The 131,361-nt window shown below is 38.9% G+C and overlaps 16 protein-coding genes, 2 long non-coding RNA genes and 1 pseudogene across 55 annotated transcripts; 5 read left to right on the top strand and 14 right to left on the bottom strand.

Annotated features, from left to right (window-relative positions):
* Positions 1 to 370: 370 nt before the first annotated feature.
* On the bottom strand, positions 371 to 2,215 carry LOC115688756 (uncharacterized). Its single transcript, XM_030614667.2, has 3 exons — positions 1,748 to 2,215; positions 856 to 994; positions 371 to 765 (listed from the first exon to the last, which is right to left on the bottom strand). The coding sequence occupies exons 1-3, from the start codon at positions 2,192 to 2,194 to the stop codon at positions 581 to 583; spliced, it is 771 nt and encodes a 256-aa protein (XP_030470527.2). The 5' UTR covers positions 2,195 to 2,215; the 3' UTR covers positions 371 to 580.
* A 1,648-nt stretch (positions 2,216 to 3,863) lies between these two features.
* LOC115688778 (uncharacterized) lies at positions 3,864 to 4,862 on the bottom strand. The gene has a single exon (XM_030614705.1). It carries the CDS (start codon positions 4,860 to 4,862, stop codon positions 3,864 to 3,866), a length of 999 nt encoding a protein of 332 aa, XP_030470565.1.
* Positions 4,863 to 7,749: 2,887 nt separating this feature from the next.
* LOC115688779 (uncharacterized) lies at positions 7,750 to 8,736 on the bottom strand. The gene has a single exon (XM_030614706.1). It carries the CDS (start codon positions 8,734 to 8,736, stop codon positions 7,750 to 7,752), a length of 987 nt encoding a protein of 328 aa, XP_030470566.1.
* Positions 8,737 to 18,548: 9,812 nt separating this feature from the next.
* Positions 18,549 to 19,487, bottom strand: LOC115688780 (uncharacterized). Its single transcript, XM_030614707.1, has one exon. The coding sequence runs from the start codon at positions 19,485 to 19,487 to the stop codon at positions 18,549 to 18,551; it is 939 nt and encodes a 312-aa protein (XP_030470567.1).
* A 9,915-nt stretch (positions 19,488 to 29,402) lies between these two features.
* On the bottom strand, positions 29,403 to 30,329 carry LOC115688781 (uncharacterized). The gene has a single exon (XM_030614708.2). It carries the CDS (start codon positions 30,327 to 30,329, stop codon positions 29,403 to 29,405), a length of 927 nt encoding a protein of 308 aa, XP_030470568.2.
* Positions 30,330 to 35,135: 4,806 nt separating this feature from the next.
* Positions 35,136 to 36,160, bottom strand: LOC115688783 (uncharacterized). The gene has a single exon (XM_030614709.2). It carries the CDS (start codon positions 36,118 to 36,120, stop codon positions 35,191 to 35,193), a length of 930 nt encoding a protein of 309 aa, XP_030470569.2. The 5' UTR covers positions 36,121 to 36,160; the 3' UTR covers positions 35,136 to 35,190.
* A 1,814-nt stretch (positions 36,161 to 37,974) lies between these two features.
* Positions 37,975 to 38,793, bottom strand: LOC115688784 (uncharacterized). Its single transcript, XM_030614710.1, has one exon. It carries the CDS (start codon positions 38,791 to 38,793, stop codon positions 37,975 to 37,977), a length of 819 nt encoding a protein of 272 aa, XP_030470570.1.
* Positions 38,794 to 41,764: 2,971 nt separating this feature from the next.
* On the top strand, positions 41,765 to 48,080 carry LOC130138522 (protein DA1-related 1-like). 5 transcript variants are annotated; one of them, XM_056312746.1, is made up of 13 exons: positions 41,765 to 41,818; positions 41,892 to 41,980; positions 42,487 to 42,603; positions 42,820 to 42,925; positions 43,460 to 43,676; positions 44,838 to 44,958; positions 45,075 to 45,158; positions 46,414 to 46,533; positions 46,654 to 46,866; positions 46,982 to 47,044; positions 47,154 to 47,269; positions 47,351 to 47,409; positions 47,574 to 48,080. In XM_056312746.1, the coding sequence occupies exons 3-13, from the start codon at positions 42,502 to 42,504 to the stop codon at positions 47,888 to 47,890; spliced, it is 1,518 nt and encodes a 505-aa protein (XP_056168721.1). In that variant the 5' UTR covers positions 41,765 to 41,818; positions 41,892 to 41,980; positions 42,487 to 42,501; the 3' UTR covers positions 47,891 to 48,080. The 5 variants fall into 5 exon arrangements, with proteins under 5 accessions (XP_056168721.1, XP_056168722.1, XP_056168723.1 ...); XM_056312747.1 differs by having other exon boundaries at positions 41,772 to 41,822; XM_056312748.1 differs by lacking the exon at positions 41,892 to 41,980 and having other exon boundaries at positions 41,783 to 41,822.
* A 6,388-nt stretch (positions 48,081 to 54,468) lies between these two features.
* On the top strand, positions 54,469 to 59,982 carry LOC130138384 (protein DA1-related 1-like). 3 transcript variants are annotated; one of them, XM_056312293.1, is made up of 10 exons: positions 54,472 to 55,527; positions 56,243 to 56,441; positions 57,197 to 57,317; positions 57,427 to 57,510; positions 58,245 to 58,361; positions 58,489 to 58,701; positions 58,818 to 58,880; positions 58,993 to 59,096; positions 59,173 to 59,231; positions 59,410 to 59,982. In XM_056312293.1, the coding sequence occupies exons 1-10, from the start codon at positions 55,476 to 55,478 to the stop codon at positions 59,733 to 59,735; spliced, it is 1,338 nt and encodes a 445-aa protein (XP_056168268.1). In that variant the 5' UTR covers positions 54,472 to 55,475; the 3' UTR covers positions 59,736 to 59,982. The 3 variants fall into 3 exon arrangements, with proteins under 3 accessions (XP_056168270.1, XP_056168268.1, XP_056168269.1); XM_056312294.1 differs by having other exon boundaries at positions 54,473 to 55,527; positions 58,818 to 58,883; positions 58,996 to 59,096; XM_056312295.1 differs by lacking the exon at positions 58,245 to 58,361 and having other exon boundaries at positions 54,469 to 55,527; positions 58,818 to 58,883; positions 58,996 to 59,096.
* Positions 59,983 to 60,285: 303 nt separating this feature from the next.
* LOC115688766 (uncharacterized) lies at positions 60,286 to 61,149 on the bottom strand. Its single transcript, XR_008816788.1, has 2 exons — positions 61,015 to 61,149; positions 60,286 to 60,923 (listed from the first exon to the last, which is right to left on the bottom strand). It is a non-coding gene; the product is annotated as an uncharacterized LOC115688766 (long non-coding RNA).
* Positions 61,150 to 61,991: 842 nt separating this feature from the next.
* On the top strand, positions 61,992 to 84,444 carry LOC115688764 (protein DA1-related 1-like). 13 transcript variants are annotated; one of them, XM_056312284.1, is made up of 13 exons: positions 61,992 to 62,076; positions 78,289 to 78,322; positions 79,200 to 79,292; positions 79,526 to 79,616; positions 80,511 to 80,673; positions 81,481 to 81,598; positions 81,704 to 81,787; positions 82,490 to 82,606; positions 82,734 to 82,946; positions 83,030 to 83,092; positions 83,202 to 83,320; positions 83,402 to 83,460; positions 83,634 to 84,444. In XM_056312284.1, exons 3-13 carry the CDS (start codon positions 79,254 to 79,256, stop codon positions 83,957 to 83,959), a joined length of 1,392 nt encoding a protein of 463 aa, XP_056168259.1. In that variant the 5' UTR covers positions 61,992 to 62,076; positions 78,289 to 78,322; positions 79,200 to 79,253; the 3' UTR covers positions 83,960 to 84,444. The 13 variants fall into 13 exon arrangements, with proteins under 13 accessions (XP_056168259.1, XP_056168257.1, XP_056168254.1 ...); XM_056312282.1 differs by having other exon boundaries at positions 62,013 to 62,076; positions 78,200 to 78,322; XM_056312286.1 differs by lacking the exon at positions 61,992 to 62,076 and adding an exon at positions 77,851 to 78,032 and having other exon boundaries at positions 78,224 to 78,322.
* LOC115688760 (staphylococcal-like nuclease CAN1) lies at positions 65,469 to 73,280 on the top strand. 5 transcript variants are annotated; one of them, XM_056312271.1, is made up of 18 exons: positions 65,469 to 65,529; positions 65,735 to 65,770; positions 66,760 to 66,841; positions 67,078 to 67,168; positions 68,099 to 68,264; positions 68,521 to 68,612; positions 68,980 to 69,175; positions 69,934 to 70,054; positions 70,164 to 70,247; positions 70,552 to 70,620; positions 70,755 to 70,810; positions 70,956 to 71,070; positions 71,210 to 71,365; positions 71,790 to 71,977; positions 72,083 to 72,139; positions 72,219 to 72,378; positions 72,821 to 72,889; positions 72,968 to 73,280. In XM_056312271.1, exons 3-18 carry the CDS (start codon positions 66,776 to 66,778, stop codon positions 73,064 to 73,066), a joined length of 1,785 nt encoding a protein of 594 aa, XP_056168246.1. In that variant the 5' UTR covers positions 65,469 to 65,529; positions 65,735 to 65,770; positions 66,760 to 66,775; the 3' UTR covers positions 73,067 to 73,280. The 5 variants fall into 5 exon arrangements, with proteins under 5 accessions (XP_056168246.1, XP_056168247.1, XP_056168250.1 ...); XM_056312272.1 differs by lacking the exon at positions 65,469 to 65,529 and having other exon boundaries at positions 65,620 to 65,770; positions 71,210 to 71,320; XM_056312275.1 differs by lacking the exons at positions 65,469 to 65,529; positions 71,210 to 71,365 and having other exon boundaries at positions 65,620 to 65,770.
* On the bottom strand, positions 74,013 to 75,296 carry LOC130138385 (uncharacterized). 2 transcript variants are annotated; one of them, XR_008816789.1, is made up of 3 exons: positions 75,156 to 75,296; positions 74,714 to 74,996; positions 74,013 to 74,292 (listed from the first exon to the last, which is right to left on the bottom strand). It is a non-coding gene; the product is annotated as an uncharacterized LOC130138385 (long non-coding RNA). The 2 variants fall into 2 exon arrangements; XR_008816790.1 differs by lacking the exon at positions 74,013 to 74,292 and having other exon boundaries at positions 74,611 to 74,996.
* Positions 84,445 to 85,071: 627 nt separating the features above from the next.
* LOC115688770 (GDP-mannose transporter GONST1-like) lies at positions 85,072 to 87,416 on the bottom strand (annotated as a pseudogene).
* Positions 87,417 to 90,179: 2,763 nt separating this feature from the next.
* On the top strand, positions 90,180 to 97,094 carry LOC115688761 (protein DA1-related 1-like). 10 transcript variants are annotated; one of them, XM_030614679.2, is made up of 13 exons: positions 90,191 to 90,297; positions 90,553 to 90,596; positions 91,848 to 92,003; positions 92,240 to 92,345; positions 93,283 to 93,478; positions 94,207 to 94,327; positions 94,435 to 94,518; positions 95,274 to 95,390; positions 95,518 to 95,730; positions 95,846 to 95,908; positions 96,021 to 96,139; positions 96,221 to 96,279; positions 96,455 to 97,094. In XM_030614679.2, the coding sequence occupies exons 3-13, from the start codon at positions 91,902 to 91,904 to the stop codon at positions 96,775 to 96,777; spliced, it is 1,503 nt and encodes a 500-aa protein (XP_030470539.2). In that variant the 5' UTR covers positions 90,191 to 90,297; positions 90,553 to 90,596; positions 91,848 to 91,901; the 3' UTR covers positions 96,778 to 97,094. The 10 variants fall into 10 exon arrangements, with proteins under 10 accessions (XP_030470538.2, XP_056168267.1, XP_030470539.2 ...); XM_056312288.1 differs by lacking the exon at positions 90,553 to 90,596 and adding an exon at positions 90,404 to 90,509 and having other exon boundaries at positions 90,199 to 90,297; XM_030614682.2 differs by having other exon boundaries at positions 90,206 to 90,297; positions 91,854 to 92,003.
* A 607-nt stretch (positions 97,095 to 97,701) lies between these two features.
* LOC115688762 (GDP-mannose transporter GONST1) lies at positions 97,702 to 105,587 on the bottom strand. Of its 6 annotated transcripts, none has more exons than XM_056312298.1 (11): positions 105,280 to 105,586; positions 104,919 to 105,027; positions 104,538 to 104,646; positions 103,411 to 103,642; positions 103,150 to 103,289; positions 101,740 to 101,869; positions 101,182 to 101,280; positions 100,456 to 100,610; positions 99,774 to 99,890; positions 98,305 to 98,402; positions 97,702 to 98,226 (listed from the first exon to the last, which is right to left on the bottom strand). In XM_056312298.1, the coding sequence occupies exons 4-11, from the start codon at positions 103,627 to 103,629 to the stop codon at positions 98,174 to 98,176; spliced, it is 1,011 nt and encodes a 336-aa protein (XP_056168273.1). In that variant the 5' UTR covers positions 103,630 to 103,642; positions 104,538 to 104,646; positions 104,919 to 105,027; positions 105,280 to 105,586; the 3' UTR covers positions 97,702 to 98,173. The 6 variants fall into 6 exon arrangements, with proteins under 6 accessions (XP_056168273.1, XP_056168272.1, XP_030470546.1 ...); XM_056312297.1 differs by having other exon boundaries at positions 104,816 to 105,027; XM_030614686.2 differs by having other exon boundaries at positions 104,919 to 105,131.
* A 1,665-nt stretch (positions 105,588 to 107,252) lies between these two features.
* LOC115688768 (ABC transporter I family member 10) lies at positions 107,253 to 110,228 on the bottom strand. The gene is made up of 6 exons (XM_030614696.2): positions 109,833 to 110,228; positions 109,492 to 109,663; positions 109,325 to 109,411; positions 108,128 to 108,253; positions 107,933 to 108,055; positions 107,253 to 107,688 (listed from the first exon to the last, which is right to left on the bottom strand). The coding sequence occupies exons 1-6, from the start codon at positions 109,901 to 109,903 to the stop codon at positions 107,479 to 107,481; spliced, it is 789 nt and encodes a 262-aa protein (XP_030470556.2). The 5' UTR covers positions 109,904 to 110,228; the 3' UTR covers positions 107,253 to 107,478.
* A 555-nt stretch (positions 110,229 to 110,783) lies between these two features.
* LOC115688767 (uncharacterized) lies at positions 110,784 to 113,912 on the bottom strand. Its single transcript, XM_030614694.2, has 4 exons — positions 113,627 to 113,912; positions 113,426 to 113,531; positions 112,841 to 113,052; positions 110,784 to 112,360 (listed from the first exon to the last, which is right to left on the bottom strand). Exons 1-4 carry the CDS (start codon positions 113,831 to 113,833, stop codon positions 111,164 to 111,166), a joined length of 1,722 nt encoding a protein of 573 aa, XP_030470554.2. The 5' UTR covers positions 113,834 to 113,912; the 3' UTR covers positions 110,784 to 111,163.
* Positions 113,913 to 115,029: 1,117 nt separating this feature from the next.
* Positions 115,030 to 121,027, bottom strand: LOC115688769 (mitogen-activated protein kinase kinase kinase 3). Its single transcript, XM_030614697.2, has 11 exons — positions 120,474 to 121,027; positions 119,390 to 119,707; positions 119,122 to 119,209; positions 118,968 to 119,030; positions 118,658 to 118,818; positions 118,483 to 118,558; positions 117,213 to 117,272; positions 116,905 to 117,012; positions 116,569 to 116,805; positions 115,847 to 116,055; positions 115,030 to 115,726 (listed from the first exon to the last, which is right to left on the bottom strand). Exons 1-11 carry the CDS (start codon positions 120,869 to 120,871, stop codon positions 115,465 to 115,467), a joined length of 1,980 nt encoding a protein of 659 aa, XP_030470557.1. The 5' UTR covers positions 120,872 to 121,027; the 3' UTR covers positions 115,030 to 115,464.
* Positions 121,028 to 131,361: the final 10,334 nt, after the last annotated feature.

Raw genomic sequence — 131,361 nt, forward strand, 5'->3', positions numbered from 1 at the left:
CCATCAGCTTGTGACAATGAAAACGCCCCAATCTTCAAAGATAGTCATGTCGATTGTTTTTCTTCTCTGCATTATTATTAGAGGTAGAGACAAATTCTCTGGGGTAGTGCAGCCAAACAGGCGTGCTGATATTTTTTTTCCCCCCTGATAATCAGAGTCAGTACATCAAAAAGGTCATTCGTTAACAGACAAGAAAGTATAAAAAAAATTGATGGTGAACAAGCATATATGAATCAACAACACAGACATCTACAACTCAAAAATAGCAGCAACAATCAAAATGCAGTTCGTCCTTGGAGGCAAAGACAAGTGCAATTCTTCATAACCTCGCAAAGCACAAAGGCAAAAGGATTTTAGCACAGATAGCAGGGGTAGAAAAATCTTCACGCACCATTTTGCAGCAAAGCTTATCGAAGAGTACAATGATCCATCTCAGTCATAAACTCTACAGATCAGCCTAACTTTCTCTCGGTGAATTGGATTACATACAGGTTCACAAAGAATAAGATATAAACATGTATATGACATTGCAAATCAGTTCTTGCTGATCAGCTGCGTAGGAAACGTGATAATTATATCTTTATGTAAGTGTGATGAATTGCTGTAATGAACTGACTAAACTTGGAGGCCAGTGCTTCGTCTCTTTTACATACGAAAGATCTGTGTAGTGGGGATCCAGTAGGGTTGCAATTGTGAACTGGTTTTCAGCAAGCAAGAGGGCATGCTTATCCACGTATAAGGCTGCTGCAAGAGCTGCATGGACTTCTGTACATACATTACAAAACATTATCCCTATGGAAACATAAAACTTTTCATTTCTCAAGGATTGCAGCAATGTAAATATCTCACAAGTACCTGGATATCCCTTCAATGACACGGAAACATCCTCCATCTCTGCAATAGCTTCTTCCCTGTCGCCAACCTCATACAACGCTAACGCCCTTCCGACTCTTGCATATTCTGATAATGCAAAGTCTTTATAACCTTCGATCACCTTGAATTAGATGGAAAAACAAAGTCAAATTAGGAACTTCAAATGTTTTGGCAATTTCAAGTACAAACAAAATGTCGACTAGATATCAAGACCATGGTCTAAAATAAAAACTAGAGCAGGCCAATGCATGAGGCTCCTGCATTGAGGGATGAAGGGAGTCACAGATATCACCGGCTCACATTGATAACAGTTCAGTCTTCCCTAATAATACCTTCTCATACAGATTATATGTACGTATCATTTCCATCCACTTAACCTAGTACGAAGTTTAATTTCACATACGCGAAATTTCAGAAGATTCTTGTGACAGGAGCAGTACTTCCGCGTAATCGGTCCAGCGACCTACTTAAACAAAGATGACTCCAGGACAGTCGACGTTTCACAAATAGTCAAGGATAACATAGAAGTATCAAGGATATCTAAATGACGACAATTGGATCGAGTTCGTCTTTCACTGATATACACTCAATCAACTACTCAGAATCCAATCAATAACACCACTCACAAGCTAGAAAAGCAGGTCCTTTTCAATGAACTACCCAGTTTGGAATTTCGCAGGAGCAAATCAAGGACCCAGGCGAATATCGAGATTCAAAAATCACGTAACACCGTTACCAACTGCTCTGAAAGCTCGAGCGCGTGATATTCAACTTCACCATACCTCAACGCCCTGGCAACACCCATTTCAGCTAAGTTCCCAACACTAACAGGAGCAAAAGCTGCGGGATTCAACAAATAAGAAGGCGGACGCACCTGAGTGAAGTAGAAGAGGGCCTTGCCAAAATCGCCCTGAGCCTGCAATTCTCGCCCTTTCTCCAGCAGCCCCACCGCCTCCGCGATCCTCCGGGACTTGGCGGCGCTCGCCCCTCGTTCTTCGGGGCTCACGGCGTCGAACCCCTCCAGAGCGCGGCAATGGAGGGCGCTGGCCGCGCCGCTGGCGGCGGCGGCGGCGGCGGCGAGGAGGAAGAGCCGCCTGCTAGAGGGGTTCTTGGCCCGCGAAACGGAGGAGGGTGGTGGCGGTGGTGGGTTCAGGGTCTGAGGGTGGGGATGCAGGGGTTTGGAGCTTGGAGGGTGGGAAGGAAGAAGATGAGAAATGGTGGGTGCTCTGCAACTGCAGTGGCATGTCACCATTGTCAAACTCTCTGCAATGCTTGAAGAGAGAGAGAGAGAGAGAGAGAGAGAGATTTTCATTGTCTTCATCTTCCCTTTTCTTTTTGCTCCTTTTTTTTTTAATGAATTTATCATGTATAGAAAGTTTATTAATGACTATGTATCAAGATATATTAGTAGTTCTTTTCTTATATGTTTCTAGTTAATAATTGCCCATAGGCGATCCTGATTTTAGATAGAGAAATCCATACTTATTTCATATATGACAACTTAGTAACTCAGGAATAAGTTATGAACCAAGTCCCCGCCAGGTGTGAGCAAGGGTCGCGGCCCTTGCCGGCCACAGCAAGGGCTCGCGACGGCCCCTCGCCTGCGGCCAGTGAGGGGTTTGCGGGCCTCACTCAGGTGTCGGTGACCCTCGCAGATAAATTGAAGAATAAAATAAAATAAAATAAAATAATCAATAAAAAAATATTTTTATGAAATTATCTACGTTAGAGTCGGCGACACCACGTAGGATGTCCGGTACTGATTGGATCTTCGCGTTAGTGATTTTCAGTGAAAATTAGCCGAAAAGATTATATTGGTAATTCGTTAGGAGGTATATGACTAAATTGACATAATTAAAAAGTTTATAATTGAATTGGCTGCTGTATAATAGATTTTAAATTTTTTGATAATTTTTTCAAAAGTAATTAGGACGACGGAGCGCGAAATGACATATAAAACAACTTACTACTTTGGAGATGTCTCCGGCCGGACAATCAACACGAGAAAAACAAAAAAATGTCACTATAATTGTCTTGGACGGGTAATCGCTGTAGAAGGGGGGCAAAATTATTAAAAAAAAATAAAATAAATAAGAATGTTCATTGCTTCACTCAACATGACAAAATTAGTTCACAACTTTGGAGATATCCCCGGACTATCGATACAAACAATGATGCAAATCAAAATGTGACATTCTTCAAGGGAAATTATTGGAATTTTTACCCATTTACCCATCTGACAAGGGTACTACAATCTCATAAGGCAATGAATGGAAGCTGGCCGATCATGCCCTATTTAAGTAAAGTGATTTAGGGGAAGTGATAATTACACAAATGATCCTCCATTTTGGCCCAAATGTGTGAAATGTTATCCTTGAATTTTTAATTTTTTCAATATGATTCCTGAATTTTAGTCTAATGCGCGATATTGTTCCCGGATTTTTAATTTGTTTGACGTAATCTCTGAACTTTTGGTACACGTCCAAATTTAGTCCCTAGACAATATGAAAATATCCAATATTTTCCCTGAACTTGAATTGATGGAACGATGACATAAAACATTTTCATATAATTCAGAGTTTAAATTGAACGTGCACCAAAAGTTTAGGGACAAAATAGCATATTGAGCTAATCACATTGGACAAATTAAAAGTTCATGGACGACATTACACATTAGGGTAAAGTTTAGAGACTATTTGTATCAATTGAGTAAAGGGCCAAAAACAATCTGACACAAACAAATTATTTAAAGAGAACTCGCGAATTCCGCATAACTCAAGATTGTAATAATCACTCTCATGGAAAATTAGATGAACTAAATGGATGACTGAACTAGGTAGCAATTACGTTTAAAGCAGAGGTGAGCCTCTCGTGTTGCTTCTGTTTCCGCGACCAATGGAAAATTTGCTCAAATATACCTTAACTTATACATCATACAGTACAAGATGCAGCCACAACCTCTTCCATTATTACAATACCTGCAGGTCAAGTTATACGTCGACTCGTTCTAGTTGTAAGTCCTGAGATTTGAGAGGGACGTATTCGGCCAAAAGATAGACCTCGAGATGATCCGCGAGGGCCGACTTGTTGATGTTCTCGTGGTGGTACGACTTGCACACGAAGTAGATCACGGTTTGCACGACGAGGCCGAAGAGGATCAACTTGAGCAGAAGCAGGAAACACAGAATCGCGGCCCCTAACCTTACAAACCCTGATCCAGATCCATAGGCCACAAAGATGTTGAACACTGTTTGGATCACCGCGGACCCGATCGGTAGCAAGAGGATGATAGCTATTGAGACCCCCAGTTTGCCCTTGATCAGGTTCTTGCTCTTGAACATGGCCTGAATACCATAGATGTCCTCTAGCACTGAAATCACACCAGCCAAGTGCCAAATGACAGTGATATACGCTAACCCAGAGAAATATAAGATGAGGAGGATGAAAAATAGGGCAATTACAATGACTGCAGAGTCGATAAGAACAACCAAGAGATAGAAGACCAGAAAAGTCACGACGTTGTAGGCGAAGACGGCAAGAAAACTCCATAAGAATGTGATCATGAGCCTCTTCCACACCTTCGGGACGACGCTCATCACACTCCCGAAAGCGATTGGTTTTGAGGTGTACACGCACGCGATCGTGTACACGACTGCGGACGTGGAAAGAAGAGAGAAGATAAAATACAGCACGAAGTAGACGACCCTAAAGAGCCAGAGCTCGATTATGTCCGTAGTCACGTGGTCGGAGAGCTTATTGTATTTGGGAGAGTCGGCTTTGGCATGTTCAAGTTCGTGCTCGTCGTGGCCGATCTTTCCGAAGAGCAAGTCGGAAATCTCGATGTGAGCTAAGAAGATGAAGGAAAGAGGGAGGATGAGGGCTAGTGTGATTTGGCTGAAGATCTTCCGCCATGTGAAGATGATCTTGATGGACTCCTTGATGATGCCAAAGAAACCCAGAAACTGCATCTCCTCTTGCTCTCGATCCATCTTCTAATTGCTGAAACTCGTGGAGCTTCAAGACTGAGGGTGTTACAAGTAGAACACAGATTTTAGGCATTGATTATTTGTCCTAGTGAACTTATATATACATGAGAGTACTTCGTCAATAAAGAAAGGGAAATAATTTAAGGCATACAAAACAAACCAACCATACTTTAATATAATGTAATTATCATGCTGGCGGCCTTCTCTTTCTACTATGTTTAACTATACATATCGTGACATCAGCATTAATTTCCTATCAATTTAAGGAATAAACTGCTTAAATTTTCACATCCATTTATTTCTTTTAGTGTCTCGTGTTATGATATTTGGAAGAGATTAGCACTTTGAGTTTATCTTTCGATTGAACATTAACCCTTCTTAGAAGAGAGGATTTATCATTTAAATAATTGGATCTACATATGTCCAAGAATTGGAAGATATCTGCATCGTCTTCATGTGTGCGAATTTTGACAAAGTAGGCTATGCGTCAAATCCTGCAAGCGTAGGTACCAAAGTCAATCTAAAACAACAAGCGTTTGTCCGATCAAGTGCCTCTTGGAATGACCTTTGATAACCAAGAAATCAGTCGATTAGACGTATCAAAACGTCAGCCATTGGATCATGAAAGATACATAGACCAATCCCATGAATGCCTATACATTTTAGGTAACTTCTTCGTAATAATATTGAAAAAAATTATGATGATGTCATGGCGAAAGAGACATGATTTAAAAGTCATTCGATCGTTCAAAGCATGCGCATGGATCTATGTGCATGCATATGTGTTCATGTATAATAAGATCATGAATTGATTTAACCTGTAGAATATGTTTGAACAAAACGCAGTTACACGTGTTGCATTCAACACAAATCATCAACGAATTGTAAACTTGATTGGACCAACTCACACTGAATTTTTCCTACGAAGTTCAATTAATTATGAGGTCTATACAATCTCTATGTCATCCTTGATCTTCTAAGGCACATACGCTCCTAGATACGCCGGGAGATGCTCAGCCAAGAAAGATCTGACAACATTCTCATGGAGGCTGACATCGAACTTGCAGACAAAGAACATCGCCGTCTCGGCGACGTGTCCGAAGAGAATTACCATTGACATCAACAAGAAGCATGTCACTCCAGTTATTATTTGAAGCACTCTTTCTCTTCTGATATAAAGCTAAGTTAAAAATAATGCTGAAGAGAAAAATTATGAAATTCTTGTTTGTATATTTCGATAAATAGTACATGAGCCTGAGCCTGTTTATAGGCTTTATTGGATGATTATTTAAGTTAATAAGATAAACAGTAATAAATACCAAATATAATCGATCAAAGATATGCACAATCAAATGAGATTTATGCATAATCCTGTGAGATATAAGCAAATATCCCAATATTGCTAACAAAGGATAATGAAGAGTTGAATCTGTAGCTACGGCACCATAAAGAAACAAACAAGCATTAAGAAGACCGAAACCACGGTCCCGATGTTGTGCTTAATCAAAGCATTACTCTTGGTCATGGCTTTAATCCCATAAACATTTCTAGCATAGAAACAACAACTGCTTTGATCCAAACCCTGATTTTGACCACAAACCCTAGAATGTACAAAATCAAATACAGCAGCTAAAAGAAATGTATTCTCAAGGATAGCCCGCATTAAAAGGTCAACCATGCAACCGTGAACACAATCGGCGATTTCTAAGGAGCGATAAGACCAATGGAATTGCATACTAAGCTACCGTGAAAGCCCAAAAGGTTGTCCAATGATCAGAGTTTTCGCCGCTGCGATCCAAATTTAGAAGGCAATAAGACCATTGGAATTGTGCCTCTTTGGCATTTACTTCATGTTGTTTTTGTTATGTTTCAAGAGCCCTTCACTCCTGTATCCGTACCATTTGTGTTCTTGTTCAATTACGAATATAATCTTTATTTGCCGCGAAAATAGAACTTTGCTATAGAAAAGCTAATTAACACATGGAACAATAACCATTGGGATTTACCCCAGTGGTCAAGGAAAGAGAGAGGTGGAGAGTTTGATTCCCCACCTTCTCAAGGGGTTAGGGGTATGGACATTTAGTTTCAAATTTGAGTTTCGACTCTCTACGCCTTGCAAGGAGATAGGACAAAAGTATGAGAGTGAGTTGACAGTTAGAGTAGGACAGACAAAAAAAAAAAATACATGGAAACAATGACTAATTGCTAAGTGATAGTCGCTTTTATTTATTTATTGATAGAACGCATTACTAGTTTGTGGATTTTCAAATTACCCTTTAATTCCAAATTAAATTGATTTCATGAACGTTATTGACAAAACATCCCCTCTATAGATTTGATGAATTTAAACTCAGTAAGAGATGAGATTTGTGTAACAATAAATTAAAAAATTAAAGCTTGACGGTTGATTCTAAAATGATAAATACAGGGAAAAATTTATAGTTGTTTCCATAATTTGACGAGGAGATGTAAAAGTAATTAGGTCGGCTTGATGGTGATGAGTGGACAATCATCGAAAGTAAGTGTGAGAAGATATATTTTGAAAATTACTTTTCCATTGAAATATCTCAAAAGGAAATGAATGAAAATCAGCCAACGATGCGCTATTTAGATAAAGTGAAATAGAGTAAAGGGTTAGAAACAATCTGGCACATGGAAAATTATGCAAAAGATCGCTCCCATAAAAAGTTAAGTGAACTAAATAGATGACTAAACTAGGCAGCAATTCCGTTTAAACTAGAGCTGTGCCTCATGTTTTGCTTCTTTTTGCTTCCGTAGTCGATGGAAAATTTGCTCAAACAGAACGAACTTATTCATGATCATTGTATATGTCACAAAGTACAACATGCAGCCACAAGCTCTTACATCAATACAATAACCATAGGTCAGTTTATACGTCGACTTTTTCTAGTTTTACATCGTCGGCTTGAAGAGGAACGTACTCGGCCAAAAGCAGCGCCAACTTGTTGATGTTCTCGTGGTGGTACGACTTGCACACGAAGTAGATGACGCTTTGCGCGACAAGACCGAAGAGGCTCAACTGGAGGAGAAACAAGAAACAAAGAACTGCAACCCCGGACCTTAAAAACCCTGATCCATATCCATTGGCCATAGAGATGCGGAACATTGTATGGGTTGCCATGGACCCAATCGCTAGCAAGAGGTTGATAGCTATTGAAATCCCCGTTTTCCCCTTGATCAGGTTCTTGCTCTTGAACATGGCCTGAACACCGCAGATGTCCTCTAGCACTGAAATCACACCTGCCAAGTCCAAAATGACACTGATATACACAAACCCAAAGAGGAATAAGATGAGGAGGACGAAACCAAGGGTTACACCAATTGCAGGAGAGTGGCTAAGATCAAACAAGAGATAGCAGATTAGGATAGTCACGATGATGGAGACGATGTAGATGAAGACAGCGAGAAAACTCCACAAGTATGTGATCATGAGCCTCTTCCACACCTTTGGGATGACGCTCATCACTCTCCCAAAACTGATGGATCTTGAGGTGTACACGCACGCAATAGTGTACACGACTGTGGACGTGGAAAGAACAGAAAAGATTAGAACAAGGACGTAGTAGACAACCGTAGAGAGACAGAGCTCAATTATGTCTGAGGTCACAAGGTTGGCGAGCTGATTGTATTTGGGATTGTTGGCTTTGACGTGGTTGAGTGCATGCTGGTCGTGCTGGATCTTTTCCACGAGGAAGTCAGAAATCTGGCTGTATGCTAAGATGATGAAGGAAAGAGGGAGGACGAGGGCAAGCGTGATTTGGCTGAAGATCTTCCTCCATGTGAAGATGATCTTGGTGGATTCCTTGATGATGCCAAAGAAACCAAGAAGTTGCATCTCCTCTTGCTCTCGTACCATCTTCTGATTTCTGAAATTTGGGGAGCTTCAAGACTGAGGGTGTTATAACTAGAACACAGTTTTAGGCATTGATCAATTGTCCAAAGGAACTTATATATACATGCGAGTACTGCATTCATAAAGAAAAAGAAATGCAAAACAGACCAATCATACTTTAATAATATGTAATTATCATGCTGACGGCATTCTCTTTCTACTATGTATAACAATATTTATCAGGATATCTATATTAGTTTCCTCTCAATTTAATGAATAAATTGACTTGAACTTCACACCCATATTTCATTTTGTGTCTAGTGCTACGATATGCAAAGAGATTAGCACTTTGAGTTTAACGTCAACTGGAATGTGTCTGGATCGTCTTCAAGTGTGCGACCTTGGGGGGAAAAACAAAGTAGGCTATGCATTTCTATTTGGGAAGAGAAACGGCAAAATCTGCAAGCGATAAATACCAAAGTCAATCTAAAGAAACAAGAGTTTGTCTTTCTCGTTTATTTCTTAAGAAGCAAGTTTTTGTCTAGACTGAATCTCCCGTCAAATTCCTCTTAAATTGACCTTGAGAACCAAGAAATCAGTTAATTAGAGGGATCATAACGTCAGCCACTGGATCACGAAAGATACATTCACCAATCCCATGGATGCCTCTACTTTTAGCCAACTTCATCCGAATATTACTGACAAAAATTATGATGATGATACGTCACAAAGAGGCGTTATTTAAAGTCAACCGATTGCTCAAAGCATGTGCATGGATCTATGTGCATACATGTGTGTTCATGTATGAGGTCTATACAATTTCCATGTCATCCTTAAATCTTCAAAGGCACATACGCTCCTAGATACGCCTGGAGAAGCTCAGCCAAGAAAGATCTGTCAATATCCTCATGGAGGCCGACATCGAACTTGCAGACAAAGTACATTGCCGTCTCCGCGACTCATCCGAAGAGAATCACCATTGACATCAGCAAGATGGATGTCCGTCCCATTCCTATTCGAAGCACTCTTTCTCTCTCGCAACACCGAGCACAACGAAGAGTTGAATCGGTGGCTGCGGTGCCATATAGAAACAAACAAGGACTAAGAAGACCGTTACCTCGGTCGCGACGTTATGCTTAATTAAAGCATTACTCTTTGTTATCGCTTTAACCCCCGTGAACATCGTCTGGCACAGAAACAACAATGGCTTTGTTCCAAACCCTGATTTTGTACGCAAACCCTAGAATGTACGAGGTCAATACAACAGCAAAAAGAAATGTTCTCTCAAGGATGGCCCGCATCAAAGGTCGAGCATGCTATAATTTGTAAGCTCACAGTATAGAGTTAGCCCAAATAAATGTGATTATTAATTTCTTCCGAAGTTTTTGGGACAACAGCCATGATTTTCTTGAAGATGATCTCTTGAGACGACACCTTTTGACGATTTGCTAATGTAGTCATTTCTGACAATTTTGACTGGGAATCGCTGACGTGAATACCGACCGTCTTACATGGCATGGCCGACGCCGACATGAACAATCTTTTTTCATTTTTTTATTTTTCTGTAATTTTTTTATAAATTTTTAATTTTTTTCTTTTTTTTCTTTTTCCTCTGTCGATTGCCATGGCCAGTGACTGGCTACAGGCGAGGGGCAGCGAGGCTGGCGAGGTTTGACCTTGTTGGGATCTAGCGAGGGTTGTCCGGTGAGGTCGAGCCTCGCTCATTGTTGCCTGTGGTCGATTGCTGATGCCTGGCGACCGGAGAAGGAAAAAGGAAAAAAAGAAAAAGGAAAATAAAAATAAAAATTCAAAAATTTTATAAAAAAATTGAGAAAAATTTAAAAATGCAAAAAATTGTGTACGTCAGTGTTGGTGGTGCCACATAGAACAACCGGCGTCTATTTTAGCGATTGTCAGCCAAAATTGACGGGAATGACTAAATTGGTAAATCGTCAAAAGGTTTAAATCTAAATTGGATAAATTGAAAGGTTTATGACTGAATTGTCATCCGTACAACATGTTTAAACTTTTTAGGTAATTTTCTGACGAATCTGTTCTATGCCCATATAATAGGACTAAACTGCGGACCAAAATGTTTACTAAGCATCAGTCGTATAACGTGCCGTGGTTTGAATTGCTGGGACTATTGTTGTTTGGGGCCTGCATGGCCCCTAGCTTCTATTAGGTTGTGAATTTGGGTCTCTTAGGCTTTTACTTCATGTTGTTTCTGTTATGTCTCAAGACCCCTTCACTCCAGCATCTGTATTATTTGTGTACTTGTTCAATTACGGATATAACATTTATTTGCCACGGAAAAAAAAAAGAACTTTGATATATAATTTTCAACTAAATTGATTTCTTGAACGTTACTTTTTATAATTTTTTTTTCAAAATGTCTCCTTTATAGATTTTATGAATTTAAACTCCATAAGAGATAAAATTTGCGTAACAACAAATTAGTGAATTAAAGTTCCACGGTTGATTCTAAAATGATAAAACTAGTGAAAAGCTTATAGTTGTTTCCATAATTTCACAAGAGAGAAAATTGTCCAAAAAGTCCTAAATTTACTGTACGACGACGAATTCGGTTCTAAACTTTTTAATTTCGTCAATTTAGTCATAAACATTTGATGATGTGCTAATGTAGTCTTTCCGGCCAATAATTATCCTGCTGTAAAAGTAATTAGGTCGGCTCAAGGGTGATGAGCAGGCAATCATCAGAAGTAAGTGTGAAAAGGTATATCTGAGAATTACTTTTCCATTGAACTATCTCAGATGGCTATGAATGAAAACTAACCAACAATGCACGATTTAGATCAAGTGAAAGAGTGTAAAAAGCCAAAACAATCTGGCACATGGAAAATTATGTAAAAGATTAGTAACAAGAAGAGAACTTGCGAGTTGCAATTAACCCAAGAAGGTAATAATCACTCTCATAGAATACTAAGTGAACGAAATAGAAGACTAAACTAGGTAGCATACTAGCAATTTCGTTTGAACTAGAGCTGTGCATCTTGTTTTGCTTCTTGTGGTTTCCGTAATCGTATATATGGTCCTACAATACGAGATGCAGCCCCAAGCTCTTACATTATTAGAATATCCAAACGTCCAGTTATACGTCGACTTGTTCCAGTTATACGTCGTTGGCCCTAGGAGGAAGGTATTCGGCCAATAGATGGACCTCGAGATGATCCGCCTGCGGCAACTTGTCAATGTTCTCGTGGCGGTATGACTTGCACAAGAAGTAGATCACCGTTTGCACGACGGTGCTGAAGAGGAGCAACTTGAACACAAACAAGAAACAGAGAATTGCAACCCCTAACCTTAGAAACACCGATCCATGTCCAAGGGCCCCAAAGATGTAAAACACCGTCTGGATTGCCATGGACCCAATCGATAGCAAGAGGTTGATAGTGTTGAGAAAACATTCTAATAGATTTTGAAGTTAACAAAACTATCCATGTGTTTCTTGTAAGTCTGAAAAATACCTTGAAGTATTTTGTTCAGGAAATTATTCTTGGAAGAGAAGCATATGGCAATCTTAATCTTATTCAAGTTCAGATTGTAGAATTTACTTCAAGTAAAAGAGATTCAGACTTTATACTGGAGATAAAAAACTCTCGTCTCCCTTCAAAGAACTACTTATGTTCAGACTCAAAGAACTACTTATGTTCCCATCCTGACACAAGTTTAGAACGTAACTCAAGTCCAGAACGAGACACAAGTCCAGAATGTGACACAAGATTAGAACATAAATAATAGCTAGTGATCTGGTTCGGATTTCATATTAATGAAGATTTGATTGACTCAATCTTGAAGATTGTTTTGCAACGGTTTAATATGCAAAACATCTTAAACGATTGACAAATCGATCTCGAGACAAGTTACTTTCTAAACGGAGAAGCTCTACTTATGAAACCAAGACTTTGGTTGTATGGGCGACCAGAATCAATGGAGATTCAGATTTTGTCCCCCAACGGCTACTCAATCTTCTTGATACAGTTCTGTCCAATGGATAAATTGGAAGACGATCCTCTAGAAACTATTCAACGGCTAGATTGAAAGTGGAGGAGTATAAAAGGAGACCAATGTGCCAAGGAGCAGAAGCAAGAGAGACAAAGTCTAGAATCTAGAATTCCAAAGTTTGAGCGATCTTTGATCTATATAGTTGTCTTTTATGAGCTGAAGCTGTAATCAATTGAGAGGTTTAGACAGTGTCATAACTGTGTGCTTAAGTGTGAGATAGTGTGATCTATCGACTTGGGTATAAGCAGCACCAGCTTTGGGTAGAAGCGCTTGGGTATAAGCGGCACAACTTGATTGTAATCTATCATTGATCATCTAGTAGAATCCATCCATTAGGCTATCAGAGTGGAAGAGTGGACGTAGGCTTAGTCTAAACTGAACCACTATACATCTTGTGTGCAGATTTTCTCTTCCCTTAGATTACCACTTTGAGTTTATCTTTCAATTGATCAAAAACCCTTCTTAGATGAGATGATTTATCCTTTAATTATATATATCCAAAAATTGGAATATATTTGCATTGTCTTTTTTTTTGGGTCAAAACAAGTCCACTGCTCACAGGACGCCAATCAAGTTGCAGATTGGACTGCTAAGGCCAAACGGAAAGGGATGCTCCCATGCAATTGGTTGTATAAGCCACCCTAACACCTTTGGGATTTATTATGCCTTGACTCTTGTTATCAACACTTGTTTAGTACCGCTTTGAATGAATGAATGAATGAATGAAATGGCCATGGGCCCTGAGGAGTTTCTTTGAGGATTGTAAAGACTTGTTAGCTCAATTAAAAAGCGTTTCCTTAAGCCACTGCTCACAAGAAGCCAATCAAGTTGCAGATTAGACCACTAAGGCCAAACGAAAAGAGAAGCTCCCATGTAATTGGTTGTCTAAACCACCCTAACACCTTTGGGATTTATTATGCCTTGACTCTTGTTATCAACACTTGTTTAGTACCACTTTGAATGAATGAGTGGCTTAAGGAAACACTTTACAATCTTCAAAGAAACTCCTCCGGGTCCATGAGCTTTGGCTTGGTTCAGCTGAGAATCTAACAACAGATTCATTATCTGTCAGAACTTCCACGTGCAACACACCATTTTGCTTCAGTTCGGTAGTATCCACCAGCCCCGTCAACGCTTCGGTAGTATCTGCATCGTCTTCAAGGGTGCAAATTTTGGGGGAAAGACAAAGTAGGCAATGCGTCAAATCCGGCAAGCGAAAGTACCAATGTCAATCTAAAGAAACAAGTGTTTGTCTAGATTGAATCTCCGGTCAAATTCTTCTTAAAATGACCTTGACAGTTATTGAATTAGACATATCATAACGCAGCCGTATCATCATAAAAGATACATAGACCAATCCCATGGATGCCTATACTTTTAGGTAACTTCTTCCTAATATTATTGCAAAAATTGTGATGATAATATGGCAAAAGAGACATGATTTAAAGTCAATTTATTCCTCAAAGCATGTGATTCGATTTATGTGCATAAATATGTGTCCATGTATAATAAAGTCATGAAGCTTCAACTTGCAAAATATATTTAAACAAAACTCAGTTACACATGTATCATTAAATAAAATTATTAATGAATAATACATACATAATTATCTAAAAAGTCATAAACTAATTGTACATCAGCCAATTCGGTCATCAACATTTCAATTGTGCCAATTCAGTTCTAAATATTTTAATAATTTGTCAATATAGTGCTTTAGCCAATTTTGGCTGGAAATTGTTAACGTGGACACTGGCCGTCTTACGTGACATGACCGGCACTAACATAGACGATTTTTAAAATTTTTTTTTACATTCTCATAATTTTTTATATATTTTTTTCTTTTTTCTTTTCTTTTTCTTTCTTTTTCTTTTTATCATTCACTTTCCGAAAAGGGCCAGCGAGGGCCATTGCGAATGGGCGACCACCCTTGCCCGCGACCTGATATGGCCGGCGAAGTCTTTGGGAGAGCCCTCGCCCCTACCCAGATCTGGCCACCAAGCCTTTGTCTTGCCGGCCCTTTTCGGGAGTTGAACTGTAGAAAGAAAAATATAAAATATAAAAAAATATAAAAAACTGTCTATGTCAACCCCAGCCATGCCACATAGGACAACCAACGTCCACGTCAGCAATTTCCGGCCAAAATTGGCTGAAAAGAGTTATATTGGCAAATCGTCAAAAGGTTTAGACCTATATTGACACAATTAAAAACTTTAGGACTAAATTGGCTGCTATATTATAGGTTTAGGATTTTTTCGATAATTTTCCTGAATAATACACTTAATTGGACTAACTCACACTATATTTTAACTACAGTCTCTCTGTCATCCTTAAACTTTAAAGGCACATGCTCTCTTAGATAAGCCTGGACATGCTCAGCCAAGAAAGATTTTGTCAACATTCACATGGAGGCCGATATCGAAGTTGCACACAAAGTACATCAACGTCTCCGCGACGTGTCCGAAGAGAATCGCCATTGACATCAACAAGAAGCATGTCACTCCAATTACTACTCGAATCACTCTTTCTCTCGCAATGCCAAGCACAACGAAGAGTTGAATCTGTAGCTTCGGCTCCATATAGAAACAAACAAGCACTAAGAAGATCGATACCCCGGCCGCGGTGTTATGCATAATCAAAGCATTACTCTTCGTTATTGCTTTAACCCCATAAACATAGTCCGGCACAGAAACAACTTTGGAACCCCAGAACAAGAAAGATCACTAGAACAGCGGCAAGAAATGTATTCTCGATGATGACCCGCATATTCAAAGTCGAAGAAGCAATAACGTGGTAAGCTAGTAGTATAGCGCTAGCCCAAACAAATGTGACTATTAATTTCTTCCAAAGTTTTGGGACAACACACATGATTTTCTTGAATCTGATCTCCTGGGGATGAGTGTAAGTCCATGCAACCGTGAACACAATCCCCGATTTCGGGAAGAGCGATAAGACCAGTGACATTGCGCAGTGTGCTGCCGGGAAGACCCAAAAGGTTGTCCAATGAACAGAGTTTTCGCCGCTACGGTTTCAACGACTAAGATCGAAGCTGCTCTCACCTTCTTTGCGAACCCAGTGACGATCACTCCATGGGCATCTCGACATATTCCTCCAATGGAAGCCTCCGAGGAACTGTCAACCGACGAACCATCCACATTTACTTTTTTCAAGTAGCCCCCTTGTCCAATGGCTCCCACAATTCCGGCGAGAAAAATCCCTTTTTTTTGCTGATTTTTTCTATGCTGGAGACCGAATTACGAAGCTTCTATTCATCGCGAGGGCGTCATCCACAATTGATTCGGGAATTGGCTTGCGGCCCTGAAAGACAAAGGAGTTTTGGGCTTTCCACACGAGCCAGGGTATATCTGCAACCAGTTCTCTTGAAGGTACATTAATTCCATCGGTCATCGCTTCGAAAACCCATTTATCTATTCTGGTTATGTCCACGGTTGTTGAGCCTCGGACCTGACCAGATAACATTGGTCCATTCACACAGGGTAAAGAGGTATTCCACCGTTTCCGGAGCTTGTCGACACAAGGGGCAAAGCGGTCAAGGTAACAGTTTACATTTGTAGAGATTCTCTTTCGTGGCTTATTTTGGAATAGGAATTAAGCTGCCAAATGATAGTCCACAGAGCGCGGGGAGGCTGATAGGATGATGATGCTTGGTTTGTGCTTGGTTCCTTAAATGTTGACTCTAGACTATTACACCCACTTTTAACCGTGAAGGATCCAAATTTGTTGCCTGTCAACACAAGCTGATCCGTTCCAAAATTGGAACAAAGGGATAGTTAAAATCTCTTGCACAATGTGTTCATCAAAGAGTTCTTTCAGTTTTTGTTCATTCCAATCCTTTGCTTCATGATTAATTAAGTCCGCCACCAGTTGGGGGTCACCTTGATTTGCTAGGCCACCAATCAAACTAGTTGAAAGCCATTTATCCTCACGGATGTCGATGCTATACCCATCATCCACCACCAATTTGACATTCAGACTTACCACATCTCTTCCCATGAACAAGTTTTGCCATCCTCAAGAAGGACGAGAACCCTTACTTGTGTTCCACAAATCTCCTCCCGGGAAGTAGAGTCCTTTTAAAATCTGACTCCATAAGGCTGAAGGGGAATCTGACAGTCTCCACGTTTACCCAACATGGCCTTGTTAAAAGAAACAAGGTCTTTGAAGTCGAGTCCCCCTTTGTCTTTCCTGGTTTTTAAACTTCCCATCTCTTCTAACGTACTCCCGATTTGGATGCATTTTGTTTCCACCAAAAGGAGACAATTTTCTGTTCAACAGCTTTATAGATAGAAATTGGAATCTTAAAAATAGACATGGCGTATTGGGGCAGGCTTTGTACCACAGTATTAATGAAAATCTCCTAACCAACTTTCTACATTAATTTCTCTTTCCACCCCTCTAACTTCATATTGACTCTCGCAAGGTTCTATGTAAACATTTGTTTCTTTGACTGGCCAGTCTGAAGGAATGCCAATATACTTCCTTGTCTTCTCAATCATCGGAACTCTCAACTCATTTGCCATATTTCTTCTAAGATTCTGGGGGTAGCCATTACTGAAATAGATGCCTGATTTGTTTAAATTAATGGTTTGGCCCGAGTATTCGTTCAATAGATTCACCAAATTTTGATATTCCTCGACAGTCCCATCCAAGAAGAAAATCGCATCATCCACAAATAAGTAATGAGATAGTGTATGGCAATATCTATTCAATTTGATCCCCTTGATACTTCCATCCATAATTGCTTGGTTCTAGCTCTCTAGTTTGCATGGTTAATGTTGCTCCTCTCTTTCAAAGAGAGAGTTCAAGATGGTGTTTGGAAAAGCGGGAATGGACTTCTAGGAATGATGGTCATTTCTCTTGAAGAAGAGAGCTTGACTTTTCAGTTCCTTAATCTTGGTCTTCACATAGATTATTAACAAAATGATACTTTCAGATAGGAACTTATCTCATCAATTCAGAGGAAGGTCTATGGCGTGACAAATTCGTTATGCACCTTTGTAATAGGACTAAATTGATTGAACACGTCACTTTTATTTATTTATTGATAGAATGTATTACGAGTTTGATGATTTTCAAATTTCACTTTAATTCCAAATCAAGTTGATTTCATGAACGTTACTTTCTACATTATTTGTTTTTGGTCGAAATTTTCTACATTATTTTCAAAATATCCCCTTTTAGATTTTATGAATTTAATTTAATAGGAGATAAAATTTGTGTAACAACAAATTAGTAAATTCAAGCTTGATGGTTGATTCTAAAATAAAGAATACAGTGAAAAGTTTATAGTTGTTTCCATAATTTTACGAGAGAGATTTAAAAATAATTAGGTCGACTTGAGAGTGCTGAGTAGGTAATCATCAAAAGTAAAAGGTATATTTTGACCATTACTCTTCCATCAAAATATCTCAAATGGCATGAATGAATACAAGCCAACGATGCGCTAATTAGATAGATTGAAACAGAGTAAAGGGTAAAAAATAGTCGGGCAAATGGAAAACTACGTAAAAGATTATTAACAAGAAGAGAATTTGAGAATTACAAGTAACCCAAGAAGGTAACAACCACTCTCATAGAAAGTTAAGTGAACTAAATAGATGACTAAACTAGTTAGCAAATTCCGTTTAAACTAGAGCTGTGCCTCTTGTTTTGCTTCTTTTTGCTTATGGAAAATTTGCTCAAATAAAACTTATTCATGATCATCGTATATGGTCACAAAATACTAGATGCGGTCACAAGCTCTTACATCATTACAGTAACCGTATGTCAATTTATACGTTGACTTGTTCTAGTTATACGTCCTTAACTTGAAGAGGAACATATTTGGCCAAAAGCAGCGCCGACTTGTTGATGTTCTCGTCGTGGTACGATCTGCACACTAAGTAGATCACGGTTTGCGTGATGAGGCCGAAGAGGAGAAACAAGAAACAAAGAACTGCATCCCCCAACCTTAAAAACCCGGATCCATATCCATTGGCCATAAAGACGTCGAACACTACACCGAATGCCATGGACCCAATTGTTAGCAAGAGTTTGATAGCTATTGAAATCCTCGTTTTTCCCTTGATCAGGTTCTTGCTCTTGAACACGGCCTGAAGACCATAGATGTCCTCTAGCACTGAAATCACACCTGCCAAGTCCAAAATGACACTGATATACACCAACCCAAAGAGGAACAAGATGAGGAGGATGAACCCCAGGATTAGTCCAATGGCAGGAGAGTGAATAAGATCAAACAAGAGATAGCAGACTAGGATAGTCACGACGATGTTGACGATGTAGATGAAGAGAGCAAGAAAACTCCATAAGAGTGTGATCATGAGCCTCTTCCACACCTTTGGGACGACGCTCATCACTCTCTTAAAAGTGATGGATCTCGAGGTGTACACGCACGCGATAGTGTACACAACTGTGGACGTGTAAAGAAGAGAAACGATTAGTTTTCGGACGTAGGAGGCGACCGTAAAGAGACAGAGCTCAATTATGTCCGAGGTCGCCAGGTTGGAGAGCTTATTGAAGTTGAGAGTGTCGGCTTTGGTGTGGTTAAGTGCACGCTGGTCGTGGTGGATCTTTGCCATAAGGAAGTGAGAAATCTCGCTGAAAGCTGAGATGATGAAGGAAAGAGAGAGGAGGGCAAGCGAGATTTGGCTTAAGATCTTCCTCCATGTGAAGATGATCTTGATGGATTCCTTGATGATGCCAAAGAAACCAAGATATTGCATGTCCTCCATCTTCTAATTTCTGAAATTTGGGGAGCTTCGAGACTGAGGGCGTTAAACATAGAACACAGTTTTTAGGCCTTGGTTAATTGTCCAAGTGAACTTATATATACATGAGAGTACTGTACTCATAGAGAAAAAGAAAGGAATTAATGCATACAAAACAAAGCAATTATTATTTTAATATAATGTAATTATCATGCTAACGACATTCTCTTTCTATTATTTTAACTACAGTTATCGGGATATCAATATTAGTTTCCAATCAATTTAGGGGATAAATTGGCTTGGATCTTCACATACGTCTTTTTCATTTGTGTTTTGTGTTATGATATATGGAAGAGATTAGCACTTTGAGTTTAATGTCAATTGAGTTTAGAAGAGACGATTTAATTCATTGGGACTACATACATCCAACAATTGTAACGTAAGTGTGCAACTTTGGGGAAAAAACAAAGTAGGCTATGCATTGCTATTTGGGAAGAGAAACGGCAAATCCTGCAAGCGAAGGTAACAAAGTCAATCTCAAGGAACAAGTGTTTGTCGAGATTGAACTCCTGTCACGTTCCTCCTAAAATGACTTGATAAACCAAAAATCAGTTGATTAGACGTATCGTAACGCTAGCCATTGGATCATGAAAGATACATAGACCAATCCCATGCATGCCTATACTTTTTGGTGACGACTTATTGTTATTGTAAAAAAATTACGATGATGATATGGCAAAAGAGACACGGTTGAAAAGTCAATGGATTGCTCAAAGCATATGCATGGATACGTGTGCAGACATACGTGTCCATGTATAACAAACTCGTGAAGATTTAATATGTAAAATATATTAAAAGGAGACCCAGTTACAAATGTAGCATTCGATACAAATCATCAATCAATAATACACTTAATTGGACTAACTCTCACTGAATTTTTCCTGCAAAGTACAACTAAATACAAGGTCTATACAATATCTATTTCACCCTTAATCTTCAAAGGCACGTACACTCCTAGATACGCCTGGAGATGCTCAGCCAAGAATTTGTCAACATTCTCATGGAGGCTCATATCGAACTTGCAGACAAAGTACATCGCCGTCTCGGCGACGTGTCCAAAGAGAATCACCATTGACATCAACAAGAAGCATGTCACTCCAATTCCGATTTGAAGCACTATTTCTCTCGCAACATTAAGCACAATGAAGAGTTGAACATGTAGCTGCAGCGCCAGATAGAAGCAAACAAGCATGTCACTCCAATTCCTGTTTGAAGCACTGTTTCTCTCGCAACATTAAGCACAACGAAGAGTTGAACATGTAGCTACAGCGCCAGATAGAAGCAAACAAGCACTAAGAAGACCAATACCACGGTCCCGATGTTATGCCTAATCAAAGCATTACTCTTTGTTATGGCGTTATGTAAGCAATAATGTAAATCTTTTTTAGAAAATTCTAAATTAAAGAATCTTAGATCTTCATGATTTATTCACAATAAGAGGGATGAAGACATACATTTATCTATAACAATAACTTTGAGAAAATGATTATTGCAGAAATAGGATAAATGAAGAAAATCTGATTTCTTCCCCTTAACCTACTTTAGTCTTAAAGTATTTTATCTGATGATGGATAGAATACAACATTTTATTGTTTTGGATGGAGAGAGGACCAAACTCTGTATATAGGCTATCAATAGGTCCTTCATTAAGTGTCTTCAATAGGTGCTTTTCATCAAAGCACATTCTATATTCATAATAATCACATCTTTTCATAAGAGTTGCACATTTTCATATCCAATAGGTTAGCATTTAAACAATTATTAAATCATTAATTAATAATATCATGTGGGCCATAATTATTCTTGCATTCTCCCACTTGGCTCATATGACATTTCTTTCATGATTTAATAAAGACCATAATGTGCACAATAACATTATGCTAAAGCCTTTTTAAAATTGTCTATCACATAATAATCACAAATAAGTAAAGAAAACTAATGTGAGTCATCGCAGTTATATGTCATTAATCGACATAGTCCCTTCCATGTAGTATAATGTCTCTACTTAACATGATCCATAAATGATAAGTATAGCAATGGTCCAACTACAACGTCTTTGTTAAAGACCATGCTGTTAAACATTCATCTATTTTCATCATGTATACTAAATAGAAAACAAGAAATTTCATAAACACGTAAATGAACTTGGAGTGTCAAATAAATGGACCTAATGGAATCATAATACAATATCACTAATGAAGTCCAATAATGCACATCCTTTCAACATGTTCATTAAATATTTTGGGCAGCAGTCCTTTTGTTAAGGGATCTGCGATTGTAAGGCTGATGCTAATGTGCTCAATTGACGCTCTATGTTTCTGAACTTCTTCTTCAACAGACACGTATTTAATTTCTATATGTTTAGCACCCTTAGAATACTTGTCGTTCTTAGAAAAGAAAACTGCTGCAGAGTTATAACAATAAAGTTTCAGTGGCCTGGCAATACCGTTGACAATCACAAACCCTGAAATGTAGTTTCGCAGCCATAACTCACGAATAGTAGCCTCAAAGCATGCCACAAACTCAGCCTCCATAGTGGATGCAACAATGACTGACAGCTTCGCACTTTTCCATAAAATTACCCTTCTAGCAAAAAGGAACAAGTAGCAAAAAGTTGATTTTCTTGTATCGGCAAATTTGACTAAGTCTAAATCTCTATATCTAAGCACCTCAAGATGATCAGATCTTTCATAAGCAAGCATATAATTCTTCATTTCTTACAAGTATTTGAGAATTTTCTTTGCAGCTTTCCAATGATCCAATCCTAGGTTACTTTGATACTTACTCGTCATTCCGATAGCAAAACTGATGTATGGTTTTGTGCAAATTTGGGCATACATTAAGCTCCCAACCACATATGCAGTACGGATACTTTTCATTTGCTCTTGTTCCAATTCATTTTTCGGGCATTGCGTAAGGCTAAATTTATCCCCTTTTTGAATTGGAACTACTCCTGCTGAACATTTATCCATATTGAATCTCTCTAAAATTTTATTAATGTAAACTTTCTAGGATAACCCTAACAATCCTTGTGATCTATCACTGATATTCCGATCATATACGTTGCCCCTCCCATATCTTTCATTTCAAAAATTTTAGAGAGAAATTTCTTGGTTTCATTCAAATTGTCATCAACATAGAGACTAGAAAATTAAACTTGCTCCCATTGGCCTTCATATATATACACGGATCAACAGTTTTTTCCTTAAATCCAAAAGAAGTTATGGTATCATTAAACTTAAGATACCATTGTCGGGAAGCTTGTTTAAGTTAATATATGGACTTCTTTAACACACCATGTGTTCCTTTCTTTTAACTAAAAAACCCTCAAGTTGGTCCATATAAATCTCTTCATCTATATTCCCATTAAGAAATGCAGTTTTGACATCCATTTGGTGCCACTCTAAATCTTAATGAGCCACTAAAGCCATAATGATTTTAAGTGAGTCTTTCTTGGATATTAGTGAAAAAGTTTCCTTATAATCAATGCCTTCTTTTCTAGTAAAACCTTTAGCAATAGTTCCGGCCTGACACCTTTTGATATCACCTTTTGAGCCGTGGTTGGTACTAAAAACCCATTTACACCTGACCTTTTTACATCCTTCAGGCAATTCAACAAGATCCCAGACTTGATTTTGATTTATAGATTTCAACTCTTCTTCCACGGCATCAAACCATTTAGTAGAATCATCACATTTCATGGCTTGTGAAAATAAATCTGGATCATCATCAATTCCTAAGTCAATTTTTGACTCTTGTAGATAAACTACATAGTAATTAGAAATAGCTAACCAATTTTTTCTTTGAGATCTTCTTAATGCTATTTCTTATGGCTCAATTACTATAGGTTCAATATTTACATTTTCATTATAGAGTGTTTGATCATTTCAAAGGGAGTATTTGGAACTGTCTTACTAGGAACCTTGCTCAATAAATACATAGAAATGTAACCTATCAATTGCAGTCATAACATCCGTTAATCATGGGTAATTGAATAAAACATTATAAAATTTCAAAAATCTAGAGACCTTAAGGTTCAGCCACTTAGGTGACTAACAAATTCTTCATTAAGGCATAAGAATCAAATTATACAATAATTGTTTCACAATTTGATTATCTCTAAATGTTAAGATTTAACCACTTTCGTGATAAAATCGTCATAAAGGTATAAGAATCAAATTATACATTATGATCCCTTAAGTATATATATCAATTCATATATAAATATATGAATACATATAGCAGAACAATTAAGGTGCTAGAGACCATGAAAATATATATATATACCAAGAGCACTATACCCAAACAATAATTTAAGTGTGATTTCATTAAGTAAGTATTCGTATTAATCAATTCAATGTATATATATCCTTAACAATCATTAATGTGAGATCATTAATGAAACCATATTAATTTTTTAGTAATTGAAAAATCATGAGATCCTAAATCATGCTTTGATACCAACCATAAGCAATAATGTAATTCTTTATGTGGAAATTCTATATTAAAAAAAATCTTATATCTTCATAATTTATTCACGACAAGATGGATGAAAACATATATCTATCCATAGCAATAACTTTGAGAAAATGATTGTTGCAGAAATTGGAGAAATGAAGAAATCCAATTTCTCTCCCTTAACCCACTTTAGTCCTAAAGTGTTTTAGCTGATAGAAGATAGCATACAACCTTTCGTTCTTTTGGGTGGACAAAGGACCAGACTCTTCATATAAACTATCAATAGATGCCTTCAATAAGTGCCTTCCATTAAAGCACATTTTATCTTCATAAGAGTCGCATCTTTTCATAAGAGTTGCACATTCTCGTAGCCAATGGGTATTAATAATTAATTAATAATATCATGTAGGCTACAATTATTCTTACATTAACCCCATAAAGATCTTCTAGCATAGAAACAAGATTGTTTATGTTCCAAACCATGATTGTGTACACAAATCCTAGAATGTACAAGATCAATACAACAGCTAAAAGAAATATATTCTTAAGGATGGCCCGCATTAAAAGGTCGATCGCACAATTATTGGAGAAAATATCTCTCTATAACAAAGCAATTCCAAAAATTGCTCTCAATCAAATCAAGATCACTCAAGCAATTCTTATACTCTTGGCAAGTGCATCAAGAGTTTCCAAAGTTAACAAACTCATTCTATATTTTTTAGTATAAAAGATTTTATCTTTCCATTGTATAAAGGCCATAGCTCAAGAAAGTTATTCTATTGCATTTATTCTAGCTAATGTCCTTCTATTAAACAATTAGCTACCTTGTACTTTTAATACATGTAAGAAATAACAATAGAGAATATCTTGTCCAATTCTTCTTGGTATCAAAGCCTACTGCTCACAGCAAATCGTTCAATTTTTTTTCAATGGCAGAAGAATCCTCAAAAAGTAGCTCTCCAATGATAGTCACTAGCCCCTCTTCTAATTATGCCACCATACTTGTGTCGATCAATGCAACTATGCAACTACCCCTCAAGTTAACATCGATGAATTATGTGTGACGCCCTGGATTTAACTCACTTGAGGTATTGTCCGCTTTGGCCCGTCCCATACCGAACCTCACAGTTTTGTCCATCGGCATATAGGCAGACACTTTCCCAGGAGATCATCCATCCTAGTAGTGTTTTGGCCTGGGCTCACTTAACTTTGGAGTTCCAAAGCAAAGCTTGACGTTATGTCAAAAGTCACCTCCGTAAGGTAATTTTAGTTTTTAACATATATATTTCAGATTCGCTCTCCCACAGTTTGGTGAACAGTTCGGTTCATTCCTGCCCCCTTCGCCATCCTAGAAACCTGCCAGGAGTTGCTCATTATCTAGACCCTCTAGTCCCGGCGACCACTCCTTGCACTCATCAGACCGAGTTGTAACAGGCCCACCAGCTTTCGTGTGATTCGTCCCCGAATCACACGCCTACTAAAGGTGGTCCCACTCTGATACCATAATGTGACATCCGTGGATTAAGTTTACTTTTACCACATATAATCTATTATATATGGTAAAAGTGAACTTAATTTAGGGATGTCACATTATGCCTTCAGGTTGACTTAGTTTAATTCTTTGCTCCTGACCTATGATTTAATGGGACATGTAGATGGACCATCCTCCACTATGATTAGTGTCCATGCATCCTCTAATGATTGGCATCGACGTCTTGGTCATCCCTCTCATCAGATTTTAGAGTTTCTTTTAAAATCGAAGTCAACTCTTTCTCTTTCAAAGTCATGTTCTAGATTTTTGTGCGAGTCATGTCAATGTAATAATTAAAAGTCATAGACTTCCATTTGGTGCTTCCACATTGTCTAGCCAACCACCTCTTGAACTCATTTAAAATAATGTTTGGGGTCCTGCTCTAGTGAAATCAATAGATGGCCTTCCGAATTATGTTATTTTTGTGGATCACTATAACCAATACATCTGGCTCTATCCAATCAAACAACATTTCGACATGTTCTCTCTATTTCTAAAATTCAAGAAATTGGTGGAAAATTGCTTTCAAAATCCCATAATATCAGTTTACTCCAATGGTAGTGGAGAATATAAAAAACTATTCTTGTTTCATATAATTATTCATTTACAAACACCTCCACACAAACCCCAACAAAATAGGTTTACGAAGCATTGTCATAGGCATGTTGTCAAAACAAGTCTTACGTTCCTTCATCAAGCGTCTCTTCCATCCTCGTTTTGGTCCTATGCTTTTCAAGTGGCTGAATTTCTAATAAATCATATACCTATACCGGTCTCAGGACTCAAATCTCCTTTTGAGACTCTCTTCAACTCTTGCCCAAATTACTTAAAATTTTGAGTTTTTGGTTGCCTGTGTTATCCTTGGCTTAAACCAAATAGCAAGTACAAACTTGAATATCAATCAAAACCTTGTATTTTTCTTGCTCTCAATCAAAGTGTTTACAAGTGTTACGATCCTCAACAAACAAAGTCTTCATTTCACATCATGTGTTGTTTGATGAGTCCATTTTTCCTTATTCCAAACACGCTAAACTGCTTCATAGTACCACTTCTCAATCCCTATCTATACCACCTCAAAGTACTCATGCACTCTTTCATTTTTCAATATAGAATTCAGCCATCTCTTCCAACACCAGACAGCTAAGCCATACCATGCATGGTCAAAAAGTATTTCAAGTTCAATAGTTGAAGAAGTTCTAGATCAACATTTGAATGGTCTAGCAACTTTGGTGGAGAACACCAATTTAACGTTCCCTAGTACAGATCCATCATCGGCCACTCAAGATCCATCTATGCCTCTCACAGACTCAAACAGTTCATTCGGCCCCTCCACCACAATTCCATCAATGCCCACACGTTCTCATCTGATGATCACTCGCTTCCAAAATAACATTTACAAATCCAAACAGATACATTCAGCCACCAAACATCCTTTACATTCCTCACTTGAACCAACATGTCTATCGCAAGCCTTAAAAGACCCAAATATAATGCAATTCTCCAAAATGGTACATGGCAACTTGTACCACATGAGCCTCATCATAATATCATTAGCTGCAAGTGGATATTTCGACTCAAGTGAAACTTAGATAGTATCACAACTCGGTACAAAGCACGACTTGTTGCCAAGGGATTCCACCAACGGCTATAGGACTTGACTATGATCATTCATTTAGTCCACTTGTTAAACTTGCCACATTACGGGTTGTCATTTGTCTGGCCTTATCAAACGGTTGGCCCCTTCTACAATTGGATGTCAACAATGCCTTCTTACATGGCACTCTTACATGGCTTTGTTAATTAGTCACATCCTAATCACATATGTCGTTTGAATTAGGCTATTGACGGTCTTCAGCAAGCCCCTAGCACGTGTTCTCAAGCACTCAATTCCTTTGTCATCTTGTTTGGATTCATCCAATCCAAATCAAATTCCTCGCTCTTTATATACAGACATGAGGGCATCATTGCTTATTTCTTGGTTTATGTAGATGATTTGATCCTAACAGGAAGTAATACAAAATTTTTTGCAAAAGTTTGTGAGAGCTCTTGTAGGTAAATTTTCACTAAAAGAACTAGGGGATCTAAATTGCTTCTTGGGCGTTGAGGTGATACGCACAAAGTCTAGTCTCTTTCTCACACAACACAGGTCTATAGGGGACATTCTTAATCAAGCAACCATGTTAGGAGCCGAGGAGATAGCCACCCCGATGGCTACCAGTAGCTCTCTTACTCTTGTTAATGGGTCACCGCATACTCATGCAACTAAAATAGGAAGATTGTTGGTGCTCTTCAATATTTTGCATTCACAAGGCTTGATATTGCTTTTCTCATTAACAAACTCTCTCAATTATTTCAAGCGATACAAGCGATCATTTTAAGGAAAACGTTTTCCAAATTATTCATTTTCCGCAAAACAAATAGAGCCTAAATTGGCAAATCCTCAAAAGAGTTAGACTATATTGGCACAATTAAAAGATTTAGGACTGAATTGGCAAATTGTCCAAAGATTGATGACTAAATTAATACAATTGAAAGGTTTATGACTGAATTGACCACTGTACAATATGTTTGGAACATTTTGGACAATTTTCCGAGTCATCTAACAAGCCATGGTTTGGTTGCTGGGATTATAGTTGGCCTTTAGCTTCTATCAGGTTGTGAATTTGTGCCTATTTGGCTTTTGCTTCATGTTGTTTCTGTCATGTTTCAAGAGCTCTTTACTCCTGTATCTGTCCCATTTGTGTTCTTGTTCAATTACGAATATAATCTTTATTTGCCGCGGAAAAAGAAATTTGCAATAGAAAAGCTACTTAACACGTGGAAAAATAACTAATTGCTAAGTGATAGTCACTTTTATTTATTTATTGATAGAACGTATTACTAGTTCGTTGATTTTCAAATTTCCCTTTATTTCTAAATTAAATTGATTTCATGAACGTTATTTTCTACATTATTTACAAAACATCGCCTTCATAGATTTGATGAATTTAAACTCAATAAGAGATAAAATTTGTCTAACAACTAATTAGCAAATTAAACCTTGATGGTTGATCCTAAAATAATAAATACAGTGAAAAGTTTATTGTTGTTTCCATAATTTGATGAGAGAGATGTAAAAGTAATTTGGTCGGCTTGATGGCGATGACTGGGCAATCATCAAAAAAATGTAAGAAGATTTATTTTGAATAGGGTTAATATCACGAAAAACCCTAAACCGGTACACATGTGATAAATTTACCCCAAACTAATTTTTTGACAGCCAAAAATCCCAAACTGGTACATTTGTGATAAATTTACCGTTCGTTAAATTGGATTAATATCGCGAAAAACCTCAAACTAGTACACCTATATAAAATCCCAAATTGGTATATCCATCAACTGTCACGTATCATTCAACTCAGAAATTTAACATTAAAATTTAACATAAACAAATGGAGGGTAAAATTATCATAGGTGTACCAATTTGGGGTTTTTCATGTTATTAACCCTTTTCAATATCACTTTTTCCTTGAAATATCTCAAATGGCAATAAACAACCAGCCAACGATGCGCTATTTAGATAAAGTGAAACACGGTAAAGGGTTAAAAACAATCTGGCACATGGAAATTATGTGTAAGATTAGTAACAAGAAGAGATTTTGCGAGTTGGAAGTAACCCAAGAAGGTAATAATCACTCTCATAGAAAGTTAAGTGAACTAAGTAGATGACTAAACTAGTTAGCAATTCCGTTTAAACTAGAGCTGTGCCTCTTGTTTCGCTTCTTTTTGCTTCAGTAGTCAGTGGAAAATTTGCTCAAACAAAACTTATTTATTCATGATCATCGTATATAATCACAAAATATAAGATGCAGCCACAAGCTCTTCCATCATTCCAAGAACCTTATGTCAAGTTATTCGGCCAAAAGCAGCGCCGACTTGTTGATGTTCTCGTCGTGGTACGACCTGCACGCTAAGTAGATCATGGTTTGCGTGACGAGGCCGAAGAGGAGAAACAAGAAACAAAGAACTGCATCCCCAAACCTTAAAAACCCGGATCCATATCCATTGGCCATAAAGATGTTGAACACTGTATGGATTGCCATGGACCCAATTGTTAGCAAGAGTTTGATAGCTAATGAAATCCCCGTTTTACCCTTGATCAGGTTCTTGCTCTTATACATGGCCTGAAGACCATAGATATCCTCTAGCACTGAAATCACACCTGCCAAGTCCAAAATGACACTGACATACACCAACCCAAAGAGGAATAAGATGAGGAGGATGAACACTAGGATTAGTCCAATGGCAGGAAAGTGAATAAGATCAAACAAGAGATAGCAGATTAGGATAGTCACGATGATGTTGATGATGTAGACGAAGAGAGCAAGAAAACTCCATAAGAGTGTGATCATGAGCCTCTTCCCCACCTTTTGGATGACGTTTATCGCTCTCCCAAAAGTGATGGATCTCAAGGTGTACATGCACGCGATAGTGTACATGACCGTGGACGTGGAAAGAAGAGAAAAGATTAGATCACGGATGTAGTTGGCGACTGAAAAGAGACAGAGCTCAATTATGTCCGAGATAGCTAGGTTGGAGAGCTTATTGTATTTGGGAGTGTCGGCTTTGGCGTGGTTGAGTGCACGCTGGTCGTGCTGGATCTTTGCCGTGAGGAAGTGAGAAATGTCTCTGTAAGCGAAGATGATGAAGGAAAGAGAGAGGAGGAGGGCAAGCGTGATTTGGCTGAAGATCTTCCTCCATGTGAAGATGATCTTGATGGATTCCTTGATGATGCCAAAGAAACCAAGAAATTGCATCTCCTTTTGCCCTCGATCCATCTTCTAATATCTGAAATTTGCGGAGCTTCAAGACTGGGGGTGTTATAAATAGAACACAGTTTTTACGCATTGATTAACTGTCTAAGTGAACTTATATATACATGACAGTACTGTATTCATAAAGAAAAAGGAAGGAATTAATGCATACAAAACAAAGCAATCATACATTAATATAATGTAATTTATCATGCTAACGGCATTCTCTTTCTATTATGTTTAATTATAGTTATCGGGATATCAATATTAGTTTCCTATCAATTTAAGGGATAAATTGGCTTGGATCTTCACACCCGTCTATTTCATTTGTGTCATATGTTATGATATATGGAAGAGATTAGTACTTTGAGTTTAACGTCAATTGAGTTTAGAAGAGACGATTCAATTCATTGGGACTATATATGTCGAACATTTGTAATGTTAGTGTGCGACTTTTGGGGAAAAGACAAAGTAGGCTATGCATTGCTATTTGGGAAGAGAAACGGCAAATCCTGCAAGCGAAGGTACCAAAGTCAATCTAAAGAAACATGTGTTTGTCTAGATTGAACTCTGTCAAGTTTATCTTAAAATGACCTTGATAAACCAAGAAATCAGTTAATTAGGCGTATCATAACGTTAGCCATTGGATCATGAAAAATACATAGACCAATCCCATGGATGCCCATACTTTTTTATGGCTACTTCCTACTGTTATTGTAAAAAAGTTACGATGATGATATGGCGAAAGAGGGAAAAATTACCAAAAAGTCATAAATTTATTGTACTTGTGTCGATTTAGTCCTAAACCTTTCGATTTGGCCAATTTAGCTCTAAACCTTTTGACGATTTATCAATCCAATTCTAAACCTTTCAGCTGTGCCAATTTAGTTATACAACTTGTAAAATTTTTTAGAATCTTCAAGAAAGGAAAAGAGAATCAATAAAGATTACATATTTACTTAATTAGCTTGGCTTTACAAGTTATTAGAAGAGGGTATTTATACCCTAACAATATGCATAGGAAATGATATTAGCTATCTTAGATAATCAAGATATATTAAATAATATCAATAATAACTAATAATATTTGTAACGATATTCTCTAATAAGGAAATCTCTAATCTCCATAAATATATTTCATCACTCCCCCTCAAGCTGGAGCATCCAGGTTGCATATGATTGATGCAACTCTCTTCGAAATTCTGTGATGAAGCGCCATGTAAGCCGAACCTAACACTAAACAAACCGGATTTGACAAGCACTAAAGCAACACATGCTTAGAAAGTTGAAATATCTTTCTCACACAACCTAGATAGAATTGTGTGGAAACCCAACTTGAATTGCGGCAAACTGATCCGTATCACCCCAAAGTGCTCATCTTTGGCTACTTGATGAAGGTGTGCTCGACTCTAGTGCTCACAGCTACCTAGATACTTAATGACATCACCCCCGGTGCTCATCTTTGCTGCCTAATGAAGGTGTGCTTGACTGCGATGCTCACAGCTACCTGGATATTTAACTGCAACTTCGCTCGTCAATGTTGCTCGCAATTAGAAGAGAGTACCATAACGAATAACGTCCATATAGTAGCATTGTTGAGTGTTGACAAAATTGGGAGGTTACTAAAGATGAGATGACTAAAGACAACATAAAGGAAGAAAAGGCTAAGGTTTGTGATACCATGTAAAATATTCTAGAATCTTCAAGAGAGAGGAAAAGAGAATCAATAAAGACTACATCTTTACTCAGTTGGCTTGACTTTACAAGTTATGAGAAGAGGGTATTTATACCGAACAATAAGGATAGGAGGAAATTAGCTATCTTAGAGAATCACGAAATATTAAATAATATCAATAATATCTAATAATATCTCTAATGATATTCTCTAACAAGGAAATATCTAATCTCCATAAATATACTTCATCATAACTTTTGATAATTTGTCAATATAATTTCAAAACTTTTTGACAATTTTCCCAATTTAGTCATAAACCTTTTGATGATTTGCCAATTTAGTTATTCCAACCAATTTTGACTGAAAATCGCTAATATGATAGTCTAGTCAATGTCGGCCGTCCTAAGTGGCATGGCCAGTGCTGACGTGTACAATTTTTTTTTAAAATGTTAAATTTTCTGAACTTTCTATTACTCCTTTTCGTTTTTTTTTTCTTCTTTTCTTTTTTCTTTTTTTTTTCTAACCCTAGGCTAGCGACCCTCGCTAGGTTTGAGCGAGGGCCACAATGCAGTCCTCGCTTGTGGTTGGCAAGGATCGGCTGTCAACCTCGACGGCCTAGGGTTAGGGAAAAAAAGAAAGATGAAAAAAAAGAAAACAATAATTAAAAATAAAAAATTCAGAAAAACTTAATAAATTGTTCACGTCAGGGCTGACCCATTGTGCTCTTAATCAAGCTCTCTAAATTTTGATCACAGCGGTGAAAACTCTGATCATTGGACGAACTTTTGGGTCTTGATAGTCGCTTACTGCGCAATTCCATTGGTCTTATTACTCTTGTATAACTTTTCACCACCAAAATTGTTTTCTGGGAAAATTTCATTTTGGTACCCAAAGTGAGGCAAATGAAATTTTCCCTTGTTTTCTTGAACGTTACTTTCTATAAAAAAAATTTCAAAATATCCCCTTTATAGATTTTATGAATTTAAACTCCATAAGAGATAAAATTTGCGTAACAACAAATTAGCGAATTAAAGTTCCATGGCCGATTAAAAATGCTACGTATAGTGAAAAACTTATAGTTTTTCGATTATTTCACGAGAGAGAAAATTGTTTATAAAGCTTAATCCTATTGTACTTGCAGCGAATTCAATTCTAAATTTTTTAATCTGACCAATTTAGTCTTACGCTTTTGATGCTTTTGTCAATATAGTATTTCCGGCTAATAATTATACCGCTGTAAAAATAATCGTGTAATATTTGGATTTAGAAAAAAAGTTGAAAAGTCAAAGAAGCAGAAAGTGGAAGCCTTCAGTTTATAAAAAGGGGCCAAGAGATTGTCCGCAGAGGGAAGAAAGGAAAAAGAGAGAAAGGAAAGAATGAAGAAGTAGAAAAAAAGAGGGATTTCGCGTACACGCCATAGAGACTTTGTCAAGTCGAATTGATTACGTATCGCAACGCTCGATAAGTGTTCGTGCCCCTCATTCATTCAATCGGAGTAATTTTCGGAGTTAGGTCATATATTCAAAGTTTTGTGAAATTAGAGCGCGAAGTCTGATTTTTGAGTTGCTGAGCTGTGGTTGCTCACCCATCTCTTTCCTAATCTTTTCAGGTCTCGTAGTTAGCGGCCAATAGAGCGAGAGTGACATCAACGGTGATTTTTGGGAGTTGGTTTTTTTGCTGTGTTTAAGGCTACGTCATTCGAGTGAAAAGATGGTCGTGTCACTCCCCCATTTTGGTAGGATTCGGGGTGTGATATCTTTTAGTATCAGAGCCAAGTCATGATTTTTGGGTATAGATTCTATAGGATGTTGTGAGCTTGTGTGTTAGTTTGTAATGCGTTAGTCTTTTGTTAGGTATTAGGATGTATGTCTCTTTTGGGGTCTAGGTGATCGTCGATTCTAATTTAGAGAAGTATGCTTCGTCTTGTAATGGATAACAAAGGCAAGCGAGTTGTTACCTTTGGTACCCAGAATGTATTTTAAGGTTTTTGAAGTGCATTCTAACAAAGAGTTGCTGGCGTACAAGGCTGGGACTTTGGTGAGGATTCTAAATGCGCAAAGGAAGTAGATGAGGCAAGAGGATCTAAGTTCTGAATCGCAAGAAGGGAGCAAGACAAGGTGCTCAAGGTGATGGAGTTTGTGAAAGTTCTGTTGCTAACTAAAGGATAGTCAACTAAAGCATGTTCGGCGGGACATGCTCCGTTTGCGTGGAAGACAAGTCCTGATTGGTTTGCTCATGAAAGTTGCGGGGGAACAAAAAAGGGAACTTCAGAATTTGTTTGTTACTTGAGATAAATGCAAATTTCGAGAACGAAATTTCTTTGAAGGAACGGAGAATGTAGTATTTGGATTTAAAAAAAAAGGGTTGAAAAGTAGAAGAAGCAGAAAGTGGAAGCCTTCGGTTTACAAAAAAGGGCTGAGAGCTCGCATGCAGAGGGAAGAAAGGAAAGAAAGAGAAAGGAAAGAAAGAAAAAAAAGAAGACGAAAGAAAGAAGAGAGATTTCGCCGCCACAGAGACTTCATCAAGTCGGATCGATTATGTATCGCAATGCTCGGTAAGTGCTCGCACCTCTCGTTCGTCCAATCAGAGTAGTTTTTGGAGTTAAGTTGTGTATTCAAAATTTTGTGAAATTCGAGTGCAAAGTCATATTTTTAAGTTGATGAACTGTGGTTGCTCGCCCCCCTCTTTCCCAATCTTTTCAGGTCCCTCAGTTAGCGGCCAATAGAACGAGAACGATATCGACGAGGATTTTTGGGAGTTGGTTTTTTTATTGTGTTTGAGACTGCGTCTTTCGGGTGAAACGACAGTCGTGTCCTTCTAGTAGGATTTGGGTTGTGACAAATCGGGTCGGTTTGAGGGTGATGAATAGGAAATCATAAAAAGTAAGAGAATTACTTTGCCATTGAACTATCTCAAATGACTGAATGAAAACAACCCATCAATGCACGATTTAGAAATAGTGAGACAGAGTAAAAAGCCAAAACAAGCTGGCACATGGAAAATTATGTAATAGATTAGAAACAAGAAAAGGAACTTGCGAGTTGCAAGTAACCCAAGAAGGTGATGATCACTCTCATAGAGTATTAAGTGAACGAAACTTATTGTATGCATGATCATCGTGTATATATGGTCATACAAGACGAGATGCGGCCCCAAGCTCTTACATTATTAGAATATCCGAACGCCGACTTATATGCCGACTTGTTCCAGTTAGACGTCGCTGGCTGTAGGAGGAAGGTATTCAGCCAAAAGATGGACCTCAAGATGATCTGCCAGCGGCGACTTGTCAATGTTCTCGTGGTGGTATGACTTGCACACGAAGTAGATCACGGTTTGCGCGACGTGGCTGAAGAGGAGCAACTTGAGCAGAAACAAGAAACAAAGAACCGCAACCCCTAACCTTAATAACCCTGATCCGTGTCCGCAGGCCACAAAGATGCAGTACACTGTTTGGATTGCCATGGACCCAATCGTTAGCAAGAGGTTGATAGCTATTGAAATCCCCAATTTACCGTTGATCAGGTTTTTGCTCTTGAACATGGCCTGGATACCATAGATGTCCTCTACCACTGAAATCACACAGGCCAAGTTCAAAATGATGCTGATATACACCAACCCAGAGAGGTATAAGATGAAAACTAGGGCTAGTACAATGGCAGGAGAGGGAATAAGAGCAATTAAGAGAGAGAAGATCACTGTAGTCACGACGATGTAGATGGAGATAGCAAGAAAACTCCATAAATATGTGATCATGAGCCTCTTCCACACCTTTGGGAAGACCCTCATCACTCCCCTGAAAGTGATGGATCTTGAGGTGTACACGCACGTGGTCGTGCACACGACCGCGGACGTGGAAAGAAGAGAAAAGATTACAACCAGGACGATGGAGACGACCGTAAAGAGCAAGAGCTCAATTGCATTCGAGGTCACGAAATCGGAGAGCTCGTTGTATTCGGGAGTGATCTTTGCAAAGACGAAGGCGGAAACCTCGATGTGAGCCAAGAAGATGAGCGAAAGAGGGAGGATGAAGGCTAGTGTGATTTGGCTGAAGATCTTCCGCCATGTGGAGATGATCTTGATGGATTCCTTGACGATGCCAAAAAAACCAAGAAACTGCCTCTCCTCTTGCTCGCGATCCATCCTCTAATGTCTCCAATATGTGGAGCTTCAAGACTGAGGGTGTTATAGATACAACACAGTTGTTGGGCATTGATGAGTTGTCTAAGTGAGCTTATATATACATGAAAGTACTGTATTCTTAAGTAGAAGAAATAAATTAATGCATACAGACAAACCAATCATACTTTAATATTATGTAATTATCATGTTGATGGCATTGTAATTGTACCATGTTTGAAACTATATAAATCGTGATATCATCATTAGTTTCCTCTCAATTGAAGGATTAAATTGACTTGAATCTTCGCACCCATTCATTTCGTTTTTAGTGTCGTGTTCTGACGCCAAAAATTAGATTATATCTGCGTCGTCATCGAGGGCGCGATTTGGGAGGAAAGACAAAGTTGGCTATGCATTTCTATTTGGGAAGACAAACGACAAATCCGGCAAGCGAAGGTACCAAAGTAGCGAGAGCAACGAAGTCTCCTTCAATTATCTTAATGCATGCAACCAAGTCAACGTCTGTCTCGTTTGTTTCTAGAGAAACAAGTGTTTGTCTAGATTGAATCTCCGGTCAATTGCCTCTCAAAATGACCTTGATAACCGAGAAATTAGTTGATTAGACATATCAATATTATCTGGTAGATACAAAGGCAATAAAGCGCAGCCATTGGTTCACGAAAGATACATAGACCAATGAATGCCTATGTTTTTAGGCAACTTCTTCCCAAAATTATTCTACAAATTATGTCGATGATATGACAAAAGAGAAATGATAAAAGTCAATCGATTGCTCGAAGCATGTGCAAGGATATATGTGTATACATATGTGTCCATGTACAATAAACATATGAAGGTTTAACTTGCAAAATAAATTAGAGCAAAACTCAGTTATACATTTAGCATTCGACACAAATCACCAATGAACAATACACTTAGTTGGACTAACACACACTAAATTTTTCCTACAAAGTACAATTAAATACAAGGTCTATACAATCCCTGTCATCCTTAATCTTCAAAGGCACGTACTCTCCTAGATACGCCTGGAGATGCTCAGCCAAGAAAGATTTGTCAACACTCTCATGGAGGTTGACGTTGAACTTGCAGACAAAGTACATCACCGTCTGGACTGTTGGGTTCCTCAAGTGCTAAAAACGCAGCGGAATTTAAAATTGAAATCCTAGATAGGATCCATGCGTATATTGAAATCTAAACAGAAGTTCGACATGTACCTTTTTACAGATCGAAGGTAAATTGACAATCGATTGTGTCTGGATTAGCGCCCCAAGTGTTGCGCCTCTACCGGTATCCACACACACGAATGGAAGTCTCCAACGATTCAAGTGCTAGCTAAAGATCTTGGACTTTTTTTTCCTGACCGCCTTTGATCTTCGAGACTCTCTCAAAGATCTCTGAACAGAGAACGATTCTCTTCGTTTTTTCTTAGGGTTTTTTTTTTCGTCACCCACACGCTATATATATATGTGTATATATATAGCCTCATTATCTACGCGAATTAAAAGAAGTGGGGCCGGGCGATTTGGGCCCGTCAAACTGTTCACCTTCAGTCGTACGTTTAATCATCATCTCATAACGTACACGATCGCATAGATAAGTTGAATATGGGAATAAATTAAAATCTACTTCTTATTTTAAGTGGATCCCGGCGCACAGAAAATATTAACTCAGTTCGTTATTGTGTGCGACCCTGTAGGCTCACTAAACATTAGCAGTGTACTCAAAACCCTTTGTGACCCACAAGTCATAAGCGGTCTCTAGCAAGTTATTATGATTACCTAAGTATAGTGAAGGTCGGTTTTCCGACACAACCTAATCCATAACTAATATTAGAGTATCAACCTTGATTGATTCCTAGGGCAGACCACTAACAACGACGTATCCAAAGAGAATAACCATTGACATCAACAAGAAGCATGTCACTCCAAGTGCTATATGAAGCACTCTTTCTCTCACATTGCCGAGCACAACGAAGAGTTGAATCGGCAGCTGCAGCACCATATAGAAATAAACATACACGGAGAAGACCCATACCACGGTCCCGATGTTATGCTTAACCAAAGCATTACCCTTCATTATGGCTTTAATCCCATAAACATCTTCTAGCACAGAAACAGCATTGGCCATGTTCCAAACCATGATTATGTACATGAACCCTAGAGCGTACGGGATCGATAGAGCAGCGAAAAGAATTGCATTCTCAATGATGACCCGTGCATTCAAAGTCGACCATGCAACAAGGAGGTAAGCTAAAATTATAACGCTGGCCCATATAAATGTGATATTTAATTTCTTCCAAAGTTTTGGGAGCACACCCATGATTATCTTGAAGCCGATCTTCTGGGGATGAGTGTAAATCCATGCAACTGTGAACACGACCACCGATATCGGGAAGAGCAATAAGACCATTGAAATTGAGTAGTAAGCCGCTGCGAAGACCCAAAAGGCAAGATCCGAGTTTTCGCCGCTGCGATTGAAGTTTAGAAGGCTTGATCCAGAGGGCAAAAGCCAGAAGACTGGAGTTTGAGCCATGAAAAGGAAGGAGAGAAGAGAGGATGCGGGTAAGAGTTTGGTGGTGAAGAGTTTTCGATGGATGAGGGTGATTTCGAAGGATTCGACAAAGATACTCGAGAAATCAAGTGTCTTCAGATCATCTTGATTTCTGGTTTCCATGGTCAACTTTGCTCCTCTCTTTCGCAGAGAGAGTTTGAAGATGGTGTTTCGAAAAGGTGGAATGGATTTCTAGGGATGATGGGCATTTCCCTTGAAGGAGAGAGTTAGACTTTTCGTTTCTCTAATCTTGGTCTTCATGGAGATTATTAGCAAAATATTACTTTGAGTTAGGAAGCATCAGCCGTACAACATGCCATGTGCACATATATATTAGCTGGGGCAAGCTAAATACTCACTCTATATAGGAGAGAGAAGATCACATAATATTTACATTAGGCATACCGTAATGATAAGATATCGTGGAATTAATTAAGCGCTCAAAATATTTAACCATTACTTTAAACTTTCTACGCCAAACCAAAATATGAACTAGTAAAAATATATGACCGATATAAACACGAACGCACCTTAATTTTTTTTCTTATTTTGCCAAAAATGCCTATTCTTATGTGTCACTCTTCATATTGATTTATCAATAAATGCAATTATGTTTATTTTTTTCCCTCCATTCCCATCATGAAAGTCCATATTTTCAAAGGGTGAAATTTTACTTTTCGATCTTGAATTTACGCACTTTTTTTAATCAAGTGCCTTAAACTTTTAAATCGTCTTATCAAATTTGAATAGAATTTCTATAATCAAGTCCTTCCTCTACCAACTCCGATGAATTCAAGTTGTGTAACAGTTGGACCACATGGGAGTATGACATCTAAAGAATTCTGCCACCGTGGAGAAGCCATTTGGAAAATGACTGAGGGGAAAATAATTAGATATCGTTCAATATTAAAAGAAATTTTAAATCAGCAACAAATATCGCGTCCTGTGAACCATGGTAAAAGCTCTTTTGATATTTTTGGCACACTATACGACGGCCTATCATGCTGAAGAATTCTAAAACCATAATCAAGTCCAACCTAGAGGTATTGACTCGCCATATGGGAAGCGAGTTGGATACTAGTTGTGGTCCAGAACTTTTCATATGAAATATTTAAATTTTTAATTAGCACAATCAAGTTCTTGAATTTACATTGATTTCCTAATCAAATCTCTCAAGCACCAATTTCGGTCAATTCAAGCTATCATGACTAGCGGACCACATCCAAGTATGGCATGAAAAACATTCCGATGAATTCAAGAACTTGATTGTGTTTCATTTGAAAAGTTCTTGACCTCACTTAGTATCCAACTCGCTTCCCAGATGACGAGTCAATACCTCTAGGTTGGACGTGGCATGTGGTATCGAAATTCTTCAGCATTATAGGCCATCGTATAGCGTGCAAAAAATGTCAAAAAAGCTTTCACCATGGTCCACAGGACGGGACATTCGTTGCTGAACAAACAGCCTCGTCGCAGTCAAGAGAGGTGTGTTCATGTCCAACAAGAGGGGATGTGCGCAGACCGGGACGGGCAAACGAAGTATAGCCATAGAATATCAAATTTTATTAGGTTTATTAGTAAACATACGTGTTTTATGTATCGCTTAAAGACAATCGATCTTTTATATTCGGAAACTTTATTTTGTGTAATTCTTGTCGCAGAAATTATAACAATTCGAGTATAAATAAAATTAGAACTTCCAATTAATTATTTTATTATCTTTTTGAAAAATTTAATTTATTGAGAGTTTTTATTTATAAAAGAACCCAAAATAACAAGACGTGTAGGGCTTTACCGCCTCAATCCGTCAAATAAAAGTGGAAGAATTTCGGGTGATTCCATAGTTTGCAGGAGGCACCGTACCTCTTGAGTTTATAAGCACCGAATCAAAAAAGAAATGGTTAATATTACGAAAAACGCTAAATTGATATAATTATGACAAATTTACTTTAAACTAATTTTTTGATCCCAAACTAGTACATTTGTGATAAATTTACCCTCCGTTAGTTTCTGTTAAATTTTACTGTCAAATTGCTGAGTTTGATAACATGTGATAGTTGACGGGTATATCAATTTAGGATTGTCATAGATGTAGCCGTTTGTGATTTTTCATGATATTAATTCAATTTAACGGAAACTAACGGGGGTAAATTTATCGTAAATGTATCAGTTTCAGTGGTCAAAAAATTAATTCGAGGTAAATTTGTCACAGATGTACCATTTTGGGATTTTCGTGGTATTAACCCAAAAATAAAAGATGATAACTCTTTAGATTCATATTGGTTGAACGATTGAGACTTATGGCATTTTAACTTAATTAATGTAGGATTAATAAGTAACCAAGAATTTCATTGGCTATTTGTAGGGGTGTGCAAAGAAAATGGGAATTGCGTCAGACCGCCCGGAACCGGATCGGACCTGTCCGAAACCGACGATTCCCGTGAGGACCGGTCCAGTTCTCGATTTTAATTTACTAGAACCGGTGAGTACCAGTCCGATGCTTGGTTCTAGGTGTGGAATCGCCCACCCGCCCACCCGGACCGGATTGGTAATGTATGTGTGTGTATATATATATATATATAATTTTTTAAAAAAAATTTCAACCCAAAAAAAAAGGAAAACATTTTTAGAAAAATGAAAACCATAAAATCCCTAATATAAAGCTCGACTTTCAACTCTCATCAACTCAAGACCGTGCCTTTAGCCATTCATCGCCTCTCTTTCTCACTCTCGATCACCTCCATTTGTGTGAAACTTGGTAGGACCGGTTCCGTGGACCCACCCGAGAACTCGACTAGACAGGCGATCCGGTTCCCAAGTGAATCCATAAATCAATGGTCGGTTTTCAATTTCAATTTTTCAGAATCGGTCCTTAGTAGGCGATTTCCAATTTCATAACGAAAACCGCATGACCGGACCACGATCACTACTAGCTATTTGACCTCTATGGAACATTTTAGGTGGCTAGTGGTGGAAAATGGTTAGAGAGAAGGGACCCACAAACCCGCACAAGTTGGAAAAAAAGACGACTACTTTAGAAATTGCAAAAATAAAGACAAAACTTTACACATCAAAGTGAAAACTTTACACGTCAAGGTGCTCTCTCTCTCTCTCTCCGGAAGCTGAATTGGACTGACCATTTCTCTCAGTAGGTATAAGCTTTGATTCTTCACTGCTGTGAGTTCTGCTTTTGATGGAACATGCCTCCTCTTTGAATGAAGGGAATTGAAGAGTTTCGGTTGACTACCGATTCTTGTCTCTGTTTTCTCGGATTCCTCTGTTTCTTGTGGATTCTTGGTGTACCCACACGGTGAGTTTCTGGGTCCTGAGCTATGAAGTCTGCTTCTCTTTGCTGGGTTTCATCGCCCGTTGTCAATAAATGATTTCTTTCTGGACACCGTTTCTGATAGAAGTAGGAGGTTATGGTCGTTTCGTATCTACAGCTTTTCCGTGATCAAAGTCTTGGGTGATTGGATTGGTTGCATTATAACTTTTGGGAACGTGGCTTCACCTTAATAACGTTGTATTCTGTAACATCTTTAAGACCCATGTGAGAGCTCCTCTCTTTGAGGATGGACAAGTCTTGTATCTGCACTGAATTTTGAAGACCCTTTTACTGGTCTGAAACACGGTCTTATATGGAACTTAACGGATTCACTCCACTTCTAAGTCGCTAAATTCTTGTTATGGGCTTTCATTTTTTTGGTCTAGAGGCCAAGATTTATCAAATAGAGCTAGTTTGTTCTCGCTTTTCATCGGTGTATTGAAGTCTCACATTGACAGCTTCAGGTCTAAATATGTGGTTTACTGCTACAGGAAAACTGAAATATCATGGAGTGGTTAACACATATATTTGAAGGTCCTAGCCACGCAGGACAATATCATGGATATAATGAGGATGATAGATATTGGAACCACCAGCATGCTTCCGTGGTATTACCAATTTTCGCCCATTTGTTGTATACTTGCTCCGACAAATTTCCATTCTGTATAAAAGCAGTGGATGGTCCAATGAAGTACTTTATAGACGAAGCTATCTTCCAAAGAGACAAAATGCTGTGAACTCTTAGCAGTAACCAGCGGATTGTGTCCTTAATTTTCTCTTTAAAACTTCTCATCATATTCAAATAGTTGAGAAATTGGATGCAGGATGAGTTAACAGATCATGAGAGAGAAGAAATAGATTGTGCAATTGCCCTTTCCCTTTCGGAAGAAGATTGGAAAGGGAAAAATGTTATTGGTATGTCACCGAGCTGTAAGCATTTATCCTGAATCTTCATTTGAAATGCATAAACAGAGGTTGTAATGTCTTAACCGATGCGCTGACGGATCTATAATTGATATAGTGGGGAATTGCATGCCCTAGGAACAGAAATACTGAAGCAAATATGGACGAATGTCTTTAAGCTTTATTGATACTCTTTATTTGGTTTTGTCTTAGCCTCTTCTTTGGGATTGATGTTGATATCAACCTATTTTATCCCCTTTTATATCACTTTCAGGATTCGTAGGTGAAGGAACTGATGCTGTTAGAGTTAGAGTCTGCAATCAGGCTGTTGATGCTTTCAATGCTTGACCCTGATTAAGTCTAGTATTTGCAGTAGTTAGTTAGCAGTCTAAAAGAAATTAAAGAAGAGAAATGAAGAGGGATACTATGTTCACTTTTTAACCAGCCATAGTCATGCAACTCTTTTCTGCTATGTTGCTTCTATATAGAAGTAAAGTTTAATATAGTACAAGCGACTCCCATTTTTTGTCTACTTTTCTGAACAATTTATTCCTTCTCTAGATCATGAAAAAGATAGAGAACAAACTTCTAAAGCTCAATTGGAGGAAGCTGAAAAGCGTGCAAAAGCTCAATTGGAGGAAGATAGAAAGCATGCTCAGTTGGAGCAAGATGAACTACTTGCCAAAGCTCTTCAAGAAAGTTTGAATGTAGAATCTCCTACAAGACATGGTGGAAACCCATTTCAACCTTACCCCATTTCCCCTTTTTCTGGCTTGAGGTATATCTTTTCCTTTGTTGTTGTTATATCTTGTTTATCATTGACACATCAATTAAGGTTTGAATGGCTCAGTTAAAATTATTCTCATGAGGATAAATTCCTTCATGTTCAACTAACATTCAGCATACGAAGCTGATACATTATTTGTTGAATAGGTGCTTACTTTTTGTTAAAGTAATTGAATATTAAACCATGCCTTCATCTAACAGCTTCAACTTTTAAAACAGTTGGCAGTGGTCCCACAAAATCTCACATGGTATCAGAGCTTGAGTTCCTGAGTTCGAATCTTTCCAAGCCTCATTTGCCTCTCCAATTAAATATATCCATGCTTAGTACTAGGCAAAAAAACCAGACTAAGCGTGAGGGGGAAAGTTAAAATAATTAAATATTAAACCACGCCTTCATCTAACAGCTTAAGCTTTTAGAACAGTTGGCAGTGGTCCCACAAAATCTCATACTTTTATTATTTATTAAATTGCATTACCAAAATTCCTGGATGCACATATCCCCTTGGGCCTCCACTACTTCTACTTCTTTTTCCTGACAGATCAACTGATCAGCACATGTCAGCTTGTTAGATTCACATCTACACTTTTTGATAAACATTTCACATCTACACTTTGTGCATCACTTATTGCTGAAATATCAAGAAATGAAGAATTTTTTTCCATGGAGGCTTGTAGTAAGAGGAGTAACTTGGGCTTTGATATTGGCTGGAAACTGTAGGACTCTGCTGTATGGTTCACAGAGACTAGCTGAGTTTCCAATCAGCATTGGGAAAATAATTACATGTGTGGTTCATTTGGGCAATCCAGTTCTAATTTAAGGGTTGATTGGCATGTTTTGTGAGCTACAGTCAGTTGCTGTTATTTCAACGGATGAACCAAGAGTTGCACAAATAGATATCGAGTTGTCAAACCTGAAGAAGAAAATATGGGTAGCCTCTGTTAGAGAAAATGCTACCATAATAGATAAAGCACCTCGTCTGATACTGGCAATACCTTAAATTCTCAACAATTGTGCCAGCAGAAAATACATTTTTATTGCACTGACATATCACTTGTAATATTTTACCATACAATTTTGGCTTGAAAATGATTTCGTTTGCAATATGTGAATTCATACATTAATAAGCTAAATTTACCACATTGGATCTTTCAGAATTTGCGCAGGTTGCAACGGTAGGATTGGTTTGGAGCGATTCCTGAGTTGCATGGGTGCTGTTTGGCATCCAGAATGCTTTTGCTGTCATGCATGTGGTCTTCCAATTACCAATCCTGAGGTATAATCCTATGTTCATTAAAAGTTGTGGTTAAGGTTTGGTCTGCTAATTTTGTACTTATGCATTGGACTTTGTAATAAATAGTCAAAGATTGATAGATCACCATCTTTTGCTAGTTTTCACTCTCAGGAAAACGCCCTTATCACAAATCATGCTACAAGGAGCATCATCATCCTAGATGTGATGTATGCAAGAATCATGTAAGTGATTTCTGAGTAAGTAGGAGGTGCTTGATTAAGTTGTTCAGAGTTTCTTTTCTTTTTCTGTTTTGACTTTTGCAAGCAACCATATAATTTTAGTGGCCATCACGTGTGGTTTAGACTTTCTATGGAGCAAGACAAGTTTTCTTTGTGTCAGAATTTCACTCCAAAGACTAGGTTTCAGCACATTTTATCATCAAAATAACCACTAAAGCAGAAGCCTCTGGTTTTATAGCATGTTGTATGTGATTATTTTTATTTTTTTTTTGCTTTGATAATTAAACACAAAGACTGGTGAGTTGACTGCTGCAGTTATTTTTTAAAAGTAAAGTTTATTAGTTGAACAATTCATGGCGACTCCTTACCAAAAAAAAAAAAAAAAAACAATTCATGGCGACTGAGAACTCTTCCTTGGGAGTCTTTAGTAGATTATGTTTCTATTCTACACTTCACGCATTTCTTTCATGGGGAATCAGGCCAAGAAAGTATTAGTCCTATGATCAATATTGCTGAACAATCTTTGCATGACTTCTTTCATACAGTTTTTAATTTATGTTGCTAATAATTATAATAGACTAGAAGTTTGAAATTTACAGAGGACCAGCACTTGTTTTCTGGAAATTCCATTAATATGATTTTCAGAGGCACTGTAAATGCTTACTGACGGCAGTCTTATCAGAAATTTCGCTTAATGTCTACTTGTTGTATCGTTTAAGTGGCTGTTGGTCCAAATCCTGGTTGGACTGCGTTTGTCTGTGATGGGACCGGTGGAAAACTTGGTCTGGTCAGTAGTTAATAGAGTATCCTTTAAGGTAATTTGGACATGCTTACATGCTTCAACAGAACGTGCACAAAGATTATGGAAATATGGCGTGAAAGAGGCAGGGGATGACATGAACGTGAAACTCAAGGAAAGATCTCGTGTACTTGAATATTAGGAGGATCTGGTTTAGGATAGAGCACGACTGGATAATGGGATCGGTTTAGGATGTAGCCGATCCCACTTAGTAGGGAGTGCTTTCTTGTTGTTATTAAATTAAACTGGATGTTATTGGTTGGATCGCAGACCTATCCTGCCACCTGGTTGATGATCTAGAGTTTTTAGTCGAGCCAGTTTTTAGGAAGATTCCTGTGATGTATAGCTTATTTTCAAGAAGTTTAAGATATCATCTCCTTTCTGTTATTTATGTCATTTTCTTGCTTCATAATTGCTGCTTATGGATGAAATGACCTCACTGCTTCATTTCCTGTACAGATCCCGAGAAACAGAGCAGGTCGCATTGAGTATAGGGCGCATCCTTTCTGGATGCAAAAGTATTGCCCATCCCACGAGCGAGATGGGACTTCGAGATGTTGTAGCTGTGAAAGATTGGAGGTGATTTTCAGCTAATCAATACCCTCATTTGCTAGCTAGATGAATTGTGGACTGTTCACTAGTTACTATAAAGCACCTTTTGCCAGCATCATTACTGAAGAAAAGCACCCAATGTTGTAGCCAAGAGACAAAGAATACTTGTCATTGGATGATGGCCGACGGCTGTGTCTGGAGTGTCTAGACTCTGCAATTATGGATACACATGAATGTCAACCTCTTTATCTTGCTATACGAGAATTCTACGAAGGTCTGAACATGAAAGTGGACCAGCAGATTCCTTTGCTCTTAGTGGAGAGACAGGCGCTCAATGAAGCAATGGAAGGTGAAAAAAATGTAAGAACTAACGTAGTTTTATCTGGGTCCATGTTATCCCAAAGATTAGATTTTATCTCTTTATCTGTTTATCTAACTTTTTCTTTTTGGCCTTCTGAAACCTTCACTCCGAAAGGATCATCATCACATGCCTGAGACTAGAGGACTTTGCTTGTCAGAAGAACAGTGTGTTACAACTGTATGAAGCCTTTTCCCTTAAGTTGCTACGTTGTGAGATCATCATTTTTGTAAGTTAACGATGCATTAACAAAATGAAGATTTTGAGATCCTTCTTCACTTGACGACAGGTTATGCGGAGGCCGAGAATCGGAGCAGGCTTCCAATTGATGATGATAACTGAACCTTACAAGCTAGTCCGTTCGTGTGAAGTGACAGCAATCCTCATTTTGTTTGGTCTCCCTAGGTAGCATGAGTTCTTTGCTGTAAGCCGTGGTTATTCTGTATGATCATCATAGGCAATGGCTGACAATGTTCAGAAATACAGATTGTTGACAGGGTCAATTCTTGCTCATGAGATGATGCACGCATGGCTTCGACTCAAAGGTTGGTCTTTTGTGTCCTGTGATGACTATTGCGATTTATACATGCACATTACAAACATTTGTATTAACTACGCATCGATACGGTTTAATGCAAAAAAGTGGGATCCATATCACATTCTTCTTATTTGGGATTTTAGACAGAGAACTAAGGTAGGTAATTTTCAGGGTTCCCTAACCTAAGTCCGGAGGTTGAAGAAGGCATTTGTCAAGTATTGGCTCGTATGTGGTTGGATTCCGAGATGTATTCCGGCTCTGCGAATGATGTCGCATCGTCTTCGTCATCGTCTCCATCTTCTTCATCAAAGAAGGGCAAACGGCCAGACTTTGAGAAGCAACTTGGTGAGTTCTTTAAGAATCAAATAGAGTCTGATACTTCAATGGCCTATGGAGAAGGATTCAGGTTAGCAAATAAGTCAGTGGAAAAGTATGGTCTTAAGAGAACACTCGATCACATCCAAATGAGAGGGAGCTTTCCGCTCTGATCACATCTGTGGACACACTAATGTTCAATGTCAATTCACCTTAAATTATATGACAGGACCAAAAAACCACGTGTAAGTTGCTATAGACATGAGCAATAAACTTTTGCTTGTTATTTATCTACCAGCTGTTGTAATCAGCAATATGCTAAAACCATGATACTATACGCGATATGGATATGAATTGAATCAAGCTCCAAAGTCCAAACTTGAATATTTTTCCTATATTGCATACCTGTGCTACTGTTAATTTGTTGGGTGTAATTTTACGGTTGATAGTGGTGTATAAGAATTTTTAATTGAGTACATTCAATTTGTGCTAGGTTTGCAGCAATTTACTTGCATACTGTGAGTAAAATAAGGGAAAATATCATAGACAATTCACAGTATGCAATTTAATTGCATACTGTGAATTAAAGCTTCAGCAAAGACGTTTTGGTTCCGTTCATAGTAAGATTAGAAGGCCTTAATTAGAATTTGGTGGAATTATCTTCCAATTAAGATGGGAGAGCCAACAAGTACCCTTTGTATTGAATGGACACCATCGTAGACAATATCACTTCATGAAAGTCACTTTTGGCAGATCCTTTGATATGATTATTACAAACTAGCCGAATGAAAGATTGTTTTCTATTCTTCGGAAAGCTGTCAATCTTTTATGTAGTGAGGTGATGAAAATTATGATATTGTAGAAAAATTCATGATTCTTCGACCCGTGCACTGCTGCAACGAACGCGTTAAGTATTTCTCATCAGAAGTATCTTTTTCAAGACTGAAACTCTAGGATTCTGGGTCGGCACAAGTAGTGGAGCAGCTATGTGGTTTAATTCAATGCAAAGCGAAGAACCAAATCAAGTCAACTCATGCGGATGATCTACTTGAAAGAAAGGTGTGGCTTTGGGAATGTAGGCAGGGGTGGTGCTCTGTCCAATCTTGTCGTCACGAATCGGGTTTAGTCCTGCAACAAGCGTGCCCTTCATTCAGTTGCCACCATCGTGTTTGGAACCGTGAACAGCCTTCGATGATAGGCTGAACCCTTCATTCAGTTGCCACCATCGTGTTTGGAACCGTGAACAGCCTTCGATGATAGGCCGAAAGAAGATGAGGATGACATCGAGCTGTCGTATGCCTCATATGTTACGTGAAAACTTGCGATACCGGCCGGTGCAATGGATCATAATCCGGCGAGGCTGAGTTTGATCCAAAAGCTCTTCCTCTGTCCAGAGTGCTGGGTGCAACTAGTTTGCATTTGCATTAAGCAAATGAATGCGAACATGTTGTGATTGAACGATCTTCTTAAGAAAAATTGAGTCGATCGCTAACTATAGAATTTTTTCGATGTCATCGATAAATAAGACCAGTTCACAGGAACGGATCCAGAGTTGTAAGAAAAAGGAAAGAAAAACAGATTAACCTTAAACATAAAACAAATTAAGAAAACTAATAAGGGAAATTAAACTCCTTTTTGAATTGTTATATGTGTATCAGTAAACATTTTAGTACAACTCATTGATTTGTATTCCTTCATGATACTTTCATCCGCCAGTCATTCTTGTTATAGGAATAACCGTAATGAAAATTATCATAATGAAAATTATCGAAGAAAATGTACAATATAATCATGAATATGATCATTCTTTTTTTGGTTTTTAATGGGATTACTATTAAATTTACCACTAGTTAAAAAATTATATTCACGCATTCACTCTTAGATGAGTGACATACATACGTGTTTGAAATTAGTCTTGTAACTAAATTCTCTTGTGTGCCAATCATCTAGGATGAATGTGTAAATTGTGCTTTACCGACGGTGGATTTTAAAAAGAACTGTTTTTAATATAGCATGTCATGTTTATACTCACCTAGTGAAAACTTTTTACATTTTTTTTTCTAAGATGACCATAGTTTGGGAAAATTTTGGATTTTTTTTAACCTAGTTTAGTTAAGATTTTGTGTAAAATTAGGATTCGGATCAAAACAACGTCGTTTTAGTGCTTTCATTAACCTTAATGCCACGTGGGAAAGATAAAATATTAAAAAAAAAACACGTCAATATTTTTCGTTAGTAAAATTGGACGATCAATATTTTCTGTTAGTTAAATTGGACGGAGTTAACAAAAAAAACTCTATTTTCACACAAAATTGAGTCTTGGGCGAGGGCCTACAAGCCCTCCCCGGCCACCGGCGAGGGTTGCCTCGCCTAGGTCCTCGCAGGTCATGAGCGAGGCAATCCCCACCTAGATCTAGCGAGGGTTGACCTTGTCTATGGCTAGCAAGGGTCGCCTAGGCAAAGTCGGCACTCGCCTATAGCTTTCGAGGGCGACCTTGCCCAGCCCTCTCTGGGTTTCGTCGGTGGCCGGCCATCACCTAAGACTAGCCACAGGTGAAAAGAAAAGAAAAAAAAATCAGAAAAAAGAAAAAAGAAAGGAAAAGAAGGAAAGACATCAAAAAAATAAAGGACAAAAATGCCATTGACTAGCTAGCGAGGTTAGACCCTTCTTTGAGACTGACATAACTACTTCATGCCGTTATTTGAAACAAGATATACTCCATGCTCTTATTAAAAAAAAAATAGGGCACTTCATGTCTTTATTTAAAATAAAGTTCATTTTAGATCATTATTTAAGACAACAATGGCACTTCAGGCTTTATTTAGAACTTTCCTTGTGATTTTTTTTCTCTTTTTTTTTTCTTTTTATTGCTTCTGTAACCATAGTCCAATGACATGCGGTTCCTTCTTCTTCAATATCTCACTGTGCTTGGAATAATATATCTGTGGGTCCATCCAAAACCTAATAATGACACTAAAAACTAGACTACCTTTATGAGTCCAACAAGGATGTTAATGAGCAGGTCACGGGTGTCTAGATTAGAATTATGAGTCCGACAGGGATGTCAATGAGTATGTTGAAAATGTCATTCCACTCGTGTGGTGGTCGAGATGGTTTTAGTACTTTAACAGATCTTCGTGATTAACTCTCTGCATGTTTTGTATCCCTCAGGACACACGCGTGATATTTTCGATCGAGCTTTGCAAATTTACGAGTGTAGTATATGTGCTGAACGGAATCTGTACTATTAAAGCGGGTGAATTCCGTGTGGGCATCTCACCTGATCTTATGGTCCAAGTTTAATCATTGCTGAATCATTTGTCATCGAGTGCAGATACAAATGTAAGGCTATTAGTATCATAGTTCGTTGTCTAATAATTGGTGTTTTAAGGAGCAATTAGGGATGAGAAATTGGTTTGGCGACTCGTTTCTGGGCCAATTCTTGCTTCCACGACCAGATAGTTCTTGATTCCAAGGTCAGAAAACGTCAATTGCTGGGTCGAACCGATTCTCATCCTTAATTTTATGGTAACAATATTGTACTGAAAAAGATTTAATCCATGATTGTAATATGGACAAATACCCACATAAACAATTTAACCTAAGTAGGATTTGTGTTTAATGGACATATTTCTTATAATTTATATAAGGTAAAACATTTTTATATTTAACAAAGAAGAAAATCAATCATTTTCCGATAAAACTCGGAACTAGCCTGGAACCAACTAGCTAACTTGGTTTCTCGTTCCAATGTTAGCTTAGGAACCTAAACCTCATTTATGATTGGTTCGGTTCTTGATTCTAACTAGGAATTAACCCACTTAGAAACCGGTCACTCTAAACAACAATTAATATGTTTAATTTATGTCTTAGTGAAATATAAGGAAACATTAGGTGCATTGGTTGGTACACCCATGCACTCCTTGCCCTTAGGATGATACGTGAGAGGTGATGAGATCCTCTATCATATCGGTGTATTCGTTTGGTGTCCCGTCCATCCAAATCATTAAAATATCTGTCAATCAGGAAAATCACCTCTTGAGTGTCGTCCTTGCTCAAAATCACCTTGATGCAGCATAAGCAATCTTTCTTCGGCCCCGATCGCAGTCTCGATCGCCTCGGTGAGTTCCTGCTCGCAACTGACCCGCAAGACAGAGAGCAAGAGATTTTTCATTCTTTCCGTTTCCGTGATCTCCGATCGATGTGGTATGGGAAACGGAATGAGGGCGTAACCACGGACGTTGGCAAACTCAACAAAGGCATCTACTGCTAGTAATAAAAGATAGGGATGTCTAATTCCTCTGTCAAATCAAAGATACGATTAATTGTATATCGAGAATTGTTACTTGTATGTTAACCCAATAAAAGATGAGAAATGCATAATTTTCCTATACGGTGTAACGGGGTTTCTACAAGACATCGGGAATAGATCCTTGGAAACATCTTGGTTATCGGATGAAAATGCGAGTATATGTCAACTGTCAGAGGTAAATCATTGAAAAATTCCGTATTACGACACTTTATATAGGAGTTACGGCAAAATACATAGTGACCACGATCGAGAACCTTAGAAGCTCCCATAGTGTAATATTCCTCTGCCTTTCACATTTTTTTAATTATTTTAATTAGTGCCCTAAGAGTTGAGCCTTTAGTATGGACATAAGGCTTTTTGCACCTCTTGGGCAGAATTTTGCCCCTCTTTCAACATGCTATGATTACGACTCGCTTAGGAATAACAAAAGGGCTTGTAATGGAATTTAGCGGTAAAAGTTTGAGGTTGAAATCTCCATCAGATTTGCCTTATCACGTAGAGAATATAAATTATCTAAACTAAGGAGATAAACAAATAAAGAGAAATATGCAAATGCTTTGCAAGTATGTTACTGAATTCTATGGAAGATAATTGTCATCTCACAAAAAAGTGCACATAATTGAAACGACAAACTCATTAGCTTTAGACCAGTGGTGTGGAGTTACATGGTGGAAAATGATTAGAAGGTGAGGACCCACTTTTCACAAAAGAAGAAACGGGCATTCAAGAAGTCCACACCCAAGTCAAGTTGCTCGTCACTTTACTATCTAATAAGCTCCCTCCTTCTCTTGACTGATCAAGGTATGTAGATGACATACTGTCATGCATGGCCACCAGTTTATTGATCTTTGATATTTGTATATATCTTACCGTCTTGGCTTGGGTTCACACAGAATTTGATGACAGGAAAAGACAGAATTTTGCTGAGAGACTGATTTATGCTTCTGTTTTTTTCCCTTTCTTTTGTCGGTATCCTCTGTTCTTGTAGATTCATGTTTGATTACTGGTGAGTTTCTTAGATGCACTGTGTTCTTTCTGTCTATACACTCGGAGAACTGTCAATAATTGGTTTAATTATGGCAATCTGAATGCAGTGTTCTGACCATTTTGTGATCCATGTCTAGTAAGAAGTGTACTTCTTGATTTCTTATCTATACCACTACAGAGCTATAGAAACTTCATTCCTTACTGTGCTTTTTTCTCTTTTAGTTTGTCATTCGTCTAAAAGCTGAATTATGATCACCCTTTTGTTGATGTGGAAGAAGCTCAGCTAATTATGAAATTTAGAGACAAAATAGAAAATCACTCTCCTAATTTCCTTGAGACTTGTCATGGTGGTGCTTCAGAAGGGCATTTTGTGGTCTAGAAGGCGACATTTATCGAACTAAGCTACTTTTTGTTGATCTAATTATTTTCATCCATTTCAACCTGCTCAATAATATTACTGTGGGCCTGTGGCTCGCTATAAACGAAACCGCCTTTGCAAATTTTCAAGTCATTCATGATATAGGACATCCAAAATGCACATAAAATCTTAATTTCCTGTTCGTTACCTGTTAGTCAAGTGCATGGTCTTAGGTCTTGTGGGTTCTAGCTTCTTTTCCTTCATCCAAAGTGATATAGAATGTGGATACTGAATAGAGCTCGTTTACGATTCATCTAGTCAGTTTATGAATCTTTTGTTCACCCTCAGTATCCTTTCTTGTAAAGGTCCTCATCTCTTTTTCTCAATATATATTATCTTGAACTTTTACCCTCTATCAATGTATGTAATTCTATTCCACTAATGCCTTAAAACCTAGCAGTTTTTTCTTTGGTCGAATTACACCTAGCAGTTGATCTACTACCTTAGGAGTTATCTTGGGACCGCTGAGGCAGCTTTGACATGCCTCTATTATAATTAGATGTTTGTTCTTCGGTTCACCGGAAGCACTTGCTAAAATTTTGTCTACACGGCTTCCAGTCTTTACTATAAGTGCTGACTGCAATTGCAGAGCAACATTTTGCTTCATGGAGAAATTCTCCCGGACACTTGACGGTCTTGGCCATGGGGGACCATATCAGCAAAATTATATGGTATTAACGGTTTTTTGTAAATTTTTCTTGTAATTTAACTCAAATTGGAAATCGTACATTTCCGTCACCCATTGATTGGAGAAAAACAGGGACTGACGGAATCATATTCTTCATTCAAAGCTCATTTTCTGAAGAGAGGGAATGTCATAAATCCTCATTAGCTTGTGGTTTGTGTCCTTAATTTTCTTTTAAGGCACCTTCTCATCACATTTACATGATTGAGAATTTGGATGCAGGATGAGTCAATGGACTATGAGAGGGAGGAAACAGATCATGCAATTGCCCTTTCGCTTGCAGAAGAAGATCAGAATGGAAAAAATTTCATTGGTACGTCAACAAACTGTAAGCTTTTATGATGATATCCAATGGAATGCGTACCCAGTGATTCTTGTCTCTTCAATAATACGGTGAATGAGTGAAGCGTGTGTAAGAATGTCTTCAAGCTTGTTCCCACTCTCCATTTGATTTTGTATAAGCTCTTCTATGTTGAAGAGATTTACCCTCATCAGAGCACTTTTAGGCTATCTAGTGTTGCTGGAGTTGCAGTTGCCAATAGTTGAATCTGTTCCCCGTTTTGCACCATAACCATTTCATGCTTTTCTTTCTGCTAGCAATGCACTTCATTATATGTTTAAAAGTTAAATATATAACGTTTATAATTGAGTGGTTCCCGTAATTTGTCAGTTATGGGCATCTATCCTTCAGTTATGCAATTTTTCCAATGACAAGGGACCATCTACTCATTGACTGCTCTTTCTCTAAAGCTATATGGACATCTATTCTTAAGTTATGCAATTTTTCTAGAATGCCTGGCTTGTGGGAAGAAGATTTGGACTGGTCATCACCTCTTTTTAAGGCAAATCCTCCGGTTGTTTTTTGTATAAGCTAGCTTGGAATGCCTTTGATTATCTTATATGGAGAGCTAGGAGTAACAGAATCCATAAATCTCACAGCTATTCAGTCTGTGAGGTTAGTCATGATATCAAATGTGATGTGAGACATAGATTGTCTATGGAAAGTAAACTTGCTGTTTGTTCTAGTGCTCATAAATCTCTTCATTCGTATTGGGGGACCATTGCTAGTAGTTTTCTGTGAGGGCTTGTATGCAGGATCGGTCCACCTTCTAGTGTCTGTGCTGCAACAATTATTTCTTCCTTATCAAACCAAAATGTTACACATATGTAATTGAGTGATTCCGTTATTTGTCTGTTAAATATTTCTCTGAATGATAAATATCAATCCAAATACGAACAAGCTTCTAAAGCTCAGCAAGAAAAAGATAAATGTCATTCTACAGCTCAATCGGAGGACGATGAACTACTGGCAAAAGCTCTCCAAGAAAGTTTATATGTAGAAGATCCATCTAGTCATGGTAATGGAAAATCATTTCAACCTCATCGGATTTCATCTTCGGGCTCGAGGTATATTCAGCTCTTGAGCTTTCTTGTCTCAGGTTATCATTGACGTGTTGGTCCTTCCCATCTTTTGAGAGGTTTATATTATCTCTGTTTCTGCTACCAATTTACTTCATTATATGTTTAAAAGTTACATGTATAAAGTCTACATATATAATTGAGTGGTTCCCACAATGTGTCTGTTATTGGCATATATCCTTCAGTTGTGCAATATACACAATGACAAGGGACCATCTACTTATTGACTGCTCTTTCTCTAAAGCTATATGGGCATCTATCCTTCAGTCATGCAAATTTCCAGAATGCCTGGCTCATGGGAAGAAGATTTGGAGTGGTCATCAGCTCTTTTCAAAGGCAAATCCTCTGGCCATATATTTTATAAGCTAGCTTGCAATGTCTTTCACTATCATACATTGAGAGCTAGGAATTATAGGATCCATAAATCACATAGCTATTCAGTCTGTGAGATTACTCATGCTACCAAATATCATGTGAGATTTAGATTGTCAAAGGAAAGTAAACTTGCAGTTTGTTTCAGTGCTCACAAATCTCTTTGTTCTTGGGGGATTCCTTGCTAGTGGTTTTCTGGGAGGGCTTGTATGCAGGATCAATCCCCCTTCTAGTGTGTCTGTTGCAACAATAATTATTTACTTGTCAATAAAATAAAGTTTACACAGATAATTGAGTGATTCCATAATTCGTCTGTTAAATCTTTCTCTAGATGATGAATATCAATCCAAATACAAACAAGCTTCTAAAGCCCTGCTAGAAATAGACAAACTTCATGCTAAAGCTCAGTTGGTGGAGGATGAACTACTGGCCATAGCTCTCCAAAAAAGTTTAAATGTAGAAGAAGATCGATCTAGACACAGCAATGGAAATTCACTTCAAATTCATCCAGTTTCATCTTCAGGCTCGAGGTATATTCAGCTGTTGAGCTTTCTCGTCTCAGGTTATTTTTGACATGTCAGTCCAATCTCCATTCATTTTGAGAGGTTTCTAGTATCTATCTTTTTTAACAGTTTAACGCTTCTATTATTGCTGAGATATCAAAAAGGATATGAGATAATACAACGTTCAAGTCTTGAGATGGAAGGTGGAAGTTTGTAAAATAGAGTGGCTTTAGCTTTGATACTGACCGGAAGATGTAGGATTCCTCTGTAACGTCTATTTTCCTGTGATTTATTGTGTAGTTGGAGAGAAGTTTCGGTCATGCATAAAAATGTGATGAAGCTGATATTTTATGTAGATATAACAGGTCAGGCATAGAATAGAGAGAGAGTGACATTTAACTAGTGTATGTCAAGGTGCTGATTTTCCAGTATGAAGGCAATACAAATGTGGCTGACGAATCCAGTTCCAATTTAGGGGGCCAATGATTCTTAGATTGGTAAATTCGTATTATAGTAAAGTGGAGAACAAGTTGCTGGAATAGGTGTTGACATTTGGTGAATCTCAACCCGTTGTACTGAAGCTATATCTTTGAGAAATTATTTGCATATCAACTTGCCAGTACCATATAAGTCCTTACCTGCTCCGCTGGCAGAGAACGCATGATTAGTGTAACAGTACTTCACCTGCATATTTTACGTGACGTTTTCATGTTGCAACTAAGGTTCCATTTCTTAATGGACTCATTTCGCAATTGGGTTAACTTACAACATCAATTATTCAGAATCTGTGCTGGTTGCAAGAGTCAGATTGGTCCTGAATATTTCAAGAGTTATATGGGTGCTGATTGGCATCCGGAATGCTTTCGCTGCCACGCATGTGATCTTCCAATTGAAGATCTCAAGGTAAACTCTATGTTCGCTTAACTTCTGATTAAGGTTTGGCCTATTAGCTTTTCAAATATATTACTTTTTATAGTACATAACGAATGATTGATATATTACTCTCTTGTAGATTTCAGAGTCCGGGGACCACCTCTATCATGAATCATGCTACAAAGAACACCATCATCTAAGATGTGACGTTTGCAAGAATTATGTAAGTGCTTTCTCATTGACTTGGGTGCTGTGTCAAATGGCTGTTTAAATAGGCTTATCGAGTGGAAGTCCCAAGCTACAAAAAAGTGTCATCCTCCATATAAAGTTCAAACTGCAAAACCATAAGACAGTCCGACAGTTTGACTTTGATAAAAACATAAAAGGGAATTGATTTAAAGGGTGTTTGAGAACATTTTTTGCAGTCTTTACTGTTTTACGAGACTTACGAAGCAAAGGAAGTGAAAGCCATAACAGCAAAAAACTAATTCAAAGAAATAGTTCAGAGTACTCTAGGAGCTTTTCCCAATGTAGCTTTTCTATGCGGATGTTTATCTCAATTAATAATCTTAAGTGAAAAAATCATGTTAGGAAACTCATATTCACTCCAGAGTGAAAAAATCATGTTAGGAAACTCATATTCACTCCAGAATAAAATAATTTGCTCCCAAGACACATAATTACTTATCGTAATACTTAGTTACAGCACTTCACGGCACTTGAAACACCAGAGTTGCGGTACCAAAGTTATAGAAACATCGTGTACCAAACAGACTCATAGCCATCTGCTGTTTTGGTTGATGATCTAGCTGATAAGTCAGATTCTTTCAATATTCTCATAATGCAAATGCTATTATGACAACTCTACAATGATTTCCATTTTTCCTAAGTGCAGTATCCCTGTCATTTAATTGCTACTTCTAGAATGAAATGGTCGGTTCCTTTTGCTTCATGTAGCTGCCAGTAAACAATGAAGGATTCGAGTACTCGGTTCATCGTTTCTGGATGCAAACATATTGCCAAATACATGAGCAAGATGGGACTCCAATCTGTTGTAGTTGTGAGAGGATGGAAGTGAGTTCCAATTTATAAACATCCTGCTTTGCTTGCTGGTCGAACTGTAGGACAAATTTTCGAGAGTATGGAGAACTTTTCAATTTCCCAGCATCGTTCCTGATGAAAAAATGTTAAATCTGTGTAGCCAAGAGACAAGAGATACTCGTCGCTGGATGATGGTCGAAAGCTATGTCAAGGGTGTCAAGACTCTGCGATTATGAATACCAATGCGTGTCAACCTCTTTATCTGGAAATACAAGGATTCTATCATCGTATGAATATGAAAGTGGAAGAGCAGATTCCTCTACTCTTGGAGGCAAGACAAGAGCTGAATGATGCAATAGATGGAGAAACGAATGTAAGTACAGATGCAACTCTCATTTTGGTCAATACGGTCCCAGATATCATCATTTCGTTTCTTGTGTTTTTTCCCTTTGTTTTTTTGGTTTTTATACTCACTTGAAACTTGAAAAGGGACATCATCACTCACATGAAACTAGAGGACTATGCGTAAGGGAAGGACGGAATGTTCCCAATGTAAGAAAAGCTCTTGCTCATAGTTGCTAGATAGGGCTATCATCATATTTGTACATTGTGACTGTATTTGATGAAACAAAGAATTCAGAATGCCTTTTGAATAATCCACCAGGCTACCCGAAGGCCAAGAATTGGAGTAAACCACCAAATTACCGATATGGTAACTGAACCTTATAAGCCGGTTCATGCAATCCTCATTTTGTATGGTCTCCCTAGGTAATGTGACTGCAGCACATCTCAGTTATTCTTCTGTGTGATCATTGACTGTGGCTGACTATTATTGGGAAAACAGGCTGTTGACAGGTTCAGTCCTTGCTCATGAGATGATGCATGCTTGGCTTCAACTAGAAGGTTCATCTTTAATTGCCTGTGATATCTGCTAATAATTTTTCTTAATGTAATAGAAACAGCGTATTTGATAAAAATGTACAGAGATGTGGGCATAACTCATAAGAAGTCAATACTGCATTTGTTTTTCCTTTTCCTGTAAAATTTTTAAAGGGACAGAATTAATGTCGATATTTTTCAGGTTATCCTAACCTTAGTCCAGAGGTTGAAGAAGGCATTTGTCAAGTTTTGGCTCATATGTGGTTGAATTCTGAGATCAATTCAAGCCCCACAAATGATGTTTCCTCATCCTCATTGCCGTCATCTTCCTCTTCGTCAACAACATCGAAGAAGGCCAAATATTCTGACTTTGAGATACAACTTGGCAAGTACTTCAAGCATCAAATAGAGACTGAACCTTCAATGGCCTATGGAGAGGGATTCAGGTCAGGAAACAAGGCAGTGGAGGAGCATGGCCTTAGGAAAACTCTCGATCACATTCGACTGACGGGGACCTATCCACTGTGATTTATTAGGTGGCTGTCTGTGGAACTTTTGTTTTCAGTGGTTAGTCGCCATGCATTAGTGACTTAATACAGCACGAGCAAGAGCATCAGTAGATCTTATGAATATATCCGCGTTGAAATTTGCTTGACGATTATATGGCAGATGTCAGAACCAGAGGTATAGTACAGATATGATATTTTACTTATTGAAGTAACAGAAATGGTGTCCGTGGAAGTGAATATGTACATGCTTGTATGATTTTTTAGCTGTGTATTGTTGGGTTCATCATGAGTAACTGGTTGAAATGCCAATGTATCTCATCTTGCAGAGTTGCTGCATCAGTTCTTAAGGGATTAGCTTTTCTTCAAACAGTTCAGTTCCCACCTTTGGAGTGCCTAATAAGTTAATAACCAAGGACGGCATAAATCAGTTCATGATGAATCACCCAACTGTTGCAATGTCAGTTCTGCCGATGTAGAGTTTGAAGGATGACGAATAATCAAACTTCAGCACCTGCACACGATTTAGAGATTTAAGGAGTACGAGTAATTAAACTTCAGCATTTGCACACTTCAACCAATAACTGCTAATTCTTAACAAATCATAACTGGTGATCCAGAGAGTATCACTGCTTCTTCAACTACTACAAACTGCATAGTATTTCCTTCCCTTTTTCAGACAGTGTTGCAAGCAACCTCACCCTGAACCCCAAGCTGAGCCGATGCCCAGTTGGCCTCAGACTTAACACTCTTCTAAGTAGGCATAAGGTAATCTGCAAATATCGTAGATTGCCCAATTCGTTTGCAAAGAGTGTACAACAGGACAAAGAATTAAATTTCATGTGATTATTTGCCATTGGAGCTCTATCAGAACCAGCAGTTTCTTCAGGCCTTCTAGTTTGCATACGAGATATTTACACCCCCAATCATAATGCTCACTGTAAATGTCAAGAAGGCCTCCATAGTTATCGACGCAAGACATCAAATCTGCGGAAAAACTAGAGAAATTAATAATGATTATGTTTCATTTCTCTCTGTTGAGCGGTCTCTACATATAAATTCCACCAAACAGCAGAAAGAATGCTTGAAAAAATGTATAAAGCAAAGTCTGCTTTCTGCTACAGTGCGGCCGCTAGCTGAGTCGCTCTCTTCATTAATACAGCCAAGATGAAAGTCACTCTCGAGCAACACAGCATAGATCTGTTTTTTTCTTTCAAGCAAAGAGAAGCAGAGCACAAAGCCTCAGCAACAGGAAGAAATTGAGCTGATGTGCAGTGTAAAGGAGTTAATTTGCCTCTCACCAAACTGTAAAGCAGCAATGATGATCTTTGATGTGTGAAAAGCATAGAATAGTCATGCAACAAGTGTTTGATTAGCAATGATGATCTTTGATGTGTGAAAAGCATAGAATATCCTGAACTCCGCAACACCCTCGCTTGCGATCGGCAAAGGGTTTGGAAAAAAAGGGAGGAAAGAAAATTAAAAAAAAGAAAAAAGAAAAAAATAAAATTAATTAAAATTTTGGAAAAAATATTAAATTTTTATATAAAATTGTCCACGTCAGCATTGACCATGCCTCGTAGGGTGGCCGGCATCCAGGTCAACAATTTCCGGTCAAAATTGAAAATGTTTAGGACTGAATTGGCAAAAATGCAATATGTTTAGGATTTTTTGGATAATTTTCCCTAAAAATGTGAGTATATTGCACCCGTTAGACGTAAATCCTTTAAGTTTCTATATTACGACACTCTAGAGAGGAGTTATGCACATGGCTATGATCTAGAACCATAGAAGCTCCCACGGTGTAATATTCCTCTACCTTTCACATTTTTTTATTATTTCAATTAGTGCCCTAAGAGTTGAGCGCCCCCAATCAGTCCTTGGTTAAAAGAAAATAAGAAATCTCGATTTTATATGTTAGCTGCTTTGAATAGAATTTTACCCTCTTTTTATATGTTTCGATTATGACTCACTTAGTAATAAAAAAAAAAGGACTTTCGATGCTATTTCCTGGTAAATGTTGAGGGTCAAATCTCCGCTGGATTTGCTTTATCACGTAGAGAGGTAGACTATCTTGATTAAAGAGATGAACAAATAGAGAGATAGATGCAAATGCTTTGCAAGTATGTTACTAAATTCTGGGAAAGATAATTGTCATGCCACAAAAAGAGTGCACATGACTGCAAACGACAAACTCAGTAGCTTTTGACCAGTAGTGTGAAGTTCCATGGTGGAAGATGATTAGAAGGTGAGGACCCATTTTCCACCAAAGAAGAAATGGACACTTGAGAAGTCTACACTCAAGTCAAGTTGCTCTTCACTTTACTCTCTAGCAAGCTCACTTCTTCTATTGAATGATCAAGGTGTGTACGTTCATCACATAATGACATACATAGTCACCAGCTTATTGAAAATCATTCTCCTATTTGCCATAGTTTGGGAAAATTTTGGATTTTTTTAACCTGATTTAGTTAAGATTTTGTGTAAAAATTAGAATTCAGATCAAAACGATGTCGTTTTAGTGCTTTTATTATCCTTAATGCCACGTGAGACATCACGTGGGAGAGATAAAAAATTTAAAAAAACCATGTCAATATTTTCCGTTAATCAAATTGAACAGAGTTAACAAAAAAACTCGAATTTCACACAAAATCGAGTCGTCGTCAAGGGCTTGCAAGCCCTCACCGATTGCTGGCGAGGCTTCTCGCAGGCTGCTGGCGAGGGTCACCTTGCCTAGATCCTTGCTGGCCATAGGCAAGGCGATCATCACCTAGATATGGCGAGGGTTGGCCTTGCCTATGGGCAGCGAGGGTCTCCTAGGCAAAGTCGCCACTCGCCTGTGGCTTTCGAGGGAGGCCTTGCGTGGCCCTCTCTGGGTATTGCCAGTGGCTGGCCTTCATCTAAGATCGGCCACTGACGAAAAGAAAAGAAAAAAAAACATAAAAGAAAAAATAAAGGAAAAATAAATGGCGAAAATATCATTGATCAATCGATGAGGTCAAGCTTTTCTTTGAGACTGATATGGCCTCTTCAAGCCATTATTTGAAACAAGATCCACTATATGCCCTTATTTAAAAAAAAAGAAAGCATTTTAGGCCATTATTCAAAATAAAGTCCACTTCAAGCCCTTATTCGATAAAATGAGGGCACTTTAAGTCTCTGGAATTTTACCTTTAATTTTTTTTCTATGTTGTTTTCTTTTTATTGCTTCTGCAACCATAGTCCAATGACATGCCGTTCCTTCTTCTTTCAATATCTTGCTGTGCTTAGAATAACGTATCTATAGGTCCATCCAAAACCTAATAATGACACTAAAAACTATTCCACCTTTATGAGTCCAACAAGGATGTTAATGAGTAGGTCAGAAGTGTCTAGATTAGAATTATGAGTCCGACAGGGATGTTAATGAGTATGTTAAAAAAGTGATTCCACTCGTGTAGTGGTCGAGTTGGTTTTAGTACTTTAACATATCTTCGTGATTAACTCTTGGCGTGTTTTGTATCACCCAGGACATACGTATGCTATTTTTTTTATTGTGCCTTGCAAATTTACTACAAGTGTAGCATATCTGCTGAACTGAATCTGTACTATTAAAACGGGTGGATTCCATGGGGTCAAACGCGAATCTCACCTGATCTAACCGTCCAACTTTAATCATTATTGAATAATTTGTGGTCAGGTTTAGATTCAAATGTAAGGCGAGTAATAACAAAGTTCGTAGTCAAATAATTGGTGTTTTAAGGAGCAATTAGGGAGTAGAAATTGGTTTGGTTGACTCGTTTCTGGGCCAATTCTTGCTTCCACGACCAGATAGTTCTTGATTCCAAGGTCAGAAAACGTCAATTGCTGGGTCGAACCGATTCTCAACCTTAATTTTTTGGAAACAATATTGTACTGAAAAAGATTTAATCCATGATTTTAATATGGACAAATACCCACATAAACAATTTAACCTAAGTAGGATTTGTGTTTAATGGACATATTTCTTATAATTTATATAAGGTAAAACATTTTAATACTTAACAAAAAAGAAAATCAATCAATTTCCGATGAAACTCGGTACTAGCTTGGAACCAACTATAGCTAACTTGGTTTCTCGTTCTAATGTTAGCTTAGGAACCTAAACCTCATATATGATTGGTTCGGTTCTAGATTGTAATCAGGAATTAACCCACTTAGAGACCGGTCACTCTAAACAACAATTAATATGTTTAATTTATGTCTTAGTGAAATCTAAGGAAACATTAGGTGCATCGGTTGAGTACACCCATGCACTCCTTGCCCTTAGGATAATATGTGAGAGGGGATGAGATCCTCTGTCACGTCGGTGTATTCGTTTGGTGTCCCGTCCATCCAAATCGTTAAAATATATGTCAATAAGGTAAATCACCTCTTTAGTGTTGTCCTTGCGCAAAATCACCTGGATGCAGCACAACACAAGCAATCTTTTTTCGGCCCCGATCAGAGTCTCGATTGCCTCGGCGAGTTCCTCCTCGCGACAGACCCGCAAGACGAGAGCAAGAGATTTCTTCCGTTCTTCCCGTGATCTCCCATGTGGTATGGGAAACGGAGGGAGTGAGTGATACACTAACGAGCTTATCGCCTTGCATTTGTATTGTCCAAGCCGGTGTAGTTCTAGTTCTTAATTACCCGTAGGGTCCCTTGCGAGTCTCGACCTCGATGGCGTATCGGCAGTTGTTTATCAGGGAGACGATGCTTCCCGTCCGCATCGCAGCATCGGTGAGTTATCCCGAGCAGTCATCTATTTGAGATGATCAAAAAAATGAACGTCACTGCAAAGCACGGACCCAGTTAAAGCCATTGAACTAGTAATTTGACACATTAAGGACTTGAATTTTCATGTCAAAAGAACGCTTGCTTTGCTTACCCGTATTGTAAGTTTCTGACAATTGAATCAAGAATCACTTGTCTCAGATCACAACAGTTGTGCTCAGAACGCAGTGCTCACGGCGCCCCAGGACGTCCCAATGTATAATTGAATTGTATTTCGAGAATTGGTACTTGTTCGTCAACCCAATAAAAGATAAGGAATGCATGATTTTCCAATACTGCGTAACAGGGTTTCTACAAGACATCGGGATTAGATCCTCGGAAACGTCTTGGTATGAACATGCGAGTATATTTCATCCGTAAGAAGGTAATCATTAAAAAATTTTGTGTTACGACACTTTATACAGGAGTTACGGCAAAATACACCGTGGCTAGGATCCGGAACCATAGAAGTTCCCATAGTGCAATATTCCTCTACCTTTCACGTTTTTTTTAATTATTTTAATTAGTGCCCTAAGAGTTATGCCTAAAGTATGGGCGTAAGGCTTTTTGCATCTCTTGGGCAGAATTTTACCCCTCCTTCAGCATGCTATGATTACAACTCACTTAGAAACAATAAAAGGGCCTTTAATGAAATTTATCGGTAAAAATTTGAGGTTGCAATCTCCAAAAGATTTTGCTTCATCGTGTAGAGAAATAAATTATCTTAACTAATGAGATAAACAAATAGAAAGAAATATGCAAATGCTTAGCAAGTAAGTTATTAAATTCTGCAGAAGATAATTGTCATCTCACAAAAGCGTTCACATAATAGAAACGACAAACTCATTAGCTTTAGACCAGTACTATGGAGTTACGTGGAGGAAAATGATTAGAAGGTGAGGACCCACTTTTAACAAAAGAAGAAGTGGGCATTCAAGAAGTCCACACACCCAAGTCAAGATGCTCTTCACTTTACTTATCTAATAAGCTCTCTTCTTCTATTTCTAGCAAAAGAAGCTCACTTCTTCTATGGACTGATCAAGGTATGTAGATTTCGACCAAAAAAAAAAGGGGTACGTAGATGACATACTGTTGTCATGCATGGTCACCAGTTTATTGATCTTTGATATTTGTATATATCTTACCGTCTTGGCTTGGGTTCACACAGAATTTGATGACAGGAAAAGACAGAATTTTGCTGAGGGACACTGATTTTTGCTTCTGTTTTTTTTCCCCTTGTTTTTTCAGAATCCTCTGTTTCTGCAGATTCATGTTTGATTACTGGTGAGTTTCTGAGATGCAATGTGTTCTTTCTGTCTGTACACTCAGAGAACTGTCAATAGTTGGTTTAATTTTTGCATTCTGAATGCGGTGTTCTGAGCATTTTGTGATCCATGTCTAGGAAGAAGTGTACTTCTTGATTTCTTATCTATACCTCTACAGAGCTATAGAAACTTCATTCCTTTCTGTGCTTTTTTCTCTTTTAGTTTTTCATTCGTCTAAAAGCTGAATTAGGATCACCCTTTTGTTGATGTGGAAGAAGCTCAGCTAATTATGGAATTTTGAGACAAAATAGAAAATCACTCTCCTAATTTCCTTGAGACTTGTTATGGTGGCTGCTTCGGAAGTGCATTTTGTGGTCCAGAAGACGACATTTATCGAACTAAGCTACTTTTCGTTGATCTAATTATTTTCATCCATTTCAACCTGCTCAATAATAATACTGTGGGCCTGTGGCTCGCTATAAACGAAACCGCCTTTGCAAATTTTCAAGTCATTCATGATATAGGACATCCAAAATGCACATAAAATCATAATTTCCTGTTCGTTACCTGTTAGTCAAGTGCATGGTCTTAGGTCTTGTGCGTTCTAGCTTCTTTTCCTTCAACCAAAGTGATATAGAATATGGATACTGAATAGAGCTCGTTTACGATTCATCTAGTCAGTTTATGCATCTTTTGTTCACCCTCAGTATCCTTTCTTGTCAAGGTCCACATCTCTTTTTCTCAATATATATGATCTTGAACTTTTACGCTCTATCAATGTTTGTAATTCTATTCCACTAATGCCTTAAAACCTAGCAGTTTTTTCTTTGGTCGAATAAAACCTAGCAGTTGATCTACTACCTTATGAGTTATCTTGGGACCGCTGAGGCAGCTTTGACATGCCTCTATTATCATTAGATGTTTGTCCTTCGGTTCACCTGAAGCACTTTCTAAAATTTTGTCTACACGGCTTCCAGTCTTTACTATAAGTTCTGACTGCAATTGCAGAGCAACATTTTGCTTCATGGAGAGATTCTCCTGGACACTTGACGGCCTTGGCCATGGGGGACCATATCAGCAAAATTCTATGGTATTAACAGTTTTTTGTAGATTTTTCTTGTATTTTAACTCGAATTGGAAATCGTACATTTCCATCACCCATTGATTGGAGAAAAACAGGGAATGACGGAGTCATATTCTTCATTTAAAGCTAATTTTCCAAAGAGAGGGAATGTCACAAGTCCTCATTAGCTTGTGGTTTGTGTCCTTAATTTTCTTTTAAGGAACCTTCTCAGCACATTTACATGATTGCGAATTTGGATGCAGGATGAGTCAATGGACTATGAGAGGGAGGAAACAGATCGTGCGATTGCCCTTTTTCTTGCAGAAGAAGATCAGAACGGAAGAAATTTCATTGGTACGTCAGCAAACTGTAAGCTTTTATGATGATATCCAATGGAATGCAAACCCAGAGATCCTCGTCTCTTCAATAATATGGTGAATGAGTGAAACATGTGTAAGAATGTCTTCAAGCTTGTTCCCACTCTCCACTTGATTTTGTATAAGTCTGTTCTATGTTGAAGAGATTTACACTCATCAGAGCACTTTTAGGCTATCTAGTGTTGCTGGAGTTGCAGTTGCCAATCATTGAATCTGTTCACCTTTTTGCACCGTAACCATTTCATCCTTTTCTTTCTGCTAGCAATGCACTTCATTATATGTTTAAAAGTTAAATATATAAAGTTTATAATTGAGTGGTTCCCGTAATTTGTCTGTTATGGGCATCTATCCTTCAGTTATGCAATTTTTCCAATGACAAGGGACCATCTACTCATTGACTGCTCTTTCTCTAAAGCTATATGGACATCTATTCTTAAGTTATGCAATTTTTCTAGAATGCCTGGCTCGTGGGAAGAAGATTTGGACTGGTCATCAGCTCTTTTTTAAGGCAAATCCTCTGGTTTTATTTTGTATAAGCTAGCTTGGAATGCCTTTGATTATCTTATATGGAGAGCTAGGAGTAACAGAATCCGTAAATCTCACAGCTATTCAGTCTGTGAGGTTACTCATGATATCAAATGTGATGTGAGACATAGATTGTCTATGGAAAGTAAACTTGCTGTTTGTTCTAGTGCTCATAAATCTCTTCGTTCGTATTGGGGACTCCTTGCTAGTAGTTTTTAATGAGAGCTCGTATGCAGGATCGGTCCACCTTCTAGCATGTGTGCTGCAACAATTATTTCTTACTTATCAAACCAAAAGGCTACACATATGTAATTGAGTGATTCCGTTATTTGTCTGTTAAATATTTCTCTACATGATAAATATCAATACAAATACGAACAAGCTTCTAAAGCTCAGCAAGAAAAAGATAAACGTCATTCTACAGCTCAATTGGAGGAGGATGAACTACTGGCACAAGCTCTCCAAGAAAGTTTAGGTGTAGAAGATCCATCTAGTCACAGTAATGGAAATTCATTTCAACTTCATCGGATTTCATCTTCAGGCTCGAGGTATATTCAGCTCTTGAGCTTTCTTATCTCAGGTTATCATTGACATGTTGGTCCTTCCCATCTTTTGAGAGGTTTATATTATCTCTGTTTCTGCTACCAATGCACTTCATTATATGTTTAAAAGTTACATGTATAAAGTCTACATATATAATTGAGTGGTTCCCACAGTGTGTCTGTTATTGGCATTCATCCTTCAGTTATGCAATATACACAATGACAAGGGACCATCTACTAATTGAATGCTCTTTCTCTAAAGCTATATGGGCATCGATCCTTCAGTTATGCAAATTTCCAGAATGCCTGGCTCATGGGAAGAAGATTTGGAGTGGTCATCAGCTCTTTTTAAAGGCAAATCCTCTGGCTGTATATTGGATAAGCTAGCTTGCAATGTCTTGCACTATCATACATTAAGAGCTAGGAATTATAGGATCCATAAATCACATAGCTATTCAGTCTGTGAGATTACTCATGCTACCAAATAGGATGTGAGATTTAGATTGTCAAAGGAAAGTAAACTTGCTGTTTGTTTTAGTGCTCACAAATCTCTTTGTTGTTGGGGGATTCCTTGCTAGTTGTTTTCTGGGAGGGCTTGTATGCAGGATCAATCCCCCTTCTAGTGTGTTTGTTGCAACAATAATTTTTTACTTATCAATAAAAAAAAGTTTACTTAGATAATTGAGTGATTCCATAATTCGTCTGTTAAATCTTTCTCTAGATGATGAATATCAATCCAAATACGAACAAGCTTCAAAAGCCCTGCTAGAAATAGACAAACTTCATGCTAAAGCTCAGTTGGTGGAGGATGAACTACTGGCCATAGCTCTCCAAAAAAGTTTAAATGTAGAAGATCGATCTAGACACAGCAATGGAAATTCACTTCAAATTCGTCCAGATTCATCTTCAGGCTCGAGGTATATTCAGCTGTTGAGCTTTCTCGTCTCAGGTCATTTTTGACATTTCAGTCCAATTTTGCATCTTTCATTTTGAGAGGTTTCTAGTATCTATCTTTTTTAACAGTTTAACGCTTCTATTATTGCTGAGAAATCAAAAAGGATATGAGATAATACAATGTTCAAGTCCTGGGATAAAAGCTGGAAGTTTGTGAAATAGAGTGGCTTTAGCTTTGATACTGACTAGAAGATGTAGGATTCCTCTGTAATGTCTCTTTTCCTGTGATTTATTGTGTAGTTGGAGAGAAGTTTCGGTCATGCATAAAAATGTGATGAAGCTGATATTTTATGTAGATGTAACAGGTCAGGCATAGACTAGAGAGACAGTGACATTTAACTAGTGTATGTCAAGGTGCTGATTTTCCAGCATGAAGGCAATACAAATGTGGCTGATGAATCCAGTTCCAGTTTAGGGGGCCAAAGAATCTTAGATAGTTAAATTCGTATTATAGTATAGTGGAGAACAAGTTGCTGGAATAGGTGTTGACTTTTGGTGAATCTCAACCCGTCATTCTGAAGCAATTTCTTTGAGAAATTATTTGCATATCAACTTGCCAGTACCACATAAGTTCTCACCTGCTCTGCTGGCAGAGAATGCATGATTAGTGTAACACTACTTCACCTGCATATTTTACGTGATGTTTTCATATTGCAACTAAGGTCCATTTTTCAATGGACTTATTTCGCAATCGGGTTAACTTACAACATCAATCACTCAGATTCTGTGCTGGTTGCAAGAGTCTGATTGGTCCTGAATATTTCGAGAGTTATATGGGTGCTGATTGGCATCCGGAATGCTTTCACTGCCACTCATGTGGTCTTCCAATTGAAGATCTCAAGGTAAACTCTATGTTTGCTTAACTTCTGATCAAGGTTTGGCCTATTAGATTTTCAACTATATTACTTTTTATAGTACATAATGAATGATTGATAGATTATTTTCTTGTAGATTTCAGTGTCCGGGGACCACCTCTATCATGATTCATGCGACAAAGAACTCCATCATCTAAGATGTGATGTTTGCAAGATTTATGTAAGTGCTTTCTCATTGACTTGGGTGCTGTATCAAATGGTTGTTTAAAAAGGCTTATCGAGTGGAAGTCCCAAGCTACAAAAAAGTGCCATCCTCCATATAAAGTTCAAACTGCAAAATAAGACAGTCCGACAGTTTTGACTTTGATAAAAACGTAAAAGGGAATAGACTTAAAGGGTGTTTGAGAACACTTTTGGCAGTCCTTCCTGTTTTAGAAGACTTAAGAAGCAAAAGAAGTGAAAGCCATAACAGTTAAAAACTAATTCAAAGAAGTAGCTCAGGGACCTAGCTTTTCCTGATGTAGCTCTCCGCCGCAACCTTCGGCGTCTCGGCTCTTGCCCATGACCTGCTCAACTTCGAAATCACCTCCAAGGCAAGCTCTTTTCCCTGATATTGGTGACTGAGTCGCTGTCATTTCCGGGCTGAGATTGGAGTGAGATGGAAAATCTGTGCAACTTTTTTCTCCTGCTCTTGTTTTTTTCTACTTATGCTGTTGAGTGCCTGAAGGTTCCTGAGGGGCTAGGCAACCATGTGGGTTCTTCCAGGGAAGCTCACGCTAGTTGGTAAATTGTTTTGCTTTACGCTTACAGTACTTTAAGTTTCTTGAAATGGGATTCTGCTCTGTCCTGAAGAAATTTAGCTTGGTATTATAATCTTAAAGTTCAAAATTTTCGGTTTTGTTGCTGCAACTACTTAATGAAAATGAAGGTATAGAAAGCTGCTAGTGGCATGGAGAGAATCAAATCCACCTCCAAAAACAACTGAAGAAGCAACAAGGCTTGTTGTCCAGGCCCTGAAGAACCACCAGAAGGCTGACGTTGAGGTAAATCAACCAAATTAAAGCGAAAATCTTGGATTTTTCGTTAGCTTTTCACTCCCATTATCCTCAGGGGAGTGAAGGAGCTGGTTCTTTTTGCACTTTTTTGTAATTTTTGGCTGTTGTACTTCATCTGATGTGGTAGGGCTTATTGGCGTTCTATGGTCTACCTCGTGCTCACACCCTGTTTGAGACCACAGCCGAAGTTCCAGCGTCATTGCCCCAAGGAGTGGTGTTTGAGTTTCAAACAATTCCAGTTATGAACCCAAAACTTCCTCGACGCTCCATAATCTCTTTCTATGTATTTGCTCTGTGGCATCTTCTGAATATCTTCTATTTTTTTGCTATGTGAGAAAGAATTTCATTGATTAACTTAAAAAAGCTGCAGAGCTGCTACTACATGGCACCAGCAGCTGCGAGTGTAACATCAGTAGCTTCTGCCGCAAGTGCAGCAACTATAACAAGTTCCAGTTCCTACAGACCTCCAAGTATTGAGTCAACACAAAATTTGCTAGCTTAACATCACTGAATATATACAATACGTCATTTTGTCTTCTAGACAAGATATCCAGTTCCAACTTACTATCGCAACTCGAGACAGATCTAACAACACATCTCCCATAAGCATCATCCCATTAAGAAATGATCTCCAGACTCAGAGTGAAGATCACAAAAAATACAGCTGTCATACAATCTTCTGAATATCTTCAGTAAACTTTTACCAGGTGTATGCAAGATGTGTGACAGATGGCGACGGCATCACCGTGTACGTTAGCACTTCCGATCCGAGAGAATCTTGCTTGGTCCCACAAGAAGTCCAGATCGCAGCCATCGAAAGATCAGAAGCCCGTGCTCAGAGGGACTACACTCGTGCAGATGCACTGCACAAAAGTATTGTGGACGCAGGATATCGGTGTGTCATCCTGATCGCTTATGAACAGTCACGCTCATCGTCTGTCACACTTCTTCTATCCCTGCACGAGTAATTCACTGGTTGATCATAGTTGTCTATATGCAGGGTAATAAATGTTCAGAATGAGGAAGTCCTTGCTCGGAAGTACCGAATTCGGCTCAGGTAAAACTGGGCATATGACCCATTCCAATTGGCAATTTTTTCTGTTTATTCTTCCAAGAACAATTGCCTTATGAAACAGGGGGATAGATGCTCCAGAGGGTAAGATGCCGTATGGCAAAGAGGCTAAGGACGAGCTTGCAAAGATTGTTGAAGGGAAGTGTTTGAGAGTTCTTGTGTATGGAGAAGATCAATATGGCCGGAGTGTAGGAGATATATACTGCAACGGCAACTTTGTACAGGTAAACCTGACTTCTCCCTAGCCTCGACTTTTTGACAAGTATATTCAATGGCCTACGAGTCATCAGTCAGGACATTTAATCAGGCCAAGGCGAGAAAGACGAGTTAAATGACCGAACATGCTTGGACAAAGACTAATGAATCAAACTGGCTTTACGCTCAATCGATCTCCTCTTTTGTTTTCTGAACTGAAACTTCATTTCATGGTTGGACTTGGGCAGACAGCTGAACTGAACCATAGCTTAATGCTTTGGGGGAGGTCAGGCTGGACGAGCCAAAGCCCGCCCATTGAGAAGGAATAGCAAATGCAAATTTGCCATATCAACAATGGCTTCTAATGATTACATACAAGCATGTTTGTTGAGCTGCTTCTGTAATCGCACACTATTGTCAGTTCCACTTTTTCCTGTACAATTGCTCATTCATTTCCATCTCCAACCACAGAAGTCAATGCTCAAGAAAGGGATGGCGTGGCATTACACAGCCTTCGACCAACGAGCAGAGCTTGCAAAGGTAGCCTACTGATTCTTCGTATTGCTGTACCCAATTATATGTGATTTGAAGTCCGTGTCTTGAATGTTGCATGAGCAGTGGGAGAAGAATGCACGGGCAAAGCGCGTAGGTTTGTGGGCTTCACCAAATCCTGAGGAGCCATGGGAATGGAGGAAGAATAAACGAGAGGGGAGATGACTTCACCCAAATCTGATTTAGCCTTTTGCCATTCTGTGGAAATGTAGCTGGCCAAGTATTGATGTACAGGGACTACAATCTACTCATTGCTTTCCGACTGATATAGAGAAGAATATGCTTTATCAGCTGTTGTATGCATGCTAATCTAGTGCAAAAGCTCGAACAGCCTTAGCCAAATCATCATATAAGATCAGTGAAGGATCCGATGTACGAAGCTCTGTTTGTTCCATGGTGTGGAAGGTGTAGCTATTGATAATGCCAAAAATGAATCCTTAGAATATCACAGGGATCCAAGGTCACTCAATGCGTCAAAAAGGATGCCATCGCATATCTAGGATTTCTTGAACGGTGGTTACACTAAGAGAAAACGTGCAAGAGAGTAAATCGTGGCTAGGGAAAGATAAACAGTGATCAACAAGACTGCAAGTGAAAGAAAGCCTGGTGTCATGTGGAAGGATGACCAATTCTGCTTTTTAAAGAGGTCTTGCCTTCTTTTTTCTTTTGGTTTCCCGTGGATTCCAAATGGCATCTGGGGCAGATGAATTACATTGGGGAATATTTGGCAATACGTTTGCATCCAGAAACGATGAACCGAGTACTCGAATCCTTCGTTGTTTACTGGCAGCTACATGAAGCAAAAGAAACAAAGACCATTTAAAGGAAGGAGACTATTTCATTCTAGAAGTAGCAATTAAATGACAGGGATACTGCACTTAGGAAAAATGGAAATCATTGTAGAGTTGTCATAATAGCATTTGCATTACGAGAATATTGAAAGAATCTGACTTATCAGCTTGATCATCAACCAAAACAGCAGATGGCTATGAGTCTGTTTGGCACTCGATGTTTCTGTAACTTTGGTACAGTAACTTTGGCGTTTCCTGTGCCGTGAAGTGTTGTAACTAAGTATAACAAAAGGAATTATGTGTCTTGGGAGCAAATTATTTTATTCTGGAGTGAATATGAGTATCCTAACATGATTTTTTCACTTAAGCAAGATGGGACTCCAATCTGTTGTAGTTGTGAGATGATGGAAGTGAGTTCCAATTTATAAACATCCTGCTTTGCTTGCTGGTCGAACTGTAGGACAGATTTTCGAGAGTAAAGAGCACTTTTCAATTTCCCAGCATTGTTGCTGATGAAAAACGTTAAATCTCTGTAGCCAAGAGACATGAGATACCAGTCACCAGATGATGGTCGAAAGCTATGTCTAGGGTGTCGAGACTCTGCGATTATGAATACCAATGCATGTCAACCTCTTTATCTTGAAATACAAGGATTCTATCAACGTATGAATATGAAAGTGGAACAGCAGATTCCTCTACTCTTGGCGGCAAGACAAGTGCTGAATGAAGCAATGGAAGGAGAAACGAATGTAAGTACAGATGCAAGTCTCATCTAGGTCAATACGGTCCCAGATATCATCATTTCATTTCTTGTGCTTTTTCCTTTTGTTTTTTTGGTTTTTATACTCACTTGAAACTTGAAAAGGGACATCATCACTTACATGAAACTAGAGGAGTATGCGTAAGGGAAGGATGGAATGTTCCCAATGTAAGAAAAGCGCTTGCTCATAGTTGCTAGATAGGGCTATCATCAAATGTGTACATTGTGACTGTATTTGATGAAACAAAGATTCCAGAATACCTTTTGAATAATCCACCAGGTTACCCGAAGGCCAAGAATTGGAGTAAACCACCAAATTACTGATATGGTAACTGAACCTTATAAGCCGGTTCATGCAATCCTCATTTTGTATGGTCTCTCTAGGTAATGTGACTGCAGCAAATCTCAGTTATTCTTTTGTGTGATCATCAACCATGGCTGATTATTATCCAGAAAACAGGTTGTTGACATGTTCAATCCTTGCTCATGAGATGATGCATGCTTGGCTTCAACTAGAAGGTTCTTCTTTAATGGCCTGTGATATCTGCAATTAATTTTTTTTTAATGTAATAGAAACAGCATATTTGATAAAAATGTACAGAGATATGGGCATTACTCAAAAAAAGTCGATACTGCATTTGTTTTTCCTTTAAAAATTTTAAAGGGACAGAATTAATGTCGATATTTTTCAGGTTATTTAAACCTTAGTCCAGAGGTTGAAGAAGGCAATTGTCAAGTTTTGGCTCATATGTGGTTGAATTCTGAGATCTATTCAAGCCCCACAAATGATGTTTCCTCATCCTCATTGCCGTCATCTTCCTCTTCGTCAACAACATCAAAGAAGGGCAAATATTCAGACTTTGAGATACAACTTGGCAAGTACTTTAAGCATCAAATAGAGACTGAACCTTCAATGGCCTATGGAGAGGGATTCAGGTCAGGAAACAAGGCTGTGGAGAAGCATGGCCTTAGGAAAACTCTCAATCACATTCGACTGATGGGGACCTATCCACTGTGATTTATTAAGCAGCTGTCTGTGGAACTTTGGTTTTCAGTGGTTAGTCACCTTGCATTAGTGACTTAATACAGCACGAGCAAGAGCATCAGTAGATCTTATGAATAAATCAGCATTGAAATTTGCTTGACGATTATATAGCAGATGTTGGAACCAGAGGCATAGGACAGATATGATATTTTACTTCGTAAAGTAACAGAAATGGTGTCGGTGGCAGTGCATATGTACATGCTTGGATGATTTTTTAGCTATGCGCATTGTTGGGTTCATCATGAGTAACTGGTTGAAATGCCAATGCATCTCATCTTTCAGAGTTGCTGCATCAGTTCTTGAGGAATTAGCTTTTGTTCAAACAGTTCAGCTCCCATCTTTGGAGTGCCTAATAACCAAGGACGGCATAAATCAGTTCATGATGAATCACCATACTGTTGCAATGTCAGTTCTGCCGATGTAGAGTTTGAAGGATTAAGGATTACGAGTAATTAAAACTTCAGCACCTGCACACGATTTAGAGATTTAAGGATTACGAGTAATTAAATTTCAGCATCTGCGCACTTCAACCAATAACTGCTAATTCTTAACAAATCATAACTGGTGATCCAGAGAGTATCACTGCTTCAACTACCACAAACTGTATATAATTTTCTTCCCTTTTTCAAACAGTGTTGCAAGCAACCCCGAACCCCAAGCTGAGCTGATGCCCTGTTGCCTAATACTTAACACTCTTCTAAGTAAGCATAAGGGTAATCTGCAATATCGTAGATTGCCCAATTCGTTTGCAAAGAGTGTACAACAGGACTAAGAATTAAATTTCATGTGATTATCTGCCATTGGAGCTCTATCAGAACCAGCAGTTTCTTCAGGCCTTCTAGTTTGCATACGAAATATTTTACACCCCCAATCATAACGCTCGCTGTAAATGTCAAGACGGCCTCCATAGTTATCGACACGACATCAAATCTGCAGAAAAAACTAGAGAAATTAATAATGATTATGTTTCATTTCTCTCTGTTGAACGGTCTCTACATATAAATTCCACCAAACAGCAGAAAGAATGCTTGCAAAAATGTATAAAGCAAAGTCTACTTTCTGCTACAGTGCGGCTGCTAGCTGAGTCGCTCTCTTCATTAATACAGCCAAGATGAAAGCCACTCTCGAGCAACACAGCATAGATCTGATATATTTCCTAATACAACGAGTAACCTCTTTGTGGAATACAACGGAGAAGATCCCCACGGACCAAGCCCACCAAGTTCTTCTCGTCCAAGCAAAGGGAAGCAGAGCACAAAGCCTCAGCAACAGGAAGAAATTGAGCTGATGTGCAGTGTAAAGTAATTAATTTGCCTCTCACCAAACTGTAAAGCAGCAATGATGATCTTTGATGTGTGAAAAGCATAGAATAGTCATGCAACAAGTGTTTGATTAGCAATGATGATCTTTGATGTGTGAAAAGCATAGAATATCCTTTACTCCACAGCGCCCTCACCTATAGCCGGCCACCTTACGGGCAGGGTTTGGAAAAAAAAAAGGGAAGGAAGGAAAAAAAAAAAAAAAGGAAAGGGAAAAGGAAATTAAAAATTCGAAAAAATTATATTAAAATATTATTAAAAATTGTCAACGTCAGCATTGACCGTGCCACGTAAAATAGCCGGCGTCCAGATCAGCAATTTTCGGCCAAAATTGGAAATGTTTAAAACTAAATTGGTAAAAGTGCAATAGGTTTAGGACTTTTTGGATAACTTTCCCTAAAAATGTGAGTATATTGCACCCGTTAGATGTGAATCCTTTAAATTTCTAAGGCAAAATGCACATGGCTACGGTTTAGAACCATAAGAAATCACGATTTTAAATGTTGAGCGCCTTAAGAATTGAGCGCACCATATCATCCTTGGTTAAAAAAAGACAAGAAATCACGATTTTAAATGTTAGCTGCTTCGAATAGAATTTTACTCTCTTTCAATATGCTCCGATTATGACTCAATTAGTAATTAAAAAAAGGGCTTTCGATGCTATTTTTTGGTAAATGTTTGAGGGTTAAATCTTCGATGGATTTGTTTTATCACGAAGAGAGACAGACTATCTTGACTAAAGAGATGAACAAATAGAGAGATAAATGCAAATGCTTTGCAAGTATGTTTTTTTTTTTGCTAGAAATTAAAATTTTTATTGCAAACAAAACATTACAAAAGGAATGCATTACCTACATTAAAGTGATCTATAAAAAAAGATTTTATTAGTATAATATTTTTAACTCTAAAAGGGGAGATTGTGAAAAAGAAAAGAGGATTGCAAGTGTGTTACTAATTCCTGTGGAGGATAATTGTCATCACAGAAAAGAGTGCACGCGACTGCAAACGACAAACTCAGTAGCTTTGACCAGTAGTGTGAACTTTTTTTTTGTTTTTGGTCGACCAGTAGTGTGAAGTTTCATGGTGGAAGATGATTAGAAGGTGAGGACCCATTTTCCACCAAAGAAGAAATGGACATTTGAGAAGTCTACACTCAAGTCAAGTTGCTCTTCACTTTACTCCCTAGCAAGCTCACTTCTTCTATTGAATGATCAAGGTGTGTACGTTCATCACATACTGACATACATAGTCACCGGCTTATTGATCATTGATATTTGTATCATTCTTACTATTTTGTCTTGGATTCACACAGAATTCAATGGTTTACGCAATTCCGGTTCTTATTTCTCCTTGTGACTTTATTTTTGTTTTTCTGGGGGTCAGAGGGTGACTCGAATCTGATGACAGGAAAAGACAGAATTTTGCTGAGAGCCACTGATTTTTGCTTCTGGTTTTTCCCCTTCTTTTTTCAGATCCCTCTGTTTCTGTGGTCATGTTTGATTGCTGGTGAGTTTCTGAGATACACTGTGTTCCTTCCGTCTATTCACTCAGAGAACTGTCAATAATTCGTTTGATTATTGCAATCTGAATGCAGTGTCTAGCAAGAATTGTAATTCTAGAGATCTTATCTATACCGTACAGAGCTATAGAAACTTCATTCCTTTCTGTGTTTCTTTCTCTTTTAGTGTGTCATTTGTCTTGGGACTAAATTATGATCACCCTTTTGTTGCTGCGGAAGAAGCTCAGCTAACTATGAAATTTAGAGAAAAAATAAAAAAAATCATTCTCCTAATTGCCATGAGACTTGTTATGGTGGTGCTTCTAAAGGGCAATTTGTGGTCTAGAAGGCGATACTAATCGAACTAAGCCACTTTTCATTGATCTTATTATTTTCGTCCATTTCCTCCTGCTCGAGGACAATACTGTGGGCCTGTGGCTCGCTATAAATGAAACCGCTTTTGCAAGTTTCAACTCATTCGTGAAATAGGACTTGAGCATGAAATCTTAGATCTTGTGGGTTCTAGCTTCTTTTCCTTCATCCGGAATCTGAATAATGTATATGGAGGAATGAAATCTTATATGGGATCTGGATAGTGAATAGCGCTCATTTAGGATTCATATAGTCAGCTTATGCATCTTTTATTCACCCCCAGTATCCTTTCTTTTAAAGGTCCTAATCTCTTTTTCTCAATAGATATGATCTTGAACTTTATTCTCTACTGATGTATGTAATTGTATTCCGCTAATGCCTGAAAACCTAGCACTTGATCTACTGCCTTATGAGTTATTTTGGGACCACAGGCAGCTTTAACATTCCTCCATGTTTACAAGATGTTTGTGCTTCGGTTCACCCAAAGCACTTGCTAAAATTTTGTCTTCGCAGCTTCAGGTCTTTACTTTAAGTGCTTACTGCTATTGGAGAGCAACATTTTGCATCATGGAGAGGTTGCCCCGGATAAGGCAACAAAATTCTGTGGTATTAACAGTTTTTGTAGATTTTTTTGTATTCTAACTTGATTTGGAAATTGTACATTTCTGTCACCCATTAATCGGACAAAAAGGGGAATGATGCAGTCACATTCTTCATCCGGAGCTAATGTTCCAAAGAGAGGGAATGTCACAAAACTCTCATTAACTTGTGGATTGTGTCCTTAACTTTCTTGAAGGCACTTTCTCACCATATTTACATAATTGAGAATGTGGATGCAGGACGAGTTAACAGACTATGAGAGGGAGGAAATAGATTATGCAATTGCCCTTTCGCTTTCAGAAGAAAATCAGAAAGGTAAAAATTTCATTGGTACGTTACCAAACTGTGAGCATTTATCATGAACATTCAACAGAATGCATACACAAAGGTTCTAGTCTCTTCAATAATGTGGTGAATGTGTGATGGCTCTGTTAGTGATCTGTAAAGAATGAGATGACTTGGGAGCAAAAGTACTGAAGCATATGCAAAAAAAAATGTCTTCAAGCCTTCTTCCTAGTCTCCATTTCATTCGTCTCAATCTCTTCTATGTTGAAGAGATTTACACAAATCAAGATCACTTTTGGGCTATTTAGTGTTGCTGGAGTTGGAGTTGTGAATTATTGAATCTGTCCACCTTTTCGTACCATAATTATTTCATGCTTTTCTTTTCTGTTAGCAATGTACTTCATTATAGGTTTAAGAGGTACTTATATATAAAGTTTACATATATAATTGAGTGGTTCGCGTAATTTGTCTGTTATGGGCACCTATCCTTCAGTTATGCAATTTTTCCAGAATGCCTGGCTCGTGGGAACACGATTTTGACTGGTCATCAGTTCTTTTTAAAGGCAACTCCTCTGGTATTTTGCATAAGCTAGCTTGGCCTTCCATTATCATATATGGAGATCTAGGAATTATAGGATCCATAAATCTTATAGCTATTCGGTCTGTGAGATTACTCATGCTATCAAATGTGACGTGAGATATAGGTTGTTGAAGGAAAGTGAATTTGCTGTGTGTTCTAGTGCTCACAAATATCTTTGTTTGAGTAGGGGGATTCTTGCTAGTAGTTTTCTGTTAGGGCTGGTATGCAGGATTGGTCCACCTGCAGGATGGGTCCACCTTCTAGTGTGTTTGATGCAATAAAAATTTCTTTTCTTAAAAAAGTAGTTTACATATATAATTGAGTTATTCCTATAATTTGTCCATTAAATCTTTCTCTAGATGATATATATCAATCCAAATACGAACAAGCTTCTAAAGTTCAGTTGGGGGAGGATGAACTATTGGCCATAGCTCTCCAAGAAAGTTTATACGTAGAAGATCCATCTAAACACAGTACTGGAAATTCACTTCAACTTCATCCAATTTCATCTTCAGGCTCAAGGTATATTCAGTTGTTAAGCTTTCTCATCTCAGGTTATCATTGACATGTCAGTCCAATTTCCATCTTTCAATTTGAGAGGTTTCTAGTATCTTTTTATTTAACAGTTGACGCTTCTCTTATTGCTGAAATACCAAAGAGGATATTAGATATTACAATGTTCAAGTCTTGAGATGCATTGTAGAAGTTCCTGAAAAAGAGTGGCTTTAGCTTTGATACTGACTGGAAGATGTGGGATTCCTCCGTGACCTCTCTTTTCGTGTGATTTAATGTGTAGTTGGAGTGAAGTTTTGGTCATGCGTAGAAATGTATTGGAGCTGATATTTTATGTAGATGTAACAGGTCAGGCATAGAATAGAGAGATAGTGATATTAAACTAGTGTATGTCAAGGTGCTGAGTTTTCCAGTCAGTAAGGAGGTAATAGAAATGTGTCTGATGAATCCAGTTCAAAGAATTTATTAGCTAAATTCATATTACAATAAAGTGGAGCACAAGTGCTGGAATAGGTGTTGATATTTATTGAATCTCAGGACAAAAAAGATGATTATCTGATCATATGTCAGTTCTATTGTCGTGCTCAAGCAGTTTCTTTGAGAAATTATTTGCATATCATTGACCGTACCTTTCGACCAAAAAAAAAACTTGACTATACCATAAGTTTTCTGCAGCTTTGCTGGCAGAGAATGCATGATTAGTGTAACAGTGCTTCACCTGCATAATTCACAGTACGTTTTCATATTCGAACTAAGGTCCATTTTTTAGATGGACTTATTTCACAGTTGGGTTAACTTACAGCATCAATCATTCAGAATCTGTGCAGGTTGCAAGAATCAGATTGGTCAGGAAGATTCCCAGAGTTGCATGGGAGCTGATTGGCATCCGAATTGCTTTCGCTGCTATGCATGTGGTCTTCCAATTGCTGATAAGGTAAAGGCTATGCTCAGTTAACTTCTGATTGAGGTTTGGCCTATATGTTTTTCAACTATATTAGTTTCCATAGTACATAACGAATGATAGATTACTTTCTTATAGTTTTCAGAGTTTGGGGACCACCCCTATCATGAATCATGCTACAGAGCAAACCATCATTCAAGATGTTACATTTGCAAGAATTGTGTAAGTGCTTTCTCATTGAACTTTATCGAAGGGTTGTTGAAAAAGGATTATCGAATGAAAGTCCCAAGCTATGAAAAAGTATCATCCTCCTTATAAAGTTCAAACTGCAAAACCGTAAGACATCCAACAGGTTTCGACTTAGAAAAAAATAGGAATTGAATTAGAGGGTGTTTGAGAATAGTTTTTTGGAAGTCTTTTCGGTTTTACAAGACTTAAAAAGCAAAAGAAGGGAAAGCCATAACAGTTAAAAACTAATTCAAAGAAGCAGCTCAGGGTACTCTTGGAGCTTTTCCTGATGTAGCTTTTATATGCGGATGTTTATCTCAAATTAATAATTTTAAAAGAAAAAAATCATGTGAGGAAACTCATATTCACTCTAGAATAAGTTAATTTATTCCCAAGACACATAATTTATTATCATTATTATACTTAATTACAACGCTTCAGTACACAAGAAGTGCCAAAGTTACAGTACCAAAAGTTAAAGAAACACCAAGTACAGCCATCTGCTATTTAATTGATGATCTAGTTAGTAAGTGAGATTCTCTCAATATTGGCGTAATGCAAATGCTGTTTTGACAAATCTACAATGACACTTCCTTTCCATTTTTCTCAAGTGTGGTATCCCTGTCATATAATTGCTACTTCTAGAATGAAATGGTCTCCTTCCTTTACATGGTCTGTTTCTTTTGTTTCACATAGCTGCCGGTAAATGAAGAAGGTCTGGAGTTCAAGGTTCATCCTGTCTGGATGCAAATGTATTGCCCATCACATGAGCAAGATGGGACTCCTAGATGTTGTAGTTGTGACCGGATGGAAGTGAGTTCCAACTCATGAACGTCCTGCTTTGCTTGCTGGTAGAACTGTAGGACATAAATTCGTGACTGTAGAACACTTTTGAATTCCCCAGCATCGTTGCTGATGAAAAAATGTAAAATCTGTGTAGCCAAGAGACAGGAGCTACTTGTTGCTGGATGATGGTCGAAAGCTGTGTCGAGATTGTCGAGACTCTGCCATTATGAATACCCATGAGTGTCAACCTCTATATCTCGAAATACAAGGATTCTATGAGAGTATGAATATGAAAGTGGACCAGCATATTCCACTATCTTTGGTGGCAAGACAAGCTCTGAATGAAGCAATGGATGGAGAAACAAATGTAAGTACTGATGCAAATCGACATTTTATTTCTTTTTTTTTCATCTTCTTTTTGGTTTTTCTACTCACTTGAAACTTGAAAAGGGACACCATCACTCTCATGAAACTAGAGGACTATGCATACCGGAAGGACGGAGTGTTCCCACTGTAAGAAAAGCTCTATCTCACTGTTGCTAGATCAGGCTATCATTAAATGTACAATGGGATGTATTTGACAAAACAATGATTTCAGATTCCCTTTTGACTAATCCACCAGGTTACGCTAAGGCCAAGAATTGGAGTAGGCAGCGACTATATCAATATGGTAACTGAACCTCATAAGCTGTTTCATTCACCCAACGTGAATGCAATCCTCATTTTGTATGGTCTCCCTAGGTAATGTGAATTTTTGCAGCACATCTCAGTTATTCTTCTGTATGATTGTTGCACCATGGCTGATTATTCTTGGGAAAACAGGCTGTTGACAGGCTCAAACCTTGCTCATGAGATGATGCATGCTTGGCTTCTACTTGAAGGTTCTTCTTTTATGGCCTATGATAACTATTATCATTTTAGTTCAACAGAAACGCCATATTCGATAAGAATGTACAGAGATACGAGCATAACTCAAAAAAAGTCAATACTGCATTTCATTTTCCTTTTCCTGTAAAAATTTTATAGGGACAGAACTAATGTGGATATTTTTCAGGTTATCCTAAACTTAGTCCAGAGGTTGAAGAAGGAATTTGTCAAGTTTTGGCATATATGTGGTTGAATTCTGAGATCTATTCAAGCTCCACAAATGATGTTTCGTCATCCTCATTGCCGTCATCTTCCTCTTCGGCCACGACATCAAAGAAGGGCAAATGGTCAGACTTTGAGATACGACTTGGCAAGTATTTTAAGCATCAAATTGAGACTAATCCTTTACCGGCCTATGGAGAGGGATTTAGGTTAGGAAACAAGGCAGTGGAGAAGCATGGCCTTAGGAAAACTCTCGATCACATTCGACTGACGGGGACCTACCCACTGTGACTTACAAAGTGGCCGTCCAGGGAACTTTGGTTTTCAGTGATTAGTCGCCTTGCATTAGCAACATAATACAGCACGAGCAAGAGCATCAGTAGATCTTATGAATATATCAACAATGAGCTTGACGTTTATCTAGCGCATGTTGGAACCAGAGGTATAGTAAAGACATGATACTTTACTTTGTAAAGTAACAGAAACGGTGTTGGGGAAGTGCATAAGTACATGGTTGTACGAATTTTCAGCTGCATGTAACAGTGGGTTCATCACGAGTAACTGATTGAAATGCCAATGTATCTCATCTTACAGAGTTGCGACATCAGTTCTAGAGGAATTAATATACTGTTGCAATGTCAGTTCTGCTGATGTAGAGATTGAGGGATTATGAACAATCAAACTCCAGCCCCTGGAGTTTACAACAGGACTAAGGATAAAAATTTCAGCTGATTATCTGCCATTGGAGCACTATGGGAACCGGCAGTTTTTTTTCAGGCCTTCTGGTTTGCATATGAAATATTTTACAGTTGCTCACCTTAAATGTCATGGCCTCCATAGTTATCAATACCAGACATCAAATCTGCAGAACAAACTAGTGAAATTAACAACAATCATGTCATACTTTCATTTTTCTCTGTTGCTACATATAAATTCCACCACGCAGCAGAAAGAAATGTTGTAAAATGTATAAAGCGAAGTTTGCTTTCTGCTACAGTGCTAAGCCGAGTCGCTCTCTTCATCAATAAAGCCAAGATTAAAGTTACCCTTGAGCAACACAGTATAGATCTGATATTTTTCTTAATAGAACGCGAGTAACCTCTTTCTGGAATACAACGGAAAAGATACCGACTGACCAAGCCCAGTAAGTTCTCTTTCAAGAAAAGAGAAGCAGAGCACAAACCCTCAGCAACAGGAAGCAATTGAGCTGATGTGCAGTGTAAAGTAGTTAATTTGCCTCTCACCAAACTGAAAAGCAGCAATGATGATCTTTGATAGATGAAAAGCATAGAATAGTCCTGCAACAAGTGTTTGATTAGCAACTCAGGATTATGATCTCTCCAGAATTTTGGCTCTGCCAAAAAATACTCCAGCCAAAAGACCGGCAAGACACAAAACCACATGTCATGCTATGCTAAGGCTGTGCCTAGTATAGTAAAGCTGACCAGACGGAGAAAATTTACCGAAGAGGATGCTTACAGAGTTTTCCAAACTAGTCAGTACTTTGAATAGGAGGATGCCAGCCAAAGACAATAGGATCTTATTATATGAACCTACAAGGCTGCATACGGCATCTGATATTAGAGATCATCTACATATTGTTTACATGATTAGAAACCATTTTTCTCAAAGTCCATCTTACCACATCAATATGACTCTATGAAAGTGAAAATGCGAAAATCAATTGTCTCCTCTCATAATCAACTCTTTTATGGATTAAGACCAAGAAGGACGATTTTTTGTTTTTGAATCTTTTGATAGTTAGGCTCAAGAAGGGAGAGAGGGGCATTGTTTGAGTGGAGAAAAGGCAAAGAGAAGATGGGACAATTTCCTATTAGGCTTCACAAATCTTCTAAATAGTTGGCCAGTAACGAAAGTATGATGTTAGTAATTTACTGAATCCTGTATCTTCCCTTTTTCTTTTATCCGTACACATAAACATGCATCAAACCTTGTTTGTTTAAATTGTTAAAACTAAATAATTTTGTTATGCTAAACAAGCAATCAGGACTGTATGACTTGATCAAAAATAGAAACTTAGGCCATTATCCAAGTATTCCAAACTTATTTATAACTGTTAATGTTTCACATGATTTGATCATACAACTTGGAAGATACACAATTCTAAGCAGAAACACCTAAAACCGGCAAAAAGAACTGATGATATTTCGACAGTGCAAATGATTTTAGATTATCGTAGAGTATAAAAGGTACATGCGAGTTGGCAAAAAGATTTAACCTACAAATATCAGTATATAATATAGTCGAAGAGAGCAAGCTAGCTCCAACCTCAACCTAACATAACAACCTGCAACAAGATGCTAACCATACAGAGAGAATTAAAGTTTAGATCGAGAGATTTGCAAAATATTGTCTAGTTCAGCTTCTAAGCCCACAAGATGGGAAAGGCACTAATAAAGAACACAACATGCATGACAAGTGAAACATAGTATAATGTTCTAAGACGAACTAAACCTGATAGAAGTAAACGTTAAACAAAAGGTGCAAGAAGCAGCACACTTTTACTGACATAAGAAAATTCATAAGTGACTCGAGTTAACAAGATGCTCTTCGTCTGATAATGCTGCCAACTAGGACTCAGGTTTTTAAACTAAAATGAGTTGGAAAAACTGATGAGAAATGTCAACGAAAGAGCAAAAATTCTGAAGTCAACATTTACTTAGAGTTCATGCTTTTTCTCTATTTCTTCCTAAAGCCATGGAGTAGAAATTTTCTTAGTCACCCTTCAATGAGCAATCAGGGCTCAACTAATAGGAAGTCACAACCATGTTCCCCCGAGCAAAAAAACCGCATCCATCCACTAGCCGCTTAAAGTCTATTTATTGGCCAAAAACAGGATCCCTTTAGTAAACTAGAACAAGCAGCAATCACTGTCAAAGAAGCTCCAACCTTGCACAACATTGTAGAGCAAACAAAATGTTCAAACCTGTATGTGGTGGCCCCTGTTTGACGAAGAAACCACATAGAAGTAAAGCTTATAGCCAACCCAAGAAACCCACGAAATGTCATCACCAACCAAAAAGTTGGTAACCTTAAAAGAGGCCTGCAATAACCTAAAAACAAAGAAAATATTATAAGCTTAGATATAACCTACAGATTGCATTTACCATGTAAGCATGTCTTAATAACACGTAACCGAAACAAATGGCAACGATCATGAAAACATTGTTTCTTCATATTACTCAGGACATACTCTCATCTTACTTACATTCACGAGAGACAGGTATCCACTGGGTTAATATGAATGTCAACATTACACATTGTCAAAAGGACACAATCAGCCGTCAAAGAGACCAAAATTAGCTAAAGACATGTAGTGAGAAACTGCTTGAAAGTGAAAAAAACACGATACACACAACGTCATGAGATTCCAGCTCATGGTCAAGGACAATTACATAGGTTGAAGGGACACAATTAACAGAAGGAGAATCGAGAAATAAGCTTAAACTCAGTCCCCAATCAGCAGAAGATTTTACAAACATATCACGAATACATAAACAAAAGGAAAATAGTTTTAACAAGATCATGGGGCAAATAAATGATCATGAGAGGAAGAAAGACAAAACTTACGTGTTAATCAGACAGTCCATCTCATTGAAAAACACACATAAGAATAACTCCCAGGGGGCAAAGAATTATTCACAAGGACCATTGAGAACTCATTCACGTTTCCAGATTTTTCGACTTGCTTTGCCGGATCCATGACTCTACCTAGTGTTAGCTGCATCAGAAAAATGAGTAAACAGATGAATGGATGCACGCCAGTTCAATTTCAGTTGGCAACTAAAATGAGTAGAAGTGCTTGGTGAGAGAAAAGGATGACAGATCCTACAACCAATTCAGAAAAAGCCCGTGTAGTTTATTTGTGTAGTTTATTTTATGTGTCAATCATCCAACAATGAATGCGTAAATTATGTTTTATAATATACTCACCGAGTGACAATAATGTATCAAATAAAGAAGGCAATAAAATAACCATTAAGTTTTACATTTGTTTTTCTAAAGTTGCGTTTACAATATTTCAAAGGGTAAAGACACCAAAAACCCTAAATTATGCCCACTGTAATATATTTATCCTTAACTTTTTTTGTAACATCAAAAATCTCAAAATTGTATTTGTGTGACATATTTACCCTCCGTAAAAAAACTATAAATGAGAACCGTTAAAAATCTATCTACGTAGACGCTAGAAAGCAAACATTGTTGCCCACGCAGCTTAAGTAAAATAAAAACGATAATGTTTTAGTTGAAAAATCATATAACGAAATCTTAATGGAGGGTAAATGTGTCACATAAGTACAAGTTTGAGGTTTTTATGTCACAAAAAAAGTTGAGGGTAAATGTGTCATAGTGGACATAGTTTGAGATTTTTTATGTTACAAAAACAAAATTAATGGTAAATGTGTCACAGTGAGCATAATTTAGAGTTTTTTTGCGGCTTTTTTCTTATACCATTACCCTCCCATGGAATCTATGGATATAAGGCTTTTCACATTTCTTGAGCCCCCTGCGTCAGTCCTTGGCTCATACAGTGTAAGAGCAACGTAAAGCATCATTAATCAGTTATTCGAAAGAAAAAGAGCATATCAAAATAAATTGCCATAGAGAAACTGGGAAAGCGTAAACCTAAATTTGTACAAGCATAAACGTGGAAAATTAGCTGAGAGCAAAGGACATATCCTCCTCTGCCATGTTCTTCTATCATTATATTTCCGGAAATGTTCGTGTAATCCTTGTTGGAAAGGAGGAATTCCTAACTTATTTTCTTTTTGCATAGAACCCGTTTTCAATCCTTTTTCATTTGATTTTGGAAAAATTTCAATTAAGGGCCCCAAATGGGGTCAAATTCCCAAAAGATGGCCCAAAGTGAACATAGTGTCAAATAAGGGTCTGAAGTACCCAATTAGTCTTAAATAAGGATCCGAAGTGCCTAAAAAGTCTCAAATAAGGGCATGGATCGCCGGCCGGCCAAAATACCCGCCGGCCGGCCAAAATATTACTATTCCGACACCGGAACAGTAACTTTTTTATTTTTTTATTGTTTTTTCCTTTTCTTTTTTTTTCTTTTCCTTTTCCTTTTCTTTTTTTTTTCTTCTCTTCCTCCGCCAGCCATAGCCGGGGCCGGCGGAGGTCGCCGCCCTCGCCTGGGCTGGGCGAGGTCGCTGGGCGAGGTCGGTCTCACCAGCAACGGCAGGGCCGGCCTCGCCCGACGCCGGCGAGGTCGAGCCCTCGCCAGATCTCGGGCGAGGCTCGACCTCGCCGACGCCCGGGCGAGGGCTCGACCTCGCCGGCGTCGGGCGAGGCGAGGCCGGTCTCGCCAAGCAACGGCAAGACCGCCTCGCCGACGCCGGCGAGGTCGAGCCTCGCTGAACGGGCAAGGCCGGCCTCGCCGACGCCGGGCGAGGCTCGACCTCGCCTGCCTCTAGGTGACGGCGGCCCTCGCCCGACGCCGGCGAGGGCGGCCTCGCCTGAGGCCGGCGACCTCCGCCGGCCCCGGCTATGGCCGGCGGAGGAAGAGAAGAAAAAAAAAAAGAAAAGGAAAAGGAAAAAGAAAAAAAACAGAAAAGGAAAAACAGAAAGGAAAAAATAATAAAAAATTTTAAAAAAGTTACTGTTTCGGTGCCGGAATAATATCATTCTTGCCGGCCGGCGGACATTTTGGCCGGCTGGCGACCCAGGTCCTTATTTGAGACTTTTTGGGCATTTCATATCCTTATTTGAGACTGATTAGGCACTTCATGCCCTTATTTAATACTATGTTCACTTTGGGTCCTCTTTTGGGAATTTGACCCCACTTGAGGCCCTTAATTGAAATTTTCCCTTTGTTTTTTGTGGCCAAATTTACTCTCCTCAAACATTACTCCAGTCTTTACTATTAGTAGGATATAATACTCTAAAAAAACACACGTCATTTTTATAGTTATTATCGGCGGACCACATTCCCGTACGTGTGAAAATATATATTTAAATTTTTTAGTCAGTTCAGGTAATAAAAAATAGTTGTAAAGTAAGAGAGATTTAAATCTAAATTTAGATTGTAAGATATTTACGAAATTAGTTTCAATTGTCTTAAGAATTAAATTTCTGAAAAATTTTCATTATATCTATGGAAAATTAATGTATTTGTAAGATAGGAAGAGTTTCACTTAGTAAAGAAACATAAGAAATTATGATTCGACGCTTTTCAGTTCAATTTTCACGCTCTTTCGATATGACACGATTATGACTCATTTAGTAATAGAAAAAGGGCTTTTAATGGAATTTATCGGTAAAAGTTTGAGGTTGAAATCTCTAATAAATTTGCTTTTATCGTATATTATCTTGAGTAAAGAGATAAACAAATGTAGAGAGATAAGAGCAAATGCTTTGCAAGTATGTTACTAAATTCTGTGAAAGATAATTGCCATCACACAAAAGAGTGCATACGACTGAAACGACAAACTAGCTTTTGACCGGTAGTCTGTCGTTTCATGGTGGAAACCGATTAGAAGGTGAGGACCTGCTTTTCACAAAAGAAGAAAGCGTGGACGTCAAGAAGTCCACACTCAAGTCAAGTTGCTCTTCGCTTTACTCTCTAACAAGCTCACTTCTTCCATTGTCTGATCAAGGTATGTAAATACATCACATACTGGCATTCAGGGTCACCAGCTTATTGATCTTTGATATTTGTATAAATGTTACCATTTTGGCTGGGATTCACACCGAGTTCAATAGTTTATGCAACTCAGGTTCATATTTCTCCTCGTGAATTATTTTTGTTTTTCTGGGGATCAGAGGATGACTTGAATTTGATAACGGGAAAAGAGAGAGTGTTGCTGAGGTACATTGATTTTTGCTTCTGTTCTTCCCACTTCTTTTTTCAGATTCCTCTGTTTCTGAAGATTCGTGTTTGATCGCTGATTCACTGGTGGGTTTCTGAGATGCACTGTGTTCTTTGTATCTGTACACTCATAGAACTGTCAATAATCCGTTTAATTATTGCAATCTGACTGCAGTGTTTTGAGCATTTTGTGATTTGTGTCTAGTACGAGACTTCATTACTTCCTGTTTATTTCTCTTTTAACATGTCGTTGGTCTTGGGCTGAATTGTCATCACCCTTCTGTTGATGTGGAAGAAGCTCAGCTAAATATGAAATTTAGAGAAAATATAGAAAATCACTCTCCTAATTTCGTTGAGACTTGTTATGGTGGTGCTTCTAAAGGGCATTTTATGGTCTAGAAGGCGACATTTATCGAACTAAGCTACTTCTCGTTAATCTTATTATTTTCATCCATTTCCTCCTACTCAAGGACAACACTGTGGGCCTGTGGCTCGCTATGAATGAAACCACTTTTGCGAGTTTCAACTCATTCATGAAATAGGACGTCCAAAATGCGCATGAAATCTTATTTTCCTGTTCGATACCTGTTAGTCATGTTTACGGTCTTAGTTCTTGTGGGTTCTCACTTCTTTTCCTTCATCCAATGTCATATAGAATCTGGATACTGAATCGAACTTGTTTAGGATTGGGATAATGATACAAATAGTTCTTGAACTTTGGCCCAATGTGTAATGTGGTCCTTGAACATTAAATTTGTTCAATGTGGTCCCTGAACTTTAGCCCAATGTGCAATATCGTCTCTGAACTTTTAATTTGTTCAATGTGGTCCATGGACTTTTGGTACATGTTCTGGACTGTATGAAAATGTTTAATGTTGTCCTGCCATTAATTCAAGTTTAGGGACAACATTGAACATTTTCATACAGTCCATGGACTAAATTGAATATGTTCCAAAAGTTCAGGGACCACATCGAACAAATTAAAAGTTTAGGGACCACATTGCACATTAGGTCAAAGTTCATGGACCATTTGTGTCAGTTACCCTTTAAGATTCATAGAGTCAGTTTATGCGTCTTTTACTTCACCCTCATTATCCTTTCTTTTAAAGGTCCTCATTTCTTTTCTTCAATACATATGATCTTGAACTTCTATTCTCTACTGATGTATGTAATTCTATACCACTGATGCCTAAAAACCTAGCGCTTGATCCACTGCCTTATGAGTTATTTTGGGACCACTGAGGCAGCTTTAAAATTCCTCTATTACCATAAGATGTTTGTGCTTTGGTTCAACCGAACCACCGAACCAAAGCACTTACTAAGATTTTGTCTTCACAGCTGCAGGTCTTTACTTTAAGTGCTTGTTGCTATTGGCTAGCAACATTTTGCTTCATGGAGAGGTTCTCCTGGACATTTGAAGGTCCTGGCCGTGGGGGCCGATATCAGCAAAATATTGATGGTGACAGATTCTGGTTAAGTCAACAAATTTCTGCGGTATAAATGGTTTTTGTAGATTTTTCTTGTCATTTAACTTAAGTTGAAAATCGTCTATTTCTATAAACCATTTATCGGACAAAAATGTGAAATGATTGAGTCATATTCTTCATTAAAAGCTATTTTTCCAAAGAGAGAGAATGTCGCAAATCTCTTGTTAGTTTGTGGACTTTGTCCTTAATTCTCTTTGAAGGCAACTTCTCGTCACATTTACATAGTTGAGAATTTGGATGCAGGACGAGTTAACAGACTATGAGAGGGAGGATATAGAATATGCAAAAGCCCTTTCGCTTTCAGAAGAAGATCAGAAAGGAAAAACTTTCATTAATACATCACCGAACTGTAAGCATTTACAATGAACATTCAATGGAATGATTACACAGAGGTTCTAATCTCTTCAATAATGTGGTGAATGTGTGATGGCTCTGTAATTGATATGTCAAGAGTGAGATGACTTAGGAGCAAAAGTGCTGAAGCATACACAAAAGAATGTCTTCACGCCTTGTTCCTACTCTCCATTTCATATTTTCTTAATCTCTTCTATGTTGAAGAGACTTGCACTCATCAAGATCACTTTTAGGCTATTTATTGTTGCTGGAGTTGGAGTTGCAATCTGTTCACCTTTTTGTACCATAACCATTTCATGCTTTTCTTTTCAGCTACCAATGTACTTTATTATTTGTTTAAAAGTTACATATGTAAAGTCTACATATATAATTGAGTGGTTCCCATAATTTGTCTGTTATGGACATCTATCTTTCAATTATGCAATTTATACAATGACAAGGGACCATCTACTTATTAAGTGCTCTTTCTCTAAAGCTATATGGGCATCTTTCCTTCAGTTATGCAATTTTTCTAGAATGCCTGGCTCATGGGAAGAAGATTTAGAGTGGTCATCAGCTCTTTGTAAAGGCAAATCCTCTGGTTGTATATTGGATAAGCTAGCTTGTGATGTCTTTCATTATCGTACATGGAGAGCTAGGAATCATAGGATCCACAAATCACATAGCTATTCAGTCTTTGAGATTACTCGTGTTATCAAATGTGATGCGAGATTTGATTGTCAAAGGAAAGTAAACTTGCTGTTTGTTTTAGTGCTCACAAATCTCTTTGTTCTTGGGGGATCCTTGCTAGTAGTTTTCTGTGAGGGCTTGTATGCAGGATTAGTCCCCCTTCTAGTGTGTTTGTTGCAACAATGATTTCTTACTTATCAATAAAAAAAGTTCACATAGATAATTGAGTGATTCCATAATTCGTCTGTTAAATCTTCCTCTAGATGATGAATATCAATCCAAATACAAACAAGCTTCTAAAGCCCTGCGAGAAATAGACAAACTCCATGCTAAAGCTCAGCTGATGGAGGATGAACTACTGGCAATTGCTCTCCAGAACAGTTTAAATGTAGAAGATCGATCTAGACACAGCGATGGAAATACGCTTCAACTTCATCCAGTTTCATCTTCAGGCTCGAGGTATATTCAGCTGTTGAGTTTTCTCGCCTCAGGTTATCTTTGACATCCAATCCATCTTTCATTTTGAGAGGTTTCTAGTATCTATCTTTTTTAAATGTTTAACACTTCTCTTATTGCTGAGATATCCAAAAGGATATGAGATAATACAATGTTCAAGTATTGAGATGGAAGGTAGAAGTTTGCAAAATAGAGTGGCTTTAGCTTTGATACTGACTTGATGATGTAGGATTCCTCTGTAACTTCTCTTTTCCTGTGATTAAATTTGAGATTATGACATTTAACTAGTGTATGTCAAGGTGATGAGTTTTCCAATCAGTACGGAGGCAATAAAAATGTGGCTGATAAATCCAGTTCTAATTTAGGGGGCTGAAGAATTTGTTTGTTAATTTCATATATAGTAAAGTGGAGCACAAGCTGCCTGAACAGGTGTTGAGATATGTTGAATCTCAAGACAACATATGGCTATCTGATCCTATGTCAGTTCTACTGTTGTACTGAAGCAATTTCTTTGAGAAATTATTTGCATATCAACTTGCCGGTACCATAAGTTCTCAGCAGCTCTGCTGGCAGTGAATGCATGATTGGTGTAACACTACTTCTCTTTTTGGGCAAGGTGTAACAGTACTTCGCCTGCATATTTTATATTACGTTTTCATATTTGAACTAAGGTCCGGTTTTTAGATGGAATTATTTCGCAATCGGGTTAACTTACAACATCAATCATTCAGAATCTGTGCAGGTTGCAAGAGTCAGATTGGTCTTGGCGATTTCCTGAGGTGCATGGATGCTGATTGGCATCAGAAATGCTTTCGCTGCCACGCATGTGGTCTTGCAATTGCTGATCGTAAGGTAAAATTTTATGTTCACTTAACTTCTGATCGAGGTTTGGCCTATAATTTTTTCAACTCTATTAGTTTCCACAGTACATACTATATAACCAAAGATTGATATTGTAGTTTTCAGTGTCCGGGGACCACCCCTATCATGAAACATGCTACAGAGACCACCATCATCTAAGATGTGACGTTTGCAAGAATTATGTGAGTACTTTCTCATTGAACTTGGGTGCTGTATCAAAAGGTTGTTTAAAAAGGATTATCAAGTGAAAGTCCTGAGCTTCGAAAAGTGTCATCCTCCGTATAAAGTTCAGACTGTAAAACGTTAAGACAGTCCGACAGGTTTTGACTTTGATAAAAATATAAAAAAGAATTGACTTAAAGGGTCTTTGAGAATACTTTTTGGAAGTCTTTCCTGTTGTAGAAGACTTAAGAAGCAAAAGAAGTGAAAACCATAGCAGTTAAAAACTAATTCAAGAAGCAGCTCAGTTTACTCTTGGAGCTTTTCCTGGTGTAGCTTTTCTATGCGGATGTTTACCTCAACTAATAATCTTCATTGTAAAAGTCATGTGGGAAACTCGTGTCCATTCCAGGATAAATTAATTTACTCCCGAGACACATAATTAATTATTGCAAGACAAGTTACCACACTGCAGGGCACAGGAAACACCCCAGTTACGGTACCAAAAGTTACAGAAACACCGAATATCAAACAGACTCAAAGCCATCTGCTATTTGTTGATGATCTAGTTTTTTTTCTTTTTTGGTCATATATTGATGATCTAGTTAATAAGTCAGATTCTTTCAATATTCTCGTTATGCAAATGCTATACTGACAAATCTACGATGACACTTTCTTTACATTTTTCTTTAGTGTAGTATCCCTGTCACCAAATTGCTACTTCTAGAGTGGATTGTTGTCCTTCCTTTAAATAGTCTCCTTCGTTTGCTTCACATAGCTGCCGATAAACAAAAAGGGAATGGAGTACGCGGCTCATCCTTTCTGGATGCAAATGTATTGCCCAGCACATGAGCGAGATGGGACTCCAAGATGTTCTAGCTGTGACAGGATGGAAGTGAGTTCCCACTCATAAACATTCTGCTTTGCTTGCTGGTAGAACTGTAGGACATTAACTCGTGACTAAGGAGCACTTTTCATTTTCCCCGCATCATTGCTGATGAAAGAACGCTAAATCTGTGTAGCCAAGAGACACGACGTACTTGTCGCTTGATGATGGTCGAAAGCTATGTCTAGAGTGTCTACAATCTGCGATTATGAATACCGATGAGTGTCAACCTCTTTATCTCGAAATACAAAGATTCTATAAAAGTAAGAATATGAAAGTGGACCAGCAGATTCCTCTACTCCTGGTTGAAAGACAAGCGCTGAATGAAGCAATGGAAGGAGAAACCAATGTAAGTACTGATGCAAGTCTTATCTAGGTCAATATGGTCCCAACTATCAACATTTTATTTCTTGTGTTTTTTTTTTCCATTTTTTGGTTTTCATACTCACTTGAAACTTGTTAAGGGACATCATCACTCGCATGAAACTAGAGGACTATGCTTATCAGAAGGACGGAGTGTTCCCACTGTAAGAAAACCTCTTGCTCATAGTGGCTAGATTGGGCTATCATCAAATGTGTACATTGTGACTGTATTTGACGAAAAAAAGATTTCAGAATCGCTTTTCAATAATCCACCAGGTTATGCGAGGGGCAAGAGTTGGAGTACGCAACCAATTTATTGATTTGATTACTGAACCTCATAAGCTGGTTCGTTCATGCAACGTGACTGCAATCCTCATTTTGTATGGCCTCCCTAGGTAATGTGAATTTTTGCTGCAAGTCTCAGTGATTCTTCTGTATGATCATCGCATCGTGGCTGATAATTCTCGGAAAAACAGGCTATTGACGGGCTCAATCCTTGCTCATGAGATCATGCATGCTTGGCTTCGACTTGAAGGTTCTTCTATAGCCTGTGATATCTGCTGTTAATTTTTTTAACGCAATAGAAACAGCATATTTGATAAGAATGTACAGAGATATGGGCATAACTCCAAAAAAAGTCAATACTGCATTTGTTTTTCCTTTTCCTGTAAAACTTTTCGAGGGACAGAACTAATGTTAATATTTTTCAGGTTATCCTAACCTTAGTCCAGAGGTTGAAGAAGGCATTTGTCAAGTTCTGGCTCATATGTGGTTGAATTCTGAGATCAATTCAAGCTCCACATATGATGTTTCGTCATCCTCATTGCCGTCATCTTCCTCTTCATCAACATCGAAGAAGGGCAAATGGTCAGACTGTGAGATACAACTTGGCAAGTTTTTTAAGCATCAAATAGAGAATGATATCTCAACGGCCTATGGAGAGGGATTTAGGTTAGGAAACGAGGCAGTGGAGAAGCATGGCCTTAGGGAAACTCTCCATCACATTCGACGGACAGGGACCTATCCACCGTGATTTATTAAGTGGCCGTCTGTGGAACTTTGATTTTCAGTGGTTAGTGACTTGATACAGCATGAGCAAGAGCATAAGTAGAACTTACGAATATATCAGCAATCAAATTTGCTTGACGTTTATATAGCAGATGTCGGATTCAAAGGTATAGTAAGACACTACATTCTATTTTCTAAAGTAACAGTGAAGGGGTCGGGGAAGTGCATATGTACATGTTTGTGTGATTTTTCAGCTACGTGTAATGCTGGGCTCATCATGAGAAACTGATTGAAATGCCAATGTATGTCTTCTTGCGGAGTCACTGCGTCAGTTCTTCAGGATTTTAGCTTTTGTTCAAACAGTTCAGCTACCATCTTTAGAGTCCCTAATAACCCAGCATGGCATAAATCTGTTCATGATGAATCACTATTACCATTGCAATGTCTGTTCTGCCAATGTAGATATTGAAGGACTGTGAATAATCAAACTTCGGCACCTTCCCACGATTTAGAGATTTAAGGATTATGAGCAGTTAACTTCGGCATTCGCACACTTCAACCAATAACCGCTAACAAATTATTATTGGTGACCAGGAGAGCATCACCGCTTCTCCAACTACCACAAACTCCATAATATTTTCTTCCCAAGCTGAGCTGATGGCCAGTTGGCCTCAGATTTAACACTCTTGTAAGTAGGCATATGGTAATCTGCAAATGTCGTAGATTGCCCAAACAACAAACCTCAAAGCTTCATTCGCGTAGGGTGTACAACAGGACTAAGGATCAGAATTTCAGGTGATCATTTGCTGTAGGAGCTCTAAGGGAACCAGCAGTTTGTTCAGGCCTTCTAGTTTGCATACAAAATATTTTACACTCCCAAACATAATGCTCGCTGTAAATGTCATGGCATCCATAGTTATCGACACGACATCATATCTGCAGAACAAGCTAAAGAAATTAATAATGATCATGTCATGCTTCCATTTCTCTGTTGAGCGGTTTCTACATGAAATTTCACCAAACAGCAGAAACAATTGTTGCAAAGATGTACAAGGCAAGGTCTGCTTTCTGCTACATTGCTATTGCTAGCCAAGTTGCTCTCTTCATCAATACAGCCAAGATGAAAGTCACTCTCGAGCAACACAGTATAGATCTGATACATTTCCTAATACAACAATCAGCGAGTAACCTCTTTCGGAATACAACAGAGAAGATCCAGACTGACCAAGCCCACAAAATTCCTCTCTTTCAAGCAAAGGGAAGGAGAGCACAAAGCCTCAGCAACAGGAAGAAATTGAGCTGATGAGCAGTGGAGTGTAGTTAATTTCCCTCTCACCAAAGTGTAAAGCAGCAATGATGATCTTTGGTGTGCGAAAAAAGTAGAATAGCCACGCAACAAGTGTTTGATTAACAACTCGGAATTATGATCTCTCCCGAATTTTCGCTCTGGCAAAAAACACTCCAGCCAAAAGACCTGCAAGACACAATACCACGTGACATGCTATTCTGAGGCTATGCCTGGTATAATGAAGACTAGAGGGAGAAAATTTACCAAAGAGGATGCTAGCAGAGTTTTCCAAACTAGTCGGTACTTTGAATAGGAAGATGCCGGCAATAGACAATGGGATCTTATTCAATGAACCTACAAGGCTGCATATGGCATCTGGTATGAGAGATCATCCACATATTGTTTACATGATTAGAATCCATTTCTCAAAGTCCATCTTATCACATTAATATGCCTCTTCGAAAATCATATTGCGAAAATTAATTATCTTCTACTCACATATTCATATCTGTCATGGGTCAAGACCAAGAAGGACAATTTTATGTTTTCGAATCTTTTGATAATTATGATCAGAAAGGGAGACAGGGGGATGTTTGAGTAGAGAAAAGCCAAATAAATTATGGGACAATTTCCAATCAGACAACACAAATCTTCAGCTAAATAGTTGGCCGGTAACAAAAGTATGGTGTTGGTAATTACGAATCCCACGTCTTCCCTTTTTATTTATTCCAATACATAAACATGACCAAACCTTGACTGTATAAATTGCTAAAACCAAATCATTTTTTGACGCTAAACAGCAATGAGAACTGCAAGACTCAATCAAAAATAGAAACTTAGGCCATCATCCAAGTATTCCAAACTTATTTATAGGTGTTAGTGTTTGATATTATTTGATCATGCAAATTGGAAAATACACAAACCTTTTAAGAAGAAAAGCCTGAAATCGACAAAAGATCTGATGATATTTTGACAGTGCAAATGATTTTAGATAATCGTTGAGCATAGAAGGTACATGCAAGTTGGCAAAAAGATTTAACCTACAAATATCAGCATATCTAAAAGTGTAAGAGAGCAAGCTATCTCCAACCTCAACCTAACATAACTACATGCAACAAGATGTAACCATGCAGAGAACTAAAATTCAGATCAAGATATTTGAAAATATTGTTTTGTTCAGCTTTCAAGCCCACAAGGTAAGGGCATTTAATTAAAAACAGAGTATAAAGTTCCAAGAAGAATTAAACCTGATAGAAGTATACGTGAAACAAAAGGTGCGAGAAGCAGCACAGTTTTACTGACATATGAGAATTCACGCATGACTTGAATTAACAAGATACTCTTCTTCTGAAAACTTTGCCAACTAGGACTCAGGAGTTTAAACTAAAAATGACTTGGAAACACTAATGAAAAATGTCAACATAAGAGCAAAAATTTCTAAAGTCAACATGTACTTGGGGTTCATGTTTTTCTTAATTTCTTTCTAAAGCCATGGAGTAGAAATTTTATTAGTCACCCTTCGGGGAGCCATCAGGGCTCAACTAACAGGAAGTCATACCCATGTTCCCGTGTGCAAAAAACCACAGTTTGCCCACGAGCTGTTTAAAGTCTATTTATTGGCCAAAAACAGGATTTCTTTAGTAAACCATAACAAGCATTAATCACTGTCCAATAAACTCTAAGCTAGCACAATATTGTATTGATATCAGACAGAGCAAATTTGATGTTCAAACCTGTACGTGGTGGCCCCTGTTTGATGAAGAAACCACATAGAAGTAAAGCTTATAGCCAACCCAAGAATCCCACTAAATGTCATCACCAACCAAAAGGTTGGTAACCTTAAAAGAGGCCTGCAATTTTAAATATACAAAGAAAATATCATAAGCTTAATTATAACAGGTTTAAAACTACATATTGCACCTATCATGCAAGCACATTTTCTTGATTAATAAAGGAATTAGAAGCTTAATAACATGTTGCAATCAATACAAACGGCAAGATCATGAAAACATTGTTTCTTCATATAAGACAGGACATCCTCGTCTTACTTACAATCACGAGTGAAAGGTATCCACTGGGTTAGTATGAATGTCAACATTACACATTGTCAAAAGAACAAATTCAGCCGTCAAAGAGAAAAATTAGCAAAGACATGAAGTGAGAGGCTACTTAAGAGTGAAAAGAAAAAACACAATATGCAGCCGCATGAGATTCCAGCTAATGTTCAAGGACAATAAATCGCCACCAGGTTGAAGGCAACCAATAAACTAAAGGAGAATCAAGATATAAGCTTAAACTCAGTCACCGATCAGCAAAAGATTTTACAAACATATCAAGAATACATAAACCAAAGGAAACTAATTTTAACAAGATCACGGGGCAAGAAAATAATCATGAAATGAAGAGAAAACTCACGTTGTCATCAGATAGTCCACCTCATTGAAAACACATATAAGAATAACTCCAAGGGGCAAAGAGAGGGTATTGTTTAGAAGGACCATAGAGAACTCATTCAAATTTCCAGATTTTGTGACTTGCTTTGCTGTGTCCATGACTCTACGCAGTGTTAGCTGCATTAGAAAAAACGAGTAAATAGATAAGTACACCAGTTCAATTTCAATTGGCAACTCAAACAAGTAGAAGATTTTGGTGAGGGAAAAGGATGACAAATCCCATAACCCATTCAGGATAAGCTCGTGTAGTTTTAACAACCACTGGGAACAATAATAGAAAAGTGGCACTATGCACACTTCATTGCACTTACAGCCAACTTAAGACCAAATTATCATCTGGCTAATTTATGCACAAAATATGCGATTTCATCTGTTCATCTAGAGACGGCCCACCTGTTTGGGAGGGTTGCTCGGGGAGTCTTTTCTTCATTTTTTAGAAGTTTCAGCAATTTGTATAAGCATTTGGCAAACCTTTAAAAGTAGATGCAGGGAAACCCATAGCAGTTCTAACTTGAAATAACTAGTGAGAAGTACTATTGCAAATTTCATTTGAAACTTGCAAAGTTTATCTGATCTCAATAGTTCTCATTGTAGTATTATCAATGCAAATTCTACACTCTATGTCAAACTTCTAAAAATAGGTAATTGAAACTTCCATATGACATTAAGGAACCTTGAGCATACTCACCGAATATGACGCTGTTAAGAAACAATTAGTAATCTGCCATGCATAGCCAATTGCATGGAAAGATAAATCGGTAATCCCTCCAGAAATTGCTGAAATGATCTGCCAAAGCAATCAAAACTTTCAGTAGTCATACATCTCCAAATTCATGAAATTTCTTGAAGTAGCAATCCATCAGAAAGAGAAAAATGAAGCATGATCATGCAGAAGAGCTAATATTTCTGCAGAACCTAGTCATGGAAATTTAAAGTGCGGAAGAACCAACAGTAAGAGTATGCAGCTACAAATTAATTATTAAGGGCCTCACAGATCAGTTTGTGAATAGAAGATGCATGGACATCCACAATCTTTCATGGACTTAACAGAAGATTCAATATACCAGAATAATGCTTGCTACATTTGTAAAAAATAACTCAGTAACATGAGTCAATGCTTCCATCAGGTGGACAAATTTTTAGCTTATATACATTCTGTTATGCAACTATAAGCTTTCTCTGTAACTGGAAATTGTCAATCTTGATATTGGTCCCCATGAAATGAAATGAAAAGTCAGAAACATACCATCAAGAACAAGGCAGCCCAAACTCTATTATCATGATGCTTATTAAATAGGTACATCTCCCCAACTGCTGTAATCACATTCGTAACATTCTTCAGGACAGTAACCATGGCAACATTTATGTACTTTAAGCTGCAGAAACAACAAAGATAAGTCAATTTAATTAACTCATTGAAAGAAAAAATTTGATATAATCTTATGGATGAAATTTTTTGGTTTGAGAGAGGGAAAGTTAATGAAGACATTTGACAGTAAAACAGCTGGTTTTGAATTGACACCATGTGACAGGAATTTGGGGGTGAAAGACAGGAAATAAATGGAATACTTATGAGAAAAATACATAAATTCATTAAGCCCCAAGAAAGTACTTTCTGTTTCGTGCCTTGAAATGAAATATTTTTCCAATTTTTCAAATTACAAAGAAATTCTACATGATTTATACCGATATTATATATGTGGTTTTTAAAACTTAAGGTTCGCTTGATTCCACATGCTAAAAGCTAAATTTCTCCCTGCCCCGTCCACAAAATAAAATAGATGGCCCTGCATAGAAACCAAAACCTGGTTTTTCTCACTGTAATCCCAAATCAACTGAGAAAAATGGTAGATCGAAGTTCAGTATTTTTTACCAGATGGAGGGAAAAAAAGTAAAGAGATTAATGAGTTCTGGCGCAACTATCCAACGAGATATGAAATTTCATGTTCTATGACGAGCAATGTTCGCATTGCATTAGCAGCATGGTTTAAGAATTCACATATACATGGATCCTACAATGGGTTACTTTGTGTATTCAGGAACTCAAATCACCATCTCAGCGCCCTATATGCCCCATCCATACCAATCATCAAGTACTCTAAACTCTCTCTAGGATATGTTCAATGGGAGTTGTTACAAAAGATTAGGTGGTGGGCCACAAGGTACTCCTAGAAAATACCGATAGCGGCGTTTTACCCAGAGAATAATATACTGAGTAGACTATTGAAAATCTCATACGCACATCAGATTAAGTAATTTCGTACTTTCAATTCTATTGCATTGAAAAACGTCATAGGAATGTAGACATTGTAGATTTAACACTTAATTACACCTCTTGATAAGGATGGTTAATGAAAAACATCAGGGACAATGATGGTGAAAGGAAAATTTCAACCATGAATTGCAATTTAATTTTGCTTGCCTGTAGAACAGTACAAACAGACAGACCACGACCATTTTTTTTTTACCCAAAAAAAAAAAAAACAAAGCTGATCCAATTACTTCTCAGTAAGCCATGTAATCTTAATTGATTGAATGACTAGGATTAATATGCATGCTAGGAGACTTCCAAATTTAGAAAAGAAAAGGACATAAAAAAGTAGGCCAATGCCAAGTAGTGATAGACTATAATTTCCCGGAAAAGAAATCAACATACCTAAACATGCTTGTAACAAGCATTCCAACAAATATTACGTTCACGGGCAACCAGACCTTAATCAATTTTAAAGTCAGCGGTTCTGTCGATATCACACCAAAAAGGGTCAATGTAGACACAATGATAACTGAGATAAGATTCTGCAATTCCAAAGAGAATCATGGGCTACGTCAGAAATAGCACAAAGCCATTAGATATTCAGCACATATCCTAACATGGGGACAATATTGTAAAGCAAAACTAATGCGGCAGGAAAACCACCTGGTATAGCATCAATGATATGCCTGCATTGAAATCATAGCTGGAGAGTACAAACTTGTTGACCAGGATCATGCTGCAGGACGATATGCAATATGCAAGCCCAGATAACAAGGCCTGGTTGTGCATTTTAAATGTCCTTCCACTTCTTGTTGTTCTTTCTCTGTCTTTTCCCAGCCTTCCACCTTCCAAATCAGATTCCCCATTTTCCAAAGGTTTCATTGTATGTGATAATCTGCAGTAAACAACATAAACGATCATTGATGCATAATAAGGAGTAATAGCCAGGAAGGCAAAGCTTAGAATAGAAGGAAAAGGTAAGAAGCACCTCAGTCGCAATACATTTAACACTTCAACACGATATGAGAAATCAGATTAGGAATAAGCAGGGAAGCCTATGACTCCAGCAAAATTAAATAAGTTCCAAGATGGGTTAGGGACCAAGGTGGATAGAGGCCAAAAACCGGAAAACCTAAAGGCGAAAGATAGGTTCACGGTATGGGGTCGTACCTGGGGGTGTGGACTGTCTCGTTCAATCCAACTCTACATTGTAAACCACATCAAACCAAATTTTTTGGGTAGGGAATTATTCATTATGAAACCGGGAAGCGACCTTGAGAAAAGGACACTAACTGACCAATTAAACCCGTTCACATCCAATTCGGTTCACAGGTTTCACCTGATTCTGTTTTTCTTCATTTCTTGTGTTTTCCTCCTTCCACAGTGCACATCACGCAATGCCAAATTGGCTAATTACTCATTTTCACTTACAATTCACCAACAATCTGGAAACATAACTACAAACTAATACACCTACATGTTTCAGGCACGAGCAAGAAAAAAGAAAAAACTTAAAAGGAATACACTCTAATTTACAAAACCTAGCAACAAAGCAAAAGTAGAACAGACGATGACAAGAAACAATAAGCTAATAAATGACCACAACAGCAGTGACTTCGAGTTGTCACCTCTTAAAAGTAAAACCAAGTTCCTTCTTCTATCAATGGCTGAGAACTAAATTCTAGAAAGCCAAGTATCGACTGTAAACTGTGGCTAATAAAAGGTATCGTAACTAAGTCAAGCAAACAATGTGCAGTGGAAGTTTAGGTATTGCAGTACTGATAGCATACCTGTCACCAAGTCTCACTGGGCCTGTCCTATCCTAGATTTCCGTTTCTGGCGCCAATATCCTCTGATGATTCCCTCTCGCATGTATGATGAAAGTATCTGTTGGAGCACCTAAAGATGTCTACAGCATTTAGAAAGAACTCATGAAGCTGACTAATTTTTTTGCACACGAAAAGCACACAAACCGAAATCGCTACCGCCATTCTCTCTCGCAATAAGATAGCTGTAACTAGAATTCAGAACACAAGATGCCCCAATATCGATCCGATTATCAACTTACATCAATCTATAATTAAAGAAGTGCTTCCGAGCACGACCGAGGTCCCTCTAACCCAAGAAGATTGAACCGACCATACTGTCAACATGAGTCAGAAACTGCTTACAAATACACAACACGTAGATCCAGCTACTGATACAAAAAGGAACAAATCCCGCAGCCGACCCAAATCCTCCCGAATCAACAAGTCATACCAAAATCGCCCACTTCATCACCTGTCCAAATATAAAAAAAAAGCACCAGCAGCTCGCATACTTAACAGTCGCGGAAGTCGTCGGAGCAGGCGATTAAGCTCATAGATCAACGAAGCAAATTGCCACTACAGAGAGAGAGAGAGAGAGAGAGAGAGAGAGAGAGAGAGAGAGAGAGAGAGAGAGAGAGAGTGAGTAAAACTCATCGCCAAATGATCAACCCTATTGCCCGAAGAAAACCCAGAAACGAATAACGCGAAAAGAATCGAACCGAACCTGTCAGAACTCCTAATCGGCCCCGTCAGCGAGCGAGATTGCGCTCTCCGAAACGGAAGATCGGGCTCGAAGGCGAGCCGGGAACCGGCGCCGCGCTCCTCGACCTCGTCGAATTCCGCAGAATCCGAAGGACGGAGGATGCAAAGGCCGGAGCTTTTTCGGCTCTCCGATCCGTCCAGCCTGCGGATGTATCGAAGCAGACGACCTTGGAGAAGGAGGAGGAAGGAGGAGGAGAGTCCAAGCAGCTTGGCGCGTTGACCGTTCAAAGAAAAAGGGGAAGGAGAAAGGGTGGAAGCTTTTCAGGTTTGAGTGGAAATGGAGGCTCTCTCTCTCATATAAGTTTGCAGATCCCTCCCCTCCATGTTTGACCGGACTGGTCAACGCTGCTTTGAAGCTCACAAGCACACTTTCATTTCTTCTTTTTCTGGCCAGAAATTGAAATTATTCTATTTGGTTTCCCGTCCTAAGTCCTAACTTTGAGATACCGTCAACTTTTTCAGAAAGATTTCGCCGGAAAAAAATTGCCCACGACGATAGTTGAGAAGGTTTCTATTTTCCACCCGCTATATTTTTCAGTGCAATGCATAATCAAAATGCTTTTGGAAATCGAAATATTTGATGTTGAGTATATTAATTTTTTCGATTCTTAATGTAGATTCAGCAATGCCTACTGTTCAGTCGAATGACGGAAGATGTGGGTGTACCAAAGGGAGGAGTTAGTGCTGTTTTGCCCAACTCAAACCGGAGAAAGAGTCAAAGTTCATCAGCTAGAACAGCAAAATGCCGTTGACCTTACGTAAAAGACACATGGGGGGCCATGCTGTAGTGGCCAAGCAACCGATCATAGTAGCTGAACGTCCATTGTTGAGCAGCCATGCATACGGCATACACATGGAATGGAACTCTCTCTTCTTGCTTTCTCCCGTGAACATTTTTTCTTCCGCAGCACCTGAAAAGATATATTGCAGAAACTCGGTCTGTGATTCGTGTGGCAAGTACAATATGTTTGACCTCGGGCTGCGAATAAGCTCGAAATTGTGGTCATAGTAATCGGAACATAAGTAGTACCCTCCAAGTTCTTGGATTGAGAACTAGAAGGTAGTTTTCTGGTTCATATTCATGAAAAGTACTGGTTTCACATGTGCTACATTGAGCTTTGTTTTCCTTCGCTTTGCTTGCATATTTACTCTTACACAGAAAATAGATTCCGTAATACCATTTTTCCTTCTAGGGTATAACTGGGTATGTTCTACTGGTTCTCGCAGCTATCTTGTCCAGTTTAGAGAGAGAGAGAGAGAGAGAGAGAGAGAGAGGAATAGATTCATCTCGATGGACTCGAAGCTAGAATACCGCGACACAAAATCGAAGGTCATGTATGTTCTTGGCATTCATTGCTAGGGTATAACATCTACATGCCCATTTTAACATTAATGACTACTTGGGAACTTTGCAAAACCTGGTCAAAGGCAAAGCTACAGCAAGACGAAACCGGACCTCTTTCTGCCATAGAAATCAGCATCCTCGGATTGGCATCGGCATTCTTATACAACATGCTCAAACGGACCGGTCAGTCGCATCGGTGTTCAATGGTAGAATGCTTTCCGGGGCCACCCATTTGCACTTCAAGCGTGGGAGGGAAGCCAGGCTGATGAATGGGGGAGTTGAAACTTAAAACCAAAAATGAGAAGCTGATTTTTACTAAACATGAATATCATGTAAGATTTTCCTTCTGTACAATACCAACAGAAACAATCAACTCCCAAGTCTCTCAAGTAGTGTTATAGAAATGTGGACACACTGTACACATGCACGCAGATATCAATCAAAGAAATTGTATCACATCTAAAAATAATTTGCATTTATAACTGTTGCATTGGGAGCCCTGATCATGAAACAAACTTCCAACTTAAATCGGTGCCATAATAAAATCTAGAACATAAGCAAGACGCACACTGTACACATGCACGCAGATATCAATCAAAGAAATTGTATCACATCTAAAAATAATTTGCATTTATAACTGTTGCATTGGGAGCCCTGATCATGGAAACAAACTTCCAACTTAAATGCGGTGCCCATAATAAAAATCTAGAACATAAGCAAGACGCAATCCCGCATTTAGAAAAGGGATGGTATTAATCCTTCTTGTTGCCTTTCCTCTCTAGATATCATGCAAACAATTAACATACAACAACAGTGTCAACAATTTATGCCATTGATATAAGCTGCTTGCTTATCTTTGATGAAATCCGTAATTCTGACTGGATCTCCATAAGAAATGACTTTCCCGTCTTCCATGTAAATGGCACCATCTGCATACTCTAGCTCCTCCAGCCGATGAGTCACCCATAATGCAGTAACTTCTTCCGATTTGTCAAGAGAATTTTTTACTGCTTTGATCACACCAATCTAGTGAGATAAGGAAAGCAAGGGGTTCAGACTCAAACCTATCTGAATATTGAGTTAATTTAGACAATAACTGTTAACAAGTTCACATATACAATTCAAACACGTAAACTGAATGCAATTTGACCCGATGTTACAACTAGTCTAAACCAAACCAAAAAAAAAAAAAGATCTATTTTAGAACATACTTCTTAGTTTAAAAGAATTTGATTTGATTTTGCAATTGCTCAAGCATATGGGATAATACCTGATCCGTTTCATCCAAGAATGTCGTGAGCTCATCTAATAACAGAACTTTACATGCTTCAGCCAAGGCACCTGCAATGGCAACCCTCTGTTTCTGACCACCGCTAAGGGTTTGAATTGGTCTCTGCAAGGTGAGCATCATGTAACTCTACTATGACTTAGAGATCATAATATATTTAAAGTGTCCATCACCTACTTGCATGTAGTGAGACATGCCCACAGCATCCAAAGCTTGGAACACCTTGGACCTTACTTCCTCTTGAGTAAGGTTGGACTTGCCAAGGCCAAATGCAACATCAGCTTCCACAGTCGGCATTATAACCTGAAACATGCAAAACACTGGTAATCGTAGTATTTCATAAGTTATCGGTGTCATCAAACAGAGCATGTGTTGGACTTGCGGATGATCCTGAAGATAACCTAAGATTGAACTCTCCCTCCTTACTATCCATGTATGCACACAGGTTCCTACATGTGTTGCACGTGCATTCTCAATGTATATTCACAATATACCGGGTGCTAGCCGAGATCCATACCATTTACAATAGGCATATAGCTTCACATGCCCAGAGTGTCTTGACCAGAGGATCCTAAATGGCATTGAAATGGATAGGGTTTGAGCAATGAACCCTATTTAACATAACCTGCTCCATCCCTAAGAATGTAGGGCATGCCTTAACATTTTGCAAGGAGTTGCTACATTTCTACTAGCTTCAGAAGGAAAATTTACTTCAAGTTTTTAAGGCATTTAAATCCTAGGGTCTTTGAGGTTTTGACTCGGTCCAGCAGATCTCATCCAGAAGTATCACAGAAGGCCAATCATGACTAATAAAAAGCAGATAGCTAGCAAATACTACAATTAGTACCATGAGAATTGAAGTGAAGTAAATATGTGCTCTCTAAATTCAGTAAAAACTAACCAACATGGTTGGCAAGTCTGACTTTAAATTTAACCTTTACTTGTGCACAAAGCCAATAGTTTACGAAGGCGAGCCTTTAAGCCTGAGATACACATCAGAACTTTCATGTCATTTCCATGCTAACTTATAAGTCAAACACTAGCGTCTACAACCGAAATTCTCAAATCGTCCCTGCTCAGATATCATGTAAAACAACTCTTCAACATGACCTTCAATTTCTTCATAACCAACTGAAATTCTCCCATACATTAGCCGACGTCCACTTGTCAACAACCAGAAAATAATATTAGGCATCTGGTCTTACAATCTCCATATATACGAAACAACAAAACATCTCTACAGATACAAGAACCAGCATATATACACAAGATCTCCCAATCTAAAGCATCCAACAGCCCAGAACTAAAAGCCGTATAAAGCTACTCACGGAACCTTGTCGAATTTTTAAACATGTTAAGAATGAAAGAGCTAACCTGATGGTCAGGATTTTGGAAGACAAAACTCCTGGGCCTCCTGACATACACCTTCCCTTTAGTTGGAGTCAAAAGACCAGCAAGAATCTGAACAAACAAAAAAATAAATCATTAGGTGCGTGAAGAATGACATTATCAGACAATTTGACAGAAAGAGTGAAAGCAACCTTCAAAAGAGTTGACTTTCCACAACCATTGGGACCAAGAAGCATCCAGAGTTGCCCCGAAGGAATGCTTATGGAGCAGTCCTTGAGGATGGGCACGGACGCCCCCTGCCTCGTCGGAATAGAGAAGTTCACGTTCCGAGCTTCAATGGCGATGTTTTCACAAGCATTGACCCTTCAAGAACACGGAGAAAAACCACACACATGACTCGCGCGACGGACACCCACTTGCCCAAAAGCACAAGAAACCACAGCACGTGACTTGTTCGAAGAAATGCCGCGCCGAACAATTTGCATTTGCGAGACGTGTGCCTTTTGCTTTTGAGAGAGAGAGAGTTTTGAACCTGGAGAGCGGATTTGAGCGGCTGAGGGATGAATGAGCGGGCGATGGATGGAGAGGAGCGAGGAGATTCATTTCATTTCGATGGCGAAGTCTCTTCGCTCGCCCTGAACTGGACCGAAAACGTTTGGCTTTCAGCTCCGATGAGCAAGAACTAGGCCTCGTTCACGCGCGATGGAGAGTGGGTTTGAGCGGACAAGAGGGAAGAACGAGCCGACGATGGTTGAAGGGGAGTGAGAACTTTCATTGCATCTTCGATTGTGAAGTCTCTCCGCTCGCTCTGAACTTAACCAAAAACGCTTGCTTTTCAGCTCCGGCAAGCAAGAACGAGGCTTCATCGTACACGGTCCCGCGTCGAAAAACACTCGCTATATAGTCGCAGACAAAACAGAGTACTTTCTCAGTTCTTTTATCTTTATCTTTTCCTCATTCGATAGAATTCACTTCTTTGTATCTTCTTTTTCACTTTCCTTGCCGTCGTTAGGAGAGGGGTCAGCGGAGCAAAGAAGAGTTGTACCGCAGACTTCTGGGTTGCTCCCTTGGCAAAATTAGGATAAAGTTGAGCCAAAAGATCCTGATTCAAGATAAATTCATGAGGAAGTGGGTTCCCGGACTTGAGTAGGTTGAAAAAAGAAATACAACATACGGAACTGGAGCTTCTAACTAGGATGAATTCGCTAATTTTGCTGTCTGAATAGACTATGTTTAATGGAGGATTCAACATCTAAAATAAATTTCGCTATGCATCAGACCTCTGTATGCAGTTCGTAATTTCTGATTTCTTCCTGCTTGTGACGACTACATAATCTTCAATTTCTTTACCCTTTTCAAGCAAAACTCGGCATCTACAGCATTATGCACAAACTGCAATTCAAAGGAAAATGGCCTCTGGAAGAAGATCTACATGATCTCGACTTTCCCTTATCCTTCAGAGCCGATTTGCAATCCTAGAAACTTCAGAGAAATAAAAATTTATTGAAAAATACCAATATTGGGTTCTAATTACATATCCCAATGAAATCGATTTATATGGATATCCTATAACAATATTACAAATGAATAGGTGCATCTCTGTATTTGCCAATCTGGCAATGTTCCTACAATCAATCATCTGCACTTTAATGAAAGAATGGAATGTATAAAAATCGTTTGCCCCCCTTGACAATGAAATGCTTGATAGCTGAATGTTTGAGAAACCGGATCCTGAAGGCAAACTTGCCGATTTCTCTCTATATACCCTGTAATTCCTATAATCTTCACTGATAATCAAACTTCCAGAGCATCTCTTATGACGTTTGCTCTCTTGTCTGACCTTCGCTCTTATCACACTCTCCATCATGGAGGGTAGAGGCCAACACAAGCCGGCTTATCTTTAAAGCTCCCAATAGCACGTCTACTGGCATTTAATTTCATCAAGGAGGGTAGAGGTCGAGGCACCGGGACATTCTTTGATCTGTACAACTTTCTCATCCTCTCATTGAAATTGTTTGATGACCCAAGAGATGAAAAAGAATTAGACTTGCAATTGTTTGCCTCTTTTGCAACTGGGCTCTCAGTCTGTACTACTTCAGCAATATCTTCCTCGATTTTTTCTTCATTTGATTCCTTACAATGCTCCAAAGTATATCTATCTTCTTGGCGTGACAGTTCATATTGAGTATGCTGAATAGTGGTGGAAATAATGTGCGATGGCTCATCATTTCTGGAAGCAATTTTCTTCTCTTCCTGCAGATGTATAGAGCCTTCAAAACCAATTCTGGCCCTACCAAATAGTGTCAGCGAGGACCGTTTGCTCGGAGGAGATAAATCTGAAACTTCACTCCAATTGGTGGATGGTTTGTCTGATTTTCCTTCACAGTCCACAAAACTATGAGCTTGCTCAGGTAATGAAGGTGGAAACTTCGTGCACTCAGAAGGGACATCAATGTCGATGGGAATTCTGGCGTTGATGCCTAGAAGATTCCAGATAGGGTCCTCTGAGGCTACTTTAGTGCCAAAACAGTTTCTCTTGACATAATTCAGTTCCATAGCCCAACAGTTCGGTGTTGTTGACACCACTCTCTTAGGGGCAAGAGTCTGCAAGGCCCACTCTAATTCATCCCTCGATGAGTGCATAGAGTAACAGACATGCCAAACACCAAACTCGTCCCTAATTGCTTCATCGAATCTTTGTCTTAGTTTAATTTCTGCCAGTGAACACTCGTCTTCACACGCATACCATTGTGACGAAGGCCGAATTATTAGGGGTTCGGGCTGCAAACTAATTCGAGCCTCCTCAAGTTTCGCTTTAGCCCTTTCGGACAATCTAGGGAAGGCATCAAACAAATGGAAACGAGAAGACGGGTCTTCTGAGAGGATCTCCGGGAATGTCAGTGCCAGAGAACGAAAACACTCTGGATGGGCAGCTTTATCAACATAGATCTTGGACCCAAAGGTCCGTGACACCTCAGCTAGTATCTCTTCCTGGCCGAGTAAATCGCAGGTCAGGTAGACAACTGGAGCATCAGGGTGCTTCCATATACAATTGATCACCTGCATAAACAATATACATGCATTTCTGTTATTTTTCCGCAACTTTAGACCAAGAGAGTCATTTCTCACCCCTTTTTTGACAAACAAAACTTCACAGAGACAAAGTGAGTTATAAGTTGCAGCTCATATCAAGATAAATCCGAAAAGCTAATACATGAGCAAAACTGGAGTTAAGGGCAATGAAGATTGCCGTGCCAATGATAATGACAATATCTCATAATAGTACAGCAGGACTATGAGTTGAATGATTGTTTGTCGACTAAGAAAGTCATAAAGCTAAGCCATAAGAGGATGTAGATCAACCGTATAGCTTGAATAAATCAAATTCAGCACTCTTTATTGCTACAAATGGAGCCGTCCTCACGACCCTTTGTCAGCCCTACAGAAACAAAAGCATGTGGGTGGAGATACGACTATGCTATGCAATTCAATCAAGGGAATGAGGATGAGGGGTTAGGCGGCAGCTAATTCGATTTGTACCTGTCGTATCGCTGAATGCTTGCTTGGCATGCTTTGGTGGTACTTTCCGAACGTGCAATCCAAGTAAACAAAATCAAGTGGACACTTTGGCTCTTTGCCTTTTCCCCCGATGTATTTGTTCGGTAAGTTCAGAACGCATTCGGGAGTCAATCTGCAATCTCCCGTGTGCAAAATGTTACCAAAGGCGCCCTCAAACAAAAACATTACAGCTCCTGGCATTCAAAAAAACCAATACCAGGCGACGGTACATATGTCAATAGCATCCCTAAAAATTCACCAACCGAAAAGCAAAAAGGTCCCTCCAACGCAATGATGAATACGAAAAGATTATGGAATGAAAGTCAAAACATCGAGACAAGGTGAAATATGCAATATTTTTGCGCGATAACTCTCTTCACTGGATACACATGATCGAAGTAAAAGAAGCTGTTATTGCATCTTCATCTAGAAAACCAAGGCAATCAACAGAACAAATGAGGTTCATACAATTTTCCCAAATAAAATCCCCTCGACAGCCATAAGATCATGCACTCGCGGCCTAGTTCTAAATCACAACCAACAGCATAACACCATCGAATCAATTACCGGGGCAGTGATTGGCATCGAAAGCAGTAACCGCGAAAGGCCCATCCGGATCGTCGACCACCAAGGATTGCCCCGCCTCGATTTCGACGAACAACGAACCATCAAGCTGCACCCAGAAACCCTAATCAGCAATCAACCCGAAACCCAATTACCCCAGAAGGATCCGACCCACAAAAACGGAGGGGGATTCCGGGAACGGACCTGAGGGAAGTGATGGAGGACGAGGGCCTTGGTGAGGCGGGTGGAGTAGATGGGGCGGGAGGAGCGGGAGGCGGCGGCGGCGGCGATGATCCCGACGGAATGGTCGCGGTGGGCGTGGGTGAGGAAGCGCCACCGCTTCCTCCGGGACGACGGAGCAGCCCACGTGTCCACCGAGAAGGGCAAGCCCTTGGGCATCTCCACCGGCATCTTCCCCTCCTTCCAAGTTTCGATCTTGTCTGCACAGAGAGAGAAAGAGAGGAGAAGAAGAAGAAGAAGAAGGAGACGGCGGCTCTCGGTCTGGAGCGTCAAAGCTACCACGGGGAAGAGGAAAGCGCGGGAAAGTCCCGGGGGGGGGAAAATGGCGGGAAAGTTGGAAATGGGAACCAACATCCTCTTTTTCCATTTTTGTCATTTTTTACTGGATTGTTGCGGTTTGAGTTATTCAATAACCTCTGTTTTTTTCCACTATGAATTTTGGTCGAAAGTACTTGTTCTTTCATTGAAATATCAAATGAATTCGTGGTTCCCTTGTTTTACTGCAGTACCAGGGGACGTGCCGAAAGGGACCGAATGGAGGAAATAATACAAGAGATGATCAATGGATAGGATCGTGCACCGACGGAACCTCGGGATGCAATTATCAATTGTGTAAAGATTTTCGAGCTGGGCGAGTATGACTCGAGCCCAACCAATTTGGAGGGGCTTCATACTCAATGACACTCGTCCAGGCCCCCCCACCAAAATTAACTCCGGTCGCTTGGAAAAGCGCGGTCAGGCTCATGATCAGATCGACGTCCATGTCACGGGGAAGCTGTGCAAAGTAAGATGAAAGTGTACGAAATTCAGCCGAGCAGGGTCCCCCGGGGAGAAAATATCGGGCCTCGCCACTTTACGTTGCTTGCCACTAACTTCCGTTGCTGGACAGTCACCGAAGCTGCTGAGACCTAGGTTGAATTCTTGCCCCAGTTCCAACTCCTAATGCAACCCAAAACTCCAACAAGGTCATCCAAAATTTCTTGCCATCTGCAGTCTAAAGCCACTTTCCACCCAAATTTCTTTTCACCGATATGCGATCGATTCCGAATCCTTGATTCAAGTTTCAACTCTATCGCGCGTCTTTGGTCATCTCTAACCACGACAGGGCACAGCGGAGCTGGAACCTATCCTCCCATGTCCAGTTGCCATTTTCACAGAGGTCAGAATTAGCCTCAGCATTACCAGCACATGTTGAGACTACAGTGTATCTAACTGGCTGGAACATAGAGCCGCCGCGTTCGATGAGAAAACCGAAGCGAAACCGCGATGCCAGGTGCCAATGCTTACACTGATGAGTTTTCCAAATTCACTTCCTAAATACGAACAGACACTCCACATAAATTGGGAAGAAGTGAACTAAGCAGACAGAAAGGGAAGCACCGAGGGCCAATCCTCTCTTTTTATCAGGCTGACAACAGTTTGGCCAGTGATCTTACAACTTCTGAACTATATAAACAAGAATGTTGCAAACATAGACAGTGCCTTTCTGGGTTACAACAATCAACAAATTGTTACAGGATTCAAACTACAGTACTTTCCTCATCGTAAAGTTCCATCACCCTTTATTATATGCAAGGAGGAACTTGTTGCACAAGCGAGAAATGCAAGTTCCACCGTATCCATGAAGAGCCTTTTTATACTTTCTTCTTGAAGCTCTTGTAAAACCAGCTGGAGAAATCCCACCATTTTTGTCCGAAGGGACACGTTGCTATACTTTCTCTCTAAATACAGCATATAGAGCTTACTCATTCCTCTCCTGTGATGATTGAAAAAGGACCTACCGTTTTACTTTGCTATTTACATCAAATAAGTCCCCTTCTCGGGGATCCATTGGGCGTCCGAGAACTGAAAAGAGCTGTTTCGTGCCAAGGATCCAGAGGCTGTCTTGTGTTTGGTCTTGTGGGATATATGGAGTAGTCATTCAAGGTGTAAGCACTGTGTCCAACAGGAGCAAAGGCTGGGTGAGGAGGAGAGAGAAAACCGCTCCTGTGTGTATTTCCAAAATGACGCAATGGGCTTGAACTCGGGGATACAGGTAAAGACGTTATCATTCTCACATCATTCCTGCTAGTCCGAAAAAAAAAAAAGTTGATACACATCCTGAAAATAAATTCTATTCCACAACGAAACGCAAAAATCACACACACACATGCACACGCACAAAAGCATGGGAAAAGCACATACCTCGGGCTTCTCATGGCTCGTGAGGGAGAGAGCATTCCTGCTGGCTTTCTCGTGTAGTCCATTTCAGGAGGAGTCATACTTCCTGGAGTCACACTTCCTCTGTTGGAGAGAGAGAACATTCCAACTGGCTGTCTCGGGTAGTCCATTTCAGGAGGAGTCATAGCACCTGGAGTCATGCTTCCTCTGTTGGGATGGAGATCCAGTGCTGGCTGCTCAAAGCAAAAGAGTGAAGTAAATGCCAATTCATCATCAATGTAACCAGTCTTCATTTTTTGGCACGCTAATCTTCTCTGCAACAACTAAATTCTCACAAGATTCCTTTCTTCATTTCCTCGTTTTGTGATGAAAAACAAAACACATTGAGCACCCAATACGAAGTTGGTTCATACAAATTCAGAATAAATAAGTACCCAGTAATTACTCAGAGAGCAGATACACAATAATAGACACAAACCAGCATTAATGCATTCAGCAAAAAATTAAAACCTCCAAAGTAAAAACCTAATGCAAAATCTTTTTTTAGCCAGAAACTTAATGCAAGTTTATTACAGACCTTTCTCACCATACATCCATCTCTGTGGGACACGTTGCATATGCTTCTTACACAAAAATAATCTCTAAGAGATAGTGTAACACTCTTTCTCACTTAAAAAAAGCATGAACTAAAGGAATAGACAAATGAATCTCGAAGAGGGAAACAAAAGCACTCTAGAAGGATTTACCGGCGTGCGGGTCCCCTCAAACACTGAAGGAAAGGCATGTTTGGTTATGCTAATGATAGATACTCTTGATGTTGCCTGGTCTCGAATAAAAGGGTGGTCAAGTAACTGTCCAGCGGTTGGGCGGGCCGATGGTTCACGCTGCAGGCACAGCCTTATGAAACTCTTGGCATCATTAGAAAGGTGATCGGGAATTTCAGGCATATCTTTGCTATTTCCAATTTTAAAAATGGCAGCCACCTGTTTAATTTTATATAAAAGAAAACAGATTTAGTCCTGCAGATTCTTGGAGAAGCGCGAAAAAAAAGCACATTGATGTTCAGGATAGTCTAACCGCACCCCTTCATACTGACTCCAAGGCGGCTTCGATGTTGCCATTTCAAGAACAGTGCATCCCAGGCTCCACACATCAACAGCCAAATTGTAGCCATTCGTGTTCATCACAACCTGAGGTTTAATAAATCAACAAAATTAGAGGGGAAAGACATGGGCAAAGGGAACATGGATAAGAAGTAAAATGAAATATATGTAAACATGGGGGAAGGAACTATCTGTAGTATTCATCACAAGATGAGTACATGCACATGCATATGCAGATGCAAGCCAGGAGAGTCAGAGAGAGAGAGAGAGAGAGAGAGAGAGAGTACCTCAGGTGCCATCCAGTAAGGGCTACCCTTGAAAGAAAGCATTGATTGGCAAGATGTTATCTGAATCAAAACAAGAGAGGACAAGAACGTCTCAGTATGAAAATAGTTTATGGTACATGGTGACAAAATGTTCACATTTAAGTAAAATTGGTTCTAGTAATATAATTAAGTTTACCACCCTATAAATCTCCTTTTTTATAGTGAAAAGAAAAGATTACTATAGAGCACCAAGCGGGTGCAAAACCATACACAGAGAAAGCTCAAAACCAAAGGAGCTTGGTTACAAGACAAATTAACTATAATGTCGATAAAAGCATCCCATCCAGACATAACTTTCCACTGTATCAAAAGTTCTTTCAACCAACTTTCAATAATTACAAATCCCATTGTCTTCTTTCCAACAATATTTCGAAAACCGAACTGAACTGGCCGGTTCAACGGGATACTAGAGCCTAGTCCGGTCCGGTTACCTTGTATAAACCGTCTGAGGGTTGGACCAATTAAACCAGGTACTGCTCCCTCGTCCAGTTAGCTCTCCCATATCGTTTTCAAAACATTGCTCACCGATGAAAGCCTTCTTAATCAACCAAAAAACAGTAGATGGAAAAACATGGGCATGGCTGAAGCTTTTCTCTCTTATCAGAGCCAGTTTCGATTCTGGGACTATGGGTTATAGGCTCACCATGCTTCCGTTGTGCCACTCTGATTTGTTACCAACCTATACATCTCATCCTTACCAAAATTGTGCTAATTCCATATGATCTACGCATAACATTGTTAGCACTAGCAAAATGAGCATATACACCTCCCGATAGCCATGGCCATGTTTGCGGGTTGGCATGGGAATATGGGTGAGAGAACACTCATAGGATCACATGGTAGAAAGAATTTTGTTGTTCAGCCACTCAGGCTAGAAATTACTGAACTTCACATAACAGGTACCCAATGAAGTAACAAACAATTCTAACTTTGCCAAGGAATTCTCATGTCAAATAAAAAAATCGAGGGGTAAGCTTTGCTTACCCTAGGGTATAGTTGCAATGTAGGCCCTAAAGTTGAAATTTGCATTAGACCACTCAAAATAATTAAAATGCAATTTTTTTGGGGGGGGTGGGGAGGGGGATGGATCTTTTCTTTGTTGGGTAGAGTATTAAAGAGAGTCATGAAATACATACGCAAAGAGTGACATGAATCCCCATGAAGACTTGCCGTCATATTCAATATTGAAGAAAAGGAAATTTAAAACTACTTATTGATTCAAATGACATACATGCTTCGCCATGCCAAAGTCCGCCAATTTGATCTCACCATTGGGATCAACTAAAATATTTGCACCTTTAATGTCCCTGCAAGGTGCAAAATACCATCAACAAAACTTAATAAAACCTATAAAGTCAGCCATCCCATTTACAAGAAATCAACAACTCTTGTTCAGGGGCAATTACCTGTGCACCACATTTCTTCCATGCAAGTAGGCAAGGCCAGAAGTAATCTGCCTAGTATAATTTTGAATAACAGGCTCCTCAAACGCACCATACTCCTGGAGTAATTTGTGGATTGAACCACCCGATACATACTCAAGATAAACTGAGAGTGTATCTTCTCCCTACAAGAACGACAGATGCAAAATATCAAAAATTAGTTCACCGTAATTCCACACATCAGTGCCAATGTTTCCATTTTGTGTTTATTTTTGTGTACTCCAATGCATGAGCCTATAATTTTTAGGTTTTTGACTAAAGCATAGGCCCATACCAATTCACTTCCATAGTATCGCACTATATTTGGATGACGAAGTTGACTAAGCAAGTTTATCTCCTGCAGATGACGGAAGACACAAGTTCATCATTTTCGTACCATCAAAAGAGTAAAAGCAAAAAGCTCACATAAAATGGGTTAGACAGTTGACCTGATTAAGCTGCTTAAAACTCTCTTTTAATGTCTGATCATCTGAAGCAATCCTCACTTCCTTTATAGCACACATTTGCCCTCCTTCACTGAAATGTTTGCAGAAAGACAAGTTAACAAATACATCGATTTTGCTGGAAAAAAAGAACATGAAAAGGGTCTTCCACCAATCATCCAAATTAAGCCATCTAGAGTAGATGACAATCAATGGAGGAAAAGTGAGACATCTCAATTCTTCGACTAGCAAGCAAATTTTGGAGTACAAGTACCTGTTGAATCCAAGGTAAACGTGCCCAAAAGTTCCTCTTCCCAGAAGTCTTCCCTTCTTCCATTTTGATAGGGTAAAAGTCGGGCTTTCAAGCGCCCCACCGTTTCTGTTGTTGGGCAATGAAGAAGGGCTTGTAGGAGAACCCGGCGGAAGAGGCAGCGGATGGCATTGACTCCTATCGTCTTGCCTGCCTGACTGTGGAGAATCAAGATTGATACCCGACAATCGTGTATGAAGAGGCGATGTGGGGCTTGTGGGCCCCCTCGAACAAGGACCGGGGCTCCTTGGCCTTGCAGTGCACTTTGTATCACTGAGTCCCCTGTCATCAAACCACCACATAGATCTTACTTACACGTGCTGCTTATACAGGCATCCATTTTACCCATCGCACCTCTAAGAACGACATTAACTGCCATTACTCCATTTTTCGAATTCCAACCTTTCTGAAGAATGATATTCACTCACTACTCATCCGATCTTCTTCAACATAAGCAAGACACAAGTCGGTGTCTGAAATACTATCGCTTTAAGTCTTAAGTCTTTACATATACGATCATACACGCTTTTGAGCCTAGCAAACCTCAAACAACAAAAGCAAGCTGAATACGCCCCGCATACACAGAGACAAGGGATCGAAGGGATTAGAAATGAAAGCCACCAACAATTTCAGATGCGCAAGACTCGAATTTGCCACCAAATTGACCTTGTCCTTCATGGTACTCGAGTTATAACGATAAAAACTCCGACTTTGATAGAAGAAAGACATGATAAAGAGGGATAAGACCAGAAAACAATCAGACTCTTTGAATCCCATGTCAACCAAATACCAAGAAACCCTCCTTACCCAGCTAATCATTTACTCCGATCACACAAAACCGACACAAATCAGCACTCAGTATCACCCACAAACTAAGTGACCGAAAACCCCAATAATTCAAGCTAGCCCTAGAACCAAGGACCAAATATTTCGAGATTTCAAACTCCACGCGTTGCCGAATCATCAATCCTATCATAGGTTCAAGTTAAATCAAGAGCAAAAAATTAGGGCAAGAAGGAGACTAATCGCGAATCTCATAAAACCCAACCTCTGGACTCCGAATTGGGCGTGAGCATTGACCAACGGGTGATCATCCGACGACCCGGACGAGCTCACGCTGGAGACGGAGACCGACCCGTTCTCGATCCCCTGGACGGACGAGACAGAGGGCCGAGGCAAGGGCAGCCCCCGATCCGATTCGAACCCCGAGAACCCGCCCGCCCCCGCCCCGGCCGGCCCCCCGCCGCCGCCGCCGCCACCGACCGCGATCCCCCCGAAATCCCTGCTGCTCCTGGGCGAGTTCTTGGAGGAGACGGACTCGTCGAAGCTCCTGGGCTTCCGCTTCGCGTCGTTCTTGATGGACGACTTGGCGAGGCTGTTGTCGGCGGCGGCGGCGGCGGCGGCCTCCCGGGTCTTGCTGGACTTCTTGGACCACCAAGCAGGCATCTTTTCCTGGTGGGTTCTCGAGATGGGTCGATACAAAAAACCAAGAACACAGCAAGAAACTGCAAGAAACCGCAAAGAGAGAGAGAGAGAGAGAGAGAGAGGGAGAGAATTTGAGCCCGTGGAGGCGCAACAAGTGGGGAGAGGTGGTGGGGGGGAGGGAGTCAAGATGGAAAGTTCGGACTTGGGTTCTGGGACCGAGATTTATGTGGGCAGAAGCTGCCTGGAAGACGAGCAGCGCTAGCTTGAACAGAGGAGAGAGAGAAAGAGAGACAAGGAGAGAGGCAGGAAGAGAGAGGAGAGAGAGAGAGGAGGGATTAAAAAAGACAACTTTTTTGGGTGGTTTTTTCCTCTTTCTTTGTAGAGAGAGAGAGAGAGAGAGAGAGAGGAAGGGGGGGGGGGGGGAAGTGAGGAGTGAGAAACAGCTAAGTGGAGATGAAATGGTTGGGGACGGCAGGAGGTGGTTGGATAGAGGAAAGGGCGGGGAGGCGGGGATGACGTGGCAGGTTCCTAGAGAGAGAAAGCGTGGGCTGATCTTCTTGTGCTGTGCCTTTGTGTGTCCTGTCCGCGTCCCAAATTTCGAAACCCCCCCCGCGTGTCGGAATTGCAAATTTGTGTGCAAAAATAGTTTATGCGAATCGAGTGACAAAAAAATATTGTTAACATCGTGAAAATCCCCGAGTGATAAATTTACTCTGAACTAATTTTTTGAACTCTAAAAATCTCAAACCGGTACACCTGTGATAAATTTACCCCCGTTAGTTTCCGTTAAATTTTACGGTCAAATTGCTGAGTTCGATGACACGTGACATCTTACGGGTGTACCAGTTTGAGATTTTACCTCTCTATTTGTCACACGTTACCAATTTGTGATTTTTCGTGGTATTAATCCAGTTCAATAGATGGCAAATTTGTCACAAGTTAACCAGTTGAGGGTTTTTGGTGGTCAAAAAAATAGTTTTTGGTAAATTTACCATAGGTGTACCAGTTTGGGATCTTTTGTGGTCAAAATATTAGTTCGGGGTAAATTTATTACTTAGAGTTTTTCGTGGTATTAACAGTAAAAAAAAATCAACAAAATTTTTTGTTTCTACCTAATAAGGAAAAGGAAAAGGAAAAGGAAAAAAAATTGTTTCGTGATGTAAAATTTAACTTCGTATTATCTATTTCTACCTCAGCTGGCGATTCATGGTGTTGGGTTTGTAATTGTTTCGATTAATATTAACATTCGAAGTAATTAATTGAATTATGTAGTAATCAACCTAATTCGTGTCAATTGTTATATTTTGTCATGTTTGGTTTTTTCTGTATGTTTCTTAATTTGTTTCTATTAAGGACATCATGTATAACAATGCCTGACCAAATTTTTTAGTTATATTTGATACGATTGAAATTAGGGGTAATTGATTTTTGAGTAGATCAATTCCCACTCTAAAACCAGGAACCATACTGGACTGGGTCGATTCTTAATTTGTGGAAACAAGAAGCGAACTAGCTAGTCTCGATCTGGATCCCGGGTTGTCTTGAGAACCGATGGTATCTCTTTTATTTTTTTGGAAGCTGTAATTCTTTCTTAATTAGAGTGTATAAATTTTTTTTGTCGATAATCAGATTTCTTATGTTGGAATTTGAAAATCTAAGACTTATCTTTTTGCTAAGTATATAAATGGATTTCCCATTTAATATGAAAACTTAAGAAGAGTTCCTTATCCCGCCACGAAAAAATAACAGAGATTTAGTTTTTTTTTTAGTTCTAATCTTGATTTTGGAGTTCACAATGCTTGTTGCCTTTGCCCCCAATGCAGCTTTAATTCTAAAAGAGAAAAAAAAATTATACATTAAAAAAACAACGCATACCGGTTTAGTTTGGTTTTCGGCTTCCACTGCCAATTCCAAATTTTGATAACCGGGAATCATTCAAAGCCAGTCGGTTCACCAATTCGCGGGTTGAACCAAGACCGTACTCACTTTTAATGGAAGAGGCTTGTCAAACAAACACATAGATACCATGGAAAGAAAGAAGGAACATCACATACAATACTAACATTTTTATGTCATATAATATTGGAAAAGACTAATTTGGATAATCAAAAGGTAAATATATTCTTGAAAAGAAATGTGAGAGAGAGAGAGATAGAGAGAGATATACCGTTGAATAAATAAATCCAAAGTTGGAGGAAGTAGAGAAGAAAGTGGCATGGGAATAATTCACAATTCCTTCTCTAAAGTAGTCAAGGTTCCTTCATCTGCATGCAAAGTCTGAGGAAAAAAAAATTGGACAGTCAAAGTTAGAACTGATAAAAAGAAAAAAGGGATTATTCTATTGTTTGACCATCTAGTATATGGATATGTACAAGAAAGAAAGTAGTCTAATCTAACAATGGAACTAGCTATTTTAGAAAATAATGAAAATTGCAAAAAAAAAAAATCAACTAATATCGGAATATTTAGATAATAATATTCTAACACCTCAAACTCGAAGTGGTTGGAAGGGAACCAACTGGAGGAGCCTTCACCCATGGTTTGATTTGATAAGCAAAGGAGATGTGGACAAAGTCAACGGTTCCTCGAAGAAGAATTGGTCGTTCTCATCTGTATGTTTAATGAGCTCCAAAAAATATTATTTTGGGCAATATGAAGTGCGGCTTTGCTAGTAATAGGCATGTGGCCTTGCTGGTAAAGAGATTGGGGGTGGGGATATTAGTATCACAGGTGCGGAATTCGACTTCCGCGCTCTGCAAGAGGCCGAGCAAAAATCAGAGAGAGATAGTAAAGTTAGAAATAGGACAGATAAAAAAAAGAGGCGGCTTTGCTAAAGTACCAAACAATTGTGTGTGATTTATGTGGAATGCCCATGTCTTCCAAAAGCCAAGGTAGCTAGACAATACTCAGATTCAATGCTAGATCGTGAATTAACGGTTTGCTTTACGCCAAGAGGTAGGCATAAAGACGGGAAAATTACCAAAATAGTCTTAAACTTATTGTAATTGTACCAATTTAGTTCTAAACCTTTTTTTTTTGCCAATTCAGTCATAAACCTTTTGTATTTGTGCCAATTCAATCCATCAAGCCAATTTTGGCCGGCTGGCACTGACGTGAACGCCGGGCGTCCGGCTGATGCTAATGTGGCAATCTTTAATTTTTTTTTATTTTTTTTCTTTCCTTCTTCCCCTAGCCGGTCGAGCAAGGTCACCTCGCTAGCCACCGGTCCGATGAGGGCGAGCTTACCAGTCACGGCGAGATCGCCCAGCCATGGCCAAATTTGGACAAAGGCGAGCTCGCCTAGCCATGGCGAGGTCGAGCCTCGCTAGATCTGGGTGAGATCGAGCTCGCCCTTGCCAGCCCTAGCCCCTAGCCTATTTGGCGGCCAGGGGAAGAAGGAAAGCAAAAAATTAAGAAAAATTCGAAAAAAATCTTTACAAAAATTAAAAATTGTTACGTTAGCGTCGGCCGGACACCTGGCGTTCACGTAAACATCAGCCAACCAAAATTGGCCGGATGGACTGAATTGGCATAAATGCAAAAAGTTTAGGACTAAATTGGCACAAAAAAAATGGTTTAGGACCAAGTTGAATAGGTTTAGGACTGTTTTGTTAATTTTCCCCATAAAAATCATTTGTAAAAAATGTGGTCATTCACATCCTCGGCATAATTTGAATCTGAGTAGATGCGTAACTCTAAGCTGGAGTTAGAAGGATAGTGAAGACCATACAATAGTGTCCTCGGCAGGACAATAGCATAGTGAATAGATTGCAGAGTAGACATAAGTTGACTCGCTTTGTAAATCGCGAAAGCTATGTTGAGATGGGTAATGATGAAATACATTAAACTGTCAACCAACTATCGATAAAATGTAGCGTCTATCAAAAGGGGCACCACAGAAAAAAGTCGAGCTTGTCATTAGGCTTCGATAGAGTAGAAGTTACTCTAAAGTCAGTGAAATCCAATTGATAATAGTCATCTTAACTAGAAGAAACTTCGATGCCTAAGAAATAATGGAGAAAGTGTAGATTTTTCATCTCAAATAGACCGATGAAATATTGTTTTGGATTTGTGATTTCTTCAATGTCATTTCCTGTAATGATCATATTATCCACATAAACTAGAAGTAACAGAATGCCTCCATCACTTTGACGAACAAATATTGCTTCATCATGAGAGTTAAATTGAAATCCAAATTGCTCGGCGGCAGTGCTGAATTTGGCAAGATCGCCATTCAATAGTGCGTTCTTGAGATCCATCTGAAAAATATTCCACCTCCGTACCAATGCAACCGCAATTAGTACCAACCTAGAACCGATAATAAGAAAAGGGTTACTATAATATTCGATTTCAGATTAGTTACAATTGAGGGGTATTTATAAATGAACAATATCTAGATGAAATGAAGTAATCTAATCTAATAAGGAAATTAGCTATTCTAGAAAGTAATGAAAATCATGAAATCAATTACAACCTCGAAATGTTATGACAATATTCTAACAATCAAAACACCGATTTCATTCCGGTCTCCATTCTTTTATACTAAACATGACCTCAAAGATTGTTCCTCGGCAATGTCCCTTCAATTAAGCAAGAGGGTAACGTTTTGGATGGACACCGTCCACGTCCCAAAGAAGGAAAAGATAAATCATTGTTTGTAATTTGTACCCATCTTCGTATCAAGAATAAACCGATTAAGTTAGAATTTCATCTAATCCCGCGTCACATCTATCCCTTTCTTTTGTTTTCGATTTGATTATAGAATAAAGGTGGAGGAAAGCATCGTGATTTGCGTATTACGTTGCTTGGCTTTGTTTTTTTTATGCTCGACTATATGATGTTTGGAGCTACGAAGGCACGCGGTGAACTTGTTTGAACATGCAAGGAACAAACCCGATTGAGATCATCTTTTCTCTCACATGTACGAGCTTATCAAGACCCTATTTTGAACGATTCAAAACGATCTAATTTGGGACCTCCAATGTCAAGTTGGGAGACATTATATCCATACTTATCATACCGAATTCACATGTGAAATATTAACAAAACTCTATAAACTAAAGTTTAAATCGAGTATCGAACATTTAGATAAAGGGGTGGTCGCGGCTCGCGGTCGAGTTTTATCGGGTTACCCAGTCACATGAACCCCTACAAGTCATGGCCAGGAGTTGGGCGTCGGATTGATTTTGGGTCCCATATAAATGGAGTTTGAGGTTCAAATGACAAATAGTGGTTGCGATCAAATGTTAAGATATCGCGGGCTTTTGAGTATTTGCAGTATTGCATATTTACCGATCCAATTTGGGTTTGGAGATCTCGCCAAAAACACGAGTTGTTGGAGTTCGATTTGATATACAATCGGAGTTGCTGGGTTCGAGTTTGAGACACGGTTAGTCGTCCCAAACTAGTCTCACTTCCACTCCAGTTGAGTGAAAAAGAAAAAACCCTAAACTTTCGCACCGTCTTCCGCGTACATGCACACTCCGCATGCTATCTATCCATAGACAAGAGAACATCTATGATTGATCAACGGACCATGCCGAGTCATATTTCCTCGAACAATCGCAATCATCTCGACCGTGACGATAATTCTCCTTCGTTTTGCATGTAGCAATCTCCAGCAAAAAATCAGGACACAGCAACCCATTTCCAGGAAAAGGTTGCTACACAACAACACACTCTTGCTCAGCACGAAACATCTATTCTCTTTACAGCTGCCACAAGAAAGGATAAAGCCGAGCACTTACATTCTAACAATAATCGAAGGCTAAAAGTAAAACCCTAGAACGAGTGACAAAAGAAGGAAAGAGGAATGAATGAGTAAGAGAGAGGGCAAAGCTTAGACGCGTGGTTTTGGAGGGCCGAGAAGGAAATGTCCATCGAAGAGGTCGCGATCACTTCCAGAAGAGGGAATATGGACAATTTCCTAAGGGGGGATTTGCATTAGGATTGGTCGTCGTTCGATGATATTTCTTGAAGTTTGCCATTGCGTCATTTGACATGCCATTGACTTTAGTCTTATAAAATAAAAAGAATTGTCTTCGACAAGCAAATTGGAGTGGGTGGTTGGTTCGATTAGATGATTGCTTCTAGAGATTATAGATGTAGATATTCTCCCTCGTGTCTCGCCGTTTCGTGGACTTTTTGGGCGGACCTAATCAGCCAACTTGACTTTAATGTGACAAAGAAGGTGGCCCGAGAGGCGAACCAATGTGCGGATTGTCCACTTCATAAATTTGAATGTTTCGCATAATCATTTGGTGATATATGACGGGACAGTCCGTGCAGAATCTAGTTCTTGTACCTCTTTAAAGAGGGATCAAGAACCGCTGGGGTTGTTTCGGTGGCCATCATTCTTAACTTGGAAAAGAGAAGGTGAGGAATTCGATTGCCTACCTTTTCGAGAAGGCTGGGGTGCAAACACATAAGTTAAGGAGCAAGATTTCGTAACCTGCACATAGTACATGGTACACATAATGGCTTGTAAAATAGATATTTGATAGGATGGGACTTGATCAATAAAAAAAAAAAAGAAGAGGGATCGAGCGTTAGGGATCATTTGACTTCTTTGCATGGTCCGGTGTGAAGTCATCATGGATCATCGGTCTGCCATTGTCCTAATTTATCAGCATGTATATAATATAATCAGATGCTTGTGCATTACGTAGTGTATTCGCAAAGCGGATCACTGGCATAACAATCCAATTATTATTCGGCCCGCTTGAATAACTCGCCGCAATCAGAAGAGTAGCAGAAAAAAGAAGTCCCCCGAAGCCGGCCTTCGAATTGGGCTCAAACCTACCTCTCCCGATCGGACAAGAGGTCCCGGAAAGCTCATCCTTCTCCATCCCGCCTTAATCCTTTTCGTGTGGCAATGCGATACGATGGCATACACTTTTACGCGAATGCGATTCATCATGAACCGAGTTAATCATGATCCATGATCATACAAAATCTAACAAAGTTGTATGATTAGGATTGCAATCGATTCCCACATCTTGGTAGGGGATAATAATATTTTCCAAAAATTCCACTACTTGACCCATTCGTCCCTCAAGTTCACATGTGAAAGCTTTTCCATGTCTTCTTTCTCGATTTTTTTTCTATATTTTTTCGGTTGTAAATATCGAAGCAAAGGAAGGAATCAGTGTCGAAAGGAGCAAAGGTCAAGCACATGGCGACATGGCCGTGCAATTTGGACAGAACTTTCGTACGGAAGGCCAACGACGCTCCTCATATTCACACCGCATCGCATTCCCTCGCTTGACCCTTTCGGTCAACGTGTTGTATGCTTTTTGCCCACTCTCTCTCTCTCTCTCTCTCTAGAAAAGGTCACAAGCTTTTTCCAGGGCTTGGATTAGGGCTGTGTTAATCCCTGATTAAAGATGCCATGCATTGTCATTAATTAGCTAAACTCGTGATTATGAATGTATCCGAAAACGACTGGACCCGCTCCAAAGGTCCAGTTGAAAAAAGGGATTACTACCGTTGAAAATTTCGAATGGTTACCCTTCGATACGTTCGCCCCGAATTGATTTTCATCACACAAAGAATCTCGGGCCGGTAGCGCTGACCTACACCTAACATTCCTTTAGAATGCATACGTGCCAATACATGTGGATTTTTCATGTCGAATTTGTTATTGTCAGCGTCGAATCCATTTCACAAGCGTCGACACATGTGCATTTTTAACAAAGCATTAGATGTAATGCTAACGGAAGGTGGAATCAGGTCAGGGATCCCGATTTGGATATTTATTACGAAACAAGACTCAATTTGGAGCGTGAGAGTAACGATTTGAGATTTTTTTTTTATACAGTTTCATTTTGTAATTAGCACTATCACCGCGTCATTCACACAAGAAGTACTCTTTCCGATCTGTTTTTGTCTGTTATGGTGACGACTATGTCTCATTATCGTCTTGCATCTTTTTTAACATATAATTACACATTCGAATTGCAGCATTGTGCATGAATGAACGCCGTCAAAGCCGCGTGATCGATATGTTCACTCGATTTCTCTGTCAATTACTTATCCCATGTGATGTTCTAGTGACTTTTTCCTTAGATTCGTTCGTGTGCATGCCCTTTTGCCTTTGCTAATGATTTGATTAATCAGATAATAATCACCTCCAGCTTCTTCTAAGTTCTATCTACACATGCCTCAGTGCGGTCCAGCTGGTCATATATCTATTGTAGTGAGATGGGCCAGTGCAACAGTACTTAGGAAAAGGACTCGGAAAGCGAATGACACAAGGAAAACTTTATAAAGCTCGTTGAGTGTTCTTGGTGCCAAACATCGGCCAATTGATGTTGGTCTAGATCATCCTACTTAATTACATTCGATTTTATCTTCGATATATTTGATTTTCTTTGATCACGCGTGCGTGTATCTCATTGTCGGTCCATCCATCTCCACCTAAAAAAATTAAAAAAGAAAAAAACGGGGAGGACAAAGATATTCGAAAAGAAAAATTCGTATAATTGGCATTTTCTTTGAGAAGAAACTTGGTGGGGGAAAATTCTAGGGGTGATCGGTTACCGGTTCGGTCTGGTCTAATGGAACCGGTCAGTTTTTTTTCCCACTATATGTTCGAAACTAGAATTGTGTTCCTCATACCGATTATACGTAATCACAAAATTAAGCGTACAATTCGAGCCAATGCGATAACGAATTGTGTTTCCCATGCCAACTAGACATACGTTCTAAATTTGGAATTATATTCCCCATGCTGACTACACATAATTACAAAAAAATATATATATGTAGTCGGTTTGGTCCGGTTCCCCTTGTAACTGAGAACCAGATCGTCCGAACACCGGTTTCACTTTTAGGAATCGAGAACCGGGCCGCCACTCCCGGAAACCCGATCAAACCGGCCGGTCCAGCCCGGTCCGTGCAATTTCCAGTTTGGGTGATCCGTTTTGCACACTCCTAGAAAATTCTTTTGGCAAAAGCATTTATATATTTTGCATAAGAAAAGGATTAATTCGAGAAGGTGGTATATAGCCCACGAAGGGAATTAATCATTAGAATGTGCTTTGGAGATTGAGGAAGTTATATGCAAGTAACATGCAACAAGGACAGTGGTTCAATATGCATGAAGCAGTTTATAAACTAGTTTGACATTATTATCACTTTGGGATGGAAATTTTTTGCGAATTAGATCGTCTAAATATATATTATCCACAAGATCGATAGAATAATACATGGAATCTAACTATCTGGACAGTCTACTAACTCTCGCATGGCTCGTGTCTGTTTTATTGCTATAACTTTATAAAGGAAGTCTTTTGTATAAAGGGCTGGGAGGGGCGATCAATGCTAGCGACTCGCTTTGGACGTTACCATAGAGGCCCTAAACCTATTAAGGAATTTTGGGTTTGAGCCATAGCTATTCTGCTATAACGACGACCTGAATGTCCGAGGTCGGCAAGCCCATCACCAAGGCACTACCGAGATGCTAACGGTCCGGAAGATATGCTATAGTTAGACAACGTGGTACGAGCTGTTTAGAGGTTTGCTCACGATGCAAATCAAACTAATGACCTTGAGAAAGATAGGAAAATTGTCCAAAAAAGTTATAAACCTATTACACTCTGGCTAATTCGGTTATAAACTGTTTAATTTTGTCAATCGAGTCTTAGACCTTTTCCTATTTTTCTTATTGAGTCCATCTGGCCAAATTTAGCTGGAAATCGATGACATGAACGTCGACCGTCTTATGTGACACAGTCGGCGTTGACGTGAACAATTTTTATAATTTTTTTTCTTTTTTCTTCCAAGCCTAATGAGGGCTGCTTGCCAACCCACTTTGGTCATAGGTGAGGGCCGGCCGACCTTCATCGGCCCTCCCCTGTGGTTGACGAGGGTCAGCGGGCCTCACTTGTGGTCAGCGACCCTCACTAGACTTAGTAGAAAAAGAGGAAAGGAAAGAATAAAAAATATATAAAATATATAAAAAAAAATTGTCAATGTCAACGTCGACTGTCCTACGTAGCACTACCTGCGCCTACTCATCAATTTCTAGCTAAAATTGGCCGGATAGACTCAATTAGCAAAACGTGAAAATGTTTAAGACTCAATTGACAAAATTGAAAGGTTTAGAACTGAATTGGCCAAAGTGCAATAAATTTAGGACTTTTAGGATAATTTTCTCCGTGAAAGACATGAGATTGTTTTATCATTAGTTCAACAATCTCAGTTGTAAATTTATAGCTTACCAATATGCATAATGTTCTATAAGAAAAATCCCCACCTCATGATTCATGATTTCTTGGTTACGAAATTTCGGGTGTACGCCATAATTACTCCGTGCCACCCATGACCCGAATGCCCGAGGTTGACGATCCTGTCACCAAGGCCCCACCAAGATGCTAACGGTCAAGGGGGATATACTACGGTTAAACAACATGGCACAAGGTGTTTAGAGATTCGTTCACGACGCAAATTGAATTCATGACCTCGTGGAGGACATGCGGCTCTTTTATCATCAGTCCAACAATCTTGGT

This window comes from Syzygium oleosum, unplaced genomic scaffold (assembly GCF_021117445.2).
Source record: "Syzygium oleosum isolate NSW1041296 unplaced genomic scaffold, Sole_v2.1 Sole_v2.06, whole genome shotgun sequence".
NCBI classification, from domain to species: domain Eukaryota; kingdom Viridiplantae; phylum Streptophyta; class Magnoliopsida; order Myrtales; family Myrtaceae; genus Syzygium; species Syzygium oleosum.

Bases quoted from the DNA above. Each gene is read 5' to 3' on its own strand.
- LOC115688756 (XM_030614667.2), bottom strand. From the start codon at position 2,194: ATGAAGACAATGAAAATCTCTCTCTCTCTCTCTCTCTCTCTCTCTTCA. The intron at 995-1,747 runs GTGCGTCCGCCT...ATCTAATTCAAG, and splicing joins CCCTCTTCTACTTCACTCAG to GTGATCGAAGGTTATAAAGA. The intron at 766-855 runs GTACTTGTGAGA...ATGTATGTACAG, and splicing joins GTCATTGAAGGGATATCCAG to AAGTCCATGCAGCTCTTGCA.
- LOC115688778 (XM_030614705.1), bottom strand. From the start codon at position 4,862: ATGGATCGAGAGCAAGAGGAGATGCAGTTTCTGGGTTTCTTTGGCATC.
- LOC115688779 (XM_030614706.1), bottom strand. From the start codon at position 8,736: ATGGTACGAGAGCAAGAGGAGATGCAACTTCTTGGTTTCTTTGGCATC.
- LOC115688780 (XM_030614707.1), bottom strand. From the start codon at position 19,487: ATGGAGGACATGCAATATCTTGGTTTCTTTGGCATCATCAAGGAATCC.
- LOC115688781 (XM_030614708.2), bottom strand. From the start codon at position 30,329: ATGGATCGAGGGCAAAAGGAGATGCAATTTCTTGGTTTCTTTGGCATC.
- LOC115688783 (XM_030614709.2), bottom strand. From the start codon at position 36,120: ATGGATCGCGAGCAAGAGGAGAGGCAGTTTCTTGGTTTTTTTGGCATC.
- LOC115688784 (XM_030614710.1), bottom strand. From the start codon at position 38,793: ATGGAAACCAGAAATCAAGATGATCTGAAGACACTTGATTTCTCGAGT.
- LOC130138522 (XM_056312746.1), top strand. From the start codon at position 42,502: ATGGAGTGGTTAACACATATATTTGAAGGTCCTAGCCACGCAGGACAA. The intron at 42,604-42,819 runs GTATTACCAATT...AATTGGATGCAG, and splicing joins ACCACCAGCATGCTTCCGTG to GATGAGTTAACAGATCATGA. The intron at 47,270-47,350 runs GTAGCATGAGTT...TCAGAAATACAG, and splicing joins ATTTTGTTTGGTCTCCCTAG to ATTGTTGACAGGGTCAATTC.
- LOC130138384 (XM_056312293.1), top strand. From the start codon at position 55,476: ATGGTAATGGAAAATCATTTCAACCTCATCGGATTTCATCTTCGGGCT. The intron at 59,097-59,172 runs GTAATGTGACTG...TTGGGAAAACAG, and splicing joins ATTTTGTATGGTCTCCCTAG to GCTGTTGACAGGTTCAGTCC. The intron at 59,232-59,409 runs GTTCATCTTTAA...GATATTTTTCAG, and splicing joins TGCTTGGCTTCAACTAGAAG to GTTATCCTAACCTTAGTCCA.
- LOC115688760 (XM_056312271.1), top strand. From the start codon at position 66,776: ATGGAGAGATTCTCCTGGACACTTGACGGCCTTGGCCATGGGGGACCA. The intron at 68,613-68,979 runs GCAAATCCTCTG...ATCTTTCTCTAG, and splicing joins GTCATCAGCTCTTTTTAAAG to ATGATGAATATCAATCCAAA. The intron at 70,621-70,754 runs GCAAGCTCTTTT...GAGTGCCTGAAG, and splicing joins ACTTCGAAATCACCTCCAAG to GTTCCTGAGGGGCTAGGCAA.
- LOC115688764 (XM_056312276.1), top strand. From the start codon at position 79,137: ATGTTTACAAGATGTTTGTGCTTCGGTTCACCCAAAGCACTTGCTAAA. The intron at 81,788-82,489 runs GTAAGTGCTTTC...TGTTTCACATAG, and splicing joins GTTACATTTGCAAGAATTGT to CTGCCGGTAAATGAAGAAGG. The intron at 82,607-82,733 runs GTGAGTTCCAAC...AAATCTGTGTAG, and splicing joins GTAGTTGTGACCGGATGGAA to CCAAGAGACAGGAGCTACTT.
- LOC115688761 (XM_030614678.2), top strand. From the start codon at position 91,902: ATGGAGAGGTTCTCCTGGACATTTGAAGGTCCTGGCCGTGGGGGCCGA. The intron at 95,731-95,845 runs GTAAGTACTGAT...AAACTTGTTAAG, and splicing joins CAATGGAAGGAGAAACCAAT to GGACATCATCACTCGCATGA. The intron at 96,140-96,220 runs GTAATGTGAATT...TCGGAAAAACAG, and splicing joins ATTTTGTATGGCCTCCCTAG to GCTATTGACGGGCTCAATCC.
- LOC115688762 (XM_056312300.1), bottom strand. From the start codon at position 103,629: ATGAAACCTTTGGAAAATGGGGAATCTGATTTGGAAGGTGGAAGGCTG. The intron at 103,290-103,410 runs GTGGTTTTCCTG...TTGGAATTGCAG, and splicing joins TATCATTGATGCTATACCAG to AATCTTATCTCAGTTATCAT. The intron at 98,403-99,773 runs GTTTGAACATCA...TGCCATATGCAG, and splicing joins ACAGGGGCCACCACGTACAG to CCTTGTAGGTTCATTGAATA.
- LOC115688768 (XM_030614696.2), bottom strand. From the start codon at position 109,903: ATGAATCTCCTCGCTCCTCTCCATCCATCGCCCGCTCATTCATCCCTC. The intron at 109,412-109,491 runs GTTGCTTTCACT...TTGTTTGTTCAG, and splicing joins GAAAGTCAACTCTTTTGAAG to ATTCTTGCTGGTCTTTTGAC. The intron at 108,254-109,324 runs GTTAGCTCTTTC...TGCATGTTTCAG, and splicing joins TCCAAAATCCTGACCATCAG to GTTATAATGCCGACTGTGGA.
- LOC115688767 (XM_030614694.2), bottom strand. From the start codon at position 113,833: ATGCCGGTGGAGATGCCCAAGGGCTTGCCCTTCTCGGTGGACACGTGG. The intron at 113,053-113,425 runs GTAATTGATTCG...TTTGAATGCCAG, and splicing joins CGATGCCAATCACTGCCCCG to GAGCTGTAATGTTTTTGTTT. The intron at 112,361-112,840 runs GTACAAATCGAA...TTGTTTATGCAG, and splicing joins AGCATTCAGCGATACGACAG to GTGATCAATTGTATATGGAA.
- LOC115688769 (XM_030614697.2), bottom strand. From the start codon at position 120,871: ATGCCTGCTTGGTGGTCCAAGAAGTCCAGCAAGACCCGGGAGGCCGCC. The intron at 116,056-116,568 runs GTAAATCCTTCT...TGCTTTGAGCAG, and splicing joins TTGAGGGGACCCGCACGCCG to CCAGCACTGGATCTCCATCC. The intron at 115,727-115,846 runs GTATGTGCTTTT...TCGGACTAGCAG, and splicing joins CGAGCCATGAGAAGCCCGAG to GAATGATGTGAGAATGATAA.